This window comes from Sander vitreus, chromosome 20 (assembly GCF_031162955.1).
Source record: "Sander vitreus isolate 19-12246 chromosome 20, sanVit1, whole genome shotgun sequence".
NCBI classification, from domain to species: Eukaryota; Metazoa; Chordata; class Actinopteri; order Perciformes; family Percidae; genus Sander; species Sander vitreus.
In genome coordinates, this window is record NC_135874.1 from 3,771,862 (window position 1) to 3,916,040 (window position 144,179).

The 144,179-nt window shown below is 42.3% G+C and overlaps 1 protein-coding gene across 9 annotated transcripts; it reads right to left on the bottom strand.

Annotated features, from left to right (window-relative positions):
* Positions 1 to 3,748: 3,748 nt before the first annotated feature.
* Positions 3,749 to 88,363, bottom strand: fgfr3 (fibroblast growth factor receptor 3). Of its 9 annotated transcripts, none has more exons than XM_078278413.1 (18): positions 87,899 to 88,363; positions 81,470 to 81,679; positions 56,213 to 56,476; positions 52,091 to 52,144; positions 41,790 to 41,959; positions 27,945 to 28,068; positions 27,565 to 27,755; positions 22,277 to 22,421; positions 20,748 to 20,923; positions 16,503 to 16,651; positions 15,181 to 15,302; positions 14,268 to 14,378; positions 13,988 to 14,178; positions 12,715 to 12,837; positions 11,917 to 11,987; positions 8,463 to 8,600; positions 6,230 to 6,335; positions 3,749 to 4,250 (listed from the first exon to the last, which is right to left on the bottom strand). In XM_078278413.1, the coding sequence occupies exons 2-18, from the start codon at positions 81,609 to 81,611 to the stop codon at positions 4,086 to 4,088; spliced, it is 2,442 nt and encodes an 813-aa protein (XP_078134539.1). In that variant the 5' UTR covers positions 81,612 to 81,679; positions 87,899 to 88,363; the 3' UTR covers positions 3,749 to 4,085. The 9 variants fall into 9 exon arrangements, with proteins under 9 accessions (XP_078134539.1, XP_078134538.1, XP_078134534.1 ...); XM_078278412.1 differs by lacking the exon at positions 22,277 to 22,421 and adding an exon at positions 23,285 to 23,429; XM_078278408.1 differs by having other exon boundaries at positions 20,748 to 20,920; positions 52,079 to 52,144.
* Between the last annotated feature and the right edge of the window lie 55,816 nt (positions 88,364 to 144,179).

Here is a 144,179-nt window from a genome sequence, read left to right on the forward strand (position 1 = left end):
ACATTCAAAACATGATCAATATGAATCGATTAATCTCCTTTTTTGTTTGCTAAATTATACCAGGCACTTTAAAGATTCTGATCCAAAACTGGAATAACTGTACTGAAAACAGAAATACCAATAACTGGGTGTAACCTTCCAATTTACAAAGGCCTTGTTTCTGTGCATAAACCAATGAAAAAATACATAATTTGGTGCTAAAGAACATAAACAGTCTCCCAGTGTAGCAATATAATTAAATACAGATTTTCACCCGTTTAAGTACTTTAAATATTTTTTTTTGGGGGGGGGGGGTTCATTAATTAAGTACTGACACAGTCTTGTTGGGTGATAATACATAAATGCAGTTCACACACTGGAATAAGGCCATTGCACAGCGAAGGGTTACCCCCGTTTCCATTTAGCAGCGAGTGAATCGTGTTTCTAAACCCTTCGATTCTGCTTGAACGTCGCTTTCCCCTTCTGTGACTTTGCTAAAAGCAGACTGTGTAAACATTTCAACCCCAGCGCTTTCTCGGGGTCAGCTGGAAAGACGACTGCATTAAAAAGGGGAGATATCCATTTGGCAATCCCATGATCCTTCCCTGCACATGTAACCTCAGCCCGCCTCTACATTCAACAGTGCAGCGTTTGGTTCAGAGATCTGGAGAACAAGGTGAAATAGGTCGCACACTCAGCACTACATAGTCAATACGTATACTATCCATCGGCATACTTTTTTGTGTAAATAAAAAAGTAGCGTGTATCTTTTCGCACGCACTATGCTGTCATTTTCAACGTCACTTCCTGAGAGCCTCCTTGCCGTTAAGAGACGCGTAACCATGGCATCGCCAGACAACGCTTGAATCACTGAAAGATAGGTGGACACCTGGACCAACAGTTTCAATATTTAGAAATGTAAATTATAGTGTTATTGAGGTTACAGAGCTAACGAAGAGCTTGCGAAATAGTATGCAATTTGCATACTATTGGTTTCATATTAAGGTTTCGGACATGCTAAAATATGTTCACGTACTGTTTTAGCCTACTAAATAGCATGTTAGAATGGAATTTCAGACGCAGCCATTGATGTTTAAGACTAATTTGGCACATTTATCCCCCCCCCCCCCCTCGCAAACTAAGCTAAGGATCCACCACAGACTTCGGAGTTTTCTTTAACAAACCGAGATATATATATATATATATATATATATACACTGTTTATATGTTTCTTTTTCGCTGCGTGATTTGTAAGTCGCAGCATGCCTTCATTTCAGTATTAATACTATAGAGCAGCGATAAAATCTCAAGCGTCTGGGCAGGTTTTTGTTAGGAACATTCGAGCACAAAAGGACATGACAGCTTTACCTTTCTGCCTTAAAGCTGATGTTTTTATCAATGAGTGCCGGGTGTCTTGCTCAAGGGCACTCTGACACCGCATGCAGCTTGTTAGCATCGACCCTGTGACCTTTCTGTTACAATATAAGAGTTGGAAGCCTTCAGAGTGACCTTTAAAGGGAAATATCCACCTAAAAAACCCACCTCCACCATCCTTTTTGTCGTTTCATTTATTCTTGTTTATTAAAAAGGTAAAGCCATTGACGTTTAACAATCATGCGTGATGGTTAAAGCGGAATGGAGAACAGGTTCTGCACTTTTACTGGACTCAAAACCCCCAGAATGCATTGCAGCTAAAGTAAGTTCGAGGAGAGAAAGGAAACTTTTTCTCTTAAAAGATCTCTCGCTAACACTTGTGTGTTGTCACATTCTTTTCTGAATGCTGCAAGTTGGAGCACGTTCTCTGACAACACTGCCGAAAAGCATTCTGGGAAATGTATGTCCATCCTGGAATTGTATTACCCATAACACACTGAGCAGTGAAACTGTATCAGTAGGAGGTTTTTTTTTCTCCCCTTCGACAGGCTGCTGAGGTTTCTCTGAAGGCTCTTTATGACTCTCAGCTAGTTGTTGTTGATGTTCAGCAGTGGCGCCGGCAGCTGTAGTCCTGTACACACTGGGTGTACAGGCAAGCAACGCGTCCAATGATAACAATGCTTAAATGCGCACAGGAGCAGCAGCCGACAGCAGCTCTGTTCCGCTCTCTGCTTTGTTCCCAGTCATCATTTTGTCATTAATTATACATTATTTCATCCACTATCAATCACAATGTTCATTTTTAGGACTCTATCCGTGGATAAAGGCTTGCTGGACGCTGAGTATTGCTAAACCCACGGACGGCGCTAGCATGTTGTTGGAATCATGTGTGTTAACATAGACATGAATGTTGCGGTTATGAGGCCTATCCCGTTTTTGATCATATTTGGGATATGATGTTTACGTGGCACACAGAGAAATGTTAACGCTTCAGTAAAATATTTTCATGATGTGGTCGTCATGATATGATAAAAGTACGCTAGGAGCACACTCTCATACACATGAAATATAAGAACAGCTGATTTCTGGCGCAGTAAACCGCGGTTTTTGTGCGTACTATGAAATACAATCCCGCGCCGGCGCCACTGATGTTCAACACGTCTTTAAGTACTTCAGGCGTACTTAAAGGCCTCTCTGTAGATACAGTATCTCCAAGCGCTTGCTATCTTCTTGCCCAGTAAGAGTTAATCGGTTGCTTCGATATTGCAAACGTCAACCTTTTTCAAAACCAGAATTCAGAAACCAGAAAGAACTCTGGCGGGGACATGCGGCTTCCCTTCGGCGGGGAGCCTTCAGTTCACGAGCCCCCCCCCGGCGGTCCAGTCACACTCGCTCTCAAAATTCATCTTTGCGTCTGTCATACATTCTTATTATTTTTTTTTAAACTGTAAAAAATAAAAAAAAATAAAAAAATAATTAATAAAAACAAAAATGAGAAAAATGAGAAAAAAAAGATGGATAAAAAAAATCTGAGGAGTTTGTGGAAAATAACGTCGCAGTTCTGTTTTAAAATAAGTTACAAAAAAAATTTGAAATAAAAATCTTTGCGTACAGTACTAACATCCTAAACTAGACTTTTCGACCTTAAGAACCCACATGTTAAGTCTATAAATATCTTTACAAATATACACGTTAATTATTCAAATAAACCTTTTCTGTATCACTTTAAGTGATTCAATGTTTTGCACTTTCATGACAGTGTCCTCTAGATTGCAATGCTTCCATCCTAAAACATTACTTTAAAAAATGTAATTGTTTGTCTTTTAAGTACATGGCTGTGAACAGCATTATGATACATATTTGCATTTCACTATTTACAATAAATCCTTTTCTAGATACATAAAAACTCAGAACCTTATCGTCCTAATTACTGAATTGCCCTGAAACTTTGACTCACGCTTGATGAGGAATTTGTTCCATGATTATCACAAAACCTATTTTTTTTTTTTTCTTCTTTTTTTTTTCGGGATACTAAAATGGAGAGAAAACACATTTAAATGCTCACGAAACACTCTGTGGTTGAGCGGCTTCTGTGAAAGACAAAAAGTTATTGAGTGTCTTCGGAAGAACGAGTCCCATCATCGAGTAGATTCTGGCGTTTGCTGGTATATCGTCAATGGATTTCGCTTTAGATCGCAGACGTTTACGGCGATCTGAGGGCTTCCGTGCAGACGAGGGGATGAAAATCCGAGGTCCTCGCCTACTGGATCGCCAAGCAGTCACTGACCAATGCCCTTCACTCCCTCCTCTTTAGGAGGGTTTTCTTACACCAGTAGGCACGGAATGGTTTACTCCCCCCCCTTACAGATTGTCTGTAACAAAAGACTGGCCCGAGTACAAAAATATAAATTTCATTTCTGAAAAGAAGAAACACAAACACGGTTCCAACGGCAAAAAAATAATCCTTCAATGTTTCAAGAGTCTTCTGGGAGGGAGGAGGATGCAGGAGGAAGAAAAAAATAAACTCAGTCAAAGGATTGGGGGGATTTTGAGCGAGAGTTTTAAGACGAATGGAAGAGCTGAAGCGCTGTGGAAGTATTGCATGCTGAGTTTTTCATTTCCATAATGTCGAGGAGTCACTGAGAGGTGTTTTGTTCATGGCGACCTGTGAGAGGAAGTTAAAGTCCAACTCCCCCCCCTCCCCAGCCCCCCCCCCCCGCTGCAGTTTTTTTTTATGTCCTGATCACCCCGTTACTGGGAAGCTGTTTGGGAAGACAAGGCTCGTCAGGCAGCGGGTCGTGGGCGAACACCGAGTCGTCTCCGGACGAGCACGTGCTGTTGGAGTCCTGGCAGGTGGGCGAGTACTGCTCGAAGGGCACCGCCAGGTCCAGGTACTCCTGACAGAGGAGAGGGCAATGGTTACACTGGGCTGTCACTGTCAAATGCCTTCTGTGCTCACATAAACAAGTCAAGAATTATAAGAGTGTTAATGAATTATCACTTAGATTGTTTGTTTGTTAAAGAGTAAGTTCTGTTTTTTTCAACCTGGACCCTATTTTCCTGTGTTTTTGTGTCTAGGTGACTGATGGGAACATTGGTCCAGTATCAAGCGAGATCGCTGCAGTCGGCAGCGGCGAAACAAGCAACAATGTAAGTTAATCGGGCAATTGTCCAGTTTAGGGTTGGGCATCGTTTGGATTTTAACAATTCTGATTCCGATTCTTCCTTTCGATTCCGGTTCTTTGAAGGGTGGAGTTGAAACGGGTCACATGCCTATTTTCACAAATAAGAGGAAAGGTTTATTTTGATTCAATGGTGGTTTGCAGTTTTACCGCTTTTTCAACGTAAAATAAAGCCACACTAGAGCGCTGCTTACTGTGCTCCAAGGCTGCAACACAACAAGCTCCTGGAAGTACGGTGGCCGCTACGGAAACCAAAAGTTGTGCATGTTAAATTTGGAACCCATGATCGGATTTGAAACCAAAACCTCCGCCCAATCCTAGTCCAGCTTCTATTCACGTTCACAAAAATTGCCATTGACAGGCTCAGATTAATATTCCAAGTGTCTGACCACATTATGGAAAGGATTTCTAAAGAGGTCGACCTTTCTGTTAAAGAGTAAGATCCTTTTCTAAAGCCTCCAGACTATGTAAATAAACAGTAGCATCTTTAAATACACTTCATTAAAGTCCATAGAAACAAAATAAAACTATGAAAAGCCATTTGGGGTCGTCTTTTCACATAAACACATAGTTCACTGATATGAAAATATGTTTTTTTTCAATGGAGTCTGGTGGTTTTAGTGCTAGCGACCTCAGAGCTGTTTCTGGTTAAACAGAAAGGTCTCAACGAGGTTTTAAAAAAGGCCTCTCTCTGTAGGGATCCTTTCCATAATATTGTCAGACATTGGTTGTAAAGAACATCTTTAAAAAATACATAAACCTCTGTTTTATGGTTGTATTTTAATGTGTTTCTTTGTGCAAGGAGGTAACAGTACTTTGTGTTTTAAGTTCTTGCTGGCATTCGGCCTGCCGAGCCAACGAGGAGCAGCTGAGCAGCAAGCTGGTCAAAGCCATGAGCAGCTGATGAGAGGCAGGTTAGTGTAGAAACCTGCCAAAGGCTCCTAATTTGCTTTCTTCCTTTTAAACATCTGCCTTTTAAAAATGTACATGACATAGCCTACATGTCTATTCATACAAGGGTGTAGTTTTTGTTTCAATATTGGGGGGGGTCCCAGAAATCTACGCCTATGTATTCATATGCCATATGTGATGTCCTGCTGTGCATCATTTTGTACGGCAAATGAGCTTTAAGCTAACGCTAGCATGATACATACAGTGGCAACATACAGTATATATCTGTTATTATACGAGGTCTGCTAGAGATAGATAGATCTGTAGCGCTGTCCACTAAAAATCTATTAACTATGTAAACAGGAAGTTACCGTAGTATCACCAGCTGTAATATAATATGTATGTATATCTTTTTTTTCAGGGGGCCAAATGATACGTTAAACTTAACTTCCAAACCTTTGTTAATGTGGTATTACCTCTGCCAAGCAGTTTATGTTTTCTGCTCCGTTTGTCTGTCTGTCAGCAGGATTACAGAAACCCTACTGGCCTGGTTTTGAAACATGGTGGAAGGGTGTAGATGTGATGTGACATATAAGTTATTCATTGTATTGTATATATTTGGGATGTATCTGGGATGTTATTGCACCGTGAGTCGGAGAGAAATGCGTGTTCGATCCCTCTGTATATCTGGCACATATTTTGAGAGAATTGACAATAGTGTTGACATGACTTGAGGTGAAACTAAAGCTAACGTTTTGTGTTTTCAAGTTGTGAGTGAGCGGCAGCTGTGCAGGGAGGCTTACATCGGTGGAGGTCATGGATAAAACCCGGTCGTGGTCTTCCACCAGCTGTCTGAAGGTGGGTCTCTGGGACGGCACGGCGTGCCAGCACTCCCTCATGATCATGTACCTGAAACAGCCACATCAAGCGTTGGTTACTCTGCAGCTCAGCCATTAAACATGAAATACAAAATGTACAACTACACTCAGATCTGAGATGGACTGTTGCCAGCATTTGGTCTACTTGATCTGCAGCTGGATGCTGGTGCTCTGTAATTACGGCTAAAGCAAAGTAAAGGCTCATCATTTTTGGTTTTAAACAGTTTTCACTTTTTATTTGTTGCGTTTCCAGCTGCAAGAAGACACTGTTCACCACAGTTTACCCCAAAACCCAAATAAGTTGCTTATTGAGGTCATTGAAAAAAAAATGGAATCATTGGCTTTTAAACCTTGTATGAATGTAATAATTTTAATATTGTGTCATGCACCAACAAAGTATGCCCAGCCCAAACGGGCTCACAAGACACCATTATTTATAGCAAGGGACCAGATTAGAGTGCGGCGTTTTTCTGTCTGAGACAATAAGGATAATACACTGTTAGAAAATACTGTGTTAATATGAAGGGATTTTCTGTTATGATTTTTCACAGGTGTTTTTCCGCATTTAGATTTTTTGGACTAACGTTTAAAAAGGTACAGAGGATATACTTTGAATTTAGAGAATTTTTCCATTTTTAGATTAACAGAAATGTCTGTAAACTTAACGGGAAAAGGTACCGGTACTTTTCTGCCAGGGCATTATCCGTTTTTCTACCGATTTGTTTTTTTTTAATGTACAAAGGAAAAGGGGATTCATTTCTCCTAATTCACACCTTGTAAAATGTTTAATGGTCAAAATAAACTTAGACTCAAACACTTTGGGTATTTCATATTCATATCATAATTGAGTACAACTGATTATGAGTACAGAATGCATCAAATCAGATTAAATGAAAACACTGAGGTCTTGTCCTTTTATATTTTGGGTCATTTGGTCTTTCAAAACAAAACCATTGATGAAGTGGGCTCCTTCAGAAAACAGATGTTGGTTTAATTCAAAATCTGTCTAGAACGGGCATTGGTATTGGTCCTCAGTATACGCCTGGCTGCATCATATACCTCAATCATCAGGTATCAATCCTTTTCATTTTGGCCAAAGACACAATGGGCCCTATCTTACACCCGGCGCAGCGCAAAGCCTGACCCAAGTGTCTTTGCTAGTTTAAGACCGACGCAGTTGTCAATTTCCCGTCCAGCGCCCCGTCGTTTAAATAGCAAATGCACCTGCGCCCATCTGTGCGCCCATGGGCGTGCTGGTCTTACAGGGAGGTGTGTTCAGGTGCATTCTGGGCGTATTGCTATCTTGAGGCAGCGGGAAGTGATCGAGCCATTGACCAACAAAAACCTGGTCTAAAGTCAACAACGCAGCATTTCATTGTTATTTTAAAAGCACATTAGTAAAATGCTCCTAGGCTTATGCACAGCGCGCACACACTATGCTTGTTACACACACAGGGGCGCGCAGCAGCACACACACATGCAAAAGATTACAAATAATAATATTACGGTGCAAATCCTCCATCATAACAGCAATGCTCCAAGGTCCAAACGCGCCTGGCTTTTAAAGGGAATGGGAGATGATCTCTGATTGGTTTATTGCATGTTACGCCCAAAACACACCTCTGATTAATGAAGACACTAAGTACAACCCTTTTGAACCATGCGCCTGGAGCCTTTTTTTCCGCCGTCAAACTAGCAAAAGTGGATTTGGACACACCCTAAACGCATCTGCGCCAGGATCTTCACCCCGTGCGCTTTGATCGTTAAAATACGGCCCAATGTCAGCGAGGCCTTTGTACTCTGGATTATTCAGGACAAGTAATAGGTTTAAGAATTGTTTGTTAGTGACACCTGTGTTGTTATTTGTTACATTTTCCATCGACAGTCCAGAATGTTCTTGTTACAACAGAATAAAGACTCAACATCTAATATGTAAAGTTACACTTTTTTTAAAGTTATTTTCAATTATTCAATTGTTATAAAGTAAATAATGTGGCCTAATTTGATCCTTTCTGACGGTCTTGACTCGTTCTCGCCTAGTCCTGGTCTTGGACTTGTCTTGCACTCGAACAAAGGACTTGACTACAGCCCCGCTGAGCTGCCTCCTGCTATAACCACATATACTCTGATTATAACTACAATTCATAAAGACACCTACAGTTCATGGGTGCAGTTGGCAGGTTTGTCCATCCGATGTCCCTCCTTCAGCAGCTTAAAGAGCTCTTCTACTGGGATTCCTGGGTACGGCGAGCCTCCCAGGGTGAAGATCTCCCACAACAGCACCCCATAGGACCACCTGAACACACACACACACACACACACACACACACACACACACACACACATAATGAATACAGATTAGAGTTCAAACGCCAGTCATGGCCTGAAGCAGCCAACAGGCCTGTGTTCCACAGATGGTTGGGGAAATATTGATCCTCAGTAATGTTTAATGCACTCAATTTAAAAATCAATTTGACATTCTTATTATCCGGGACAGTCAGTCAATATTTGAAAAAAAGCAACAACTCGGCCCTCAAGACCGAAAGGAGACAAGACTCAAACTCATTAGAAAGAAATGGGAATGAAAGGTTTTGTTCGGTTTAATTATAACAAAAATTAGGATTTTCTTTCCATTATCATGCAGCCCTATGGCGTACCCCACACTTTCCAAAAATGCTTACAAGCCCTGAGCACAAAACAGGAATAGAATCCGTATTGTTCTGTATCTATAGTACAGTTACGGTCCAGCTGCTGCCTCTTCCAGAAGCTGCTGTCTCTCTAAGCCGAGCCATCCTGTCTTTTTCTTTCTGTCTGTGGCAACAGCTTGAGTGAACTGCTGCCTTATATTCCTGAATGGTTAAAAAAAATGAGGGACGGTAATCAGATAATGGCGCTCTATTAACCCAGTGTACTATTGTTGGTCCGTTTCATCCAGTGAATCAGAATCAGACCCCTCCTCCCCCCCCACTGCGGGCGCTCAGCGGGCTTTATCTAATTATGCGCACTCTGGTCCGGAGGGCGGAACACAGGCGCTACTGGCCGAGCCGCATGCCCGCCATCCAAACACACAGAGAGAGGGAAAGGAGACTGGCGACTTTGGTGAAACAGAAAGACATCAATACTGAGAGGTAGAAAAGAAGAAACAGAAACTGCAGACCAGTGGTGGTAGAAGTATTCAGATCCTTAAAGGAACACGCCGACTTATTGGGACTGTGTCTTATTCACCGTATCCCCCAGAGTTAGATAAGTCCATACATACCCTTCTCATCTCAGTGCGTGTCGTAACTCTGTCTAGCCTAGCTTAGCACAGATCCTGGAGGTAACCAGCTCCATCTAGCCAACTGCTCACCAATAAGTGACAAAATAACGCCAACGTGTTCCTATTTACATGTTGTGATTTGTATAGTCACAGCATGTACAAATAACAAGGTCACATGAGACACAGCCGTCTTCTAACCGTATATATACTGGGAACTATATTCTCAGAAGGCGGAGCACTGCTACTTCTGCTACTTGGGCAGAGTGATTCACGCAAGCTAGGCTAGGAAAAATGAATTCAGGTCTAAATTTATTGGTAGAAACCTTCACTTTGAATCACAACGTGATGATGCTTATTACTTACTTTCTCTCTGCAAAAAAAAGAAAGAAAAAAAAGTGTAAAACGACTCTGTAAAAATCCAACTAAAATGGCTCCCTGAGTGTTCTCACAGCTAGTTCTGCCTTTAGAGCTGCAAATGTTTGGAAAGCTGCACGAGCTGTAATGCCAGCTGCTGCATGCAAAACCTTCCTTATATCCAGCCCTTTCCTTGCTGTGCTGCTGTTTGCGTGTCGTTTGGATGTGAGCTCGTGACAGATTTGTTTTAATGTATCTTAATTGTCTCCCATCTGTTTCAGTGTAACACATTTCAGTAAAAACATTGCAGGTCAAAAGTCAGAGTCCCCCAGGGGGGTGTGTGAGAGTAAACTGGCTGCAGTGCGACTACTGTATGTGTGGAGGAGGAGGTTTGGCGGGAGGATTGACTCTGTAATCCAGACCTGCTGAAATAACAGAGCCGGCTGATTCTCCTCTCGGCTTGTTCCCAGTCTAGTGTAATCACACAGCGAGCCAGTGTTGACAGGGGCCTGTGTTTGGCTTGGATGCCTGTGCTGGGGACACAGCGTCTGGCTGAGAGGGGTTCAGCTACCGCAACACAGGTTGACTTTGTGACCTCCTCGCCTAAACTGGCCTTTTCTTCTCCTGATCGCAGCCAACACAGGAGCAATCAGAGGTCGGAAAAGGTGCGCCTGGGAGTCTATTCCAGGGGTCTTCGGTGTTTGTTAAGCCAAGGACGCCTTAACTGAAAGAGAGATGGAGCAGGGACCCCCTACTACTAATATTGAATAAAATTAAGTTTCATGTTAAACCGGGCCAACAATAACGTGTAGGGACGCCTAAAGCCTTTACACAACCCTTTTCTGCATAGAATACTAAGATATTAAAATAATAATTGTTGGCATGATTTTATAAATCATGTTTTAATGTTAAACATACATGCCCTTCCTTAGGATGTACTGTGTCTGTGGATGACTATCTTAGTGACGACCTTACCTATGGGCCAGTCAGCCTATCATCAGTGGGGATTTATATTTGCTAATAATATGTTGGATTCACGTAAAGACTTTTTAATTTTTGAAAAAGACCCTAGGGGTCCCGGACCCCTTGTTGAAGATCTCCGATCTATATAATGGAGAAAATTACTTTCATACTGAGATTACAAAATGCAGAATTTATGTATGGATGGTCACCTTGGCTTGGCTTTTGGTAAATTGACTAAATGCTCTCGCTGTTTCACTTCCTATAACCTTTCTGAACGCCTCGCCTGAAAATAGGCCTGGCGCGGATCTTTAGTGGAGCGGAGCGGAGAGCGGCTTCACGCACGCTACTGGCGTGACGCGGGTGGTGGAATATCAATCGCCTAGTGGAAAATAAGGGTAAGAGTTTTTAATTGTTTGTGTGTGTAATTAAACTTAGTGTAAGGAGATGGACCGGAGAATATGGGACCACTGGATTTAAAACATAAAAGAAATATTGTATGTTTGGAATGTATGTTTATGTTTAAGACTGTCTACGGTGACCCTGGTTCCAATGAATGGTTGTAGGAACCTGCCCAGAGGGAACATGTCGTGATAAAGCCACTGACCCTCTTATCGTCTTCTGTTCTAGGGCAGATTGAATCTACGCTAATAAACCGTGATTAATCCACTGACCCTCTTATCTCATTTCTGTTCTTGGATTTGCGCTGATAAAACCAGTTGTCGAGACTCTATTGTGTTTCCGTCTCTCTCTCAGATGTCGTGTCGGGAGAATAAAGAACAAACGCTGCGAGGAATGCGGCGCCACTGATACACAAGAGGCTGGGGATTATCAAGTAGGCCCAGAGATGACAGCGAGCGGAGAGATATTTGGAAAGGGAACGCTATGAATCCATTTTCACACGCACAAACTCGGCTTTTGATGCTAACGCGCACCGTCACGATATTTCAACAACCCGGATTCTGCCGGTGTACGGCGGCAGCAGCAGCTCCACATGAGTGGACCGTTGGCATGTGACGGGCAGTTTGTGCAAACTCACACATCGCTCTGGTGCGTGTAGACCCGGTCAAACAGAGCTTCGGGAGCCATCCATTTCACGGGCAGACGGCCCTGCAACAACAGAGGCACAACAGAAGCGCTTTGGTCAGCAGAAGCATTCTGTACACAGCAGACAGCAAAACATGGACCCAAACACACACCACTGTCCACTATCATTATCATAAGACACATTCATTTAACAGGTATACTGTGTGTTGTATAGTAAGAGCTGGGCGATATGGAGAAAATCAAATATACAGTATATCGATATTTTTGTCGATACAAAATGTTTTCATAATTACATTTTAGATAAATAATCATCAATAATGTAGATTTAATGAAGTGGTTAAAGGCAGAAAATGGCAACACTTGCCATATCACGATATTATGATGATAAGATGATAATGATTATGATATCTAGTCTCATATCATGATATAACAATGGAGTAATATTGAGATATTGCCCAGCCCTGTGTAGAATGTCTGTCATCTGTATCAGCTCGGTTAACTGAACTTGTATGCCTTTACCTGCTTAGACATCAAATCCATACAAAATATACAAATGTTTCGTTTTTTTTTTTTTTTTTTTTGAGTGTAAAGATGAAGTGAAAGGTCTTCACCCAAGCACTGTTATGAAATCTGTGCAAAGTATTCTATCACCTAATTTGATTTTGTAGCCTCGGGGGATCTTGAAACCGCTGTAGAATATTTATTTCTGGGCAAAATGATCGTGGTCTCAAAAAACATAATTAGTCAATACTTATTTCTGACGGAGAAAAGCTGACCGACTGAGACTCACGTTGGTGGTCTTTTTGTAGTAGTCTATATTGTGCACATCTCTGGCGAGGCCGAAATCGGCGATCTTCATGACGTTGTCGTCTGTCACAAGGACGTTTCTGGCTGCCAAGTCTCTATGGATACACTGAGGGGAGAAGTACAAATGCATCAGACACACGGCGACACACACACACAAACATTCTCGTACACTGATGCACTGTAGGCGGACAACTTTCATTTACCGCTGTCTGACTTTATCACCTCCAAACTCCTAACTTCCAAAGTTATTTGGTTTGGAAACGTATTCCAAGCAAATCACTTACCTTAGATTGCAAATCCGATTCATTTATTTGATATAGTTCCTTGTGCACTAACATGCATAAAGAAAACGAAAAGACTGTTCTCCACTAGCCACTTGCAGTGCATCAGGAAAAGACAACAGTCATACAGACGTACGTAAGACTACATAGACTAAAAAACATTTAAAAACCGTTAAAACAGTAGATGGTACAGGTGTTGTAGTACTATGTAGTTAGCAGCGCAGTGTGTTAAGGTGTAATGGTGCTCAGCACAGACTATGTAAAGTGGCGATGTGCATTTAGTAGAGTCCTTTTTTAGCTCAGATAATGGCCCAGGGTTGGAGGGTGGAGTGTGGGGGGCATTGGCAGGGGGCACAGTCTATTTACATTATCCTTTTACTGCCTGTGGAAAGAAGCTATTGAGCATCCTGCTGGATCTGGTGCTGATGCTCATGTACCGGTCCTGTAAAACTGATTTAAACCTGATCCCATTGAGGCCGTTGTAAAGATCTTAACCGTAGTTACAACCTTTCAAGTGTTTCCAATAGGGCTGCAACTAACTAATACTTTCATCGCCGATTAATCTGTCGATTATTTTCTCGATTAATCTATTAGTTGTTTGGTCTATAAAAAGTCAGAAAATGGTGAAAAATGTGGATCAGTGATTCCCAAAGCCCAAGATGACGTCGTCAAAATTGTGTTTTGTCCACAAACTCAAAGATATTCAGGGAGAAGAAACTAGAAAATATGCACATTTAACAAGCTGGAATCAAATGTAATTAATTTAATGACTTAAACCGATTAATCGATTATCAAAATAGTTAGCGATTAATTTAATAGTTGACAACTAATCAATTAATCTTTGCAGCTGTAGTTTCCAACGCTCTAATCCCTACATTTTTAGCTAACCTAACCCTAACCCAGTCCTTATTCGTATTATATCCCATGAACTTAAAAAAAGCACTGCAATGGTCAGTTTGTGTCATGGCGGCTAACCTTCTGCGAGGCGAGGTACTCCATGCCCCGGGCCACCTGGTAGGCACAGGACACCAGGTCTTTGAAGGTGAGCTGCTCGTCTGGGATTTTACAGGTGTCGAAAGAGTAGTCCATGCCCGGTGGGCGCCGCGCCCGCAGGTACTCCCTCAGGTTGCCTTTAGAGGCGTATTCCACCAGGACGTACAGAGGACCTGCCAGCAACACGGAGCACAGCGTCACTTACAGGACACAGTTTAGAACTATTGTTAATCATCTCCTCTGTAATGAAGCGTGGCCTCACCGTCCTGTGTGCACGCTCCGAGCAGGTTGATAATGTTTTTGTGTTTTCCAATCATCTTCATCATCTCCATCTCCGACACCAGGTCTGACAAATCTTTATCCGTGGCATCGTCTGAGACAAAGAAAACAGAGTGTTATTGTAGTGAATATCTAGCGACAAGAACACAGATACAAGCAGGACTTCAGTTTGAGAGTATAACAGATATGAGAAAACCACATTGTTATATGTGTAAAAACAGAGAGGGAAAGACACAATTCAGCTGATTTCCTTTCCTAGCCCCTCCTTCACTTCCCTCTAAGTGGCTTTGTCACTTCTCAGGCCGCCATTGTAAATAAGAACCTGTTCTTAATGCAAAAATAAAGGGGTGGGGGGGGGGCGGGCGATCAGTTCAGTTCAGTTCAAGTTTATTGTCATATGCATATTAGTACGAAGTACCACAGCAATGAAATACAATGTGCCTTGGCACTCTCTCAGCACCAGTCAATAATAACAATTATAAAAACCATAAGTCGGTGTTGGAGTAGTTAGGCTTGGGAGTGTTGTGTGTATGTATGAATGAATGTATTTTTTATTTTCTGTATAAAAAAATGAGATGCTTCATTTCAATGGGTTATCATTCTAATAAAAAATAAATAAAAATACTACCTTTATTTAAAACTCGTGGCCCATTGAGGGAGACCATCATTTTCAGTGCACAGCATGCATTTCAGCAAATTACATATAAATAATTTAAATAAATAACATTTGAATTACAACAGATACAACGTTTAAACAATCAGGTAAAAACAGACACAAGGAGATACATAGAAGTCATTTATCAAAGACTGATGATGGGGGAGAGACCAATTTTAAATGAAAAAAAGAGCACGGTACCACCGCTGTCACTCAAAGCTTGTGTACGACGATCACTAACCTTTCAGCATTTTCACAGCAACGTCGAGCGGCTTGTTGGGCTTCTCCTTGTCGATGCCGATGGCCTCGGCCATCACCACCTGGCCGAAGCAGCCCTCGCCCAGAGGTTTACCCAGAGTCAGTCTGAAACAGCAGCAAGACAAGTCTCAGAAGCTGGGAATTCTGCTGCAAGCAGCGTTGACGGGGACGTTTTTGTTTTATTTCTCTCTACAGTTTTGAATGAGACCAATTTGATTGCCAGGTACAATAAGCGTGGAGGAAGGTGTCACGGTAACCGTGATGTAATGGTGGCTTGCGTTGTTTCACAGCACATAACGTTACAAGGACAACAATACAGTATGTGTCAACTCTGAAATATGTTGCTTGGCAGCCACAGCGCACCATGTGTTTTCCTTCTGACAGGCGTTTAGACAACAGTGATGGATGCAGATCTGGACGGTGGTGGAAGGAGTATTTAGATCCTTTACTTAGGTAAAAGGTACAAGCGGCCGAAATGGGTTTCCTCAGGAGGGTGGCTGGCGTCTCCCTTAGAGAGAGGGTGAGAAGCTCAGTTATCCGTGAGGAGCTCGGAGTAGAGCCGCGGCTCTTTCGCGTCGAAAGGAACCAGCTGAGGTGGTTGGGGCATCTGGTAAGGATGCCCCCTGGGCGCCTCCCTAGGGAGGTGTTCCAGGCACGTCCAGCTGGGAGGAGGCCTTGGGGGAGACCCAGGACTAGGTGGAGGGATTATATCTCTAACCTGGCCTGGGAACGCCTCGGGATCCCCCAGTCGGAGCTGGTTAATGTGGCTCGGGAAAGGGAAGTTTGGGGTCCCCTGCTGGAGCTGCTGCCCCCGCGACCCGACCCCGGATAAGCGGACGAAGATGGATGGATGGATGGACTTAGGTAAAAGTATTAATACCACACGGTAAAATCCCGCATTGAAAATGTTACTTGAGTAAACGTATGTAAGTATCATCAGGAAAATGTACTTAAAGTATTAAAAGTAAATCCTCATTTTAGAAACTGGAAACTATCAAAACTACTAATCATTTCAGCTGGACTTGTAGGCGGTTATATTGTTGGGTAGTTTCATTTATAATAAAACATATTTTTATAAACTACATGCGTTTGTGTGCAAACATTTCAATCAATCAAATGTATTTAAAGTGTAAAATCAATATTAAACATGGTCTCAGTGCACTTTACAATTTAAGGAACACAGAAATAACAGACAGCAACAAAACAATTGAATATCATTAACAGTGATAATAGTACAGTACAGTACTTGGGTAAATGTACTTAAGTTACATTCCACCACTGGATCTGGGGAAGTAGTTTTCTTACCGTGTTCGAGGAAACTCCCATTTGGGGTCGGAGGGCAGCTCCAGCTCCGAGACGTTGGCCAGCATGGGCCCGTCGCTGGACGACAGGCGGGCGATCCGGACCAATGGGGTGTTGGAGTTCATGGACGAGTTGGAATCCAAGGACACCTGCTTGGGGACCAAAAACAGACTGTTATAGACTCCGAAAGGGATGAGGTGATGTGTCTTTGAACACAGAGACGGAGGGAAGAGAGGAAAACCAACATATTTGTACTCCGTATTCTAACCTTCATCTTGATATTAAAGTTAGACTCTAACTTTAGACGGGATAGTACTTTTACAGAGGGAAGAAAACTTAAAATAATTGTCCGTAACAGTCATTTAATTGGCTTAAATTTCATAATTCAAAATAAATCTCAGTTTATATTAAGAAATGTTATGGAAACATATTAGACAAAATTGCTGAAAACGCCCCCAAAAACCTAAATTCATCTCACATCATTGCCAAACAGTCCTGGACTTGGAGTCGAGTCCTGCTTGAGATTCTCCGGATTCGTGACTCGACTTGGACTCCGAGTCCAAGTCATCAAGACTCGAGGATTTCTGAACTTGGACTTGAGCTTTAATGAAATAGGACTCGGAAGTTGGATAAAGTTTCTGACGATACTTTTTAAGTGTAATAGGCAGTGATGTTCTGATGATGAAGTTCTGGACTCGGACTAGAGTTCAAATTGAGCTGCTATTCTCTAGACCTGTGACTCGACTCAGACTCGAATTCAGGTAATGGTGACTCCGACTTGGATTGGGACTTGAACACTGGGGACTCGAGACTTGACCTGGACTCGACGGTTGGTGATTTGATTACAACACTGTTGCCAGATACACGTTTCCCTTGTTAGACTACAGTAAATGATTTGAAATGTCAAGGCAATAACCTAGAAACTGAAATAGCAAATATAAATAAAACAAACATTTCCTTGTAAGATGCTGAAAATGTTTAAGCTCTGGTTCGTAGAGAAGCGCTAACCTCGGTTCGGACTTTCTTGATGTAAAAAAAAATGCATTTAAAGACTGCATCAATGACGGAATAACTTTAAGATGGAATGCTTTTTGGCAGCGACGGACTGCAAACATCACACATCTCAGGATTAATGTCGGAGCTATGTCGGCAGCTCAGAGTTTCTCTGAAAAACCAGCCTGACTTCTGACACCGGCGGAGACTTTTACAAACAGCCGGCCCATGGCTGTGCACAGGAGGGAGCAGGCGGTAACAAAGACTAATGAAGAAGGGAACAGAGGTGGGATGGACGTCTCTATCCATCAGCCAGCTCCATTTCCAGACTGGCGGTCCGGCTGCCGCCGAGCCCGCGGGCTCCGCCATTTATCTGACTGCTGGGAGGGTGGGTGGGGGGGTTGATGAATCTGTTTATGTCAGAGTCTGCCAGCTCGGCCCCTTCAGGTTGGGTCCTCAAACATACATGTCCACTTACCAGACTTCCCTCTTCAACATCTCCACCCGAGAAAAATGAGAAAAAAAATGATGTGAAGCTTAAAAAAAAGCAGCCCTGACCACAATTTCAGGGGCATGAAAAGTAATATCTGATAGAACATGCCAGGGGTTTTATGGGAGATTTACTCAGAGTTATGAAAAAGAAAGGAGAGAACCGGGAGATTAGCTTTACAAAAAACAAAGCAAAGATTACAGAAAAATGCAATAATATCATTCCCTGCACTACCTTATAAGAGCATGCATAAGAAGGTAGCAGAAAAAAAGGCTACAATTAGAAAACCTTTTAAAAGATGAGGTTTCTACCTAATATAACAGAACAACGCTACTTTTATGTAACATGGCCTTATTAGAAAATACAGTATTTTACATCCTTTCCAGATGAATCCTGACTTTGGTTTTTAACAGTCATGTGTTTGTTTTCCAAGAACTGAATTATGACTTTCAGGCAACAGTTTTCCGTTCTAAAAATGCATCTTTTTGCATTTTGAGGAGCACAACCCCTTAATTATGAAGATGGAAAGCTGGAGCTCGCACAGAACAAGCACACAGAGGCTGTGGGAGTCCAGCAGGCTGGGGCAGGGTGGATAAACTCATCCGCACGTTCATTCTACCTTTCTTTCAGATGATCTTCGCATCCGCAGTGCCATTAACCCAATAATGGAAGACACTCTGGATCACCAATATCACAAGAAACCCAAAGAACGAGAGCCAAACCGTGCGGCCTGAAGATGATATGAGACAGAGAAGTAATAAGAAAAGAAATAGAAGCTCAGAAAGAAGTCTTGTGATGAGAGTGAAGTGGGGTGAATAGAGGAGAAGACGGGTGAGGGTGTATTAATCAGTGTGGAGAGGGAACTCTGGCCTGGTCTTCAGAAAGCCTTTTACCCTTCTTGGACTTATCGTCGTACCTGTTTGGACTCCAACTTCTCCTGGTGGAGCCTCTGATGTATGTTGACTCAACCTTTTTCCCTGCCTGTCTAGAGAGCTCAACCAGGGCTGTGCAATTATTCCTACCTTCACCATCATTTTTAATCGTGATTACGATTTGGGCTCCTAACGATCACAAAAACAGAGTAGTCGAGAGAAACGATTATTTTGCATGTGACGTTTTGTAAAGTAAACTCTTATTTTGTCTGGAATGAGAGGGGAAAAAAAAGTTTGAGCGGGAAAAGTATGAAGGGACATTTCCCAGTTCAAGGTGTTTCCACTGTTGATTTGTTTAACTGTTATTTAAATTCAATTCAAGTCAATGAGTATTATATTATAATGAGGATTGCGATTTTTTTTCCACAATCGAGCAGCCCTTTGAAAAACACCGCTTTAAGATATAGAATCCTGTCTATAAATGATATATGATAATCTAACAGAATCCTCGGATCTGGATCCACTTAAAGTTATAAACAACCCCTAACCGACTCAAGAAAGGTTTGTTTTCATAGCTTCATATTCAGCAGGCATATGATAATGGTATCAATCTTTTCATCTAATGCTCTGCAAGCAAATTTCACAAAGTGTTGATCTATTTAAGAGCCAGGGTCTGTCTGTTGTTGTTCCTCGCTTCTGTCGCACCCAATGCTTGCTCTTGGGGGGGGGGAGTAAATTGTTGGTCAAGAGTGTGGTCTATACCTACTCTATCTGTAAAGTGTCCTGAGATAACTCCTATTGTGATTTGACACTATAAATCCAATTGAATTTTGGTCTTGAACTTGTCCTGGTCTGTGTTCTGTTTGAACTTGGTCCTGATTTGACTCGGTCCTTGACCGAGGTCTGCCTCGAACCCCTGAGAGACAATGACGCGAAGAGTTTGTGCCGACTGCAGGCTGTGGCAACGCAGCTGCTCCACTTTATGTCTCTCTCCAAACAGTTGAGGGGGCGAGTGTGCGTTACACAGAGTGAAATCTAAAACTAACACTGACAGTCACGGGAGGGCATAAATATCCCCGAGCTGAATCTGCTCCAAGATAAATGTGAACACATGCCACCAGTGTGATGCCTTCGAGCGTCCGCACGACGGCATCAACAGAGCCGGACAGCGAGAGAGTGGATAGACGTACGATAACTGTCTCTATTTATTTATTTATACTCTCAGCTTGCGTGAGTCCTGTCCTGCGAGCAATTCTTTTTAGAAGTTGTGGAAGTTGAAAAGACAGACATTGCAAATGCTCGCTGTTGTACAGGTTTCTCATTGTGGCACCGATGCAAAAATAAATGATACTATTTTTCCATGACTCTCCATAACTCATTCAGGGTGCTTCCTTGATGTTACTCCTTCCTTGACTGTTGAGGTTGTTTTGTTAAAATAATTCTGCTGCAGTTCAGTTTAGAGAAAAGGGCCCGTTTAAAACAGAATTTGACGCAATCAAAGTGTTAAAACACTTTCCAGAAATGTCTTGATTTTCAAAGATAACGCATGATTTTTCTTAACTTTCTGTGTCTGGAATACACCCTGGAAATTCAAAGGTTTGTGTCTAAAGCCAACTGAGTTTGCTGAAATGTTGAGGAATTAAAAAAATGCTTAATAATTATGCCAAAAGTACCTCAGGAATGAAATTATTTCTGTTTTCTTGCAGGTTATATGATGTTTTCAATGCAGTTTTGTGGGAAAAAAGGCCAGATATATAAATGATACTCCTCGAACATCTCCGTCCGCATAATGTTGGACCAAAGGTAGTATATTAAATAAAGCTCAACTAAACACAGAGAGACAGAAAAAGAGGGGGAAGTGTTCATACGAATCTTGTATCTACTTTCTGTTACCTGTCTCTTGAGGGGGAACTTTGACAGTTTCTGCACGGGCGGTGTGGGCAGCGTCTTCTGCGTCGTCATCCGCATGCGGCAAAGGACGACGATGACCACGGCGAGGATGAAGAGCACGCAGCCCGTCACGTAGATGAGGATGTCGGCGTAGTAGTCCTCCTTCTCTGGGCTCACTGCTTTGGGAGGAGGAGGTCACGAACATGGGAGCAGTCAGTCAAAGCACACGAATTTAGTGAGAAACATGATCATTTTGATGCTTTATTCATACTTTTCCACCCCTAATCTCACTGAAAATATTTCTTCTTCATAATTAACGATGAATATTGCTTTGCTCAGTAGCACATTTTACCTGAACAGATTGTAAGAAGCACTTTTCTATGGAATAACATCTATAAATCAAAAGAAGAAACACAAGTAATCAGCTTGTAGTTTTATCCCTGCAGCAGGTAATTGCTCCTGCGATATGTTTCTCCCGAGGGAGATAATGATTGTACTTTGTGCCTCGTAGCCTTGAGACATAACTCAAACAATTTGCACTGATTAAAAAGTGTCTTACAACAGGGGCTGGATTGCACGTCCAATTAAGAAGCCATGACATAAGTTGCAACACACTTAAAGGACAATTCCGGCGCAAAACGAACCTAGGGGTTAATAACAGATGTGTACCCACTCGATCGCTCTCTGGGACATGTTTTCATGCTAATCGAATGTGTTTGTAGCTTGAAACAAGCTAGCGCTAACGCTAGTGTTTGGGGCACAGGGAAATTAAAAAAAACAAATCTCTATTTATACCACTAAAAAGGCTCAAAATATCACCACACTTCAACGGCAGCATAATAATAAATGTTAACCGAAGCACTGAGAACTTTGTAAGTGTACAGACAGTTTATTAAAAAGATAGCTTATAAAGACAGTAGCTCCCAAGACGGCGGCCGCCTGTATACGCGAATGCGACTGTCTTTATAATCTATCTTTTTAATAATACGCATTCGCGTATACAGGCGGCCGCCGTCTTGGGAGCTACTGTCTTTCTAAACTATCTTTTTAATAAACTGTTTGTACACTTACAAAGTTCTCAATGCTTTGGTTTACATTTAGGGACACTCATTATGCTACCGTTGAAGTGTGGTGATATTTTGAGCCTTTTTAGTGGTATAAATAGAGATTTGTTTTTACTTTCCCTGTGCCCCGAATACTAGCATTGTAAGCTAATCAGCGGTCCGCGCTAGCTTGTTTCAAGCCACAAACACATTCGATTAGCATGAAAACATGTCCCAGAGAACGACAGAGTGGGTACACATCTGTTATTAAGCCCTAGGTTCGTTTTGCGCCGTAATCATCCTTTAAAACGCGTTAACAAGTAACAATCTGCACTAATGCGATAATTTGGTTTGAAAAAGAAGTCAAAGATGTGCTACTGAGCAAAAAACAGTACAGATGCAATCGTAGTTTCATGGCGTGTATAACATTTGTGATGGAAGAAATGGCTGACAAAAGTCCACAGACGCGCAGAGAGAAAAGGAATGTACCTGGAAGCACCGTCAGCCAGGCAGAGTGGTAAGCAAAGCCGATAGAGTTCCCTGCCAGACAAGTGTACTCGCCCGCATCCTCAAAAGACACATTGGTCAAGAAGAGAATCTCTAGCTCCTTATCTGTAGTGTTAATACCTGCCGTCTGTGGAGGATGAGAGGGGGGAAAGATGGAGGAGGGAAGAAAGAGAAAGAGAGAGAGAGAGAGAGAGAGAGAGAGAGAGAGAGAGAGAGAGAGAGAGAGAGAGAGAGAGAAGAGATATCATGAGCCCAAAGCTTCTTAGAGGAAACACCAAATAAGGACAGGAGGATCTGAAAGAGTCAGCAGTGCTGTTTTATTTGGCTGACAGCACCGACACCAACACCTGAAAAACACCCAAGCAGCACCTTCACCACGCTGCCAAAGAAGCCTGCTGGTTCAATCTAAAACCACACGCATCCCAGAAACAAAACATCTCTTTTATTATTATTAAATTCTACGTTCTAAGTAAAAAAGTCTTCTTTCAAGATACTGATGTAGAAGATTATTGAGACATGTTGCATTATCTTAAAAAACAGGTTGAAATATTCTTACTGCAATGTCAGTTTTTATCACTTGTTTTAGCGCTCAGTAATAGACAAAAATGGACTTGATAAGATTATTGATAAGACATTGCAGGAAGAGTTAGAGTTTTCTCTCGGCTGCTGCTACTGTACAACACACGTGAGTTTAAATTAAACCAGCGAACGGTTTACCTGACACCAGAGCAAAGCAGATCCCTTGTAATTGATCGGAGGAGGAAGACAAAGTGGCACTGGGCGTTAAAATGGATGATAGCTACTAGCTAACAGAATGTGAACATTGTAACTTAAATTCTAGCAGTGGAATGTGTGTGTGTGTGTGTGGTCCTATTAGCAAGCCAGTGAGTCAATCAAACCCACAACCAAGAGGAGCCCGCCAGAGATGAGAAGACACAGCAGAGGATCAAATGTGGTGACGGCGGCAGCCGCTCGGCGCTCAGGATTTACCTGGTTTGTGTATCTTAAGCCAGAAAGCGTTTTCTGACTTGCCTACAAAGTTGGAGGCGCGACACCAGTACTTCCCAGCGTTTTTTTCTGTCACGTTGGACAGTTTCAACATACTGTGGGCCTCAGTGTGTTTACTGACAACACTCTGTGAAGGGAAAATCGAGAGGCACAGTGAGGCCTGTAGCATGTACAGAACATACATGCAAACACACACGCACGCACGCACGCACACACGTACACAAACACACAGTGAAGCAGGCTGTTTGTGAGATTAAAAGCATTACAACATCAAACCTGTAAGATCATAAACACATACGCACACGAAAACATCGTAACACAAGCTGTCTATTGGTAGATTAAAGGCATTTCAGCATGTCAATCATCTCAAAGTGTGTGTGCGCTGAGTGCATACATAAACACACACTAACACGTGCTCACACACACACATTGCTTGAGACAGGCTCTCCAGCAGATGAATAATTATAACGGGCAAAGCGCATAAAGGAGAAAACATATCATGTTTTACGGTTTGCTTAATGAACATCCCGGGCTCGGCTCCAGACACCTCCCTCCTTCCCTCCCTCCCTCTCTCTCTCTCTCTCTCTCTCTCTCTCCCCCCGCAGTGCCGAGTCGCTCATCGTTAACTCTTTTTCCAGGCATCAAAAGAGCAATTCAGGCATTTCTCAAAAAAAAAAAAAAATCTTGCATGACCCCCCCTCCTCCCAGCCTCAGCTGTATTTAACTCCTACAGTATATGCCACACAGGAGATGTGGCAGAGAGGCTGAATGAACTGTGGTGGGGCCAGAGAGAGAGAGAGAGAGGCACACACAGATCTCAGCAAATACTGTTTCAATTATGTGGTAGTCTAAAATAGAGCGTGGAGCCGCGGTCTGGGCTGACAGGCTTGCTTTAACCCCCCCTCTCTCTCTTTCTTTCTGTTGGCCTGTCTCTCTCCTCCTCTTTCTCCCTCCTCTCTTTCTCTCACTCTATATCAGACATGCACCTCGTTCCTAAAAGGTGCTGGATATTTTACACACTGGGATCGCGTTACAGGAGTCACTTTTCTGTAAATGTCGCGTCTGACGTCTGAAGCCACACGCCGTTACATTTGTGGGAACGCTACAGCGCGCAAAAGGTTAAACAAACAGATATTAAAAGGGGCATCTTGTTCCGTCTTCTTGGAACGCTGTAATACATCCGTTACTTAATTGTCACTTCTTAGGCACAAAGAAAACAACGATTAATGGCAGTTTCACGCAGTTTTAATAAATCATGAAATGCTGTGGATGAGCCCGTTTTAAAGGAGTAGTTCAACATTTAGGGCAGTTAGCTGGTACCTTTAGGCAGAGCCAGGCTAGCTGTTTCTAGTCGTTATGCTAAGCTAAGAAGCTGTCCGCTGTAGCTTCATATTTACTGTATAGATATGAGAGCGGCGGTGTCAATCTTCTCATCTAGTTCATGGCAAGAAACTGAAGAAAGATATTACAAAAGATTCCTTTAAGTCGTGACAGTTCCTTTAATGTCACATCGTGTTTATTTTTTTGTTGCAAAAGAGGAAAGCCTCCTAGTAAAACCACAATAATCCTCCAGTTTCACCTAAATTTGTCCTATCATGCCAACTGTTCATGGTAAAAAAATCTATTCTATTTTCTATCTAATAAATGATAAAAAAAATAAAATAAAAAAAATGATAAAGCTCGTTACAGGATCCATCAGCGAGATGCTGGGGCTCACAAAGATAATTAATTACTGCAAAAATAACCCGTCATCCATGCAGGCAGCTGCAGAGAAAGACTCCTCTACCTAAATATCATTATTTTTCAACTCCCTGCTGAACAAAGTAGACCTCCGTCCATAGGCTTAATTTACAGGGCGATGGGGGGGGTCACAACCCTTTACATAAATAAAGACATTTGCGCCGTAATTAATGCAGAAAAGGCACACATTGCTGCAGAACGAAAAATCACCAGTATGCAGGAAATGAAGTGTTTGATATGCTCAAAATTTCTATTTTTGCTCAAAAGTGGAACTCTCACCCCCCCCACCAGTGTTGAACCCAAAGTTACGCCCTTGCCTCCATCACCTTAAGAACAGGATGACCAGCAATGTTTCAGATTCCAATGTCTTTTTCTGTCTCCTGTTTCTCTACCTCCCTTTCTCGCAACTTCTGTCTCTCTCTTGCTTCTGTTGTGTCAATTTCGCCTCTTATTTCTTTCTTTCTTTCTTTCTTTCTTTCTTTCTCGTCCCTTCTGTCACTGTCTCTCTTACCCCCTCCCACTTATTCACCAAGTCTCTCGCCCTCCATCTTTACCCACCACTCTGTCACAAATTCTCTCTCTCTCTCTCTCTCTCTCTCTCCCTCCCTGCTGACTTTGCCCTTGCTTGTGTTCCTCCACTCATTTTTTCCATGGCTTCTTTTTTTTGGGTGCCTCTTCCCTCTTTCCTCTCTCCTCCTCCTCCTCCTCCTCTTTAAACCACGCGACGCAGCACATGTGACGGCAGCGGCGGTTAACACAGCCCGTCTCTCTCCCTGCGCTGCCGCCACCACGACAGTTAACTTAGTCCAAACCAGATGTTTGTTTTATTCCCTCGCTCTCTCTAGAGGCAGAAAAAAAGAAAAGGGAGAGGCCAAATAAGAAAGCAAAAGGCCTTCTCGTCTTCGATGGGAGTCTTCCTCTCTTCACCCCAAATATATATATATATATATATATATATATATATATATATATATATATATATATATATATATATATATATATATATATATAAAAACACGGCTCACAGTGGGTTAGGGTGTTGTCCACCTTGGTGAGGAATGCTTTCTATTCTTGAACGCCAAGAACGCTGCTGTGGGGAGGTGATGACTCCTCCAGGAGTTTCTCTTTAACAGCAGCAAACCCTCCTAAAACTATATAACGCTTTCCCCCGCTGCGTTTATTTCATCTTTAGTTCAAGAGGAAGAGTGCTTGTGATTGAGAATTCATTTTTTTACCCTCATGTTGTCCTTGGGTCAAATTTGACCCGTTTTCAAAGTTTTTTTAATAACAGAAAACATGAGACGTCGAAATAAGCGCTGAAACTGTAAAAAAAAAGTGCCCAAAACATTGAAAAAGTTACAAAAACGTCGGGGAAAAGCCATACAAATGTTGAAAAAAGTGACCAAAGCGTTAATTAACTTAAACAACGACGGTGGACGGGAAGACAACACAAGGGTTAAAGAGCGATCAGAGCAACCATAAAGGCTGCAGACAACGCGTACAGAACAGAACATGTGAGCAGGTTGAACCAAAAACACGTATCAGCATTGCCAGACCTATCTCCACGGCGCGCTGTGGAGAAAGGTCTGGCAACTGGAGCATACACTCCTGGATAGGAGGGGAAAAAAAACACTCTGGGTTGTTTGCACTTCTTTAAACCAATCACGTTCGTCTTTGGCGGTAATAAGCTCCGGACGCAACGACGGTGGGACAGTAGCTCTGCCAAATAGCCTCGGGAAGGAACATGTTTTGGTGGAACGTGTGTACGTGCAACAGAAAACTCAGATTGGACAGATAGTCTAGCTAGTTGTCTGGATTTACCCTGCAGAGATCTGAGGAGCAGATAACAATAGTCCTCATAGTTTAGAACGCCAACACAAAGAGAGAGGAAGGTGACGGACATCCAGCCGAAATGAGGGATATCTGGCAGAACTTCAACAATCCTGGAAATGAAACGTTGTCGATATGGACTAGAGGGAAGACACTAAAAAGGCACATGGGAAAGTGCGAGATCCAGAAGTATAAAACCAAAAGAAAATACTAAAACAAGTTCCTTCCCGAGGCTATTTTACAGAGGCACAGTTGCTCTTGTGATTGGTTTAAAGAAATAAACCAGAGCTCGTTTTTCTCCCATCCCAGAATGCTGTGTGGACTAGCCAGACCCTCCTCCGCAGCGCTGTGGAGGAGGGTCTGGCAATGCGAGACTATGCTCCCTCTGTCAGTGATGACTGGCAGTGTGAATGTGTATCTATGTTTTGGTGGACTGTAGAAACGTAATTTGCCCTTTGGGGCTAAATAAAACTATATGTATCTGTAGTCTGTGTCTTTTATAGAAATGCAGTATTGTTGATTCTTTTGTTTTTATTTCTCTGTATATCTCTTTTTAATGTATGTTGTATGTCATGTCTGTGTCTTCTGAATGGACCTGGAGTCTGGCAATGAAGTTGATAATGATGATGATGATGATGATGATGATGATGATGATGATGTAGACTCATCAGAGCTGCGGGCTGCACACCCACCTTCAGAATGTTGACGTAGGGAACGCCGTCGGGGCCGTAGCGGCTGCCGTTGACCTCGATGTGTTTCAGCCACTGGATGTGTGGCTGGGCGTCGCTGTACACCTTACAGTGGAACTCCACGTCACTGCCCACTACGACCGTCTGATTGGCTGGCAGGCCTGCCTGGAGGATGGGCCTGTGGGGGGAACGCTCTGAGACAGAAAGCAGGGACTTATTAGCAAGTCATGCATGGGAATGATGTGCTGCAGGAAAATGTAGACGTACTGTACGGGAGTCTTAAAAAATATTTTTCACATCAACAGCTCCTGGTGCATGTTAATGTATTGGTTGTTTCCACAGAATTAAGCAGAAGTGAGAGCAAACGTTTCTGTGTTGTTTACCTAGCACATCCAGCTGGTAGGTGTGGGTGATGGCGCCGTACTTGTTCTGCACCACACAGGTGTAGTTTCCCCGGTCTGACGGCACGGCGCTCTCCATCACCAGACTCCACTGTTGGTGTCTCAACTGGGGGAGGGGGACACAGAACACAACCGTCATGATGTGTCATTACAACACATTGACATTTGTGAGGATACTGAGCCTTTTTCAAGAAATCTCACGGGGAGTTTGGTGTCTTATGTTCAGGCCTGATAGACAAGTGCTCATTCAGTATATTTCCACGTATGAAGACATACACTATCAAGTCACGTTTATCTACTGTGTATATCTCCGGACTTCATATATCATCCTTTCACTTTCACCTAACCCTAACCCTTGAAATAAAACATCACAGAGCAGCCAGGTTGGTAAAACAGAGTGTGCAGTGTGCGCTGATGTTTACCGAGGTGCAAACCCTTTTGAACAAACATTTAAAAACTGGTAGTGCAACTTTAACCCCCTGGTATTAATTGCATTCTGTTTGACGCAGAACAGACGTGACTTTTGACACGGTGCACACGTCCTGATGGGAAACGGCTCTGTGTGCCCACAGCACAAAGTACAACCCGATGGTAAGGATTGAGGAGCAGAGAGCAGTCCGATTAGGTGTCTGCTGCAGACTTTGGATGTTTTTGACTCTGAACAAATATGACGGGACATACTTAGTGATTCTCAGGGTGCACGACTGCTTAACAAGTTGCTGAAAAATGATGGCAAGAGTTTTAAAAAACAGAATGACATAAATAGCCCCTGACAGCCAGCTGTAATGATCTGGAAAAGAGTGGTTGTGTCATTTAACTTATAGTCCATGCTTATGTGTTCTTGTTTTATGCGTAGTGCTGTATATTTGTAGCTTATCTAATGTTTTCTTTTAACCCTTGTGTTGTCCTTCGGGGTGCAAATTAACACTTTTTTTGAAACTTTTGTCACTTATTTTGTCACTTCTTTAAACGATTTTGTCTCTTTTCAACGTTTTTTCAACGTTTTTCGAAATTTTTGGCACTTTTTCCTCCACCACTACCACGAACAACAACTTATTACCACTATTTTCACACTCGTTTTTGGAATTTATGGTCAATAAACCTCATGTAGTCTATATGAAATGATCTTACTTTTGAGTTAAAAAAAACAGAGAAAGTATGAATTATTTATCAGAGGATGTTGATGGATAATCACAGACTATAAAATTAAACACCTAACACCTAAAATTGTGAAGAGTGTTTCATGGAACCATCCGTGTTACTTTTGGGGCAATTTGGTTGAAAGAAACCCAAAAGTTGGGATACAGAAAGTTTGAAAACGGACCAGCTATCAACCTGCTAGGGACTGCAGATAGAAATGATATGGCACATTTACATGCTGGAGTCATGCTGATTAATGTGCGTTGTCCCTTTTTAAATAAAGGAAAGAAAAAAATAATAATAATAATAATTTCAATTCATTAATATAAAGAGCATTGCATGTGGGATTATTTTCATAAGAGAACGCTCAATAAAGTCTCTTAAAATCATTTCCTTCTCTCTCTGCAGTAGAGGCAGGCAGGATTTCTTTTTCTTTCTTCTTTTTTTGCACCTCTGAAATTGGTTCCACTGTGCCAGTCAAGAGCAATCCATCCCCGGAGACGAGTCGCAGGGTAAATTTTGCATACTGCAGTAATTCAAACCAGGTGTAGCTACAGACAGATACTAACTTGACAGATTCAGAAGCTGTTCTGAGGCAGAGTGAGCAGCACGGCACAGCACAGCACAACCCGGCCCGGCACGGGGAGGCGAGAACAGAGAAGCTGCTACGCATCGATGGGCACGGGCCAAGAGGGATGACCTCTGCAAGCTTAAGTGGAAACATGCGGCGCAGACGCCGATGCTGTGCTCATTGCAGCGACACGAGTGTGGAGTGAACTCCTCCGAGAGAGGTCAGAATCACTAAAAGACGGGGAGTGAGTGATGTCATCAAAGAGGCTTTTCAGGGTGGAACACTTAACATCACCTGCGTAGGAAAATGTGCCGACCCAGAGAGGGCTTAGTGTTTTCACAAACGTTTAACCCCACACGTTTGTGTAGGAGGCCAGCCATTCACAGGACGTATATATATATATATATATATATATATTTTGAGGATCACACTCTCCTCCCCTCCTTCTCCTCTCCTCTGTCTTACAGTATACACTCCTTCAATCTCTCTCTCTCTTGGAGGCGCATGCGGAAAATAATGTAACAGTGTAAATATTATGCCTGTGTGTGCTTTTTGCAGTTGCATGGTAACATGGACCAGGCAGCCCGCTCGACACTGGCAAATGTTTTTTTGAGACAGGGTCTCAGACCCCCCCCCCCCCACACACACACACACACACACGCACACACACACGCACACACACTCTTAGAGCCGGGGAGTCAAACTGAAGTCAATGGCTGCTCTCATGAGGAGATGAGTGACGCCTTCTGCTGTGGTCGCAGAGCACAGAGGAGGCGGGGGCGGGGGGGGAAGAGGCGACGCACGAGGAGTGAAGCTAGAAGGTGGTAAAATACGAGCTGAAGTCGATGCTCAGTAGAGGCCAAGACCACCAACACAAACAGATCTGTGATCAGAGTTGTGGTCGTATTTAGGTCTCCATTTCATAAAAACCTTAAATCCTGAGAAGGTACTTTTACTGTCCTTAACCCTCCTGTTGTCCTCACATCAAATTTGACCTGTTTTCAAAGTTTCTATATCAAAAATGTGGGTTTCTTTCAAGCTAATTTCCACAAAAATTACACGGATGGTTCCATTGAAACGCTCTTCAAGTATAATTAATGATCAGTTCACTACTTTCATTTAATTGTGGGCGTTTCAGAACAGTATCCTGACTAAACTTTAACATATACCAGTCTGTGATCCTCTCAATATGTTCCTCTGATTTGAACTATTAGGCAAAATAATTTATAATTTCAGCTTTTTATAACTGAAAAAACAGGTATAAAAGTGTAGAGCGCAGAAAAAAGAAACAAAAAAAAGCGTCAAGAACTTTGAAACGGGAGGACAACACAAGAGTAAGGTTAAGGTACTTTGAAGTACTTCTGACACCACTAAATATATCTGACTGCTGTAGTTACTTGCTGATTGTGCAGATTCTGATTTTACATTCACTTTGAGATGATTATGGATTCTGTCAAGGAAAAATCTTGCATAGTGACACTGTCCAAATCCCCACTTAATTTCAGCTGTATAAAACATGTATTTTTGATACAATCTGTGTATGCATGCACTCCTTTAACTTAACCTCTCAGCATGAAAGCCCCCAAACTGGAGATACAAGATTTATCACCGGGCAGATTTCTTATCTTGATATGTACCTACACATTTGGGGATTTTGATCATTTCCCTATTCAGTTATTTATTCTATTTAGAAATCTTCACAATGAGTACTATTCCCAAATAGGTGATAAGAGCTTTGCGTCTAATACTTTATTTATCCTAAAGCGAGACTATGCTACTTTAGAAGGAGGAAATACCATAACTTTCCAATTAGAAATGAAAGTTACATTTATAAGCAACTAGAAGGGCCCTCAGAGAGTGCAGACCTCGGGCAAGGCATGTCCTATCTCCCAAAGTTAATACAGCGTGAATTTTCCCAGTCGGGAAGTCATTTTTCCTTTAATTCAGACACCACATGAATGCAGCACAAACGCCCTTTGCATCTCGCAATGCTAACGTAACTGAAAAATAATGTGTGTATCCGCCCCGTGATTCAGCTCCGCTCCAAAATGTAATGGGTTCTTCCTTGGCCCATGCTGCACCCTTCCACCAAGTTGCATTAAAATGACGCCAGTAGTTTTTTTTTGTAATACTCCTGAAAAACTGAACCAAAAACATAACCTCCTTGGTGGAGGCAGAAAACATCTAATAAGGGGAGAACTTCCACTCTCTGGAAACTTCCGGCTTCAGTTCCACTCTGGTTGCATATGAGGGCGCTCACAGGCGAGTGCAGAATGAATGGTGGTCAATGGAGCTATAATATAACCACTTGTCTCAGGATATCATTTTTTGTCTAGTAATTTGAATGTTGTGTTCGAAAGGGGAGGCTAAGAAAATACACACTGCCGGATGTTTTTTTTGTTCTAAAAAGCCTTTTAAAATCTCTGGTGGAGGTAACCATACAACTGTATGCACTCAGACATGCTGCTGTTACAGCCTGACTTGGTCTGGTATGACCAGTAGCTTATGGTGGCTAATGTTAGCTAATGTTAGTAAACCAGATATTGCTGTGTAATGGGCTTTAACTGAGTAACTTCAATGGCTTTGCAGTGTAATACTGCTACTGTTATAACATTAGCTATGAACCATTATCCCGTATCTGTCACGTATGGAAACAGTGGCCACTATTAGCAAGAGTTTCATAGTCTTGCTTTAACATCTTTTAAATCTGGACTTTTACTGCCACCACTGCCCTGTTGTTTGTGGTAATTATTAACTTTGAGGGACATTCACACTTTAATTCCCCTCTGTCTTGACCCTTGGCACATTTAATCATTTTCGCCATACATGCAACTTGCTTTTATGACCATGTTACTCTGTTGAACTGTTGAACCTGCAGCATTAGTCCTCAAACGTGATAATCCCATCCATTCCAATCATGCCAGATTCCAAACAGAATTAAATTATTAAGGAGCTTACGTTAGAGTCATACGAGGCTTTAAAGGTTTTAGGGCTTTGGCTGTGGACCGACAGAAGGGCCCAAGCCATGGGAATGGACAGGGAGTTTCACACTGCAAAAAGTGTGCATTTGAAGGAGACATTAAACCAACAGAGTCTTTGCATAGAGGGAAAAAAAGAAATGAGAAGTATGTTGGGATTTGTATTTGCAAATAAAGTGCAAAAAAAAAAAAATGTTTTTGCTTGCCTGCCATGGAAAAAAGAAGTTACCTCACCACAATGGCAGAAATCTTTCAAGTATTTTAATCATAACAAGAATTCACGAGTCACGAGCCAGCTTAAATGGTTCATAAAGATACAGACATTTTTTGCAGTGTAACAGTTGTCTGAGAAAACACAGGAAGCTCTGCTCCCTTTATAGTCCAAACCCTCCATCTTCACCTCGCAAAATAGCCCTGTCAGAACCAGCGGGGCCAGTTAGCAGAATTTATGACTGTGTCAGAGCGGACCAGTGGCCCAGATCTGTGCTACCATCTAATTTGACCTACAGAGAAAGTGGAAACAGATAGACGCGGCCCTAAGGGTTTGCTATTAGAGCTTGCAGAGTTTGTGGGTCTGTTCCCTGAGTTTGGCTCTATGTACTGTACATCAACATGGAGGAGAATACTGTAAAATTGGAAGTTTGAGAGTTCAAAGGAGAAAGAAATAGGTGAGAAAACCAAATAAACTATATTGTGATATCTCTGGTGTATTTGGGTAAAAATGACAGGGGAGAAATAGGGGGTGAATTAGGGGGTGAAAATTAAAAAGAGTCCAAAAATAATCTTGCAAAGTGTAGAAATTCCTAAGCGGCCTACAGAGACTCACAACAGGCTGTGTTAAAATCTGGACTGGAAAAACAAGGAGGTAAAGTGCTTAAAGTCTTAAAAAGTAACAGTGTGGAGCCAGTTTAATAGCCCTGCCTAGGGAAACCTGTCAAAACAGGGATTGAAAAATCAGTTATAGCACCGAGTGACCTGGACGACATGAAACACAATAATTACATTGTCAACTTTTGTTTCGCTTGTGCCGCCGCGGTTCAGCATGAACACAATAAAATCCCTTCCACCATATGTGGCAGCATACAACAGCATTGGCTTTGGCTGTCAAAGCCTCAGGCCAGCTCAATAGGCTGGCGACACGCCCATCTCTCCCCACCTCTGTCTGATGGCTCAATAGAGAGGTGAACTTTAACCTTTAGGCCCTGCCCCTCCATTATGCAGGAGGTTCTGAGCGCCACAGTTGTCTGGGAAGGTGCACAATGCTCCAGCACATCGCCCTGCTGGAATTTAATTTTCCATTTTACAAATGAGCCACACATCCTATTTACCGTTTCATTTACTTTCAACAAACGTAGCGTTTAGTTCTCTGTGTTGCATCTCAATAGCCTTACAAAGCGCCTGTAAGATAGAACTGAATGTCTGAACAACCTCCAGCGTGCTCATGGAAAAGAATCTACTGAGAAGATGTTAGTGTAGTACAACTATCCCGGCCTGTAAAACGGGATAATCTGAGGATTTGTCTGATTTGCGCTTTGCTTGTACTACCAATACTGACATTTCCATACTGCAGTTGTTGATAATGATTTATTTTGCTGATACTTTTCTGCATAATCCCAATTTGCCTCTCTTTCACAACTACAAATAGTTAGCATTTTCCCCCAGAAATACATTGAAGAAAAACATGTGAAAAAACATCCAGACCATCATGGGAGATTAAGAATGTCCACTGAAAACCGTGTGACCTGCACCAACGCTTTCTAGGAAACATTACTGCCCCAAAAACGTCCTTAAAAAGTTCAGAACGCAAAATATCCCTCACAAATGAACCAACATAAAGTCCATTAAAAAAAAACAACTGAATATAAGAAATGTTCCGTAGGACACGGAAGAGGATTATGTGAAAAATGTATTTGAGTTTAAAGTCAGAATTCTGACTTTTGTTCTCAATGTTCTAACTTTAAACTCAGAATTCTGACATTAAACTCACAAGTCAAATACATTTTTCACACGTGGCCCTAATCCTCTTCCGTAGAAGGAAGTGAACATGATGAGATTATATTTATCTGTATAAAAAATGTCTTTAAGGAACAACACAGAACACGGTGCATCTTCAGAAAGGCCCCTTTCATCCACTCCAGTGTGAAGATAGGAGGTACTTTTGTAGGCAGGCAACGGACCTTAATGACCCCCTCAGTCACTACTTTCTCGTACACTTGTGCCGATCTAAAGGCACTTAGAGAAAATGACAAACTGTGATGGTAGGCAGTGCTGAGTGGAGAGGACTACACTGTGCTGATCTGCATGGATCAGTTAGCAAGTCACTTAAAAGTCACCCGTCCAAACCTTGAAAATCAGATTCATTCAGCTGGAATTAACGGCTGTCAAATCAAAAATGATCTTGTCATTTCAATATGGATTGCCGGGGGAAGATAGCTTCACCTTGAGGACCCAGTTGGAGGAATAGAGTCTTTAGAAGGCCATTGTCAGGCTGTCAGGACTCAGGGTGCCCTCCCATCTACCCCCCGACCCTGCTAGATGAACCCATCACAGGCAGATGTGAGGGCTGCGACACGGCACGACTCAATGCCCTGCAAGATAAATGTCCGTCCTGACAATAGATTGCATTCCGTCTTTCATGTGTCTGTCTACACAATGACGAATCAATCTTCAGCCAGTTCATGAAAGACTTAATACTGATGTTCTTTTCTGATTGCTTCAGGCTACATTTACATTGCTACGTTTTAGTTTTTAAGCGGTGTTTTGAGCCAAAAGCGATCTCCGTGCACACAAGTGTTTTTAGCTCCGGTAGATGAACTAATCTCCGTTTAAACTAACACGCCCAAACCAAAATATCTCATAAACAGTCTTGTATACTGGGCATGCGCCTGCCAGGGTAAACAGGAGGCAGCATGTATACTCCGCCAGTTGCTGGTAGTTGCAATGGTAACGTTAGTAGCTTGGTCTCAGAGAACGAGACGTCATGACCGATACGACCCAATCAGGCGGCGAAACGTTGGCGTCAGTGTCGGTGTTGCTGAAGGTCTCCTTTGCGGCCGTTGAGACTGCAACACAACCCCGCAGATTCCAAACCAAATTGGGGTCGGAAGTGTTTTCAAATGTCTACGGTTTAGGGGCTCGGAAACACCAGAGAGGTGTGAATGCGAGGTGTAGACGGAGCAAAAGATGTTCGTTTTTTAAACCAAAACGTTGCAGTGTATATCATCAGCCCTCTCCCCCAATCGGTCGAAGCAGAACGTCGCCCACCAAGAGCCAGGGTCTGTCCGGGATTTCTACCTGTTTAAAGGAACTTTTTCCTCGCCGATGTCGCACCAAATGCTTGCTCATGGCGGGGGAATTGTTGGGTCTCTGTAAATGATAGCGTGGTCTCGACCTCCTCTATGTGTTAAGTGTCCTGAGATAAACTTCTGTTGAATTGCTCTTGTAACTAAAACAAAGTCAGCACGAGTGACCATCAGTGTGTTGGATTTCTGGTTTCTTCTCAGTGTCGTTTGAAACTAAAAACCATCACAGTGAACGACAAATGATGCATTTTATGTTTTTCCTGCAGCTTCCAAAAGCTAAAGACGTCACAAATGGACCACGATGGCCGCCAGCGCCAGCAGCATTAGCCACCATGACTGACAGGACAAAGACAAAACAGGCGTCTGCGGAAACGTTTGAGGAATAAAGAATCAGGACACCGCAGAGCTTCTCAGTGTTTTACTGACAGGTGATTTCTGGGAAATGCAGTGCACACTGACACTAACAGCAATGCAGGTATGACAGGATGAAAAAGAGGATCTAAAGGATAACCATGTTAAAAATTAGGGGACAATATAAGGCACATCACTCAACTTAATTTTGCAAATGTCTGTGGATTATCTTCAGCAGCTGGGACATTGCTTTAAAAAAAAAAAGACATTACTGATGAGGTTTTGAATTCTACTTAAGGATTGAGCACTGGTGACGAAATTTCATTTATCTCCATTGTGTCGGGCTTTTGACGTTAGGATAGGATAGGTGTTACCCCGGACCCCTCTAAAGCCAGGCCATGTCACAGGCTTGTCTGTCACCCAGCACCCTGGTTCTATAGAGGGTGACCTCTCCGTTCACCTCCCTCAAGGCCAACAGCGGCCACGTGGTGACTGGCTAACTGGATTTTAGGGTTAGGGTTAGGGTTTTAAAAAAACAGCTCCGGGGACAGAAGGGAGAGAGGGAGGGGGGGAGGGAGAGGAGAAGCATGCGATGATGTCTCGATAAAGACAGAAAGGAACGTCTCAATAACTGCCAACTTCAATCTTACATCTCTACCAGACTAAACACGTGTGTTTAACCCTTGTGTTGTCTTACCGCCGACTCAAAATTGAAAATGACCACTTTTTTGACATTTTTATTGCTTTTGTTTTCGACGTTTTTGGCGTTTTTATATTTACTACCACTAGTATATACACAACTAACACCAACTTACTGCCGCTAGTTTTACACAGATTTTTGGAATACATGGTCAATGAACCTCATTTATATGAAATTATGCCTTATATTTTAGTTAAAAAAAAATGCAATTATGAATTATTTTGACTAGGTAAGATCAGACGAACATATGTTGATCTATAATCACTGTCAAAGTTTAGTAACTGTTTTGAAACTTTTTTTTTTTTAAATGCTCAAATGCTTTGAAATAGAATAAAACACCCAAAGTTCAACTGATCATTTTACTTGCGAAGAACATTGTATGGAACCATCCATGCTCTTTTTGGGGCCATTTGGTTGAAAGAAACCCGTATTTCCGAGATAAAAAAAACTTTGAAAACGGGTTAAATGGTGCATTTCCATTTAAGGTAGCTGTAGAGTTGGATTTGTTCCAAATAGGAGGTACCATCAGTTAAATTATGTACTGAAATCATAGTAAGGACAGATATTATGATGGAATTTGGCTGAGGGGAATCCACATAGCTCAGAGCCCGGGGACGGGGGGGACGGAGAGTGAGCCCCGTGGTAAGAGAAAACCAGAGAAATGTCTTAATAAGGCCTCAGTCGCCTCATCTCTAGTAGAACTAAACTAAAGCTTGATCACTGAGAATGATGTGAGCAGACAAAGGACAGATGTCCTTTTGCAGATGTCTTTTAGTACAAAAATGCACTGCAAAAAAGTGCATGTAACTGTACACTGAAATCAGAATATGAATATTTTTCACTGGCAGGGATTTGTTCAATGACAAGTAGGGTTAGGTGGCTTTAAAGTATAAAGTCTGCAAGTTATATAAGGCCAAGTTCTCTTCAAGCTCTGATGATGTAAGTGGTACACAAAGTTGATTGTTGTGATTAAGGTGAACTGCCCCTTTGACCCATTTTAAGGAAGTCTGATTATGTGTAAACAAGCACAAATGCTGACATTAAAACTAGAGCTGCAAAGATTAATCGATTGATCGATTAGCTGTCAACTATTAAATTAATCGCCAACTATTTTGATAGTCGATTAATCGGTTTGAGTCATTTTTGTATGAAAAAAAAAAAATAAAACTTCTCTGATTCCAGCTGCCATATGTGAATGTGTTCTAGATTCTTCCTTCCTCTGTGACAGTAAACTGAATATCTTTAAGAACAAGACATTTGAGGACGTCATCTTGGGCTTTGGGAAACACTGATCAACATTTTTTTTAAACCATTTTCTGACATTTTATAGACCAAACAACTAATCAATTTGTTGGAAAATAAAAAATAAAAATCGACACTGAACTACAATTGCCTGTGTCCAAGTTAACGTACAGCACAAATACCTTTTACCAGCACCATGAGTGCCTGTGTGTTCAGCATGGGTGGCCACAGTGGGAACTAACCCCACAGCAATGGATGGTGCCAAGCTCGCCCCGCTGAGCTATACAGAGCGGAGAATGTACAGGAATTTGTGTTGGTGGCTTGTTGACAACTTAATGTCACAGCTCACCCTGACACAATGCAGTACAAGGCCAACAGTTCCTCACATACGCTGTACAGGCTTACTATGGATAGTCCGCTATACATAGTAGAACTGTGTAACATTCCATAGGAGTTAAAGCAGGAGAGTGTACAAAAGGGCTACTGCTGGAGACGGAAATCAACTGAGCGATAGGTATACAACGAAATTAAAGGTGCTACTCTATGGTGCAAACATAAAAACACACACATTAAACCAAGAACATGGATCAGAGAATATGAAGATGGTCAAAAGATTAAGGGCCGTATTTTAACGATCTAAGCACAGGGCGTGAAGCGCCTGGTGCAGGTGCGTTTAGGGCGTGTCCAAATCCACTTTTGCTAGTTTGACGGGGTTGTACTTAGTGTCTTCATTAATCATAGGTGTGTTTTGGGTGTAACCTGCAATAAACCAATCAGAGATCATCTCCCATTCCCTTTAAAAGCCAGGCGCGTTTGGACCTTGGAGCATTGCTGTTATGATGGAGGATTTGCAACGTAATATTTTATATTTGTAATCTTTTGCATGTGTGTGTGCTGCTGCGCGCCCCTGTGTGTGTAACAAGCATAGTGTGCGCGCTGTGCATAAGCCTAGGCGCATTTTACTAATTTGCTGTTAAAATAACAATGAAATGCTGCGTTGTTGACTTTAGACCAGGTTTTTGTTGGTCAATGGCGCGATCACTTCCCGCTGCCTCAACATAGCAATACGCCCAGAATGCACCTGGACACACCTCCCTGTAAGACCAGCACGCCCATGGGCGCAAAGATGGGCGCAGGTGCATTTGCTATTTAAACGACGTGGCCGCTGGACGGTCTTAAAATAGATAGATAAGAAGACACTTGCGTCTGGCTTTGTGCCGCGTGCAAGATAGGGCCCTAAAACTAGAGTAAATAGTGAAATCATAAGTTATATGCATTGCACATGATTACGTAAAATGCAAGTGCAGCATAAGTGCTTATGTTTTTTTGTTATTTCATGTGCAAATTGCTTGTGGAAAAAAACTGTCCCCGAATCTGGAGGTGCGTGTTTCCAGACTTTATGCACTTCATTGCACTCTTTAACGAGCCACTGGTGAGTCATTTTCTACACAAAAAGGACACTTAGGAATTTGGGGGATAAGTCAGAGATTTGGTGAACAGAATAAATATCAAAGTGCTGTGATCGGTCAGTTTGGGATTCGTTTGCTGTAGAGCTGTGCAATTAATTCCAATTTTGAACGATCACAAAAACAATGTACCTGAGAATAAAATGATTTTTTGCACATTACATTTTACATCAAGTAAACTCTTATTTTGTTTTAAAAGGGGAATTTAAAAAGTATTAAGTATTCATTTCACAGTTCAAGGTGTTTTCACTGCTTAGCTGTTTTTGAAGGTCAATAAATGCAACGTCTTTCCAAAAGTCAATGAGTAATTGTGTCAAATCATTTCAATATTTACCAAAATAACTGTGATTATGATTTTTTTTCTCCATAATCAAGCAGAAGCTAATTTGCTGCTAACAATGCAGACGCAAACTTTATCATCAGCAAATCTTCACGCATACTAAACATGCTAAAAGTTGCTGTCGGGGAGCTACTTCAGAGTGTCCTGAGGGCTTGTGACAGGTGTGTGTAAATCTGTGTGTGTGTGTGTGTGTGTGTGTGTGTGTGTGTGTGTGTGTGTGTGTGTGTGTGTGTGTGTGAGAGAGAGAAAGAGAGAGGGTGGGGACAGAGGGAGGGAGACAACTGCTGTTGGTCTGCTGGGAGCAGATGTTGGAGATCTCTGTAAACTGTTAATAGCTGCAGGATCTCATTACATTTAACTCTTCAAATGCCAAACCTCCACTGGGGGAGAAAGTGCCTCTTGTTGCCTCACTACCAGCTTGACATACAAACAGCTTCAATGATGACGTTAAAAGATGCACAAAGTTAAAAGTTAGCCTTCCCTGATGCAACAGTTCAACATCAAACATCATTTCTTTTTATGTAAATGTCGCAATATTTTGCACTAAAACTGTGTGGAAGTTAGTAATGATTGTAACATCTTTACAGGTAAACTCTCTCCCATCAACATGCCTTTATTAAGGCAGCAAGAGGACTGAGAGGGAGAATATATTTTAATATATTTACCTACCTGCCCAGGAACTACGGGCAGAAAATAGCAATTGTGCTACAACCTGGTGCAATGCATCTCTCCTTGTTGTTATACAAGGTTCATGTTTAACTGTGCATTGGCCCTGTTTGAATGAATTACATGACATTACAATAGCACACAGGGAAGAATCTTCTCTGGGCATAGTTTTAGAATTTATATGTTAAGTTTGAGTTTATTTTGAACCATAACACACGTTTTGACTGTTTGAATTCCGATGCTCTTACCACACTGAGTTTGTCTTTTAATCCCACAGCTCAGGGCCATTAAAAGGAAGACAAAAGTAAACCAAGCCCTGTTACTTTAAGCAGTGCCATTCTACACGAGAGCCCAGTGTTTAAAGTCAATCCGATGACAAAAGTGCAACAGCTGTTTGCTGCACTGCATTACTGTCAACATTGAGCTATCACGCGAGCCACGCATGTATCTGTGCAGCGCAGCAGCTTGACCCTCCCAATGTATTTCCGTCAGCCTAGCCGGGGCTGAGAGCGCCCTGAGTCCTGCTTCCCAGCACTCTGCTTCACACTCCTCCACTTATAGCAACTCACACCAGGGAGCATCGCAACACTCATACTGTTCTACTGATTGGACACACAGCAGCTCCACTGGACTAGCAGGGGATTAAGATGCCTTGCTAAAAGGCACTCCGATGGTAGCTCAAGCACCGATGGTGCCCTTGCTCCTACTGTGCAATATGCCATTTCTATTCATCCGCACCTTACTGATCTGTATATCTGTGTATAGTGTACATATTACTATTATTATCATTATAACTCTTTTTCTATTTTTTTCAATTTCTTAGAATACTTTTTGTCTATTTAATGTGTATTTGTGTTATTCTATATACTATTTTGGCTTCTATCGCTCACAAAACCAGCGTGATCGAGAAAAACGATTATTTTGCACACACCATTTCTCAAGTAAACTCTTATTTTCTCTTGTGTTCTGAATTGGAGTTCAAAAAGTTCTAAACTTCAACGGGAAAACGTTTTAATATTGACCACGCTGACCACAATCAAGGAGCCCTACTTGAAGTCGAAGTTCTCTCACCTTGATTCCTCCCATCCTCTGCTCTCCCTTGAACTCTTTGCCGTTCTTCAGCCAGTGGATGGTCGGCATCGGGTTTCCGGACGCGGCACAGCGGAACTTGACGGTGTTGGCGGCTGGAACCGCCAGGAGCTTTTTGTCCATCCGGTCTGGCCTGGTCCAATATGGAACTTCTGTTGGTGGAACACAAAACAAGGGGTTGCGTGAGTCATGGAGTACTTATTCTCCAAAACAGAGTAAAGTCTCAAGTCATTTGATACAAGCCCAAGTCAAGCATCAATTCAATTTAGACAAGTCGAGGTCAAGTCCAAAGTCATGCGAGATGAGCCAAAGTCTCAGATCATTTGAGACATGTTTGAGTCATATCTCAAGTCCATGAGGCCAAGTCCTAGTCAAGAGTTAATAGTGGTATGTAGCTGGGACCAAGTCCTTTTAATGAATATGGTTCTGTGATAAAAACAGGTCAAAACCTGAGACCAGGTTTTTGTTCCCTTTTGTGACATGAATCTGACTTGCTTTGCCAAGATGTACCGCTTTCCTACCCTAACAGAGCACTCCCTAGTTTTCCATTTTCTATGTTCTTAGATCATAGACATTTTTGGGAAAGACCCTGCAGGAATTCATAGATACATGTTTTTGTAATTGATAAAAGATGGCCCAGCCGGTACAACTTGCTCCTCTGTCCGGTCTTCAAATTGGTCCATCTTGGACGAGTTATGTACTTTGCCAGAACAGATTGTTTTGAGGTTGTGGTTTCACTGGAGGTCTTCCCTCGCCGCTCTGACAAACAACATAGTGTACCTGCACCCATTATTATCCAACGTCAAGCCCACCCTTCTGTCCCAAGAGGAACAGTTAAACGGTGTAAAACAGTTTGACAGATGCTGAAAAGACACAAAACGTGTGTGTGAAGCGTCACGAGGACCAAACAAAGCTTATAATCTTCTTCCCCCCCTGATAACAATGCAAGAGTTCATTTGAGTCGTCCGATCCTGAGAGTTTGGAAACCTGTCAGGGCGATTTATTGAGTTGTATTGAGAAGACGGTGGACAAAGAGGGTGTAGCGAGTCAGAGAGGCCTATTGTTCCGCTGTGTGGGTGTGGAGGGTGAGAGCACAGAGACATGGCTCGCTCACTCACTAGTGGGTATGTGTGTGTGTGTGTGTGTGTGTGTATTTCCAGGGACAAAAGATGGGGAGGTGGCTGACCGGTCATCAGATGTCTCTTCTACTTTCTAAATGCAGGAGGAGAGAGAGGAGATAATTACCATCTCAATGTCTGCACTTGCACTGTGTGTGTGTGTGTGTGTGTGTGTGTGTGTGTGTGTGTGTGTGTGTGTGTGTTCGTACGAGTGTGTGTGTGTGTGGGTCAACAAAAGTTGAAAAAGTAATTCTCACCCTCGAGCACCACAGGGTTTTTTTTTTGGTTTTTTTTTATCTCATTGGGACATCTCAGGTGAGACGTCAATCACAGAATACCTGTCTGTGATTGGCTCTGATCCGCAGCATGTGTGCCTGTTTATCATACTGCTTTGTGATTTATTTCTGACACACGTTTCTTTGACTCCTGCCATCAAACTTTGGCTTGGTATTCACAGAGTAATTACAACCAGAGCAGGAGAGAGACTCAGTGATGAAAAACACAGACGTATCTTCTTAGAAAGCAAACAAACAGAGCGTCACTCGACTCTATTGAACAGACTGTTAACTCGGCGTGTGTTTGCAAACTCTAATGGAGCAGCTGAGCAGTGCTCCCTGCTTGAGTTAGACTCCCCAGCTCGCTAAGACAAACGCTCTCCACGTGCGCACACACACACACACACACACACACACACACACACACACACACACACACACACACACACACACAGCCAGCCTCCACCTTAAAAGGGAAATATCTGTTAGATTTCATTACTTGTCTCTCTCTGTGTGTCTCCTCTACGCCTCGGCGTATTTAGAGCGATACTCTGCGCAGCGTGGGACAACCCTCCAAGGAGTCTGAGCACATTGTTTTCTTGGCATCATAATCAGCCACACACACACTCGGTTCAAACAGAAACACACTGACTTTTTTTAAACAGTCTCTCTCCTGTTGTGTGGTCCTCCTCCTCATGCTGCTGCTGCTGCTGCTGCTGCTCCTGAACTCATCTTGGCCTGAATAACACTGTCCTGCTGCTGATGAATCTTCAGCCACGATGATGTTTTTAACCCAAAATAGGACGCTTGTGTGGGTTCAGCACGTCTCCATGGTTTTTTTCCCAAAAACACCCTGAGATTGGTTTATTCGCTGACCTTTACCTGTGCTAGCTGCTGTGTTTCTGCTAGGATCACCTGTCAGTCCAACTGAGTGGGCATTGCAGTGGCGAATCCTTCTTCATATTTTCTGGCAATTCATTTTCCGTAAGTGGCTTTTTTGTCTGGTCAGAGCTCACGCTGCTAATGCCAACCACCCTGTTCTTCTTTTACTTGGGGAAATCATCTTAAGAATATGCTTCAGGAAGGAAAAAAATGGGACAAAAATGCGTAGAAAGAAAACCACAATCAAAGCTAAAGGTAATTATGAAAACAAGAAAAGATTTAAGGTGCAAACTGTATTAAGTAATAGTACTGTTAGGTCCAATGTGTGGGAATCGCTCCCATCTAGCACTGAGATCATATATTGCAATCAACTCTCTCGCGCCACGCAGTTCAAAGTAAGTATTACAGCTACGGTAGCCTTCACGCTTCAAAATGTCAAGATGTCATCCACGTCTTCATCTAGCTTTCCCTCCGGCGCTTTCAATGCGTTGCTATGTTGAACATATACGAGGTAGTCGAGACTCGGGTACATTTTTTCCTCTCTGCATACAGAGTCAGAGATCATCATCCAACGATTCGACGACAGTAGAGACAGGCAGAGGACGCGGACGAGGGAGAGGAGAGAGAGGAGGTAGAGGGAGAGGACAGAGGTGGATCACATGCGGTAGGAGCAGGGCAAGCGACAGAAGAGGAAGGAACAGAGGGCCCCCAGACCAGCCGAGCTGCCGCGGAGAGAACCGGAGACAATTTGTCATCCCACGACAAAGACGTGCAACGTCTACAAGAGGGGTGACAGCTGGAATCGCTACAAGATCCCGAAGATTGGCGTTTTCGAGAGAGGAGCTTTATCATGTGACAGCGAAAACACGAAAGGCGGAGCAGTATGTCCTGTATGTCCCTCACCCGTATTTCTAGATGGAGCATGAATATGGAGCGTCTACCCCAGTTCATGCGAACGCAAATGTAACATTTCAAGCCAATAGGAATACTTGGAATTGATGGTGGTGATAAATATTCATGAAAAAGGACAAGTTTGTGAACGGGCAACACAGATTTTGATAATGAACAACTTAAAATGCACGACTGTATTTCTGCCGTGCTGTTTGTTTGGTTTTACACCTTCACACACACTAACACACACATTCACTAGATATGTCTACTGGGGGAAATAGTATTCTATTACAGCTACCAGCTACCAGTATGGTATTCAGATATTCTTCTGAAGCATCATCCAAACGTTTCTGAATACTTTCAGTTGGTTTTAAATAACATAATACATGATTTGACAGCAAATACAGAGCTGCTTCGTCTTTCACAGTTTGACAAGATCCCAAATGGATCTGTACTTGGGCAAGTCCAAATTTTCTATTATCGCTGGCAAGCAGGTGATATTTTCAGTCACTTTGGTTGCAAGTTAGAAGAGTATCTCAATATTGTAACTCATTTCAATGGTACTCGGTGGAAAGTTAGGCCATGGGCCAAACAAAAGTATCATTATCAGTTCTTTTTTGGTGGCGATCCAGGAGCTTTTCTAATGACTTCTTTTCTTGTAAGATAGGGCTTTTTATTTTTCACTACTACTGCACTCACTCACAGGAAGGAGAATCTGTCACATCATGTATCCCATGATAGTCTGTCACTGGGTGTATAATAATGCAGAACCAGAAGCTAACTGCTATAACTTCAGAGGACTGTGCAGCCTTGCAGGGGGTAGCACTTTTTTTGTTAACAAAATAGAGCGTGATTACATTTTCTTTGTATTTGCACTAAGCTTTGCAGTTCCAAGTGTTCCACTCACATGGAAACACACCCACATACACAAGCCCTGTATCTCTCTGTTCCCTTTTCCTCTGACTCCTGGCTCTGTGTTGCGGGTCGAGGGAGCGTGACTGTGGCTCTCTATAAACCCGACTCTGGTGCAACAGCAATTAGGTGGAGCAGGACACAGTGCGGTGCTGGTCGCCACAGCACAAGGCCCTTCAGCGCTCAGACACCGATCTGGGGGGAAAAGGAGGAGGGGGTTTTGGTAATTGTGTAATTGTATAATTTGCCCTCGCTGACGCCTGCGAGCACACAGGCAGATTTCATTACAGATTACACTGGGGTTCTTTTGAAGGCACGCTGCCCCGGAGGGCCTGCAGGGACTCAGGGCAAACAGAGTCAGAGGGAATGGCGGCCGCGGAGCAGCGTAGCGTGGCCCAGCGTCCGGCTCTCTGCTCTCCTGCCAGGGTAAACAAGGAGGCTGCATAGCTCAGGAGCACAGCACAGATTAGGCTCTGTTAACATTCCTCCCCCCCCCACACACACACACACACACACACACACACACACACACACACACACACACACACACACACTGCCCTTTCACTTCACACAGCCTCTGAGTGTGTACACTGTTCTCCACACTGCGCAAAAAACCCACTCACTTTCATAACTCACACTCATCGTGTGGGGGCTTACGATGGTTTGATCTCTGACCATGTATTTGCTCCTCTGTCAGGTCAGCATGAGAACTCCAACACAGCCGATCACTTTTGAAACTTGGTAATCGTCCAAAATAACTTGTTTAAGGGAGACAACACACCTCTCAGGATCTATTCAGGCATTATCAACCAACCACTGGCAGGGCTGTCCTCGACTAAAGACATTCTTAGTCGACTAAGGCTACGTTTACACGTGGCCGGCTATTTTCGTAAACGGGACATTTCAGCCTCTCCGTTTTCAAAAATAACATTGTGCACAGCTGTCAGTTTTCAGAAAAGTGTTATATATGCCGTCAATGCCATCAAGAGCATGCCAAACCTGTAGGGGGCAGTGTAACGAGAAGCTCAAGCCCACGTTAGCCAATCAGAATCCCTGAAAATATTAACAACAACGACTCACTTCCTCTTTCTCTCTCTCGGCTGCCTAAACCTCCGTTTGTCTCAGTTTACAGGCAAACGTGCAAACCGTTTGCGTGTAAACGAAGGGCGCAAACGAAGGGAAATGTCTCAGTTTTTCAAAAATAACTATGACACGTGATTTTGTCGACTAATCGATTAGTTCAATTGACAGATGTGTGCGCTTTGAGTGGCTGCAAAGACTAGCAAAGCTCAATTTAACTACAGTCCATTTACCATCTGAAAAACCGAGTTTCTCTACAAAGAATCCTGCAAAAGCACCACTTGACATCTCGTGTTAAATCCGTGCACCACATGTGCTCGTAGGTTTCTTGGAATTAAATCATTGACTAATCAAATGACTAATCGACTAAAGATATCTTAGTCGATCAAAACCAAACCAAGACCTAAACGACCGATTAGTCGACTAAGACCAACAGGGCGCAGCCCTGAACATTTTAACAGTTTATTTTGCAGAGTTTGTTCCCGAAGGAGATTTTATTGGGAGATATTCATGGTTTGGTGATGTCATTATCAGTAATCACTGTCACACTTTCACATGACGGGACATAAACTGACTTGAACCGACGTCTGCACGCCCATGCGGTTTCCTTCGTGCTGCCTCTCACAATAGATGTCAGCCTCACACTTCAGTCAATAACATGCAGAATGTCCTGTGTACCTGCCTGGAGATACAGAGGCAACACACACAACTGCTGTCTTTCTCTTCCAATAAAAAAAATGAAACACAAATCTGGTGTCAATCCTATGATTTTGGTCGATAATATTATTCGCGCGCAGGAATTACTGTGGCTGCCGGGCAGTAATCTATCTCCTCTGCCTTTTTCCCAGAAGGCCGTGCTGAGCGAGTTGCGGAGGTGAGTGGCGAATGAGCTCATGACTGCAGCAGCTTGCCTGGTCTTTCTTTCCGTCTGTCTGATTGTCTCTCCTCCGATAACAGTCGGCTGTGGCCAGCAGCAGCATGATTTCAGCTGGCAGCATTTCAACAAATCTCTTTTTTTTGTGCCGTCTTTTCCCTCTTCTTTCACTCTGCAATTTCTTTCGGCCTCGCGGTCAATCAGCAATTGGTTTCTATCCCCTCTCCCTCATTAATAGCCTGATTTCCCCATCTCCACATCTCTATTATCGTCCCTCTCTGCATGTGGATGTGGATGTTCTTCCGCTCGCCGACAGGGACTCTCCGTCTGGCTGTGTGGCTCTTCACGTGGCTTCCTTCCTTGCCATAGCCGTCTAATTAGCGCTGGTTTAGCGGACATTAAGCAGCGATAGGGGTTTAACGTTTCTGGGCTAATCCCTCTCCCTTTTGGCTGGGAAATCGGAGCCCCGTATGTCATGAGGTAGACTTACATCCAGAGATTAAGTCTGGCAGTCTGAGGCTATTTACTGGCATTCAGGATGTCTGCAGTAAAGCTGCTGCCACTTCGGCCCATTTAGAAAACACTTGAGGCTTTCAGCACCAATTGCAGGTGTTAAGCTTATCCACAGCGACTTTCGGGTACAAAGACAGCAACGAGAAGCTTTCTGCAGTGTTACTCTGCATCTTATTCTGCTGCTTTCTCCTGTAATCTCTCTAGATAAGAGCACCAGCTTAATTCCTTGAAGAAAAAGGCAATACTGTATGAATATAAAGCCTACATAAAGACTACATTTTTAATTGAATGCAGGGATTAAATGTTAAAAGTGAACCATGACAAAGAATATTAACAGACATCCCTGTGTTCATTACATTATGTAAGTGCTTGAGTGCAACTAAGCACAAAACTATTATTACTTACTTTCAGAGTTGTAAAATGACAGGATTAGGATAAATTAGGAGGTGATTTCTTGATCCATAACTGGGCTTTTACTCTTGTTTTCTTACTTACAGTTGTTACTTGTTTTTGACAGTCTGTCTTTCTCAAAGCTGCCTTTGCATGCTGCCATCAGCAACAACTGCCTCATTAAAATTTAAAAATATTTCCTGTCTCCAAACAGTGAGGAAATCCTGAACGTATAAAAAATGGAAGAGAAAGAGAAAGTCAGCAGCTCCCCAGAACCCTCAAGAGCTTAAATTAAAAAAAAATAATAAACGAGTTTTGACATGATGTTTTTTTGCTTTTATTTTGATAGTAGAGAGGTGACAGGAAATGTGGGAAATAGAGAGATTAGGAGTGACAATAAAAGTCCCCTCTAACAGCGGACGTACACTCAGTTGCCACTTTATTAGGTACACCTAGCTAAAACTTGTAGAACATTCCTTCATGAAGGTTATAATGTTCACTTGTCACATCATTTTAGTTAGAACTTTTGTCCCTTTTTCCACGCCAGTCCATTATTTCACGTCTCTCTATCTCTCTCTCTCTCTCTCTCTCTCACTATGTAATGATTGTAGTGGACAATAGATTGGGTGAACTGTTAATGAGGAGCATGCGGCTTTTGGGGCTGTTTCAGTAAGCGCAGCGTGAGTCACTCTCAGCGTTTTATTTTTGAGTCGAGTGCGGCGACAGTTGATTTGGTTCGGAGCTTTCGTAGCGACTTTCACAAAGAGGCTTTGATTTCGGTTGGGCGTCCGCCTGTCACTTTGTCACTCCAAACAGCTCCACGTTTCGCCTCTGGCACCGATTTTGTCGAGCATTTAAGGTGGACTGGGATTCAGTTGAAGATATGATGGACTGTTTGACACTGCTGGCATGCTTTTTGGCTGTTTTCCCACTCTGACATGGGACTGCAAGGGATCCAAGGGGATCGAACCACCGACTTTCCGATTGATAGACAACCGCTGTACTACCTGATCCACAGCCGCCCTATTGTCTCCCTCTATCCCGTCATCTCTCTCTCTCTCCTCACCATATTTCCATCATTTCATTTCTCTTATTTTTTCCCGTCGGTCTCTAAGTGTATGCGCCTCGCCTCCCTCCGTAAGCTACAACAAAGGCAGCACAGTGCTGCGTCTGGTCCAGAGCCCGCCGAAGGGGTGGAGACGCTTTCTGTCTCTCCGGAGTCATGCTAGCTGACAGAACAGAGCGTGCAAAGTGCACAGCAGCTAGCAGAAGCCATCTCTCATCGTTCTTTGTTCACCTGCACCTGAACTCCGCGCGTCTCTGAATGCCAAAACAGCTCCCATCACAACGGAGCGCTGAGAGGGGTGTTACCTGCTGGAGAACCTCAGGCTTTTGATCTGTGCGATAGTGGCGGTTAGTTTAGTGCCCTCAGGGAGAAGCTTTATTTTGAGCACAGCGAGACAGTGAGCGCTTATGAGAGCCATATAAAACCAATTACAGATATATAACATGTAATCAGTTGCATACACGCCATGATAGTCATGTAATTGCCAATAAAAGCTCTTTTCTAAGCAATTATTGAAGCTTCTACAGACAATCTTTTATCACAGTGACAAGTGAAACTCTAAAATGCAGATTAACTGTTGACAACATACATAATGTGAGGAGACTTTCTGTTCCACAAGAGGACTGTGGAACTACAGCAAACACTTTGCTCGCACTTCTCAACCTGTTCATCGGGTTAGCAACACAAGAATCCCTAAGGTAAATGGAAGAGACTTGATTCGGAGACAGAGGGTCTGCAACCTTTGTAAGAACCGCATTGGCGGCAAGTATCATACTTTGTGAAAGAAATACTTATTTATTTAAACCAAAAAGTTACTTTTAAATTAGGTTCTTTGAGCAATGTTTGTTGAAGTGACTTATATTGCACTGCAGTCCTTCTGGGTGCCTTTTCTTGTATCAATAACGTATTGTGAATGTTTGTACTTCATACTGAGTAATCTTGGTCTCTGAAAGATAATAAAAATCACACCGTGACTCGATCCACACAATCTTTATAATCAATATATCCGAAAAAGGGTACAATCTATCTTGTCACAGCCCTATTCACAAGGGACTAGTATTACCTGGGGACCTCTAGTAATGTGTAATAATTGCGGAGGTCGTCTATGATCTTAATCCTGTGCAAATATGCCATGTCATGTTATAAATTAAAGTTTTGACAGAGCCTTGACATCATATGTGGGGGGGGGGGTTATGTCTGTCAATTTGAGTAAAATACAGACTTGGCATATTCATGCCAATGTGCCGCACCGAGTCCCACGTGAATAGGGCTTTAGTTTAAATTCTGTACTTCCCAGTCATGCTTGTTACTAACTTAGCTCCGGGGAGCTTATTCCCCGGAGTTTTCTCACCTCGCAGTTTTCCTTGGATTGGTGTGGCACCTGGATCGTGGTTGCAGCTGCTGCCGTGGTCCTGCTCTACGCCCTACTACGCCATGCACTGCTACTGCTATTTTTTAGTCATAGTTATCTTTATTGATACTATAATTGCTACTGTTCATCATACCAACTGCTATAATTATTATGAATCCCATTTCTCCGTATCTGTATATCTGTATATCTGTATCAGTGTCTCTGTGTCCCAACCTGCAGCAGCAGATGGTCGACTACCACCAAGAGTCAGGGTCTGTCGAGGTTTCTGCCTGTGAAAAGGACGTTTTTTCTCGCTTCTGTCGCACTTGCTCCTGAGGGGAAAATTGTTCGGTCTTTTTAAATTATAGAGTGTGGTCTAGACCTACTCTATCTGTAAAGTGTCCTTAGATAACACCATAAATAACAATTGAATTGAGTTTTTGATGGAAGGGAAATTAAGTTGTAGAGAAATGTAACAATATAACATCCAAACAAAGCTGCGTCTTCTTCGGCCTCATTCTGACCCGTTAACAGCTCCCACTTCATTCAACAGCCTGCGTGGTGGCAGGTGCTGCTCATTAAGCTTAACGATGCAGTTCATGCAGCTTTAATGGAACTCAGGTTGGATTTTCGACATGAGAATTCGACAACACATTAATGCTTGGTGTTTAAGTGCTAAGAGTACTGTTGCTAGGTGGCAAAAAAAAAAAAAAAAATGGAGATCGCTTTGTTCTCTTTGAGTCAAAGTTCTTTTGTTTTTCAGGTTTTCGGCTTTATAAGATAATTTCATACAAGGTTGTGAATCATGAGTCAGTTTAGTCTGACTCATCTCGGTAAGCAGGAAAGGCTCCAAAATATCGCCTTACATACACTAAACGACATTGTTTAAGTAAAAAAAAAATAGGAATTAAGAATTCACCATTTCCATTACCTGCATCTTCTGGATCTTCGTCATAATCTTCATCATCACCAGATGACAGAGAATCTTAAAAGAAAAGACAAACAGTGGAATAAATGTTTAGATAAAAGCTAATGGTGAGCAAATCTTATGTTGCATCTGTAGGCCTACTTATTCATCTGGACAACTTCATTCTTCAGATGACTTGAACTATGTCAGCACATCAGATAACACAAAAAGTAGGCTACATCTGGAAAAGCTTGCAGCCCAGAATTGACTGTGTGCAAGACAAGAGGGAAATAGAGTGGGGAAAAAAACAAAGCAGGAGTTTTGTGCATGTGAAATGCCCAGTGGAGATTAAATGGTGCGTGCTCACCAACAACTATGATTAGACATGTACACACAGATAGATATACACACACACACACATTAAGCTCATTGAGAACCTCATGAATGAGTCTACAGTTCTCTGCAGCGTGGCGGCTTCCTCAGAAAAAATTACAACCAAAACATTTTCACAGACGTTAGAAATGGGAGTCATTACTCCTGCTGCGGCACACTCGTGCGATACACACATACAAAAACAACTTAATCGTTGCAACAAACACAGACGCTAACTCTTGCTAGCAGTTAGCGTATCGGATGGCGTCTAATTATTCTCCGGCCGCAGATACGACTGTTTAGATTTGCTGTATCACACATTTTCACGGCTGTGTTGTAATTATTTTCAATCTGACCTCGAGGTTTTTCTGGTTCAGCTTCACAGGTCTGGGTAATGAGAGCCAGCTGCTACCTCGACAATCACGGTGAGCCAAAACTGCTCCTGAAACTCCTGACAAGCAGGTTTTAGTTTCTATTATTCGACATCTCAGTCCACGACTCAACTTGACTACTGTGGTGCTGCTCAACAGAGAGAAGTCGGACTCACATTACAGTTTGCATAAGTTCCATCACTGTCAATAAAGTAAAGTAGTGAAAATGAGAGAAAAGCAGGGGCCCTTCAGACAACAAGTCTACTGCCATGCTAGCAGCTCTGTGAGGCTTCGCTTGAGCTAAACGCTAACGTCAGCATGCTAACGTGCGCACAATGACAATACTAACATAATGTTTAGTAGGTAAAATGTTTACCATGTTAATGATGTTTGTTGACAGGCTAGCATTAGCTAATTAGCACTAAACACAGACAACAACAAACCCCAGATTTACCATATTAGCTTAAGATACCAGTCAATCACGCCGACTGCACTCAAGTGCACAGTTAAATAACTTAAAAAGTACTTAAATCAGCAAATATTGACATTTCCAACATTCCAAAATCAACATTTTCCTTTGTTTAAGCTTCCGAATAAGGCAATAAGCCAACACGGTGGAACTGTGGATTTGTATACAAGCTAACTTTATTGGAACAAAAGGATAACTTGTTGAGTAAAATAGGAAGAATGGTTGAACATTGCGAAAACAAGACTCAACTTTAAACAAGCTACAACTCTGAGCCAAAATCTATCTTGGTATAGGTACAGACTAGTGCCAAAGACAATTCAGTTTAATCTGTCCCAGTCCATTTGGAAATACGTATTTTAGCATACTATGTGCTTTTGCTAAAACAGGTATACAACATATTTCACTATGTACGTCTAAAAACAATTATAATCGAATAGCCCTCCAGACATTTATGCTGCATCTACAAAACCTCTAAACAAAAGTTGCTCATTTTCATACAGAACTTCTTTCACGCCTTCACATTACAGCCTCTTGCTTTCAACATGTGTGCTGAGTTTGTGTGTGTACAGTATGAGCTGGCTGCTCTCTGCTGTCTGGACGTCGTCCAGGTGCTAAATCTGATACCGCTCCTAAATATCTGACACCTTACTCAAATATTTGAGCGAAAACACAATAGTCCATGTGTGTTTTAGATGAAGCCGAGGCTCTGTGTTTACAGTAGAGGGAAGAAAGCAGGATATTGCTGCTACATACTGTAAGAAGTCTGACTTCCCAAGAAATTTGAAAAGTGCACTGAAATGAAGTGTCGAAATGATATGAAATGTCTGACAATGTGCTGCGATGAATTTTCGCTTCCGGTGTGGGATTTTCTCCTGAAACAAGCCGAGCTGGAAGCAAATACAGTAATCTCACCTCATCATAATGGGAGATTTTTTTGTTGCTCGAAAATCTGAGTTTAAGCTGAACATAACGTGGAAGGATGCATGTGTTCTTCCTTGGAAATCAGTGACTGTGGGGACTGTGTGTTTGCATGTTTGGTCCTGCAGTATGGAGATGATATGTGGGTCCAGGAGGAGAAGCTGTCCACCTCTGATAAGTCCTAGAAAAGGCCATTTTCTCCCAGGCTTGAGGCCAAACACATGTATCTCTGTGTGCCTGTGTGTGTGTGTGTGTGTGTGTGTGTGTGTGTGTGTGTGTGTGTGTGTGAGAGAGAGAGCGAGGCGGTGGGGGGTGGTTTGAGAGGGAGCAAACTCTCATTTCTTGCCACCCCATCTGTTTTCAATGATGACATGTTTCGAGCTAATTGCTTTCTAATTAGTTGTCAATAACAGGCTCAGCTGGTGTCCATGCGTTTAACGGCAAAAAGCCGCCTGACTTTTAAGCTACTGCTCGCTCCCTTCTGACCCCCCCCCCACCACCACCACCACCTCCTTCTTCCCTCCTGCATTCCTATTAGAGCTCTGTTTACATCACACACTTGTTTAAGACATTACGATAATGAATTTCACCTTTGACTGTGCATCATGAGGGGGAATCTGTGTGAAACTTGGCTGGGTGTTAGCCAGTGAAAGTCTGTGCTGGTGTCACGCTTTGTGTGTGCGTGCGTGTGCAGCTTGGCAGGTAGCTAACCAGGAGTTGAAACCGAGCAAGAGCGGAAAATAATAGAACTTTTCTCCTGAGCAAAGTTTTCACTGTTTTTACGGACCGTTATGAAAAGCTGTCGTGTCAAGACACCACTGCTGTAACTGTTCCACTGTGTTTATTGATAGGAAATACTTTTGATTCTCAGTTGTCTGTCAGACGGGCAGAAAAAGCTGAGGCAGGTCGGTTTTCTGAGAGTTCCACAGGGTGCAGCCAAAGGGTCTGTTTCCATTGGAGCTCTGCTAGTGACTCAAGTATCTTAAGAAAAAGAGTATGTTTTTGGTGTTATAGCTTATTTAAAGGGAAATGTCACTGAAAATGCATACATCTTTTTTTCATCCACATTGCAAGGAAACAATGATATGTCTATTTCTTTAGTTAACTCTTATTGAAGTACTTGAGTACGACTGTTAGAAGGCCCAAGAGGTGAAAGTCACCAAAACTTCATAAGAATAAAACGTTAAATCATCTCATGAGTAGAGCTGCAAAGATTAATCAATTAATGGATTAGGTGCTCTAAGCGATGTCACACATTTTTTGTCACATACAGCAAACATGTCCTCACTATCCGCTAGCTGCCTGTCCCCTGAACACACTGCAAAAAAAAGCGGTCTCTGTAGACAGCCCAGGCTCCACAAACAGCAACAAAAACAAACTGCGCCAACCTGCACCACCAAACATAACAAACAGTGTTCCAGCCAATAACCGACAAGAAGGATTTGGGGGTGGGGGTTGGGGGGTTAGTACACGGAACGGAGGGGGAGGGGATAGGATGAGGAGGAGGGAGGGGCGAGCTAGCCTCTGTTTTGTGTGACAATACTTTCACGTCAACAAGAAGTGACGTCACATAACATCGCTTAGAGCACTATTCAGATCCTTGACTTAAGTAAAAGTACTATTCCCACACTGTAAAAGGACTCTGTTACAAGTAAAAGTCCTGCATTGAAAACTGGGTTCCTTTGACTTTTTACGTAAAAGTTTTTAAGTAAAAGATTGAAAGTATCTATATGTGTTTTGTGTGCAAAATTCTTAATTTGTAAAGTAACTAGTAACTAAAGCTGTCAGATGAATGTAGTGGAGTAAAAAGTACAATATTTCTCTATGAAATGTAGTGGAGTAGAAGTAGAAAGTGGCATGAAAAGAAGAGACTCAAGAAAAGTACCTCAACATTTCTACTTTAGTTGAAGTAGTAGTAGTAGTTGGTTACATTCCATCACTGGTGCTGATGAAATCTAAAATGCTCGAGCAAAATGACAAAAGACGGGTGTAAAATCAGCCTCTTGTTGCTCTCACCTGTCACCCGGAGGGTGTAGTTGCTGAGCAACGTGTTGCTGTGGGCGAGACGGCAAGAGTAGACGCCCGAGTCTTCGTACGACACGTTGATGATTCTCAACATCCTCTGGCCCAGCCGCGTCCTGTTGCTAGGCACCAGCCCGGCGCCGTCTTTGAACCAGACAACGGGCTCTGAGTGGTCTTCCAGGTCGCAAGGCATTTCCAACGTTTCCCCCATCCCCAGAACATAGTCCTCCAGGAAGGCTGTCTCGCTGGACACAGAGTCTGTACACAAAGACAAGACAGACGCTTTGTTTTCAGCATGTTTCAAGATACATCCAACTTCATGTTTCATTGTAACCCCATCTTGTAATACAGCTTTCAATTTGGTATTGTGATTACTTATTATTTTGTATTATTTACAAAGTTTCTTAGGAGCCCTCCAGAAAGCTCAGGTACTTTCCCCCTTTTCTAGTACATACATCCAACCTATGACATTTTAACAAATGTTGCCACCCTAGCCATCTCAGAGGCCCACTCCTATATTGACGGCACCCCTTCATTCTTCCATCCTCTTAAAATAATCTGTCTGGCTGCCATTAAACTAGTCTGGACCCAGCTTCTTCTGTGCTAATCCATCCCGTTTAGGATTGACCCATCTCCCAGAACAAATAATCTCAGGCTGTATGGAACCTGGGTCCCTCCAATCTCACATCTGAAATCCCTGGACCTTATCACAGGAACATAGGACATGTCTTTCAGTTTTAAAGCAAAATCATTTTGTAACAAAAGCTTCAATTTACAGATCACTGTATGCATTCTATTTGTCATCTATCAAGTAAAAATTCCCAAATATTCTCTGGTGCTGCTTCTCAAATGCAGACGTTTGCATCTGCATAGTTAGATACTTCTTTAGATTTATATCACTTTAAATTGAATACTTAATGCTAAGATAGAGAATAACACAGCAGGCTAATCAACAATGAAATTGCTACTGGCGTACTGTTAACATCAGGACACAATGTTGGCTATGTTGAGGGAAAACATGGCAGCTCAGCTAGGCGACGTCTGCCTGTTTCTCCCCACAGGTATAGATTGTAAACTTCTAATAATTAAAGCATTAGGACTTTGTATAAACACGTTCTTCCTTTTTCCCCTCAGTGTAATTAAGAGGCAAATTCAGTCACAGTTTTCTCAGTATAAGAAAAGACAACCCCCCCCCCCCCCCCCCCAATCTGAAACAAAGAGGCAGTGATGCAGAATTAACTGCCGACCCGCTGGCGAGCTATCCTCTAATCTGCCTCTGCGAATCAGAATGGTGCAACTTTTTTATTCCAGCGTGAAGACGAAGACAGATCTGGGCTGTGTGGAAATGAAACTCCCGCCCTTCTCCTCTCCAACCTTCCCTGTCAAACACCAGCTCATTTACTCCAGGAGTTCCATGTGCCAGCTCGGTAAGAGCCAGGGGAAAATCAACATGTTTACTGGCTTTCACTTAAAGGACGGAGGAGACATGGAGGGCACGTCTGGATAAATAAACAGTGGCTCTCCTCATGTCCTTCCATCAGAGGTCTCTTCTCATCCAGACCTCAATTAAACATCATCGCCATCGCAGGGAGAGACAGAAGTAACCTCACGCGCCACTTGGGTCGCTCTGGCAACCATTCAAGCGAACGCCATGATGTACACAAACACAAGGACACTTCTGAGCACGCAAACAAACGCATGCATACTTGCCCATATGCGAGGCGTGTAGCCCAAACAGCCCCTGCTCGGGCAACGGAGTACACAACACGCACTTGTTTGCGCACACTGATGCACACACCCATGGGAAAGACTGAATGAGGGTTGTTAAGAGCGTGATTTATGATGGCAAATACACCCAGTGTTGACCCGCTGAAAGGGCAGCGAGCCTGACACAGGCTCGCTGACAAGCAGCGAACGTGAACGCAGCCCTCTCTCTCGCTCTCTCTCTCACAGACAGCCTCGAAACTGAGATTAGTAAATTGGAGTCGAGAGGCAAGGTTGGAATCAAGAGCGGCCCAGACAAGACAATCTTCACGGGGAATACGTAATAGGTGCTCTAAATTATAGATGGGCTCTTTTCAGTGTGAGACAGACGGCTGGTGCGGACAAAACGCGAGCCAAGGAGACGAAAGCACCCTCGCAGGCAGACAGGCAGACAGACAGACGTGCTGTTTATGTGGGAGAAGCAGCAGGTAACGCTGCCAGAGTTCCCTTGAAAAAAAACAGTATGTTGGCATATCATCAGCTCTCCGAATTTAAACTCCAGTAAGGATTTTCTTCTATGTACTGCAGGTCCTAAAGCCCCCATATAAAGCTCATTTTCAGGTTCATACTTGTATTATTGCTTTCTACTAGAATATATTTACATGCTTTATTATTCAAAAAACACATTATTTTCCCTCATACTATCCGTCTGAATATGCCTGTATTCCTCCTCTGTCTGAAATGCTCTGTTTTAGCGCCTGTCTCTGATTGGTCAGCGTTTCTGAGTATTCCACATCTGCACTTATTCCAGCCGGGGAATGACTGTAACGGCACTGTAGCGGCTCTTTCTACATACACACACACATATATATATATATATATATATATATATAGTATAGTTGTGACATCACAACCGTACAGAAATCCTGACGGCTCGTTTCTGAATAATGGCTGTGTGCATTTCTCTGTGGATACTTTTACAGTATTAATGTAGCACATTGACCTGCTGTATAATAGAAAAAGACATGGACATCTCAGTTTTTACAATATGGGACCTTTAAATAAAGTGAACTGAATAGATGAGTTGTGAATTTTTTTCCTCTCTTATTACACCCATTAAAAAATCATGGAGATCTTAAGTCAATAATGTGCTTTAACGTGGTTGTGCAGATCTCTGCCTGGCCTCTGGCTTTGACAACTATATTTACAACGTTTTTTTTTTTTTTTTTAAGGCAGAAAGGCCCATTCAGGAGAAGAAAAACTCAGAGGCCACGATGCATGGAGCATAAATTCGAGCCCAGCATGAATGGCTCGCTACCTTCGTGCATTACTTATGACCTCTGTGAAAGAAAAGGAGAAAATAGGTCTTAGAATATCTTCAGGTCTTTAACATGGGGAATTGGGCTTTATGGGGTAGATATAATAATCCCCAGAGACTCATAGCTCACTTTGCCTTCATGGAGCAGCAGCAGCACAGAGGATTTACGGGAACTGTTTCTTTGTATTAGGCACATATTTACTGCTTAGAGGGTATCTTCAGCCAAATTACAAAACCATTTTCTCACTTCCACCTAATGGTATCTAACATTGTAGAGAGTTTACACATGTACTTGAAGCCACCTCTCTGGAGGAACATATGGATTAGATATTACAGCTTATTTCATAAGGAATAGTCATAGCAAGGCAAGGCAAGGCAACGTGTTTGTGTGATCCTATTGTAAAAGGAATACTTTTGTTTTGATCCCGGGGAAAATAGATGGGAGGAACGTTTGTGCACCAGCTTGAATGCTTACATTGCCAGAGGCAAAACAAATGCAATTTACCGAAAGAACAAAACAAAGATATATCCTTCATACATAAAAATAAAATAATAATAATAACTAAATGAATCTATTTTTTAGGTGTCACACAAAAGAGCAAAGCCCCCTTTTTTGGCCACCGTCAGTGACAAAATATCTGCTTCAGATGCTGCACTTTGAAATGCAGATTTAAATGTGGAGTGAAAGAAAAAAAGAGCTGCTTTGAATAAAAGTGGATTTGGACAACATTTGAGGACCGATGTAGCAGCCGCTGAGGCTGTAGCTGCCTCGCTGTACCTTCAAGTGAACGTCCTGCAAAGTCCGGTGATACGTTTGATCACACTTGACGACAGACAGCTCTGGAAGTGCGTTCACAGAGACATCTGACGGAACGTGTGGAGCTGAATGAACGAGAACCTCTGCATGCGAGGAACGCTGGGTTTCAATTCATTCCTACATGGCCTGAACGTTTGGCTTTTGTGTGCATGTGTGTGTTGGTTTTGATGTTGATAATGACCAGCTGTTCTTGTTTATATGTTGATCTTGTCATTTTTTTTTTTTTGTCAATTTTACTTGTATTGGGCTAAACCTGTATGTACTATTATAATCCTTTTATCTTTTTAGGTGTGACATTGTACGATCTGTCCAGGGACAGCAGATGTAAAATAGCCTTTTGGCTAATTCTGGCACATTTTACATTTTTATATGTATTATTAGTGTGCATTGTCCCTGTTAAATAAACCTGAAATAAATAAATAAACAAATGAGAACAGCGGTATGAGCCAATTTCGCTGGCGGCGGTGAAAGTGGCCTGGATGTTCACCGCTCTCCCAAAGTTTTGTAGGGCGGTAGCCAATGAGAGGGCAGACTCGCGAACGTGCCTCCGATATATTCTCCCCCGTGTATACACACATGCTACATTTAAAATCACGAGCAAATGAAAAGATCGTGATTTTCCCACAGCCTACTTTATGATACGTCTCTGTATGACTACAGGGATGTTAACAGCTAGCTTAGCAGAGGGTCGCCCAGGCAGTTGGTATACCTGGTGAGTTTTTATATATCGTAGCATTGTAGTAACATTAGCATTGTAGCAATGACAAAAGCTGGTTGCTTGCTGGTGTTTACGTTCTTTGTCCTCTGTGAACCTCTTGGCGACAAACTGGCACTTCATGAATTAATCAGACCTGAAGTGATTCTGACGAAGCAGATACACGAAAGCTCGGCTGCAGCATGCTGATGCCGCCCAGCATCGCATCGACATGTAGACATTCCCGCTGTTTTCTCGTCCGGTGTGGCATGTGTGAGCTATTGGCTGCCTGGTGTGTGTGTGTGTGTGTGTGTGTGTGTGTGTGTGTGTGTGTCGTGTGTGAGTGAGTGAGTGTTTGAAGGGGGTGGGAGCACTCTCGCCGGAACCTGGGGCCAGCTGGAAGCAATGTGTGATATGTACTCTTTGAGTGCGTGTGTGTAAATGTGATATCTACGTGTGTGTGTGTGTGTGTGTGTGTGTGTGTGTGTGTGTGTATCTGCGATTGTAAACGATGAACAGTGTGTGTGTGTGTGTGTGTGTGTGTGTGTGTGTGTGTGTGTGCGCGTGTGTGTGTGTGTGTGTGTGTGTGTGCAGCACAGACTGGACGGACGGTCACTCCATAAATCAAGAGGCCCCTGCCCTCCTGGCCCCTTCTTACCCTTTCGGCTCGATATCATAACAAATAGCCCTTCACAATAATATAAAGTCTCTCTTTGAGATACTGCGGCACGCTGTGCGTTAACGCGCCGCATACAGACTCCGTCTTCTCTGTGCGTCTGAAGAGGTTTATTTATCCTCTACAAACTTCTCCAGGGGCCGGTGGGCAGGCTGCGGCCCTAGGGATGAAAAGACCTCTTTATGTGGGAAAGCCTTTCTATGCTTGCTTCTCTCTAACACACACGCACGCACAAGCACGCATACACACACACACACACACACACACACACACACTGAGGGACTGAGCGAGGGATCCTGGAGGAACAGGAAGGAGTGTAGACCAGATCGAGGAGCTGTCGCCATGGCTGCTATATCAGGTCACAGGAGGGAACACGGATGACGAATAGCTCAGTAAACACACTTAATTCCAGTTTATCCAACTAAGTTGTATGTTAAAGGGGCGATAAAAAAGAATCTGACTGATTTACAACATGGGCTGACCGTCTGTGGTACTTGATAGGGCTGTTACATATGACTACATTTCCAAGTTTCCTCTCCAACTTTTGGAAAAGGAATGCGATGCTTTTCTGTGTCCCATACAACAAAACTGCATTTTCAAATACGTTTTCGAGGGGAAATGTATTTCCCAGCGACTGCGCACGCTGTGACACGGTCGCTGTTTTAAACATGGGGGTTAACATTGTGAATGGTTGAGAAAAAGATGATGGTTTGGGTTCAAAGAAGCACGTCTATTAGGAAGTTGAAGTTCTGTAAGTCAGTCCCTCCAGAAAAACGTGATTATGCGATCGCATAATTCAATGCATAATCAGCCAAAGTCTGCATATTTATGTGTGTGGGGGGGGCATTTTTTCAAATACGCCGCACTTTCGCCACATAAATTGCCGATTTCCGCACAAAATGTGCGGGGCTTGCATGATTTCGTAATTCCTGCATTTTCGTTGCAAAAAAGTCCCGTATGTCTTAGCAGAAAGTTGAGAAATGTTGCGTTTACGTCACACAAGAGCAGCCATTTTCCCCCGTTGCCATGGGAACGTTATGAAGTGACGCAATTACGCGACGCGAACGTCATCGAAAAGCTGCGAACCCCGCGACGAAGCCACGATGAAACCGCAGTTTTTGCAAGTTCCAGCAATTTCGTCGCATAAAATTGCATAAACATCCCGCATATCCCATCGCAGTTTTTAAGAAAAACGCATAATCAAGGATTTTCGCCCGCAACAATCACAAAAAAACTCAAACATTTTTTCAGGAAGGACCGGTAAGCACTGAACACAAACACGCCCTAGCTATAAGAACAAGGTGGCGATGGAGTTTGTCACACTGTCGTCGTGGCTGAGCCGGCAAAAAAGAAGCAGAAAGCTAGGAAAGCGTTGTCGGGGGAACAGAGGAAGAGGAGACGGCAGACTGACCGAGAGAGTTTTTACAACAGTGTTGCCAAATATCTATTCCGAAGCTGTAGGGGGAGCTAAAAGCGAGAAAACAGCGAAGAAATTGCCAAAACTGCATAGCCCTTTAAGTTAATGTTTCATTGCAGTGAATGCAGATGAACATGTAAAACTCCCAGTACGTTACGTACACTGTAAACCTTTGATGTAAATTCACAGCTAAAATACTCACAGTAGCTTACTGTTTTAATGTTATACAGGATCATACTGTAAATGGCAATGCATTCTGGGAGAAAGTAATAAGCACTATCTGCGATAGTGACAGATGTCACAGAACACTGAACATTTTTTATTATTTTCTAATGAAAACCTTGCACTTATTTGAATGAAAAACTGTCAAATGTGGCATTCAGATGAACATTTTTGCTTTCTTTTTCTCCAAGAGCAAATCTGTGACTGCAGACTTTGCCGACGTGAACTGTCACCCCACTTTCAGCTTTTTTGTTGTTGTAAACATGTCTCTCTTCACTGTGATTCCTGTCTGAGCGTTTGACACCAAGCGCTTGAGCGTACAGCAGGTAACAAAAATGGAAAACTCCATGTTAAAGTTAAAATGAGGGTGAAAACTACACTAAAATCTTGAAAAGATTGTTTTGTGTCTCGGTGTGTGCGCGGTGTTTCCTGGTGCGTGTCTCTCTTTTCAAATTCAGAGTGAGGAGGGTGTTTTCTGTCAGTAAATAACTAAATCGTGACATCACTCTGCTGGCACTTTGATGAAGTCATTTTCTGCTCCGGAGGAGATAAATACAGAGTTTTTTATCTCTGCTGTGCTGAAACACTTTAGTAACACTAGATATGCTCAGAAAACAAACATTTTGCCAATTTAGTATCGTTTTAAACTTCCTCCTGACTCTCAAGACTGTTTTAACATTTCGGTTTGCAAGAATAGCGCCCCTCTTGTTTCGGCCAAGCTGCTTTGCATAAAGAAACATCCGTGCAGGTTCAAACAGGCCGGCGAGAAGGATCAGAAACAGTCAAATACATTACAAGACTCTGGTTCTGTAGGGGGGAGCTTAACAGGTACTTTTATTGAGTCTGGTAGAAAAGCAGCAACGCGTACTGTACCTTTTTATTTTCTTTTTAAACCGTATCTGCGTTTAAATCACTTTTGAAAGTGATGTATTCCAGATGGGCCGGGGAGACATTCATCTTTATCAAGCTCCCTTTTTCTCCTCCTCCTCCTCACTACACTGAGCTAATAATACAACCAGGCCATGTTTCCAACATCTGCAGAGCGGGGCTGCTCTCAAACCAAACATTTCAGCGACAAATGGCCTTTTTTATTGCAGGTAATTAGTTGTTTTGCTTCCTGCTACTGAAAAAAGAACGGACTCTCCTTTTCTTTTTTCGAACAGGGACCGCAAACACTTTCCACATTTCCAGACTGATCTCATGAAGTGGCGTATGTATGACACGCCAATTCGTATCGCGTGTTATCAAGACGCATAATCGCTTTTTAGTGTGTTTATCAACGCCGTTTGGCATCCATTGACTTACATTACCTTGCGATTGCGTGTCAATTTACGCCGTAGCGAGTAGTATGAAAGGCCAAAAATCCACATAGGGAGGTTGGTCGGGGGGGGTAGATGGGTCAATCACAGGACTTTCACCCAGGAGACCGGGGAACGTTTCCTAAACCCAACCGTCCCATTCTTTTCCTTGTCATGATGTCACGTTGACATTTCTGTGACTTAACGGCCAATCGGTGAGCATGTGTGTGACGCCGGGATGTGTGCAGTGTGTCTGTACACATATGTTGGTACATTTAATCTGGGTTTTTCTGCAGTGAAAAGAGTTTATATTAGGGCTGAACGATTCATTGTTTTCAAATTGAAACCGGGGTTTGAAAGAATGCGATTGGCTAATCGTGAAGATGGCGATCAATCGAATGTGCAGCATTTAGTTGAATGTTTGGTGTAACATTTGGTTTAACATTTATTATTTTACTGTTTTTTCATACAATTTTTCAAACCACAGATTGTTTCCGTAAATGTCCTTTTTTCAGTGGATCTTTTATTTATTTTTCATTACTTTACGGTAGAAGGTGCTATATGTGGACGCTGCTAATGAACTGAGGCAGATCAGAAATGTCAGTGTACAGGAAAGTACTGACATGTTTTGTTATTAGAACTTTAGCTTTACATGATAAATGTTGTGTGTTTGACTGTTCAATGTTCCATGCTTATTAAAAGAACAACACTTATTGCTGCCAGTTCATATCCATGTTCTCATCCTTGCATAAGAACATAGAGCAGTTTTGATGGTGTCTCATGTTATAATGCTCCATGACAGGTTTTATCTGTTACACAGTGGATATTGAACAGGGGAGAGAGATTATCTATTAAAGAAATGTGCTGAAGAGCCAGCGCCCCACACAGACAGACAGCATGCTTCAGACCGTGATGTCAGCCGCCCGTCTGCTCGCTGCGTCCCGCCAACACATTCTCTAACTTCTACTTCCTATGCTGAAAAACTGGACCGGCTGCCAACTCAACACCCCCTCACACAAGCCAGCATCACATGACCTTCAAACAGGATCTGTTGAGCCCCCCCACCAACAACCATCAGTCTCCCCCCACACACACACACACACACACACACACCTCCATAAAGAGCACATTTCTCTTCCTCCATTTCACAGCTATGCCTATTGTAAATCCTGATCGTCCTGGAAAAGCTCCCTCTTCTTTTTCTTTTTAACCCCCTGTATTTTTTTTCTTCTTTTTTGCAATGTGCAGTGAACCCCCATTCCCCCCCCCCCCCCCCCCCCCCTAATCTCTGTTTAATATGGTTTGGCCGGATGTAAAATACCTTTAGACAATGGCCTTAATCTGGGCAAGCCTGACAACCTCACACCGTTTGCAAAGAAGCCTGCCAGGAGAAAGATGGAGAGAGAAGAGAGGTGGCTCGGCGGAGATCAAGGAAGAAAGGAGAAAAGAGGAAAGGAGAGGGAGGGTTTCCCCAGCTTGTTGCCTCTATTCTTCGCCGAGCTGAGCCGCGCTTTATCAAAAGGAGCCCCTCAAATCAAGTTAAAGATAGACGTTGCCTCTAAACATCCCGCCCCGGCCTGTGCCAGCCTCCTCCCCCCCCCCAGCGCCTGGCCCTCCGCTCGGCTGCGCTAACGAGCATCGGAAGCTACTGTACATCCAGAACATATTGGCAGCGCCCAATCGTCTTTGCTCCTTTCATACCCTCGTCATCACCCCCACCTGCCCTCCGTCCCATCCAGCCTCAGAATAGGGCCCGGGTTTTGGTCCATGGTAATTGTCATTCCAAAGACGAACTGGCCTAGTTTCAATTCAACAGACAAGTGTAAGAAGAAGCCCGGCCCACAAAAGCCAGGATGTCTGCCAAGTGTGTGTTGGACTACCATACAACCTAATCACACTTCCCTTAACGACACGGAGGAACCAATCCGATTACAATGCAGCTTCTTTGGATCTCAGAACGTGGACGTCAAAAGTTTTTTAGGGCAGCAACTTGTCTTTAAACTTTAAATTTTCCCTTAACAAAGACATCGGGGGGTGATATTTTAGGAGTCAGCTGTGCAGTATATTGATTTAAGGTTACTCTGGGAAGGCCACGTGAGTTCACACACACACTTTGGAGGGAAAACCGATGCTAGGTCAGCACTACTGTACCCTGAGAGGCTTGCTGGAGAAAAAAAAAGACAAAAAGCAGAAATTGGGGCAAGAGCACAAAAATGTGTCCAGTGTGTGCTGGATGTGGAACAAAAAGGATTCTATTGAAATCTAAGACTCTTCCAAAACTGTGCCCACCTATACCTGAGAAATCAAGGTACCGTCATAAAAGTACCATCCTGGCAACATTGCCTGCAATGGCCAAATACAACCAGATATTACAAGAATAACCAGTGTAAACAGAATAAAAAATAAAAAAAAGAATCATCTAATGGAATATCATATGTCATATCAACATAACATGTGTTGCACACACTGCACATGATTTGAATGAATGACAAAAAAAGAGTGTTTCTAAAAAAGTTCAAAGTCTGAATGTGTCTTATCCAAAACCAGCCAGGCCAAGAAGCAGCTGATGGAAACCATCTCTGAACACACTGGTCCGGCTCAAACAGATGTACAGTGCTGGGATAAAGCCTGACATCCGCCGCGCAGGACGGCTGTCATTGATTTAAAGAAATACAAACACGACAGAGAGAACCCAGAAGAGATAAGACACAGCGCCTACTGAAATGTTAAACTTTGACCCCTGCTGACCCAAACCCCTGCCCTGACCTCTGGCAACACACACACACACACACACACGTATACACGCACACTTTTTGAAGGTCTTGGTCTTGTCTCGGATATCAACTGCTTTTTCACCAATCACCATTATTAAACACAATTACTCATTGACTTTTGGAAAGACGTTGCATTTATTGAACTTACAAAAACTGTGAAATAAATCACCAGTGATAAAAATGACGAAATGTGATTAATTGCACAGCCCTAGCGTAAACTTCTGCTGTGTAAAATGCAAAATGTGTGTGCGTGCGTGTGTGTGTGTGTGTGTGTGTGTGTGTGTGTGTGTCTGGGTGGGGATCGGCGTTTACTGCTGCGTTTATGACGCTGTTTATTAGTGCGCTGGGACTGCGAGGGTCCGTCTCTCTTGGCCTGGTTGTTACCTCTCCACGTGAAACCTGCAGATGCTCTGCCATGTGCTTCTGATCACCCACAAACGCTCAACTTACTAGACTTCCTAGCTGTTTTATTATTTGCCTTTACACTTTATTTGTATTTGGCCAAAAATATCGTGATATTTGATTTGTTCTCCACATCGCCCAGCTCTAAAACACGCTGATAAAAAGGAAAACCAGAAACACGTTGAAGAAGCAAAAAGCGTGTTATTAGCATATCGACTCTCCTGGGCCTCCATCTGAACAAGGTGAAACGCTTCAACGCAGGACTGGGGCACGTTCAATCTATAAACGGTGTGCACCGCGTTGCTACAGTTTCCGGGTTGAACGACATGTTTCCTCGGAACGGCCCTGGTGTGTTGAGTGTGTTTGCTTGTGAGAGCGGGACGAGAACAGGAAAGCCTGTAATCCCATCATCCCTCCCTCCAGGACCCGGCCTTCACTTACAGCACACACAGGCCACAGAGAGCAGCCTCTGTTTGGGACAAAGAACAACTGGAGCACAGTTGTCCTGAGACATCTATACCAGACATCTCTACTAACACAGCCTGAACTCTGTACAATAGTCCTTTAGAACCAGGGCTAAGAAGAAATAACTGAAACCGTATATAGCCAAAAGAAAGCTTTTTTTAGTTTTTCCTTTCACATTCCACTGTAAGTGGTAAACATGTACAAGATCCTCATTTTGCAATGTTGATGTATCTCAAGAGAGAGTGTTAGCATTGCTAAGTAGTTAGCCGTGCCCGGCAGGTACCCAGACAGCCCGTCAGATCCGTTTCAAATATTTCTTTGTTAAAAGCATTTGTGCATAGGTCTTGACATGTATATGCAATATGGAACAGCTTCAATATCTTTACAAATATTTGACAAGCTAATTACATATTAAAGATGAAGAAGGGAGAAAAAGAAAAAGGGATAAGGAAAAAATTATATATATATATATATATATATACACACACACAGTATAACTCCCGTCTAACTATCCGTTAACCCACCCATCCAGCACTACCTGTGATTTTTGTGTTTGTGTTCAGTGTGTATGTTGATCGAGTTCCAGTTTACAGCCCGACATATCTATGGTAACCCCTTGAGTAACCATGGTGACTGCGCCTGTATGCGCTCCACTATGGCCTACAGTCCTGCTTTGCCATTCATTAAAAGAGTCAATGGAGGTTTCCTACGGAGGACAATGTGACAGTATAGAGCTGCACACATGAAGATGTTCAATTGCTTTTCCTATTCAGCTGGCGCCAACGTGCCACTGAGCAAAAGCGCTCGCACTTGACTTCCAACTGCTCCAGAAGAGCGGCTCGTTGGCCAACGGTACGGGGGCCGCGGATTGAAACGGGCCACAGGAACAGTTCTAAAACGATCATAACCCGGCACTGAGGGTGGAATGAAAGTGGTGGAATGCAACTAAGTACATTTTAGTACATTATAGTTCCGTACTTAAGTACAAATTTGAGGTACTTGTACCTTAGCATTTTCTCTTCATGCCACTTTCTACTTCTACTCCACTACATTTCAGAGAGAAATACATTTATCTGACATATTTCTAGTTACTTTACAAATTAAGATTTGTGCACACAAAATACATGTACCTTATAAAATACAATGTTTTATTATAAATGTATCTACCCAACAATATAACGACCTACGAGTCCAGCTGGAATGATTAGATGATTAAACACACAACTGTTTGGATCGTTTCCAGTTTTTAACAGTGGGAGGATTTTTCAGCATTGAGTACTTTTACTTTGAATACTTTTAATTTACATTATTCTGATGATACTTACATACTTTTACTTAAAGTGCTCATATTATGCTTTTTGGCTTTTTCCCTTTACTTTATCGTGTTATATATCTTTTTTGTGCACATTATAGGTTTACAAAGTAAAAAAGCCCAAAGTCCACCCCAAAGGGACTTACCATCTCCAACAGAAAACACTGTTCACAAACTGCTCCAAACAGCTCTATTGTAGTCCAGCCTTTACTTCAGAGACAAACGTTTATAACACATGTTATAATGCTCGCCTAGCTGCTAGCGTGGCACGCCCTCATACTCTGCTTCTGACTGGCTAGTAGTCCTTACCTAGGTACTGTCAGGGCACGCCCTCATACTCTGCTTCTGACTGGCTAGTAGTCCTTACCTAGGTACTGTCAGGGCACGCCCTTATACTCTGCTTCTGACTGGCTAGTAGTCCTTACCTAGGTACTGTCAGGGCACGCCCTCATACTCTGCTTATGACTGGCTAGTAGTCAGTAACTTACCCAGTTACTGCACATGTGCGACTCCCAACAAAGATGCAACAGAAGTGAGATGTCTTCACTCTGTAGCTAAAACAGAGAGCTCAACACACAGGGTGAAAAGAGGAGCTGCAGATTATATATGGTGTTTTCTGAAAATTAAACCACATTAACCTATTCTGGTACAACCTCTCAATACAATTATGAACCTGAAAATGAGCATAATATGAGCACTTTAAGTAACATTTTCAATGCAGGACTTTTTCTGTAACAGAGTATTTTTTTTTACAGTGTGGTATTAGTACTTTTACCTAAGTAAAGGATCTGAATACTTCTTCCACCACTGGTTGATACTAAAGAGGCAGACAGGAAATAAGTGGAGACGTAACATCCCAGAGATCCCAACTGGAACTGAACCGGGGTCAATGTGGTTATATAGTATGCAATACATGCTCTTAACTAAAACATAACATAACATAAATGAGCACTGCAAAACATTGGAGCCCACCAAAACTACAAAGTCTTGGTGTTGAGTTCTTATTTCCAGTGTTGCAACTTCTCCTTGTCAAGCAAATCAACGTCAATAAAGCTCAGAGATAGAGGACAATGACATCATGATCCTTGAAGAAGTCTGCAACCAAGTTACGCTTCAAAAACGGCCAGACACACTGCATCACCTGGACTCTTACACTGTTAAAAATAATCGACTGTTTTCCGATTCTGACTTTGCGGTAAAACACCGCAGATGAACCGGCGCGCGCTGCGCCAGAGATGAGGGGAGAAAGTTGTCACATGAGGAAAAAATGCACTCAATTACCAGATACACCGCACTCGAAAATAACATTTCATGGGAATTGTGAAACAATTTCTGACCTGGGTTATTTAAAAAACACACAAAATTTGAGTCAGCTCGACTGTCACTGCTCTGCCGTTAGCCAGCACAACACCAAAGTCTCTCTTTCTCTTCTTTCCAGGGAGAAAAAAGCCTTCCATTACGCTCTGTAGACGGTACCAGGGTTTATTATTTTAGCTCTCCTGGCGAAATAACATAAGGGGAGAGGGGGAGACGTGGGAGGGATGGAAGCCCAAGTTTGGCTTCAATATTTAGATGTGTCAGCTAGCCTGGATGTGGGGGGGGCTTTAAACAGAAGCGCATGTGACGGTGCGAGCGGAGACCCTGGGCCTTTAGGACGAAGCGCCGTCGGAGGAGGGCAAAGATGAAGGATCAGCCAGCTGAGAAAGAGAAGCTGTGTTCGAAACCGACCCCTATCACGGAAATAGTGCACTATATAGGGCGTTCGCCAATTTGTGGTGGTGTTGGAAATCTTTTTTTATTTATTTTTTTATTATTTTTGGGGGGCAGCTTGGATATGAAAGTGGAGAAAGAGGGGGAAGACATGTAGGAAATCGCCGCAGGTCGTATCGAAACCTGCAACCTCTTTATATGGGCGCATGCTATACCAACTGAGCTACTCTAATTCTTAGCACTTGGACCTGCGACAACTGAAAAGGATGATAAATGGACCAGGCCACTAAACAGTGGGAATGTAACATGCAGCATATATATATATATATATACATTTTACTCTCCTCCCGAGTGCTCGCTTTGTTTCAGGGACGTATTAGAAGTAGTTTTGTTTCCGTTTGTTTACATGACGCATGCGCACGTCCACTCACGTCACACAAATAACCGCCGCACATACCGGCGCAACGATGGTCGGAACATTTCAGTGTTGGGTCCGAAATCTCGTTTGGTCGTTCGCTATATAGTTTATTACTTAATAAAACACTATATAGGGAATAGTGAGTGAGTGAATGAGGAGACGGTTTCGAACACAGCTAGAGACAGAGAGAAAGAAAGGAAGACGATGGAGGAGGAGAGGGCAATTCAGAATCAGTGTACTCACATTGAAGTCCTTGTTTAACGTGCTTTGGCAATACTGTCCTTAATTATGGTCAAGCCAAGAAAGCTAATTTGGATTAGTCCCGGCAGACACAAAGAAGAGGAGCAGGAGGAGGCGGAGGACGAAGGGACAGAGTGAGCAGATGTGTGAGTGTGACCGCGAGGAAGGAGGGAGAGAAAAAAAGAGAAGAGGAAAGAGAGAAAGGGGAAGACGGAGAGGGAGGAGGAAGATGAAAGGGGCACACACACTTACATGACGAGCACGGAGGGGAGCACATAACCCTACACACACACACACACACACACAGACACACACACACACACACACACACAGACACACACACACACACACACACACACACACACACACACACACACACTGCTGAACACTGTCTGTTGGCTCTCTGTTTCCATTCACAAAAATGTAAATGGGGTGCAGCAGAGCCAGACAGGACAGCTCTGCTTCTGGTTAGTGGTCAGAGAGGGAGCGAGAGAGAGAGTGGGAGAGAAAGAGAGAGAGAGAGAAACAGAGAGAGAGAGACAGAGAGAGAGGAAGTGGGAGGTGTGGATTAGTTAATATTTAATATCTAATCATATCAGATATGTCACAACATATTGATGAATGGAGACAGAGTATAACATAGTCACATAGGTTTGAATGTGAAAGTGAATGGCTGTCTATATGTGTTTGTGGCACTGGGATAGTGTATAAAAAAGTATTGTGTCCATGATGGCAAAAGAGGTGCTAATACGCATGGCCTAAGGAGTAACAAGAAAACTGAAACAGGACCGTTGAGCAAATACAAGTAACGGGTAAGACATCAAATGGAAGCACAAATAAACAGAAACTACTAGAATACTGTGTGTTTGTGTGCGTAATGTGTGTGTGTGTGTGTGTGTGTGTGTGTGTGTGTGTGGCTGAAGAGCTATTTGGGTAAAAGGGGGAGTCAAGGGGCTGAGTGATGGGTGAGACAGATCAAGCCTGGATTGTCTCTCTTTCTCCCCCTTGTGTGTGTGTGTGTGTGTGTGTGTGTGTGTGTGTGTGTGTGTGTGTGTTGGACTCCTTACAGCTCGGCACACAACCTGCCATCTGTTTGCCTCTGCCAGCAACTAAATAAACTCTTCCAATGGGGTTGGCACAAAGCAGGGACACACACACACACACACACACACACACACACACACACACGTATACATGCATGAGGACAGTGTATATTGGCTTCTTTTTGCAATTGCCATCCATCACAACAATTCAATCAGAATTATGCAACTATACAAATGGATGCCATAAATCCAGGTGTCAGCAAGCGAGAGAAAGAGAAAGAAGCAGAGAGAGAGAGAGAGAGAGAGAGAGAGAGAGAGAGAGAGAGAGAGAGAAAAGGAACAGGGAGAGACGGTTGAAAGGAGACACATAATTTTCAATAAAACACCATCAGTCAGCCACTTCGCAGCACAAAAATATTTTGTCAGATTTATCTGTAGCTCCAGCTGACAAACCCCCAACTCCCCCTCCCTACACGCCCTCCAAAAGCAGTCCCCCTGATATGACACAACGGGCCTCTTTGTTCCCCTCCATGTTTGCCTTATCTGTTAAGTATCTCAACAATTTCCTTAAGGGGAGCTTTGTAATTAAAAACCCACCGTATGTCAACGCCGCTGTCAGCCAGCAGACTAAGAAGCACTCTGAACCGCAGCCAGAGGTAGAGCAGAGGACTAAACTCTACAGGTGTGTGTGTGTGTGTGTGTGTGTGTGTGTGTGTAACATAGAGTGAAGGCTGAAACGGGCCATACAGGCAGCCTTCAAAGGGCTCAGTTACTGATGGGGGTTTGAAAAAAAGGCCAAAAAAAGAGCGAAAATGATCAGATATATGTGAAGATTTCAAGCTTAAAATGTGTTTGTGTAAGCGTTACATAACGTTGGTGTGCCGAAAGGGAAAAAAAGTAAAAAAAGTCCCACTGCGGGAAAAGGTGGTCGGGGTTAGACATGAGCAGAACACACAGACAGGTCTGTATTTCCATCCAGAATTCATTGAGTGACATGCAGAGAGGGTTTCAAGGGGCATTAATGAGGTGTATTAATACATACATAGCCGTGGCCTGCAGACTAGGTTGGTACCAAGGCCCCTGGCTGACAATGACCTACTGATCTGACCTACAGCTGTCTGCTAATTCTTTCCATACACGGAGAAAGCTCGACGAGGTGTACATATAACCCCCACCTGAGACGGTCTGTTGACTTCTGGGAGGATTTTACACTCTATGACTACAGAGGAAGGGATACCAGTGGCGGTGATTATCTATATCAGGTTACTTTCATCTTCAGTCAAATAAATAAACCCATAAATAACTGAGATCTGTTTGTTTATTTAACGATTTTTTTTATGAGCATTTTAGACCTTTGTTATGCAGGAGAGCTGAAGATGTGAAAGGGGAGCTACCCTGGTGCCCTGAGAGCTGGGTATTGTTTGACATTTTAATCCCAGTACCTGGGTTGCGGAACAAGTAGAGCTGTAACAATTCCAAATTTTGCTATACAATTAATTGTCTCAGAAATAATTACGATTATAATTGTCTCTTTCAGTCAAATCAAAAAAATATTTATTTATTACTTTTTCAAACAAGTTTTTGAGTGAATTCCAGGATACATCTTTTGGTAGCACCAACAACTCTTTATTATAAAACTTTTTGGTCCTAACTGTATCCCCCCCTTGTCATTTTTGTTGAGCGTGTACAGGGTCAAATGCCAACAACTAACAATCAAAATAAAATAATAAATAAAATGTTCTCTAAAATATAAAATTAGGCATATCTAAACAAAATCAACAAATACTAGTCATAAGCCTCAAGACCTTAGCTAATGTTAGCAATTAATTGCGGTTAAACAAAGAAACCGCGATTATGTAAAAAATTTGACAGTTACACAATTATGTAATAATTACAGGCCTAGGAACAAGTACCAAAATGTCTCTCAATGCAATGCCTGACTTTAAAGATGCTACAATCAATATTTTTATACTGAATTATATTGAATGACTACTTGTTTTTTGAAGGGGTCGATAGTAGGGGTGGGAATCACCAGAGGCCTCACGATACAATATCACGATACTTATGTCACGATACAATATCATTGCAATTTAAACATATCGCAATATTCTGCGATATATTGCAACTCATTACCTTTTTTCCCCAACTTCAAATTTTTCCCAATTTCAAATGATGTCCCCAAAAGGAAACTTTGTCGACATCTGTTTCATCTAAAAAGATACATTCCTCTGTTTGTTCATCTCACTTCAATTTTCTTGCTGCAGAATGGGATTGTCAAGCAGACAAACTGACCAACACACATATAATAAAAGATCGATACTTGGCGTCTGTGTATCGATACGGTATTGCCAAAGAAAATATCACGATACTATGCTGTATCAATTTTTCCCCCCACCCCTAGTCGATAGTAGGGTTGAGAATCCCCACGAAACGATATTAACACAATACTTATGTCACGATACGATATTATTGCGATTTTAAACATTGCGATATTCTGCAATATAGTACAATTTATTACCTTTTTTCCAACTTCAACGTATGTCCCCAAAGGAAAACTTCTATCAACATCTGTTTGTTCATCTCACTTCATTTTTATTGCTGCTTTTCAAGCTGACAAACTGACTAACACTGTCATGAAAACCTTTCATAAATGTTGTATGCACCTGACAAACCGTTAAAGAAATGTTTAAATGCAAACAGGTGTGCACTGCTGTGCTACTACAGGTATTTTGAACAATGCAGCTTGTACAAAAGAAGTTATGCAGGCCCGTCACCAACTGGGGAATTTGAAAGTGGTTTGAAAGTTCAGCTCATTGTTTTAGTTTGGTTGTTTTACTGGTTTGGTTTACTCTTACCGCTCTAATATGTGTCGTTTCCAGCAGCAGAGATTTGTATTTCAATCAGGAAGTACTGTGTAAATAAGTACACAAGATTACAAATCTGACCTGACATTCAGCGCCAGATAGCAGTACTTGACAGGTTTCAATATTCAGTCCTACAGACACATTGAGTTTTAGTCAGTACCAAAAAAGTATTGCGGTTCAATACTAAGCCCTGGTCCTGAAATATGAGGCACATTTTGTTTCACAATTTAGTCTCAGTCAAGCCTCCAGTGTGTGATCTGATATGAAAACCTTTAATAACATTTTTCTTAGCAACAGGCTTTTTTCCATTTGTGCTCAACTGTGTGTTATCCTTGGAAAAACACTGCGTCTAGACAGTAGTACTCTGAAAGTGCTTAATGAAAATCTCCCTAATACATAATGTGCTTAGACAGATGACACAACAGAGTGGAATATCTTCACATGTTATTGAACATACATGATTCACAGTATCATCTTTACAAAAACTTAAATATGATCATCGTGTGTATTTATTAAGACCGTTTACTGGTTAAAATATAAATTGATTATATAGGCGTTTTTCTGTATCCTGATTGACGGACTGAGGAGTCCAGGAGAAGCATCCTGTTATGATAACTTTATAAATAGGACTCCAAGTTGTGTTCAATGTTAAATTCCCATCCAACAAAGTGTCTTAAGTGTCCACTGAATTAAGTGTCTGATGGACTAAGGATAGAACAGCCATTGTTCAACGAATCGTCCTTCTCCAAAGCTTATTTGGCCTGCACGCTTCCCACACTTGCCAAAAGATTTCTTGATAATGCCAGGGAAATGAACATTCATGCAGAGACTCCGAAAGTAAAAGCATTGCAGCAGAGGAAGAGAAACCGGTTGGTGGAACTTTACGCTTTAGTTGTGATGAACGGTCCAATTTTCAGCGACTCACATGGAGCACTACTCATTTACACAACAGGATGAGTAAAGGGTAGTGGTGATGAGAGCCCCACAGAAGATTACACTAGCATTGTACTGGATAAAATAACCTTTGTATAAATGCACACTGGAGAGGCAGAGCTACAGGAGTGAAAACACGCCGAACTTCAGGAGAACAAAAGCCCAACTAATCAACAGAACTGTGTCTGGGTGGGAAAGTCTCCACTGGGTATTAGTGATCAATATTACTTTTATAACATAAATTGCATAGGTGGCAAGGGTGGCCGGTGTGCCCGTAATATTAAGAAGAGTGGTAGGGAGTGGTAGGGAAGAAAAATGAAAAAACTAGACAGAGAATGACAGAGAGTAAAGTGACGTGTGTGTGTATGTGTGTGTGTGTGTGTGTGTGTGTGTGTGTGTGTGTGTGTGTGTGTGTGTGTGTGTGTGTGTGAGAATTGTAGAGCCTGAGCGTAAATCTGCGGATGGTGTGGTTTTAACGAGTCTTCTAATGACCCAAACAACCCCTGCTGATATTTACAGTCCTTGCCAGGGGGAAGGTAGGGGGTCAGTGACCTCAAACACACACACACACACACACACACACACACACACACACACACACACGCTTTCTTCTCTGGTTGAAGGGCATAATGACCACACACACCCATGATGTCTATTACTCTCTCTCACACACACATAGACACAAAGACAAACACACACACACACACACACACACACACACAGCTATCCTTTAATTTTTATCGTTCTCTCTTTTCATCTAATTTTAACTGCCTCCCTTTCATAATCTGCCTCTGCTCATCCAGACATAACATTCACTTAACTGCAGACTCCACGTAGGCCTGCTCTGTCACACACACACACACACACACACTGACACACACCCACACACACCCAGCAGATGAGCAGAAAACGTAATGTGTTGAATGTATACATCTGCAGTTGCCAGAAGAGGAGCCACATATTTCATCTGAGCTCCACGGGGGGACCGGCGGGAAGTGTGTGTGGTCAGTAAATACAGAGGGGAGAAGAATAACACACACACAGACACAAACGCACAAACCCTCTGTTCTTTGTCATCATTCTCTCACATTGGTCAACTTGGCCTCTGAAACGTTTTTTTTCCCCCTCAACATTTGGAAATGCCACCAGATGACATAAACAACACCCCGCTCTGAGACAACATTATGGTGGACTTAATGGAAACAAGGAATTACATCTCACACACACACACACACACACACACACACACACACACACACACACACACACACACACAATAGTGTCATATTTCACACAAGCATAAATAAATACAGACCAGGGAAGATTCATTCCAGAGAGCATTTAACAAGTAGGGTCGTCTGTCTTTTCTGATCAATAAAAACAGTTTTTCTTAAATAGAAAGCTGTTTTCTCTTCTCAAAAACATTCCTACGGTGGCTCACAGGGTTCGGTCACATTCATACATTAATATATGACAGCTCGATTAAAACCATTAACAATTTTGATATATTAATAAGGTTGTCCAAATCGCAGCACAATTACTTTTAACCCTTATTTACATGCGGGCTGTAAACTTTCAAGGGCATAAATGTCCATAGCACCTGTTCATTTGTGACCCCGAAACAGATACACACATTATTCTACACACACACGCACACGCACACACACACACACACACACACACACACACAGAAAACACAAACCTAAGTGACAACTTTGCCCAGTGCAGTGGCGGCTGAGGGGAAATTGTGCCATCTGCCAGTAAACGAGTCATTTTATCCCCACTGCTCATCCATCTGTGGACATGGGGTACTCTGCTGGAGGCCAGGGGGCCGCGGGGGAGACAAGACGCAGGCCGGAGATGCCTACCAGGCACAGAGGCCGGTCGCAGATCAGCCTGACGCAGAGCTGCTTTTAAATCTATTGGGGCAAGTCGGTGTCAAACTGAAGTCAAAGTGCAAGTCTTTTAAGACTCTGAATGCTTAAGACTACATGACATTTGAAAATGACTTCCAAAGCTGGGTTAATCGTGCTTTTTTTGCATTGTTGAGAATACATCCTTTCAATGCAGAGGCCTAAAACTAAAACATACAAGGTCTACTTTTTCTTGTTCCAGGCATTTGGCCAGGCCCTGCAGAAAAACTATAGTGTGTATAGCATAGTGTATATTATAGTATAGTGTGTAGTCTTTGCTGCATGTCATTCCCCTCTCTCTCCCCTTTCATGTCTTCAGCTGTCTGATTTGATAAAGGCCTAAAATGCCCAAAAAAGAAAAGAATAGTGAAGGGGGAACGGTTTCGAACACAGATTAATATCCTCTTCAGAGCAACGCGGCCCGGCTGTATTTGGCGGCATCTGCATAGCGCGCAGGTACACCGAGATCACAGCCTGAACCCCCGCCACCCAGAGGGGTTTTAAAAAACACTGGGCTCTTTGGATGATGCCAAGCATGATAGGCTGTGATGTCTCCCAGCAGGGAAGGCAATCAGGCGGACAGAATCACAACACTTCTACTGTAGCATTGGGGTTTTACGTGAGAGAGGGCGGGGGCGGGGGACAGAAAGAGGAGAGGAGGAGAGGGATTCTTTTGGCTACACACAGGTAGAGGCTGTCAGATCAGCCTGACGCAGAGCTGCATTTAAATCTTTTCTGGCAAGTCCGTGTCAAACTGAAGTCACAATGCAAGTCTTTTTAAGTCTCTGAATGCTTAACAGTACATGACATTTGAACATTCCTTCCAAAGCTGGGTTAATCGTGCTTTTTTTTTCCCATCGTTGAGACCAAATCCTCTCAATGCAGAGGCCTAAAACTGAAACATACAAGGTCTACTTTTTCTTGTTCCATGCATTTTCTAAAGGCACTACCTTGAGATAGAACGTTGCTTTCAAGTCTCAAGTCAAGTCTTCAGGTAGTTAAGTCTAAAGTAAGTCAAGTGTAACAGCAGTAAAGTCCAAGTCAAGTCCTTATTTTTGTGACTTAAGTCCGTGTCTCAAGTCTTGAGTCTACATCTCTGGTCTGACCTCGGTTTTTTCGGAAGATAGCCTTGATATACAGTGCACTATACGCACGAGTTACAAAAACCACTACACCATACCAACATACCAAACTATATCTGCATAGTGTGTGCACATTCATGACTCCTGCATTCATTTGTAAAGGTTTTCCTTACAGGGACCTCATTTTTAGAACCCATAATGTCAGAGGTCCCCAGACTGTGACTGTATAAACAGAGTGATGTCCTTATAATGTCAGGATTACCAACACACACACACACACACACACACACACACACACACACACACACACACACACACACACACACACACACAGCTGGATCCTATCCCAAAAAGCGCCCGGCTCCTCGTCTTTCTTAATGTACTGAAGCGTGTAAAGTGTGTCAAAGACTCATTTTAAATAACTATCACACAAGAAAGAGTGAGGGGGGGGGAACAACACTTGGCTAATGCCTCAGAAAAGAGATTACTCTGCTGTGTTAGTTTTTTTGGGCAATATGGAGAGATTAAAGCAAACACGTCAACGTTTACTTTGGACTGATCTTTTGGGTATTTCTCTGCCTCGAGAACAAAGAGGGAATATCGCGCTAAGCTCAGCGAACCAAGAAGAGTCCAATTAAATCCTCCTCGTAAAAAGAGACTCCGCCACATTCGTATAAACAATAAATGTGCCTTTTGAAATGCCCCTATTTGAAGTGATGAACAAACAGAAAACTCAACGTGGTTCAAAGCAGATGTAGATGGATGTTTAAGAGAGGAACAATTGAGGGTGGAAACGAATGTGTATGGGCAGCTAAACACAGTCTTTCTTCTTTTTTTTTGGGACGAAAAAAGCCTTCCAGCCTTCTTTTATCCTGGTTTATGACTGAGTGTTAAGCCAACTTGAGAGGGGGAATTCTTCTGAGCTGTGTTTTTGTTGTTGTGTCGCAAGAAAAGTGTCGCTTTAAGTTTTCTTTTTCTCACCTCACGTCTGACGGACAGTCCAAAACCAGAAGATATTCACTTCACAGTGATATAAAACTCTGATACAAAATCAGCAAATCCTCACATTTCATTGTTTGGCATTTTTGCTTGATAAATGACAAATGATCTAATGGAGTCATGGACTAACTGATAACAACCCATACAACAACCAATAAGAACAACTGTTGTGTGATCTTTCACGTCTCTCTTGATGTGTTTAATTCTCATGGACTTGGAAGAAAAGCCTATGAGCAGCAATGACGCCTTCATGAACATCTACTTAGATTTTGGCTGTGAAGGTGACAGAGACGGTACGGGAAACAGTACGTTTACATGCACGGCAGTAACCGGGTTAAGTGAATAACCAGGTTCTGCCAGTTCTCCCCGTATACATGAACGGGGAAGAATGGGAAGAATGACGGGAGCAACTCTACCTCCGGTACAGCAGGTGACGCTCTGCCAACGCACAACTAGCCTTTACTTCCGATGACCTATGTCGAAATGACACCGACCGGCCACTAAATAAAATAAAATTTAACAACTTAATGTTTTATTTACAGACTTGTGTCCTAGCGTAGGAAAGCACAGAGCTCTCGTCAGATGTTTAGCTAACTAACGTTAGCGTTAGCCAGCGGCCGCAGCGGGGGCTGCTCGGTGCCTTCACTTTTTTTGCCAAGACAAGGCGTTGACAGCCCCGGAGATGGGCAATGTGTTTAGCCATCTCCCTGTGTCTGCTGCTGCCTCAGCAGGGAGTAAATGTCCCCCTCTGAGGTAGCTACTCTTTGCAAAAAGTATCCAGCAGTAACAAGTTGGTTGTATTTCAGTGCACTAAGCCTTGTTTTCTGCCCTGAAATTGCTTCAAATGTTCTCTGGTGTCTGGATTTCTTTAAAAGACAACTACCGCTGTTGTTTCAGCACTTGTGTTAGCACTATGTAGGAATATGCCGGGGTTTGATAGAGTGTCCTACCTGTGGGCTGAGCGGTGGGCAGCCTGGCCGGAGTGACGCAGAGAGGCAGGAGGAAGGAGAGCCAGAGTGAGCACCACAGAGCCGTCATCCCTCCGGACGACGAGGTGAGACGCAGAGCAGCGAGGCCCGACTCAGACGACATCCTCCGTTAGCATGCTGTCCTGCAGAACGGCGGCCTACGACGCCGCAAGAAACTATCCAACGACTGACCTGGAAAACGACAAACATGAGGGAGAAAATCAATCAGAGCTGGATAACACAGAGACGTCTGGGTGTTCATCATGAGATTCTAGCTTAGGTTTGACTACAGGTAGAACTCAATTACTTAATCGCAAATTAGACTGCAAATTAAACACAGCACAAAGAAGCGCCTTTGGGTGTGTACACATGCTACCATATTTTGACCTGACATTCCACAAAGATTTCGAGGATTAGCGTGGAAATCCCTCTTCGCAGTTTTTCTCAGAGCACCAAATACAGCCGGGCCGCGTTGCTCTGAAGAGGATATTAGCTGGGTTCAAAACCGTTTTCCCCCCCCCCCCCTCACTATTCTTTTCTTGTTTTAATGGTCAGATGGGAGCTCTGATATTGGAACAGCTCAGGAAACCTTATGTACCGTACAGCCCCAGCATAGAATGCAAGTTCATTAACCAATCCTTTGCTGCAATAGGATTAGTTAAGGAGGTTTCCACGGGACTCTTTTGTGCTTGAGAGACTCTTCTGCATGGTTTGGCAACCGATTGACACGGATTCACTAATCTTCCTGCGGGATGAGGAATGCTGACGTCTACAGTATCAGTTGCCCAACATGCCCGGCGGCTCGCGGGAGGACGAGGGAGTGTGACGGCTACGGCGAGCGGCGGCGGAGTGCTCTGCTCTGTGTTTGCTTAAGCAGGGAGAAGCTGGAATGCACTGAGGTTTGGGGAGAAAGCTCTGAGTGAGGTGCCTAGAAAAGCAAAGCACAACCCCCGACACACACACACACACACACACACACACACACACACACACACACACAGACACACACATGGGCACACACATACACATAGGCCTACACACACTTTAGGGGCTGTGTCCCGCTTCAGAATAGCCTTGGCTGTGAGACGTCCACTCCCGACAAAAACAGACGCACAGGTTTGGCGAACACACGCGCAAACACTTCAGAGTGGGCTTTGCTTCTACACACAGAGGTGTATTGTACACACGCACACACAGTCCAGAGAAAGATTGTGTTGTCTTGAGTCTTAACAGCAATGTTTTTCTTTCTCTCCGAGGAACCTGTGACCCACTCCTTGCTCAGCACAAACTGAAGCGCATGCAGTCCGGCCCCTGCGAGCCTCCGTTTGCACATTATCACTCTCCAACACAGAAAACACCAACTGGAGGAAACTTCACAAGACAAACATGAATAGATATATATACACACACACACACACACACACACACACACACACACACACACACACACACAGAGTGTTTTTCCTAGGTTTTGAGGAAGACTTAGGTGCACATATTTTGCACCATGATTATTACCATATCTTAGGCTGTGCAATTAATCAAATGTTAATCGGGATTTTGATTTTGGCTCCTAACGATCACAATAAAAATGTAGTCGAGAAAAACGATCATTTTGCACATTAGGTTTTGCAAGTAAACTCTTATTTTAAACTCTAAAGAAAAGAAAGTTCAACAAAAGTATTACAAAAGTAGTTCAAAAGTATTACAGTTCACAGTGTTTTCACTGTTGATTTGTTTAACTGTTTCAACAACAACAACAAAAATGCAACATCTTTCCAAAAGTCAATGAGTAATCGTGTTAAATAATCGCGATTTCAATATTGACCAAAATAATCGTGATTATGATTTTTCCCATAATCGAGCAGCTCGACCATATCTGTGTCTAAAACTTTCGAAAAGCTAGATAATTGGGTTACACTTTACTAGAAGGTATCTACATAAGAGCGACATGACACTGTCATGAACGTGTCGTAAACATTATAAACAAGTCATAAACGTTTATGACATAACGCTTCTTTTAGTGAGTGTCATTCGGTTTTTGTCATGACAAGTTGGGGTTAGGGTTCATGTGTTCATGACACTGTCATGTCACTCTCATGTAGATACCTTCAACTAAAGTGTTACCTATAATTAAAACTTAAAGACAAAATGTTCTAAAGAAGTCCACTGGGGACCAACTACAACCATTATTTGTTCATGCTCACATTCCTTTTACATTCATTTAGCTTAGGTGGTGCACAAAACGGCTTGGGTGCTGCGCCCAAACCTTATAATGTTGCATGCACCCGGAGTCTAATCTAAACACTGCACCTTTTCAGGCTCCAACACACTGCAGCCTTTTATGTTCTCTATAGGCACTTTGGATGAGCTCTTCTTCTCCTCTCCCAGTCCATCCTCACCTTCTTACAACACAAGGTGCCTCCATGCTGCTGCCGTTTGTTTATGCAGCACGATAAGGCCTCAGATACAGCTGACCGCAGACCTCTCAGAGTTGAAATTTTTCAACTTTTCTTTTTTGGCAAACAAACACACACACACACACACACACACACACACACACACACACACACACACACACACCGCCGCTTCACTTCGAGAGCTGACAAAGTCTCCGGAGTCGGTACATGTCAACGTGCAGATGTGTATAGACAAGCAGCATGACTGGCAAGGAACTGGGAAGCAATGCAGGCTTTGAGATTGACTCATTTGGTGACAGGTAGTGAGACTACCTTGTGTACAAAGTGAATCCTTGAGTTTGAGGAGCAGCAACAGTGTTGCAACATGATTCATAGCATGACACTGGAACAAATTAAATCTAGGTAATGTGAAGCCCTTTCTTGACAAAACAGGAACCTTATATCCTCTATTGTTTTTGGAAAATATTGAGTGCTTAAACTCAACGAAGCACTTTTGACACCAAAGTGGACATGCTGAACATTGGAAATGAACTCCTGACAGACTCCACAGGCGACTGAAAACACTTTGATTTCACTTGACAACCTCAAGAAGAAGGAGAAGAATAAGAAGAGGAGGCGGTATGGATCCCAAAGACCCAGCGAGGAGTTCAAAGCACCCAAAGTGTTTTCATGCTAATATTTTCTTAACGCATGAAAGAGAAACACAACCACGGCGGTGAATAATACATGAACATTAATCATGCAGAGCTATCCACACATCGTAATAGCTCGGAGGCAGAAAAATGCTTTAACGGGGGTTCAAATCCCTGTCATCCCTCTCCCCTCTGTGAGGATCAATGCGAGGCAGTCACATGCTAGTCACACCTCTCTGGAGTGTCGGTAATCTTTAATAATTAAAGCCGGAGAATAAACAGCCGGGGCCGGGGTTAGACTTTGTCATTTTTTGTAGGGGGGGATTAGAGGATTTTTGGGAGAGCACAAGTGCAAACAGCAGCCGGGCGAGGGGCACAAAGATAGACAGACCACGCAAGTGGGTAATCTTCCATATCAGTGCCTCTTTCTTCTCCTATACTCCTGTTTTAAACATTCTCCCACTTCTTCTCGTCTCTTGCCTCCGCACTGCTCTTTATCACACCGCCACCCTCACAAACACACCCTCGGGGTAGAGGAGATAGCGGAGATCAGCTGAGAAGCCGAGAGAGCTAGGCATGTTGAAGCTGTCAGGTGCAGTGTGAGTCCAGGGGCGAGGCGTTCGCTGCGCGCTGCGGACACCTCGGAATCTGACACTCGTGGCCGACACTGCACGTGTAAAAGACTATCAGTGTTTTCCAAAGGATTGTGGAAGACTTAGGTGTGTGTATTTGGTGGAGGGTTTAGAGGTCCTTCCTCAAGAAAATGTGACGTTTTTCAACACCCACACACCGTCTAACTTGCAAAAAGAAATACCGAAACGTTGCCTACTATTACATTTAATATTTGTTTGCAAGTCAGACAGCGTACGGGAGCTTCTTTGCACCTTCTGACTTAATCGTCCCCCTCCGACGCACATGTCTCACGGTACAGACAAAATATGCAATTGCACATCGAGTCAGGCCATTATTATTACCATATCTGTATCTAAAACTTTGGAAAAGCTACAGCAGATCATAAATAAATAACACTCTAAAAGCTTAAAGACACAACTTGCTAAAGAAGTCCACTGGGGACCGACTACAGCCATCAGATCTGTCTTTCAGTCAGATTCATTCGGCTTACGTGTCTTGGGTGCTGCCCTTATAATACGGTAGATAAAAACCCTCACTATACCTGTCCACAAATTTGTCCTCTGCATGAGACAGAGGACACAGAAGGACACGTTAGGGAATATATAAGAAAATACAAAAGGAGAGCACAGTATGCAAACCAAGGGAAAACAGGTTGATTTAAAGTACTTAAGACATAGATAACTCTCTTTGGTAGTATATTACAGCAGCTACCGTGGGAGATGAAAAGGCTGTAATGCTCAAGGAGGTTGATATAAAGTGTTTGAACAGCCTCAGACACATTATAAGACCTTAAAGAGTTATTATAGTGAAGCTGTGTGGAAAAGGGAACAACATTAAGTACTGCAGTCATACTGTCGACTCTCTTTTGAATGTTACAGGATGAGTTCCTACAGAAGTAGTTAAGGTATATAATATAAGAATTAAGGCCAATACAGTTCATAACTGAGTGTCCTAACTGAGACATTGGGAGTGATAGAGGACCCACAGAGATACAATAAGATGTTAAATCTGCAAACGCGGACAGATAAGGTCACAAAGACATCGTTTTTATTGAAATATTATAGTATGTTAGTGTTTGAGCATGAAAAAGATCAGCTTTTCGTCTCAAATTAGACATGTTGGGGCCAACTAAGTATATTATTCTCCTCTTTAAAAAAAAAAGAGCAGAGGAAAAAAAAAAAAAAGGCAACCAAAACTCCATGGTCTCAGGCCAATTTGGGGAATGAAAAGAGGCAATCAGAGTCTCATTTAGAAGCGAAATGTGTCTGAGGCTCGCCTCTGATTGAAAAAACGCTGCAAACTGGCATGCGTTATTTCTTGGGTCAATAGATGCAATTAATTTGCAGCATTAGCCCAGCTATTGTCATCCGCATGCTTGTTTTTAAGGCTCCAAAATTGAATAGGCTAAAGCAATACAGGTCCCAAATCTTATTTCAGCCCCCCCCTCTCTCTCTCTCTCTCTCTCTCAAGGATGCTAATCCTGTTATTTTCTCCGGTGATGGTTTGACATGGTGGGAGTCAAAGCTGAGCTGAGTGGCCAAAATCACCATCTGAATCCGATTGAAGCGCGTGTGTTTGATGAGGGGATGACTGATGTGCTGCTGAGGGGAGAGAGAGAACCGCACAGCTCGTTCTTTCAAAGGGAGGAGAGAGAGAGAGAGAGAGAGAGAGAGAGAGAGAGAGAGAGAGAGAAAATGTGCAGCTTTCTGGAGAAACTTCAGAGACGATCAGAGGCATTAGGGCGCGCGGCTCTGTGAAAGAGGCTGATGCGTAATTCATATTTCTGCTCCAAAGCACATAAGACGTCACTGTTGCAGTGAGAAGAAAAGGCGTGTTCATCCTAACGAGCATGAGCATGGCGATGAAAGTCAATAATTGACTTTCTGACAGTGACATTATGCAGGGGGAACGTTTAGTTGATAAAGAACGGAATGCGAACTTTTATTAGACGCATCTAATGGGCATCCTCAGCCCATCTTGATGGACAGATAAACGTGCGTAATTGCACAATTCATAGGCTACATCTGCTTTTTTTTTTATTCCAAGAATTTTCTAAAAACCAAAGTGTCAATATTTAAAAAAAAAAAAAAAAAAAAAAAAACGGGTAGACTGAGGCGGGTCACTGCCGTGAGATGGACTTTTTATTTAGAAAACAAAAATATCTTTAAGCAAATGGATTTCCATTCAAAATAAAAGGAACTGGCTCAACCAATTGCCACTTCCAGAGAGGTGGGGGGGGGGGGGATGTCTTTCTCAGCTCCGCAGCGTGCGTAAATTCACTACCCTGCGCCACACACAGTGCAACCAGAATTAATACGCTGAGAAACAGGAAACCTGTGCGCGCTTTCTCCAAGCCAAGGTGATAGAAATGCGCGCAGAAAGCTCCGCTGGCACCGGCCGAGGCGCGCTGATTGCACACAGCCCGGGGACGGACGAACCGTTCCCTCTGCGGCACCTGTGCGATGGCACTGCACGCTTTACGCACATACACACACACACACACACACACACACACACACACACACACAGTACATACTTTTCAGTACAACACGGCTACTTAACGCTAAGTGATTGGAGAGCTCAACCTGTCTGACTCACATCTACAAGGAAGTGGAGCTATTTTTCTCAGGACTTAGAGGCTGCAAAGAGTTGTTCGTGAATAATAATAATTAGTAGTATAATAATAACAACAACAATAAAAATAATAATAATAATAATAAGCTACTTACCCAAAGTATCCGGTTGTGACAGCAGATCTCAGTCTTTCAGATGTCACCAAGCATTCATTTAAAAAAACACAGCAGTTATTCTCCCTTAAACTTCATAAAAACCCACAAAACAACGTTAAAATCCGTAAGTCCTCGCGCATCGGGCAGCAGTTTGGCGACAGTGGAGAAAAAAAAAGAATAAGAAATCCCTCTCACGACTTGACAGCGAGAGTCCTTGGCTCGTGCACCGCCGCTGCGAAAGCCAACTTCTTCTCCGCTAAATCCTAGGTTTCCACTGCGCGCTGGCGTCCAAAGTGTCCAAACGTCCACAAGTCGTTCATGGTGTCGCGCATCAATTGGGCAGTGTGGCAGTGTGACGTTCAGGGGACCGGACGCGGTGAACTCGGCTGCTCGCTCGGCTCCAGCGTCGATGGCTGTCTGTGTGTTGCGTTGCCTCGGATCAGCCAACTCGGACTGGTAGCTCTCCGCCGCTGGCTGTCTGGGAAGTAGCTGCACGGTGCTGCCGTCACCACACACCGGCTGGGAGACACGACGAGTTCCTGTTTGCACCTTCGAAATAAAAGCTTGACCGATGAACCAGTGACGCAATGATTGGCAGAATGTTCTATTAAATGCGCATGGGCGTACATTTCATCTAACAGATGGGGGGCAATAGACTTAAAATTGTTTAAGAGATATAAACATATATAACAGGATATGCGAGTTGTGGAATTCCAGTCAGAAGGCTGGCAATGCTGTTATATTCACTTTAAACATTGAAAGTGATTATTTTCTCTAATGCAGATGATGCTGAACTGAGCCTCCTATAGCAAGCAAGCTAGCAAGCAAGCTAACTAACTAGCCAGCAAGCCGGCCACTAAATTAGTAAAGTTTAACAACTTAATGTTTCATTCACACACTTTTGTCACATTGTAGGAAAGCACAGTGCTCTGGCAAGATGAGTGACAACTTTGTTAAGCTCATTTTCTGTAACTAGTGAAAGCAGTTGGGTGGAATCAGCAAGCTAACTTAAGCTTATTAACTATCCATCAAGCTAACATTACCAAACAAGCTAAGTAACTTTATAACTGCTAACATAGCGGACCTATGGAAAAATACATAATTTCTTTGTCAGGACTAATTTATTAATGACTCAGCATCTGTATTAGAGAAAAGAATCACTATATCCAATGTTTAAAGTGAATAAAACAGCATTGCCAGCCTACTTACTGATGCAAGTCCCACCAGATTTCTGTGTACCATTAATGTACAGGGGGGAAAAAAACAAGCTAAAAACTAAAAATGCATTTTGTTGCCCCGCGTGCATTTATATTGTTTTACTACTTACACAATTATTCCAAGTATATAATATTTACAATACAAAGTGTGGTTTTAATTATATTTTTAAGGGGGGGGCAGCCCTCAGATGGGGTGGGTCCTGCCCCCCCCCCCCCACGTGATTTCCGCCTATGCAAATGCGAGATATGGAATGCAGGTATTAAACTTGTGGAATTTTTTTTTTCTCCCTAAAACCTCTGACTAAATGTGATTTTATGTTTACTTGTACCTCTTTTTCTTTATATTTTTTATGTAATGTAGGCCTATGTTTTTTATTTTTTATATTTTTTCCTTATATATATATATATATATATATATATATATATAGTCAGCCATATTAGGCCCTATATGTATATATATATATACATTTTTACAGGGCAACCTAAAAGGATGTGTGCTAAAGGTCATGTTCAATCAAAAAGTTCAGCAATAATCAAGTGAAATAAACAATCCGCCAAAACACCCAACCTTAAACCATGTGTTGAATTTTTAATTAGATATATTATTATTTTTTAGCACAATTTCCCCCGACCTCTCAACATTGTATCATCTGCTTCCATGTTTTGTGTTACTTGTATCAAGGTATTTTATGAGAATTTGAAAAGATATGTAAAACAACTTCTCGGCAAAACTTTTAAGCCAAATACAAAATTTGACAATAATTGTATGAGTAAATTAAAAAAGAAAAAATTAGTTGGCTTTGTATCATACAAGTGCAATTAATTCAGGTGGATCGCAATTAAGCCATCACAGGATCATATTCTGCTGCAGCTATACAGAAAAGACTTTTATTTTGAAGGCTCGCGTGTGTTTCATTGTGTGTGCGTGCGTGCCTGCGTGCGTGCGTGAGTGCATAGGTGTCTGCGTGTGTGTGTGTGTGTGTGTGTGTGTGTGTGTGTGTGTGTGTGTGTGTGTTGCAGACTTGACGCTGCTGCTCTCCTCTCCAGTCCCACCGCGGTCCGGGGCTGCCTCCGCCTCCACCGCAGCCGGGGGAGGGAGATCAGATCCCGGCGCGCCGCTCCTCCGGGTGCCGCTGGAGGCAGCAAGTGACGCCTGGTGCTCCTCCAAGCGCCTCCCATGACTCCTTTTCCTTGAGAAAAACTCAATCAGGCGAGGCGTTATTGCCAAAGCTGTTGTTTGATTTCTGAATGGTTTATAGTCAGTGGTGGCCAATGTCGGGTTTGGGAACCACAAGGGGACCTGGAAGGGGTCCTAGGTGGTCCTTGGAGAAAAAAAGAGAAATACCGCAGGTATTTTGTCCCTCTGTGGAGTTTAATACAGTGACCGAATGTCCAGAGATAGTTATTGTGATCAGAGAATTCACGTCTTTTCAGTTATCTCCATGGCCGCCATTAGGGAAAAAATCCCGGAAGAATCAGGGGGCCCCCAGAGCTGCACACGCAGGGGCCCTGCAACATGTCAGGGATTACAGGTTTTTTGTGTGTGGTTGTGTGCCAGAGCTGTTATTGAACTATTCTCTGGTGGAGCCCCTGATTATTGCCCCCCCCCACCTCAGGCAGAATGGCCTTTGAGTTATTAGAAGATTGCGGCTCAGACCAATGTTTGACCAGTCAGCCCTAAAGTGTGCTGAGTAAACAGTAAATTACCATTTACCACCCATTTATTCTGCCATATACTATGGCTATTGGGCTAATCACTGCTGTCAGGACAGAGGCGATAGCTGCTTTAAACAACACTCCAATTACTGTCATCTCTTGAACTGTGTTTGGAGAAAGCAACTTTATGACGCCATAAAGCAGAGCGGCCCTCTGCTAAGTGACGGCGAAGAGGCTGGGCGGAGTGTGCCGCCATCCGTCTGTGTTTGTCCAGTAAAGTGACCGTGATCTGTGACAATCCACGTAAACACGTCATAAATTACAGAAAAAGGATACGAGCATCATCAGGTAGAGAGATTGCAGACCTTTTATTGACGAAACCACTAAACAAGACCCCTTGTATGTTTATGAGGTGTGAGCAATTCAGTTTAAGGATGGTTTTCTCCGCTCAGACTGTTTTATTTGAATAATTTAGGCTAAATTGATTCCATTCTTCACACGCAAAAAGCTAAATTAAAGAAAGGTCTGGAAAAAAAAAACACATTTTGTGTCACAGATTATATTAGAACTGGTTCTGTGGTTGCATTTTCTACATCTACTCCAGAAATTTAGCATTTAATCAACTAAACTGCTCAAAACCCTCCGATAATGGCAATAATGTTTATTTACAGTACCTATAAACAGTATTCAGCCCCATTGGAAGTTGTCGTGTTTTACTGTTTTACAGCTTTGACTCAAAGTAGATTAAATTGTGGCTGTTTTTTTTGACACCAAACAAAAGAAAAAGACCTTTTAATGTCAAAGTGAAAACAGATTGCTACAAAGTGATCTGAATGAATTACAAATATAAAATACATGTGTGCATAAGTATTCTCCTGCTTTAATAGGACGGGCAAATTACAACGCAGCTCAAAAAGTGCTGAATCATTCCGGTAAATTCCTTCAAACACATCACACACTACTGTACATACTAGGGCTGGCTGGGACAATAATCTTGTGTGATTTTCATTTTTTTGCAATTCTGGAAGTATTGCGATTCGGTTATTGAGTATTGCGATTTTCTTTGTCTTGAAAAACAGACAATTATGAGACATTTCTAGAAACTTATTCTTTTCTGAAAAAAAAAATGCACGTCACATGTCAGTCAGTCAGTCTGATGTATGTATTTCATTTGTAAATAAGTACATCATCTGTATATTCTGCTTTCGCTCTGTTTTGCTGGAAACGGACATGATGAAGTCGCTGTCGGCGGTACCGTTTAAACGGAACATATTTAGGTCAATCATCGGTAAATATAAAATAAATAAAAAGAATCAATTGTAAAAATGACGATACAGACTTTTCTTGTTGCCCTCCCCTACATACTGGTGATGATGCCTCAGTGCTCAACCTCATGGGAAAGTACACGGAGAAACAACAAGCCGCTCTGATTAAAGTAAGCAAAGAAGAACAAGAGAGCAGAGTGATGATGAAGGGCCTTTGGACTACAGTGCTCTGTGAGAACTGTTGGTGGGAGGGAGGGCGAGCTCGGGAACAAAAGCCAGGCGGTCAGGAGGAGAGGTCATACAGATGGTGAGAATGCTCAGTCAGACAGCTCGAGTACTGATGGGCACACTGACCAAATGACCCCTTCTCACACACACACACACACACACACACACACACACACACACACACACACACTCCTCGGCTCTCCACAACTGCTCATGTTAGGAAAAACAAAACTCCTCTTTGCACCCCCTGCAACACCCTTACTTCTAAGGAACACACACACACACACACGCACACACGCACACACACACACACACACACACACACACACACACACACACACACACACACACACACACACACACACATTCCTCGCCCCCCAGCCCTCCAGGGAACAGATCAGCAGGAGATGAAAGGTGAGGCCTTTTTCATTTAAAATGGAGTCAAAAATTAAACAACAACAAGAACAGCCTCAGAGTTGAGATTGATTACTATAAGCTGCGATGATCCAAAGAGGGAAACAATCCAGAATCACTTGAAAACCTCTCCAGTTTATCTGGACGGTGTTATCATGGTGCATATTTCCACTGACAACCTTAAGGAGCTAGCAGCATTGACTGTTTTCTCTTGGTCTGTGCGTTGCACATTGCCTGTGTGGGCAACAAGCAATGGACTGGCAGTGGCTTTGTGTGTAAGAGGACAAAAGCAGCAGGACTAATCATTAACACGAGTGATCCTGGCCGGACAAAGGGAGGGAGCTGATCACCAAGGACACTTCACACTCCACTGCTCTCTGCTCTGTACTGCTGACCCCCTCACACACACACACACACACACACACACACACACACACACACACACACACACACACACACACACACACCTCGGCTCTCCACAACTGCTCATATTAGGAAAAACAAAACTCCTTTCTGCACCCCCCCCCCCTCCCACTCCCCCGCAATTCCCTAACTTCTAATGAACAAACACACTTTGTCACTTTGTCTCCAATTGCTCTGTATAGTTCATTTTTTTTTCTACTCTTACATTATTTATATAGACCTAGCATTTTATGCATTCCTATTTTTTATTTATCCTTTTAATTTATCTATATTTATATTCTGTCTTTGTGCTGCTGCAACACCTGAGTTTCCCCTCCGACTGGCTAAATCAATCAATAAAAGCCAATGTTTGTGTACAATAACTTCCAGGTAGAAGACCTCCTGTGTCCCGTACATACAATTCTATTGGTGATAAGGGGTTGCAATTACACACTTCTTTATTTTTAGCAGCCACTAAACAAAAAGGTTGGGAACCACTGCTATATACACATATGTAAAAACTAATTTTATTATCAAGCAAGTCATAAAATCTGCCAATGCAATGAGAATAGTTAGAACGGTTTTCAGTTGAAATCGACTTGTTTCTTAGAATTTTACAGAAATAAGTGCCTCTATCATGAAACAAGAAAGAAAAAAGTGCTCTTGGAAGGTGCTGCTGAAAACTCAGTGACATAATATTCATCTCATGACTGACATGATTGAACCATGCCACATCCATTTTTTGGTGTGACATGGCTAACATGATAATAGCCCCTCTAAGCAATTGACTCTTTGGCTTTTTTGTTTTTCGGAGGTTAACAACAGCGCAAATCGCAGAGTCAACGTTCACCAAATTTCATTATCGTCACCTTCCTAAAATAATGGCCTAAGTCATTTTTTTCAGGATTTTCAGACAACAGGCCTAAGTCACACGCTTGACATAGGCCATTATACTAAAGGTGTAGAATCAGAAGACCTGTTCAACTGATGTCGGCATTTTACCAGAGGTGGCCAGCACCATGAGGAGATGATTTAGAAGAAGAAAAAAAAATCATTTTTGGCAAAAGTCATTTTTTCAGTTTTTTCAGAAAAAATAAAAAAAATAAACGGCCTAAGTCACACACTTGACATTTAGGCAAAAAAATCATTTTGTCAAAAAATGACTTAGGCCATTATTTTAGGAAGGTGACGATATGCAAAAACATTGTGAGCGAATCCACTGTTTAAGGAAATCTTATCTAGTCATTTCTGTTTACCCCAGTTGCAGACATTTCAGCCTGCTACCAGCATATGCTTCTACATCACAGAATGTTTTTCTTGTTTGTAGTGGGGGGATTCCTCAACAGTGTATTTCAGAACGCAGGCATCTGCACATGCATTCATTCACAAACAAGCATTTGATGTGTGCAACGACGGCGTCAGAACACAGGGAGATGTGTGCAGTGAATCTCATGTAACCACATGGGATGAGCGGTGAGCACCCGCACCTCCGAACGAAATGAGATCAGCAAGTTTGAAGCTAAGCGCTCTCTGCAGGGTTCCAGCATGTGCTTTGCATTGTCTCTCCGGCTCTGCTGGCTGTAATGGCCTCAGTAATGGAAGCCTTTTTGCAGTCGAGGGGAGAGAAGTGAGCCTTGTTTGGCACAGTTGCTCCCCATTACACTTCTCTTGAAGACCCCCGAGCTGCGAGTCATTTTCACACTGCGGCTTGATGTTTTCCTCGCTGTGAGAGGGGAGGGCTTGTTGGTGAGGCTTGACAGATTGACTTTGAGCTCCTGGGTGTTTGCTCAGAAATACAGTGGGGAGAACAAGTATTTGATACACTGCCGATTTCGCAGGTTTTCCAACTTACAAAGCATGTAGAAGTCTGTAATTTTTATCATAGGTACTCTTCAACTGTGAGTGACGGAATCTAAAACAAAAATCCAGAAAATCATATTGTTTGATTTTTAAGTAATTAATTTGCATTTTATTGCATGACATAAGTATTTGATACATCAGAAAAGCAGAACTTAATATTTGGTACAAAAACCTTTGTTTGCAATTACAGAGATCATACATTTCCTGTGGTTCTTGACCAGGTTTGCACACACTGCAGCAGGGATTTTGGCCCACTCCTCCATACAGACCTTCTCCAGATCCTTCAGGTTTCGGGGCTGTCGCTGGGCAATACGGACTTTCAGCTCCCTCCAAAGATTTTCTATTGGGTTCAGGTCTGGAGACTGGCTAGGCCACTCCAGGACCTTGAGATGCTTCTTACGGAGCCACTCCTTTGTGTGTGTTTTGGGTCGATGTCATGCTAGAAGACCCAGCCACGACCCATCTTCAACTTACTGACGGAAGGAGGTTGTTGGCCAAGATCTCGCAATACATGGCCCCATCCATCCTCCCCTCAATACGGTGCAGTCGTCCTGTCCCCTTTGCAGAAAAGCATCCCCAAAGAATGATGTTTCCACCTCCATGCTTCACGGTTGGGATGGTGTTCTTGGGGTTGTACTGATCCTTCTTCTTCCTTCAAACACGGCGAGTGGCGTTTAGACCAAAAAGCTCTATTTTTGTCTCATCAGACCACATGACCTTCTCCCATTCCTCCTCTGGATCATCCAGATGGTCATTGGCAAACTTCAGACGGGCCTGGACATGCGCTGGCTTGAGCAGGGGGACCTTGCGTGCGCTGCAGGATTTTAATCCATAACGGCGTAGTGTGTTACTAATGGTTTTCTTTGAGACTGTGGTCCCAGCTCCCAGGTGAGATCTTGCATGGAGCCCCAGACCGAGGGAGATTGACTGTCATCTTGAACTTCTTCCATTTTCTAATAATTGTTGCCTTCTCACTATCCTGTAGCCCATCCCAGCCTTTTGTAGGTCTACAATTTTATCCCTGATGTCCTTACACAGCTCTCTGATCTTGGCCATTGTGGAGAGGTTGGAGTCTGTTTGATTGAGTGTGTGGACAGGTGTCTTTTATACAGGTAACAAGTTCAAACAGGTGCAGTTAATACAGGTAATGAGTGGAGAACAGGAGAGCTTCTTAAAGAAAAACTAACAGGTCTGTGAGAGCCAGAATTCTTACTGGTTGGTAGGTGATCAAATACTTATGTCATGCAATAAAATGCTAATTAATTGTTTAAAAATCATACAATGTGATTTTCTGGATTTTTGTTTTAGATTCCGTCTCTCACAGTTGAAGTGTACCTATGATGAAAATTACAGACCTCTACATGCTTTGTAAGTAGGAAAACCTGAAAAATCGGCAGTGTATCAAATACTTGTTCTCCCCACTGTACATCTAAAGACCGAGGGATACCAATTCGTATGATATTCTACGATAATAGGCAACCACCGGCTGGTCATGTGACGCCAGCTACAGAGCTCCATGATATGTCACCATTTTAGAGGCCGCTGGTAGTTGGGTTTCAGTCAGGTACACTCTCGTCATAGATTTAACCATTTATTGCAACAAATGGAAATACAGGTGTGCTTTGCACTGATGGCTCCGCTCTTAATAATGCTCCCCGGACCATCCGAGCAGCATGCTAAGCTGAAACAGGGAACGCAATGCAGAAACCCCCCTGGTTATACAAGAGTAAGCCAAAAGAAAGACATTGAAAACCATTTGAAACTTTGGGTCATGTTAGGACTCTGATCTAGAAAGGTGGAGGCTGGGATGGTGGAGGCAAAGCGTTGCCAGTGGCAGCAGCAGTGAGTGTAGCAGCGTCAGTGTAGCAGGGATCAGTGAGGAGGGAGTCCCTTTTAAAAGGACCGCCTTGATGTGAGAATGGCTGTGATTAGTGTGTGTCTGTCAGGAATGATGATTCATTTAGCGGGCGTATGACTTCCGTGTGCTGCATAAACTAACACCAAGATTAATTCACGGGACAAAACGTGACTGTGAGCCAGCTACAAAGCACCGCGAGCTGCCGGTTGTTTAGTTTAGCAGACACAAAATCTGCGTCATGCGGTGACGACAGTAAAGAGAAAAAAGATCATGGTTCGGATTAAAACACTCCCAAGGAACGTCTACGCGTTTCCTGGGTGAAAGTCTTTTGATTTCCTGGAAAGCAAACTCTCCTCCCCGCCTTGGAAGCTCGTTTATGATCCACCCATCCACCGCAACCTCTTCCCTACGCGATCCAGAGCATTCTTATACAGTAGCAGTCTTTGTGGTGCATGCATATGTAGCATGCTTACGAATTACAGTGCCTTACTTTTGCTATATGTACGAATGGTTCATGAGAACAACCTGCAGTTAATTAGAGATATTAGCTGTAATCACATAGGGCTCATTTTACCTGGCCATTGCACTGGAAACCAGTTCTGGTTAGGGATTCATTAAGAAACTTGCTTTTTGATTCTACTTATTCCCTCTTCAAAACAAAGTTTGGACCTACTGGGCTTCATTCCACATCACCAGTTATGCATCTCACAATAGAGTTGCATAGTTTGAGGAGTTACTTTGGATGGATGTTTCTCCAGATGACTGCTGCTGTATATTTGAATGCAGAATTCTTTAGAAGACACTTAGGAATCAGCTGTAAGTGCTTCACAAAGTATGCAAAGTTTATCCCTATGAAGGCAAAATTAAATGGAAGGAATGTGGAGACTTTTCCCCTGTATGACAAAGAAGCTTATTGGGGCTCCTGTAGTACGGTTGTGAATAGGGCTAGGCAATACAATATAAAAATGTCTATCGTATTTATTTTTACATTTCATTTCTATCGTGATGCACGTCATTTGGCCAAAGCTTTACGTTGCTTTTACATGTTAATTTTGCACTAAAGTGTTTAATAAAATAAGAAAATACTGTGTCTCACTTGGTTTAGGGGTTAGGGTTAGGGCTGAGAGAAGATAGGGTTAGGGAAGATAGAGCTAAGGTAACATAGATCTGAGGGAACATAGGGCTGAGAGAAGATAGGGTTAGGGAAGATAGAGCTAAGGTAACATAGATCTGAGGGAACATAGGGCTGAGAGAAGATAGGGTTAGGGAAGATAGAGCTAAGGTAACATAGATCTGAGGGAACATAGGGCTGAGGGAACACAGGGCTGAGGGAACATGGGGCTGAGGGAACATGGGGCTGAGGGAACATGGGGCTGAGGGAACATAGGGCTGAGGGAACATAGGGCTGAGGTAACATAGGGTTGAGGGAACACGGGGCTGAGGGAACACAGGGCTGAGGGAACACAGGGCTGAGGGAACACAGGGCTGAGGGAATACAGGGCTGAGGGAACACAGGGCTGAGGGAACATAGGGCTGAGGGAACATAGGGCTGAGGAAACTTAGGGCTGAGGGAACACGGGCTGAGGGAATATAGGGCTGAGGGAACATAGGGCTGAGGGAACACAGGGCTGAGGAAACACAGGGCTGAGGGAACATAGGGCTGAGGGAACATAGGGCTGAGGGAACACAGGGCTGAGGAAACACAGGGCTGAGGGAACATAGGGCTGAGGGAACATAGGGCTGAGGGAACATAGGGCTGAGGGAACACAGGGCTCAGGGAACAATTGCTCATTGGCAATCAGCCTATTCTGTGGTTTAGGTATGAGAATGTGTTGGAAATGATCTATATCGGGATAGAAGATTTTGGACTTATCACCCAACCCTAGTTCTGAATGTTGTCTTCTTACTTAGCACCATCTGAATTTGAGGTTTAAATCCTCCCGATCTAGTGATAAACCCACTGAATTGGTCCTCCAGTAAATAAAAACAAGTTTGTTAAAGATTGTTTGCCGCCATTCAAAGCTGGTTTGGCCCAAAAGCACAGCGATGCTAAATCTTGTGGGTGTTGTCCCAGCACACAGAGGGTTGTTGTTCTACGCCCGGGCCTTGGCACACTCCGTCCGTCTCCTTTTCCAGCTCCGGCTTTACCACCTTTCTGCCCTGATTATAAGCTGAGGTGTAAAACTGAGAGTCAACAGAGGAAACAAAACAAGCCCTCAGCTGTGTTTGCATTTACACTCACCCACGTAAAACTCCAAGAGTCAAAAAGCAGCTCCCTGCTTTTCTATCGACCTGCCTTCCCTTCTCAAGGAACTCAGAGAAAACCTGCTGTTTACAGGAGATAAACAACAGAAGCACTATGCCACACATATCCATTTATATTTAAACTAAACAGACAAAATCAAACAAGAGGCAACACTCCCTGTGAGGCCAGGGAGCGAGCTAAACGTCTGGCTATGAGTTTCTGTCTGTGTTTGTATAGCAGCACAAAAAGAAGAAGAAAGATTTGTAGAAATGACAAAACAAAAGCAGAATCAGATAAAAGAGGCAACATTTAGGGTAGATTTCTCTTCCCATGCAGCCTTGTTTTATTGCAGCACAGGCTCATACACTTCAGTCGGATCAAACAAAGCAGCGTTAATCGGTAGACCTGAACGTCAAGTGATATCTTGGTTAAATAGGCAGATGGAATTTTGGGATTGAACTTTATTGAATCAAGGTGGAGATGGTGGAGACACAGATCTGTGCTTGGATTACAGTGAATTTTTACCTCCCTCACCACTAACACAGTCTGTCCAAAATAGATCAGCCAGAAGTGCAAAAGAAGTGATGTAAGATACACTGAGACAGTTCAACATCACAATCAGACTAATTCTACATATAAGATGTCAGTCTTCTAAGCGTTCTTTATTTCTTTCTTTCTTTCTTTCTTTCTTTCTTTCTTTCTTTCTTTCTTTCTTTCTTTCCATATGTGTTCCTTCCAACCATCCTTCTGTCCATCTTTCCCTTCTTACGTCTTTCTTATTTTTTTATATTTCCTTCTTTACCTCCTTCGTTTCCTAGTTTCCTTGTATCCCCCTCCTTTCATTTTCTTTCCTTTCTTAATTTTCTTAATTTATTATATTCTCCCGTCTTTTCTTATTTCTTTCCTCCTATCCTTCCTGCATTTCTTGTTTCCTTTACTACCTTCTGTCCACCCTTCTTTTCATTTGTTCCTTCCTTCCCTCCTTATATTCTCCCTTCTTTCCTTATTTCTTTCCTCCAAACCTTTTTTTCTTTTCTCTGCTTTACCTCTTTTTCTCCCATCTTTAACTCTGCCAAGGTAGTGTTTTCGGCTTGGGAAAATTCCCACTGCATTAACATTGTGAGATAGGGCATGCCTTGACCGAGGTCTGCACTCTCCCTTCTAGATTGTTCTGTCCTTCTTTCTGTCCTTATATAATTTCTCCTCTCCTGCTTCTTTCCTTCTTTAAAAGGTCCCATGGTATAACATTTTCACTTTATGAGGTATTTTTTTAACATTAATATGCGTCCCCCCAGCCTGCCTATGGTCCCCCAGTGGCTAAAAATGGTGATAGGTGTAAACCGAGCCCTGGGTATCCTGCTCTGACTTTGAGAAAATGAAAGCTCAGATGGGCCGATTGGAATCTTCCCTTTATGAGGTCATAAGGGGAAAGGTTACTTCCCCTTTCTCTGCTTTGCCCGCCCAGAGAATTTGGCCCACCCATGAGAAAGAGAGAGAGACATCATGGCTTGCAAACGAGCGAAGCATGGCAGTTGGTCAAGGCTACACCCCCACCCTCCACCTTGCCCCCCCCCTCTCCTTCTCAATAGCATTTAAAGCTACAGACACAGAAATGGCACATCCTAAGGAAAGCTCATTGTGGGACTGGCTCTAGTGGCTGTAATTCTGCACCAAGGCTGAATTTTGGGACTTCAGATACAGTATTAGGGGACCACTAAGGCCTATATAAAAGAGACTTCAGATACAGTATTAGGGGACCACTAAGGTCTATATAAAAGAGACTTCAGATACAGTATTAGGGGACCACTAAGGTCTATATAAAAGAGACTTCAGATACAGTATTAGAGGACCACTAAGGCCTATATAAAAGAGACTTCAGATACAGTATTAGGGGACCACTAAGGTCTATATAAAAGAGACTTCAGATACAGTATTAGGGGACCACTAAGGTCTATATAAAAGAGACTTCAGATACAGTATTAGGGGACCACTAAGGTCTATATAAAAGAGACTTCAGATACAGTATTAGGGGACCACTAAGACCTATATAAAAGAGACTTCAGATACAGTATTAGGGGGACCACTAAGGTCTATATAAAAGAGACTTCAGATACAGTATTAGGGGACCACTAAGGCCTATATAAAAGAGACTTCAGATACAGTATTAGGGGACCACTAAGGTCTATATAAAAGAGACTTCAGATACAGTATTAGGGGGACCAATAAGGCCTATATAAAAAGAGACTTCAGATACAGTATTAGGGGACCACTAAGGTCTATATAAAAGAGACTTCAGATACAGTATTAGGGGACCACTAAGACCTATATAAAAGAGACTTCAGATACAGTATTAGGGGACCAATAAGGCCTATATAAAAGAGACTTCAGATACAGTATTAGCTGACCACTAAGGCCTATATAAATGCATTCCAAAAAGCAGCAGGTCATAGGACCTTTAACTCATCGGAAAGAATTAAAGCCACAGATATTGTTATTTAGCTTCTACATGAATCTGTGCTACACAAATCCTGCTTTCCTATATCTTGAAGGAATTGTGGAAGCTGTACTCTCTTGCCTGTTTTTGATTATGGAGATGTCATTTATAGGCGCGCTGCGTCTTTAACGTTAAAACCCCTGCATTCGGTCTATCGTTCTGCCCTTAGATTTATTACGGATGCAAGTAATAAAACTCACCACTGTCTTTTGTATGATATGACTGGTTGGCCATCTCTTGAGATGAGGCGAAATGCTCATTGGTTGGTTTTCATGTGTAAAGCACTTTTTGGTAAATCACCCAATTACATTTCCATCTCCTTAAATCCATCTGTAAATATATTTTCCACTTGTTCCAACGAATGGCTTTTACTTAAGGTCCCTCATATCGGCATAGGCGGCGCCAGGGAGGGGCTAGGGGGTGCTGTAGTTACCCCTAGGATTGCCATAGCACTAGGGTTGGGTACCATTTGGATTTTTACGATTCCGATGCCAAACCAGTTCTTTTAAAACGATTCCGATTCCTAACCGATTCCTAAACTGATTCTTGAAAAACTGAAAAATGACATCAAAGAGGCTCTTATGGAGTTTTTTTAATTAGAAAATTATTTAAATTTAACAATATATTAACATTTGAAAGTACTTAAATATATAATAAGTAAACCTAAGTCACCTAATAATAATAATAATAATTTATACTTTATTAATCCCGCAGGGGGAAATTACAATACCTAACACATAACTACAATGATTTAACAAATAACAGTTACACTATTAACAAGTAACAACTAAATAAATGTTGTTGAGTTGGTATGCCAACCAGCTTCAAACTTTAGCAGTTCTTTTGCAGAAAAATGACCATATTTGCCTTCTCTGGCAAGATAAGACACCTCTCCTGACTTATGGCATGTCCTGCACAGGAGAAAACTCTCTCAGATGGTGTCCAAGAGGCCTGGACACACAGGTATGAGTTTGAAAGGGCAGACAATTTGGGGAGGCTGTCCCGCCTCCCCCACCACCAGGCTACAGGGTCGGCAGAGCAAGTGTAATATGTTTACTAGCGATCATGTGCAGTGAATGGTTAATATGCCTTTACATCCGTTTTGGTGAGCCCAGAGGGAAAATATGGCATTTAAAAAGTAGCCTACATTTACGATAGCTAGCTAACCGTAGACTACAGAGAAAGTGTGATATTTTTACGTCTGTTTCGGAGCGTGTACAAAAAGCCGTCTATCAGCAGTGATTGTAGAGTGCATGTCGGGGGAATAGCGTGGACACGCGCTTCACACCGCAAGCAGGCACATGCGCCACTCGGCAGAAAAGGGAGAAAGAAAAAAAGAGTCTGCTGCTGTCCGGAGCGACGGAGGGAAAATATTTCAGTCGGAACCGAAATGAGGAACCGAAATTTGGTTCTAATCCGGTCCGAATACTACCGTTTGCGTAGGAACCGGATCCATAGTGGAACCGGGTTTTGGTACCCAACCCTACATAGCACCCCCTTAGCACCCCCAAGAAATTGCTGTGGTTGATTTATAAATAAATAAAAAAACGTTAATGTTTAAATAGTATAATTTATATATGAAAAATGAATAAATACATTAATAAAACAAACCGATTATTTTTAGGCTAAAAAACACAGGTGATCGTATTCGGCCAAAGGGGGCAGCACACATTGAACTTTTGACCTTACTTCCGCAGTTAACGTATTCACACAGAAGAAGAAGAGCTCAATATTAGGAGCTGTTAGGATTAGAGAAGTGAGTCTAACGCTAGCAATGGATAGTTTTTTACTCCCTAAACGTCAAGGTGTGGAGACTTTATCAAAACCTGTAATGAGACTGAGAGATATGGTGAACTTGTCACCAACCGGGACGAAGAAAAGCGGCCGGAGGAAGGTGATCTGACCACGGCTGTGATTGCTGCTGAGGATGCTTATAACGTCACCCTGCTGTACATGACATTAGACCAGGGGATCGCACGCCAGGCCACAGTGGGTGAGTCAGCTGATAGGGGTCCATGCAAGAACTTTACTCTTATCTCTGTCTCGTAGAAGAGCATTACAGTGAACATGTGTTTTACAGAAATGTGAATAAATGCATCACCGATATATTTAGTAACTACAGATATGACTACATTATTTTGACCATACGTGCAAGTGTGAAAACTGTGTGAGGATACATGCGCGTATGTGTTTATGTGTGTGCTTGGCTATGGGTGGTGTATTTGGCCTGCTGCATTAATCTTCTGAGCCACTGTATGAGAGCTGCAGTAATGATTGTTTGAACTGGTATTTGAAATATGTTTGGTGGGCTAATCAGAGTTCTATGGTGCTGTTGTATCGGCAACTTTAAATCAATCTCTCTCGTTTGCTCGCCTAGTAAACCGCGGCGGAGGTGGGTGGGCATCTGCGCTAATGTGTGTAACGTTAGCCGATTTGTTTCATCGGAAACTAAAAATTTCAGAGCACCCTCACTGAAACGTCCACCAGCAAAAGAACATCTCTGGCGTCGCCACTGCATATCGGGCTGAGCTTGGCAAGACTGCTTTTTCATTTGACGCTCCACATTCCTGGAATGCGGCCCAAAGCATCTACGAATTGGTCTCTTCCCCCATCTATCAGTCATTTTAAGGCTTTGATAAATGACTTCTATGTATCTTCTTGTGTCTGTTTTACCTGATTGTTTGAACTTTTTATCTGTTGTAATTTAAATGTTATTGTCTATTTGCTGAAATGCATGCTGTGCACTCTGCCATATTGAAAATGAGGGTCTCCCGCCCCGAGTTTTAAATAAAGGTTTGAAATTAATTTTTTTTTTTTGTTTCTTGTAGTGTATTACTGTAACGTGTCTTGATGCTACTTTTACAAAAGTGACTAATCTGAGTTTTTCTTCCATCACTGTTAGGATGACAACAGGGCTTCACGCTCCGTTCTGGAGGACGTTCCAAGACACACAGCAGACAGCAGACTATATATTTCACTGTGCAAACATACATTGAACACAGCGGTGAGCAGGCACACAGCCAAAACAGTATACAAGCTCTTGTGTTAAGGTTACATAAACTCAGCTGTTTCTCGACCTCTTACTGGCTCAGCTGCTCCTCTCAGCCACAGTCTCGGGTTTATCTTGCTCTGATCACACTGCATTGCTGCTACATTGGTAATAGTCTCGCATAGCCAGACCTTCCTCCACAGGGGCTGGCTAGTCCACACAGCATTCCGGGATGGGAGAAAAACATGCTCTGGTTTACTGGCATTTCTTTAAACCAATCAAAATCGTCTTGGGCGGTGCTAAGCACCGGACGGAGCCACGGTGCCTCTGCAAAATAGCATCAGGAAGGAACTTGTTTTGGTGGAACATGTGTACGTTCAAAAGTTGTTTTAGTCGTGCAACAGCAAACTCAGATCGGACAGATAGTCTAGCTAGCTGTCTGGATTTACCCTGCAGAGATCTGAGGAGCAGTTAACCATAGTCCTCACAAATCCACCGGAGGTTAGAACGCCAACACAAAGAAAGAGGAAGGGGACGGACATCCAGCCAAAATGAGGGAAATCCGGCGGAATTTCCAGCGACCACTGAACAATCGCGGAAATGAAACGTTGTCGATATAGGTTTAAAAGTGGTATATTTTTTTGTGTGCAGAATATCACATATAGTTGATCATGGTTTTATTTTACCAATATAAACATAATCCCTGACACATTTTGGGTCAAATGTATTACTTCTTGCCATCTACATGGTGTCAATAGTTGTGTTTCCATTCAATCTGCTAGTACACAACCAAGTAGAAGGAGGTTGCTAACTGGAAACATGGAGAGAGGTCTTTAAAGGTCCCATGGCATGAAAATGTCACTTTATGAGGTTTTTTAACATTAATATGCGTTCCTCCAGCCTGCCTATGGTGATAGGTGTAAACCAAGCCCTGGGTATCCTGCTCTGCCTTTGACAAAATGAAAGCTCAGATGGGCCGATCTGGAATCTTCTCCTTATGATGTCATAAGGGGAAAGGTTACCTCCCCTTTCTCTGCTTTGCCCGCCCAGAGAATTTGGCCCACCCATAAGAAAGAGAGAGACATCATGGCTTTCAAACGAGCAAAGTGGCAGTTGGTCAAGGCCACACCCCCACCCTCCACCTTGCCCGCCCTCTCTCCTCCTCAATTATATGTACAGTATTAGGGGACCACTGAGGCCTATATAAAAGAGACTTCAGATACAGTATTAGGGGACCACTAAGGTCTATATAAAAGAGACTTCAGATACAGTATTAGGGGACCACTGAGGTCTATATAAAAGCATCCAAAGAGCACCATGTCATGGGACCTTTAAGAGTTTGGTTCAATTGAGTGAGTTGTAATTGTTCTTTCATGTCAGCTAGAAAAATGTGTCATGCTGTCCAGAGATGAGGACACATTATGGGAATATCTGGAAAGACACCGGCAACGGAAACAGCCCTGTGAGTTACAATGTTGCTTACTCGGCAAAGTGTTTCCATTTTCCATTCATTGCATCAACTCTTTTTCAACAAAGGGTTAGGGATCTCATCTTAAGCGTCCGTAAAAACATTTTTGCACAATTGAGGAAGTGTTACCCTTTCCATCAAGCTTTTCTAATGTGATACTACGAAATGCGCATCAAAATAGGTGAATGGAAACATGCCTACTGAGGACAATATTACAGCTGTTTAAACACTGAATTAAATCTAAGGTGTTAGCAGTGAGTCAGAGGTCTGGATCCAGGCAACCTTTGGTGTCTGTAGCTGACAGACAATGCCTAAAAATCTGTTTCAACCCGAGCCATTGTATACCTAAGTGAAAGTTACGTCACTTTGTATCACACAGTTTTCATTCATCTGGCTGTAAGCCAACATCAAAAGTCAGACTTTGTATTCTTCCTTTTTGTTATAAATTTAGTTTAAACATCACGTCATCTACCAGCAACATGGGGAAAAAATAAGAATTTCAGCTTTGAAGAACTGAGAGATTTGCTTTCTAGCTTTTTAACGATCTTTTACAAGAACGACTCCTGACAACGTTTGAGTCCTTAAAGGTTCAACACGTCATGTAAACATAACAGATAGAGGCTATAAATGTGTGATGTACCACTTAGGCTTTACTGCTTTCTAAGCAGACTGACTGATAAAAAAGAAGAGCAATAGAAACAACTTGATGAGTAGGTGTCAGGGGTTAGAAATTCTGTCCAACTGCAACATGTGACCTATTCCCTATTCCAGCCTGTACTGATAATCTCTTATCATGCATGTTTTCAGCTCAGGATCTCTTCTCTGTGTGTGACAAGAAAAAAGAGAGCAAACCAAGGTGCGCTGCAAAGACAGATGAAAGGCTATTTTCTGTCTGCTTCTCACTCAAAAGCTATTTTTAGCCTGCTAATTTTTTCAGAACCACTCCCTTAGTTTCTCACCGACATCAAAAAGCTGCTGCAACAACCGAGGGCTTGAAAGAAAGATACAGTCATGAGAGGAGATGGGAGAATATGCATCTGCACGTGCGTGCGTGTGTGTGTGTGTGTGTGTGTGTGTGCAGGTCAGCGCCAGCATGTCGACACAGCTGTGCCAACGTAACGCAGAGGTAATCGAACAGGTGGGGGATGGTTGGGCTTTGGGTTTGGGTGATTTAAGAAGGGTTTTTTACGGAACAAAATCCTTCAATTCTTCTGTGCAGGTGCGTTTGAAAATACACAAAGACTTGGAAAAGCAAGAAAAACCCGCACACTGCTCTTGCTGCAGCATCACCATTTATTAAAGAAAACTAACGTTTTGGTCCGTCTGGACGTTCGTCGAGAGTATAATAAATAGTATAAGAGGAAATACTCCAGAGGGAGCAAAACGTGAGTTTTCTTTAATAATGGTGATGCTGCAGCAAGAGCAGTGTGCGAGATTTTCCGTTTCCCCCCCCCCAAGTCAATGTGAGAAGGGTAACAAATGAAAATGACACTGGCTATTGCCGTAAACAGTGGTGCCGCGTTCTCCCATGATTCAGCTGTGCTGCAGTGTGGTGCCCTTTCAACTACTGCCAGTTCTTATCACATGAAAACATTGGAGAATATGTTGCCTTCATCTGACAGAGTGAGATATTTTTTTCTCTCTCTCTCTCTCTCTCTCTCTCTCTCTCCATATTTGCTGCATGTGGCTGTTTTAATGACTGCGTGGGAGGGGGGGGGGGGTGGAATCTCTGACCCCAGTTTCTCATTTTTCTACACAGACCTGCCGGGCTCGATTGCAAGTGCAGCGACGTGGGAGGAGAGGTGGCGATGTAGGGGGGGGAGGGACTGTGGACTCTGACACGGCCAGTTGGACCAGTTGGTAAAGCCTGGCTGAAAGCAGCGCAAAGCACCTCGATGACTGACATCAACTAGACTTGATTTACAATCTGCCAATCAAATTGGATGTTATCCCATGTGCTGTGAAGCGACGCAGCCTCGTACTTCATTGCTGTCCAAACAGGTGTGCATGACAACAGGTGTGATTGATCAGTGCTAATTCCTTAAACGCTGTTTAAACACAGCATGGAACACATGAATTGTGACTGAACATTGTGTAAACTGTTTCCATGCTACTGTTTGTTCTAGCTCTGTGCTTCACCCAGGGGCGATTTTAGCCCCTTTTTAGGGGTGCTGAAGCATTTCTAAACCTGATCCCGGCACCTCTAAAAAAAATGATTGCTAAAAAAACAAACAAAATAGTCTGTGTTAATCCATTGTGAGCTAAGGAGTTCTACTCTAGAAATATGACAGGATCGTGAAACTAAACCCAGAATGTAGATGCCTAGGTCTTTCAGAAAAAAAATCTGAGCCATTTTCAGAAAATAGTGCTTGGCAACCGTTTTGCATGAATCTCTAATTTTCAAAAGATATTGATACTGCATTTTGGAAATATCTGCTTATTCATAGGTAAATACCCAGTTTCAATCGTAAAACCACCTCGCATTTGTAGTAATGACCCTGTGGCTCAGCATTAAAGTAAGTTTTCTCAGAATTGTTGATGTCTTTCTAGTTACATAATTCAGTGCTTGCCCTTTCATGATGGTCCAAAATGATGTTAAAATGAACAGTAGAATAACGCTTAATAAACTACGTTAAAAGACTGCCAGGCACCCCTAAAACTCTGATCCTAGAATCGCTGCTGACTCCACCACTGTTCACTGAACCCAAGCTAAACAGTCCAGGTGAAAATGAACTTAAAATGCTAAAAGGAGGATGTTAGGAGGAATGGTTCTGTACAACAAAGAAAAAATGAATGGTCGATGGTAGCTATAGACATCCCCTGAGCCCACCATTGTAATGCGCAGAAGAAAGAGGTTGCACTCTACTTTAAATTCTGGCTTTTTTTTTGTTGCTTTCTACCCACTGCAGCTTTAAGTTATGTAACAAACATACTTATTTTAACCCAAATCATGATCTTTTCCTAAGTCTAACCAGGTAGTTTTGTTTCAATTCACAATGTTAACAACATGTTTCAAACTGCAAACATTTCACAACGTGTGCATGTCACTGGTAGAGAGTACCAGCGGTCATACATGTCGTTTTGGGAGTTATTGGCAAACAACCTATTCTGTAGTTTAGGTATGAGGACGTGTGGCCTAGACACCAGCATATTTTGTCACCTTTAACATAGTCTATATCGACGACGTTTCATTTACGGGATTGTGCCGGTGCTGCCGGAAATTCCGCTGGATGTCCCTCATTTCGGCCGGATGTCCATCACCTTCTTTCTTTGTGTTGGCGTTCTAACCTCCGGTGGATTTGTGAGGACTATGGTTAACTGCTCCTCAGATCTCTGCAGGGTAAATCCAGACAGCTAGCTAGACTATCTGTCCAATCTGAGTTTTCTGTTGCACGACTAAAACAACCTTTGAACGTACACATGTTCCACCAAAACAAATTCCTTCCCGAGGCTATTTTGCAGAGAAACCGTTGCTCCGTCCTTTACGAGACGATTGTGATTGGTTTAAAGAAATGCCAATAAACCAGAGCACGTTTTTCTCCCATCCCGGAATGCTGTGTGGACTAGCCAGACCCTCCTCTGCAGCGCTGTGGAGGAAGGTCTGGCAATGCGAAACAACCTTCAACAAAAACTTGTCCTGTTTCACAGGAACCAGTTTGACAAAATAGCACTTTTTGGGACAATAATAAAAAAAAAAATATTTGTGCCGTGCATGCTAATCCATTTTGTGGTGGTGAAAGGTAATCTTCGTGTTATATAATTTGAATCCACGATGTGTCGTCTGTCTTTTGGAGATTTCATTAGACTGTGTTGGAGTGTCATTCACCAACTGAGTGACTTTGTCTTGGCTTTGTTAGCAATCTGTTCAAAGAGATGCAGAATGTCCCTGATTTTATGTTGTCACTGATGTGTAAACACACATGAAATCAAAGCTTGTGTATGCATAAAGACCATTAAGCGTTGCGTGTGCACATAGAAGAGTGCTGGGAGGCGGTTTCACCTGAATTCCTGCCCTGTGCAGTGAACAGGCCTGTGAGGGAGTGTTGTTGGCAGATGGCAGGTATGTCACTGCGTCTATCAATCATCACTTTGCCTTAGCTGGCCTCGATCTGTCACATAAAGGCACAGTAATACCTGAGGTGTGTTGGAATGGAGACGTAGCTGTGTGGTGGGACAAGTTCTCCACATTTTGTTATGCAACTAATGGGAAACGCTCTGTAAGAGAGGTATTCACACAGTGTTTAGTTTTAGTCATTGTTTCTAATAGGGCTGAAGGATTTGGAGAAGAAATCTGATTGCAATTTTTCTGGCAGATATTGAGATTACGATTCGATTTGCGATTATGTTTTTGTAGTTTAGCTAAAGTTCAATATCCACTGTGTAACAGATAAAACATGTCATGGAGCATTATAACATGAGACACCATCAAAACTGCTCTATGTTCTTATGCAAGGATGAGAACATGGATATGAAGTGTTATTCTTTTAATAAGCATAGTGCATTGAACAGTCAAACACAGAAGTTGTAATAATACAAAAACAATATCAGTACTTTTCTTGTAAACTGAAATTTCTGATCTGCCTCAGTTGAATAGCAGCGTCCACATATGGCACCTTCTACCACCATGTTAAATAAAGTAATACAGATAAATAAAAAATACACTGAAAATAGGACATTTCTGTGAACAATCTGTGATATCTAACATTATTCCAGCATTCGTCTTATGAAACAAACAGTCAATTTAATGATAAAAAGAGGAAAACTTTTTTTTCTAAACCAAATGTTAGACCAAACATTCAATAATAATAAATATTGCACATACATTTTTTTTTAATCATTTTTTGTTTTAGAGATTTATTTGTGGTTGATTGGTTTTTATTCAGATCATTCAGCTATTTGTTTTGATTGTGATAAACACCCCAGCTGATGTTGAACTCCATATATCTGTTTTTTATTGTCTATGTGAGAAGTGCTGTAGCTCAGGAAGCCCTCAGAGCTCGGCTTATTAACGAGCAGATTTGGTGTCAGTTCAAGTCCGGTTTAAGTATGTAAACCTGTTTTTTTTTTTTTTTGTCTCTTGAACAAACATTTTTCCATTCCATTTGTTCCAAGTTTTTAACTATTTTTTTTAAAAAAAGGTTAAAAGGTTTTTAATTAATTGTATGTATTTGATTATTTATTTGGTTTAGAGTTTCATTATTTACTCACTGGTTTCATTCAAAGTTTAGTTATGTATTCATTAATTCTATTTTGAGTATTTGCCTTGAGGTGCATGTTTTAAAGTTTTTGGTTATGGTAGTTTTTATGTTGTTTTTATATTTAGTGTTTGCGTGAGAGCTGATGTACCTCAGCAGGCCCAGCAGGGCGGGAAGGTAGTCTTCAAATATATAGCTTAAAATAAGTAAATAAAATCTGTCTATTGTAAAAACCAAGAAACAGAAAAACAACTATGTTCAGAACAGTGACATGAAAAGCAACTGAGTGCTCATTGATTGGTCATAGTCTACCCACATTTCCATTTATTGCTACATCACAGCTAACTGATAAACACAACTGTTATCTACCCCGACTGGTGACTGTGCTGCAGTGTTGAAATCTAATTTTGCACATCTGCTAGCTCGCACATGGCCACCGCCGCACCTGCGTGCTCTGTCACATGCTATCAGCGCACAAACACTGAACTCCACATGGAGATTATGATCTCTGCTCCCAGACGGTGGGAATTTGCCAAGAGCAGCTCAGCACCTCTCCGCCGCAGCAGCGCTCGCTGAACAGAGCAAAAATGTGAACACTGCATGTCAGTTGCTTTCCCTGAGGCCACTGGATCGAAAACCGAGGCCCGTCAGCAAATTCTCACTAAAAGATCTGACACAATGACATTTCTGTGTAACCTGGGCTCCCCCTCTTAAGCGTGATTTATGGAGGCTCCACGCAGAGCTTTCGCCGTAGCCTACGTAAGTGGCCTGAAGTTTATGCTTGTGAGTTGGCGTGTGCGTCGATCTCTTTAGGAGAATAGCAGGGCCGGTGTGTGTGTGTGTGTGTGTGTGTGTGTGTATGTGTGTGTGTGGGGAGTGTGTGGTAGAGCGAGTGAGAGAGTGATGGTGATTAGCTTTGGAGTGGGTACCGACTCTAGGGTCATAGTTGGAGAAACAAAGTGTCTCCTCTGTGCTTTCTGACCACGGTGGGAAATCTGGAGCAGGAGAAGTTAACCCTCTCCTTGATTTCATGTTGTTTATGGAGGAGAACCAGGAAATGAGTCGGGGGGAAATGCAACGCTACCAAGCCACGGCCTAGCGACATGCGTAGTTACATTTTTCGAGAGGTGCACGTCAGGCTACGGCGTAGGGTCCGTGTCTCCACGCACCTACGTATAGTAGCCACGGCGTAGATTTAACGCAGAAGCATAAATCACGCTTTAGGAGACAATGAATTGGCCTAATTCTGATTAGCCTCCCGCTGGGTTGCCTCTCTGTTTGTCACTGGAAGGTAACTTTGATTCAGTGGTTTCTTTAAGTCTGTGAATGGGACAAAAAGCCCCTCACAGCTCCAAAGCTATTAGCCCGCTCTCTTTCCACCTGTCACACATTGGTGACTTTATTTTCGACTCAGCCAGGACCCCCTGGCAGACATCAGAGAGATCATCTCCGTCTTAAGCTAAATGACTCCAACAAGCGTTGCGGCTCTCCCCCTCCTGTCCCCCCGTGACCCCCCGCGACCCCCTCGGCACCACGGGCCGCCTGAGGAGCAGAGGTCTGAGCCCAGGCCAAGGGGGGAGTGGCCATAGGAAGAGAAGGGAGATGGGTTCCAAATGAGCTCTGTCATGCAGAAAACTGCAGGAGGGTGAGGCGACGAATACACACTCCCACCCCCCACAGATATGCACACACAGCTGGGACAAAGAGTGATACACACACACTCACACTCAGATTAATAAAAGATGCAACAGCAATCACGCTCGGTTTTTTCTTTCTTCCTTACACTCTGTCCCTTGTGTTTTCTCTTTCTCTCTCCCTCACATTTTCCTTTCCTCAACCTCTCTTTCTCTCTCTCTCTCTCTCTCTCTCTCTCTCTCTCTCTCTCCCCCACTTACACACACACACACACACACACACACACACACACACACACACACACACACACACACACACACCACAGAAACATACAATAGCAGCTGCAACAAAGCCCTCTGCAGGATTAGCCAGCCTTTGTTGGCAAAACACAAATTACAAGTCTTTTAGCGCTGGCTCCTCCCTCCCTGCAAGTGTGTGTGTGTGTGTGTGTGTGTGTGTGTGTGTGCGTTTGTGAGACAAAGAGATAGAAAGTGTCTGTGTGCAAGCATGTTCATGTGTGTGTGCGCTCATGCTCAATATGATGCATACAAGTGTGCAAAGCATTACATGTGGGTGTTTTGGTGCTTGTGTCATGCTGTGTGCAGTGTGTGTGTGTGTGTGTGTGTGTGTGTGCGTGTTTATGTGACGGGGGTGTGGATTGTTTTAAAGAGGGGGTTTCATTATCAGTCCCAGGCCAGCAGAGAGAACAGGCGTAACAGAGAAGAACCCTCGACAAGACTCCGTCTGAAACACTGAGGAGGAGCAAGCTGTCAATCAGAGACGTCTCATTTAAAAAGCTGAGTTTGTGCTCTTCCCCTGCTTTAGAGGGTTCAAACCCCCTCAAATTCCCCCCGACGGTTCTTTACAATATTTGAGTAGTCACACCTGCAGCAGATGATGAAGCTCTGGAGGAGCTGAAGGCGGCAACGCTGCAGGCTGCTTTAGTTTGTCATTCGTCTTCATTCAGGTGATGCCAAATACCCAGTTAAACTCTGCGAAGGTACAACAAAGGCCCATTACTGTGCTCACTTACAGTGTGAAAAATAAGGTGTTCAAGGTACTATGTGGAATTTTAAGAAAATCCTTGCTTCTGTGTCGCACTGACCGCCGCAAGATATCATTCCTACCACAGGCAATGCAACTTTTTTAACATTTCATCACTGAGTGTTAGATAAGACTCATAAACATCACAATACTGCACTAAGTGCAACTTTCACAAACATAGGTTTAAAGGTACATCTTTATGAATACTATTTAAGTAGTTTGTACATTTTTATTCGCCACTTGTACATACATTTTTTTCTTTGTATTTTTTTTAATCTTTATTGTTGAATAGCTGTATATCGTATATATCATATTCATTATTTCTTGTATGTTCTGTATGTGTGCTGTGTGTCTTTTGTTGTGTGCTGCTGTAGTACTGGAATTTCCCAATCTGGGATCAAATTCTATTTTCTTCTAGTGTATTGGCATCAACTTGTTTCAAAGATTTTTTTAGGATGAAAGAGTCCAATTTGGGAAAAATTAATTTAATTGTAAGAAATGATGTAACTCTTGTTTTTGAACTGGTTTTGGCCACTGTTTCAGTGGAATGAAAATTGTCTCCGACTTCTTATTTCAAAGCAGCGCTGAATGCCCGTTGTTCATTTATTGAATCCATATTTGTTTTACAGTTTTTCTCAATCCCTATCTTGAAGAAATATTTCTTTTCCACGTTTCCTCTGTGAGTGTACTTTGTCCTTCAGCGTCCTCTCCTCAAGCCAAAACAAGCAGAGGAGCTATTGAGTATTGATCTGTATTGATCAGCACAGGAGCTCAGTAATCATGTGCGCTTTGAGGTCAAGAGGGAAACATGTGCAATATGTAACAGTAGCTGTTGTAGTAGATCCCACTCTCTGAGGTCTTCGTACATTCATCAGTTTGTCTCAAACCAGTTATGGTGAGAAACCAAAAGTGAGAATGATATGGATTACCATATTATTACATGCTATTTACAATCGTTGTCATTTCTATATGTTCTGAATTGTTGGTATTGCCTCTGCAGACTTGGCAAGTGAGGAAGACTGCACTTTACCAGCCAGACAAGTTCTAGCATTTGCCACTTGGGATGAGTTCTGATGCAAAATTACACTTGATCTGCATCTTTGCATATCTGCCGGTCGAATTGGGAGCGGGGAGTTTGAATTTTTAAACGTCAGGCCCAGAAATGATGTCATTTGAATCTATAAACCAAACCAGGTTTTAACAACCAGGGAAGTCAGTGGCGCTTTAATAAACCACATTCATATCAGAACCCTGTAGACCTTTTATTGGGAATATATGCAGTTTATTACATTTATCTTTACATTAAGAGGCACGTATAATTTTATACCTCGTAAATGAATTGCAGTCATTTTTAATAATTTAAAACCTGCACTGTTCGCATCAGCTTGTCTTTCTATTCTCCCCTTGTATTGGTGTACTGCTCCTGTTTATGATGCATTACTACCAACAACACCCTCTGCAGTGGTCAGATATGTGTATCACGTCACCAACATGGACGCATTAAAAAATATGATCAGAAAAGTGCTCTATAGTGCCCCTGGTGGTCAAAAACTCCAGAGTGGACCTTTAATCACAATCAGAAAAGGATTTATTGCCAAGTAAGTTACACTTACAAAGAATTTGCCTTGGTTGTGCATACATAAACACAAACATTAATATGAAATAAACAATTAATACAGAAACAAATATGTACAGTATAACATTGAGAAAAGTGATCACACTGACCACACTGGCTAAATTAAGGGGAATGGAACCCTCTTCTCTTTGCCTGGGGTGTCTTCAAAATTCATTTCTGCCAGTATTACCCATAGCACAAACTAAACCCGAATTAGAGCACCTTTTAAAAATGGAGCATTGCAATTAAACCCAAAAAACAATGACACGTCATTTGACTGCATCATTGAATGATGAATCTTTCCTCAAAATATGTGCAATTACTTTGGAAAAGAATTTGGATTTTTTTTTAAAGTTGTGAGGTAAACAGCTGTGAGATGTTACCGCCTTTAATCAGTTAAGCACCGAGGTCAGCCGTGTCAATATTTTCCCAAATCTGCTCAGCGTTGTCTCCTTTATTTACCTTCCCTCTCCCCCTTTTGCATTCCAGCTACATCTTAAGATGGCCCAGATCACTTAAGCCACTGACCATATGTCATAACTCTGCACGGGATTAGGCACATTCTCCACTTTATGGGCTAACTTGTGGGAAAGTGTGTGCAGCGCTGGACTACCAGTATTACTTGGCGAATGAATAAAATATCTTCAAACAGGGCTTATTAGAGCAACAAACATACTATAACATATAAGGATATATTTCTAAGGGCCCCTTACTCAACACAATAATAAGACATGCATATGAAATGCTATTTATGTATTAATAATGCCACAACCACACAGATTTCATTTTCAGGTGGCACAGTGTTTTATTCTTGTTTCTGTTTTGTCTCCATCGTTGCTAGGAGCTAATCTCTTTGGTGTTTCTGTGCTTTATTCACCTGTCAATCAAACATAATGGGAAGTACTGTAAAGTCTGACTTGCTTCTTTTGGAAAGCCAGCTGCATCACTTCCTTTGTACCGTTGAGTTTCACTCAGGTAAGTACAGGCACAAGTTTACAGCAGCAAATGTAAATGCTTCTATAAGCTGGATAATACTTTTTTTTTTTTTACTATATTAGTATTTGCTCTTGTTAATTGGGGATAGAGAACAGTAGAACATGTATTAGTTTGAACAAAATAAAGATTTATATGTCAACTAGGAGTATCTCAAATTTCAACTTTTTGGCATGTTAATTATGCTGATCTCATTCCATTGGCAGCACCCTTTACGACTGAATCTTATAACACACTGATGACAACAACTAAACCAAAGGAATCCAAGTTTAATGCAACACCCTGATGATTCAAAGGCATTACTGAGAGGAACACATGTCACAATCACTGATTGCAGTTTCATTTCATTTCAGTCTTTCTTGTGTTTGCATTGACAGTGCATGACATGCTGCTTTTTGGATGTTTTTATATAGGCCTTAGTGGTCCCCTAATACTGTATCTGAAGTCTCTTTTATATAGACCTTAGTGGTCCCCTAATACTGTATCTGAAGTCTCTTTTATATAGGCCTTAGTGGTCCCCTAATACTGTATCTGAAGTCTCTTTTATATAGGCCTTAGTGGTCCCCCTAATACTGTATCTAAAGTCTCTTTTATATAGGCCTTAGTGGTCCCCTAATACTGTATCTGAAGTCTCTTTTATATAGACCTTAGTGGTCCCCTAATACTGTATCTGAAGTCTCTTTTATATAGGCCTTAGTGGTCCCCTAATACTGTATCTGAAGTCTCTTTTATATAGGCCTTTGTGGTCCCCTAATACTGTATCTGAAGTCTCTTTTATATAGACCTTAGTGGTCCCCTAATACTGTATCTGAAGTCTCTTTTATATAGGCCTTAGTGGTCCCCCTAATACTGTATCTGAAGTCTCTTTTATATAGACCTTAGTGGTCCCCTAATACTGTATCTGAAGTCTCTTTTATATAGGCCTTAGTGGTCCCCTAATACTGTATCTGAAGTCTCTTTTATATAGGCCTTAGTGGTCCCCTAATACTGTATCTGAAGTCTCTTTTATATAGGCCTTAGTGGTCCCCTAATACTGTATCTGAAGTCTCTTTTATATAGACCTTAGTGGTCCCCTAATACTGTATCTGAAGTCTCTTTTATATAGGCCTTAGTGGTCCCCTAATACTGTATCTGAAGTCTCTTTTATATAGGCCTTAGTGGTCCCCTAATACTGTATCTGAAGTCTCTTTTATATAGACCTTAGTGGTCCCCTAATACTGTAATGCCTTGACCAACTGCCACTTTGCTTGTTTGCAAGCCATGATGTCTCTCTCTCTTTCTCATGGGCGGGCCAAATTCTCTGGGTGGGCAAAGCAGAGAAAGGGGAGGTAACCTTTCCCCTTATGATGTCATAAAGAGAAGATTCCAGATCGGCCCATCTGAGGTTTCATTTTCTCAAAGGCAGAGCAGGATACCCAGGGCTTGGTTTACACCTATTGCCATTTCTAACCACTGGGGGACCATAGGCAGACTAGGGGAACTCATATTAATGTTAAAAAACCATAAATCATAAAGTGAAATTTTCATGCCATGGGACCTTTAAAGCTTTTAAAAAAAAAAACTTTCCATTCATTGTTTGTACGTTTTGGTGTGCATCCTTGACATTGATCCTCATACATATAAAATCCTCAAACATATTCCTCACATTCATTCTTGATGAGATACAAACTGTGTCCGTGAACTCAAACTCAGCGATAACAGGAGATTTAGATGTAACCCTAATGCTTAGTACTTTACAATGGCTTTATTACCATGGATGTAGACCTGGATACAGCGTTGGAGGCGGAGTGCTGTTCATACCTATGAGAGTTGCTGAGTGGCGTATAAAGCCTTCATGCAGCCAAAATTACCCGTTTGATCGGCACTACATCATCACTATGTGGCCCATAGAGCAGGCACACTAGCGGCTACTTCCTGTTTAGCTCTCAGCACACATTCTGATAGTGAAACAAGTCATTTTGCGGTGTTGTGACGCATGATGCTCAAAAATAAGTATCCACAGATTTACAGACATCTCTTTCACCATGTAAAGGCGCTGACACACCAACCCGATTATCTGCCGTCGGACAGTCTGGCGAGGTCGGTGACTCAAGTCTGTTCGGTGTGTTCCATGCCGTCGTCAGTCGGAGGAACAGTCGGCGTTCATTTTGGCCGATTTGACTTGTTGAATCGGCCAGTGGGCAGTCGGACTCAATGACCAATCGGATTGGTGGAGTGCTAACCCTTGAGTAGCGAATCAGTGCACGAGAAAACTGGAGCTGACAACGCCAGTATCTTCTTATTACTAGCCATCGTATTTTCTTCCGTTCAGCGAGTAATGACAACAACGACCCTTCTTGACTACTATCTCCACTCTCTGATGAAAACAATGACTGACGACAGCGTGCTCTGTTTACTAGGTCTAGAGAGATGTTCTGTCATTTCCGGTTTTCATTTTTTGGGCGACAATACAAATTAGCGCCGCCTGCTGTTATGGAGACGTATTACGTCTCTCGCACGTGCAGAACATACGCTCAAGTTAGCGTCGCTTCGGTGTGTTCTGAGGCACTTTTTTGAGAGACGGGAGCCGACTGATCAATCCGACTGCCTTTTCTGCCGATGGTCGGCAGTCGGGTTGGTGTGTCAGAGCCTTAAGTCTATGGGGAAAGGTCTTTTTGAGCCAGAGGGCATCACATGATGGGCCGGGAGTTGCAATTCCACCATTTGGCCACTATGTTCAATTTACTTCAAAGCCTGGCACACTTCCTGGGGGCCTTTTTATTACAGATGCATTCATCATTGGTAAACTTTGTACAGTCACAGTAATTCTGTGCAAATATCCCAAAGCCCTACCGAGTACATTTTTTTGTTTTCACGGCAGTAAAGACCATAGACTGTATATAAAGATGGACGACATGAGCCAGAGTCGCAGTAGTTATCGGGCGGTGGAGCTGAGGTATCAAAGTCCCATTTCACACTGCTTTAGTGGCATCAAATAACTAATTAAAACCAAACTTATTAGAAAAATTAACACACAACGATCAGAACTACCTAAAATGTAAGAAATCAGTTTTGAGAAACATTTATGTGGAGAAGGAGGGGTTTATGACCTATCCTGCTGTCAGCCAGCGATCAAGATGTTTTGGCTTCACTTATACAGTCAATGTACAAACCCATGGTCAGGAATTCTTGAGACAAGTAAAATAGGCCAGCAGGGACCACGTGTGAAGATTCACGTCCCGCAAACCGTATGGTGATGCTACTCTGTAAGGATTATAGCAGCAGGAAGCAATAAGGAGACAAATTCCCCCATAAACCAGTTTTAGTGCTGCATTTATGTAACACATAAGCTTTTATGTACAACCTTCAAAGACTGATGGAAATCAATGCTATACATTATGCATGTGGCAGATGAAGATGAAAAGCAGCATGGCTTCAGCTGGGATATGTGCGCACAGTTTGTTGTTGGGGTGAACACTTACACCTTGACATTCAGTGATGGTATGGAACCCCTGCAGTTTGGACCTATAGAAAAACATCTTGTGTTGTTTACAGGAATTGACTTTGAAAATATGCAAATGTTCGGTCACCCCTGACATGCACGATCAATATCCCACAATTGTGTATGTTGTGATATCTGTTGATGAGAAGTTGAAAAGTGACATGGCCACAAATCAGAATGGTCAGCTTTTTTCAAAATCTTCATTCAGTTACTCCAGTTAACCTGTGCCTCTGACTTTCCATTGACTTGTATTACCTCATCATTTGCCAACCCGCTCTCATTCCCAACTTGTTAAATACCGACACTTGGTCAGTGGCTCTCAGCATCGGATAGTGTTAGGAGCGACAACGGTAGCGAGTAGTATGAAAAACTGAAATCGCATCAGGAGCTAGTTTGGGGTGGTAGATGGGTCAAACAACACAGGACTTTCAACCAGGAGACTCGGGTCCGTGTGCCGTTCTCGTCCCGCGTGTCACTGAAACTTACATTTTATAACCCCACTCTCGATCTTTCCATAAACCCAACTGTCCCGTTCGTGTGCCGCATTCCAGTTAAACATACGTCCCAACCCAGAGTGCCAAAAAGTGACGCCCAGAGTCCCTCCCAAGCATGTCTAAAAATGACACCAAAGGGCTAGACTCTAAAGGAGACTTTTTGCATCAGTAACAAACACCAAACGCAACTGACGAAGCGTTGCTTTTTGAAGCGCTGGGAGTGATAATACGTTGCATTTGCAGATGCCATTTGTAGAGGCAAGTAAAGATGATTGTGATGAAGTGGGTCATGTTTCAAGTGGGGCTGCAGATAGTAATGAGTAATGAGTGGCTGTCATGACTGTCATTCCTTTAAACTGCGGAGTTTCTTGGAGCAGAGTATTGGGTGGATGTAAATACATGTCTGTTAAACAATTCCTCACTTTAAAGCTTTGTAAAGTGGGGTCTATGGCACTCTGCCAAATGTTTTCAGATTTATTATTTCTCTTGTGTTATTCTTTCACATAACTAAGACTAAGAAAAATTGGCTTTGTCAATTATTCCAAGGGACATACATGAGGTGGTATATTCACTGGTATATTCTCTATCTTGTAAGGGGTCCTTGGCTGAAACAAATAAAAAAAACCCTCTGCTTTAAGGTATCATCCTTTTTCCTACTTACTTGTTTACAGGTTTTATCAGAGACCTTTAAATGCAGCAGAGAGAGAAGAATCCAAGATATATAGTGTGAACGGCAAAGGTGAACAGATTAGCACTCGGACCGGATATGTGACAGTCTTTAGATTCTTTGTGTGTTGAATACCTGTCTTTCTGCCCCCGGGGGAATGAGCTGCTACCTTCCAAACACCCACTCAACGTGCACTCAAGTGTAAGTCACTGCACAACAAACCCTAAGAAAGTTTGCGTTTTGCGATCACGACAGAAATAACTTCCAGACTTGATGATCAAATGACCTGATTCGTGTTACGATATTTCAAAGTGCAAACATCGGGAGCATAAAAAAATAGTCTGCACCTCTCTAGCGTGTTTTAATGATGATCAGGCTATGTTCAGAGAAAAAAGAAAAATGCATTATGGGAATGATTGTTTAAACAATAATGCTAAAACAGCCCACAAAACAAAGAGTACTAATTCCAGTTCAACAAACAAGTGAGCTTCATTATTGATTATAAAAAAAAAAAAAAAAGTCTCATTAAAGCAATTATGATGATAATACTCAAAATCAATTCCTCAGACTCGGAGCAGTCCCGAGAGTAATGGTGTGATTAACAATGGTGGGTAATTGGAAATAAACCTAGAAAAACATGTGAGGATGTTTATGTTGCATGGTGGAACCTCATTCATTGGGCAGGCAGTTGGTGGTTACCTTGGAAACAGCAGAGGATGGCCCTTTAACAGGGCTGATATTGTGCTTTAATGCACTTAGAAAGAAGAAAAAATATAAAGACAATAAGTGTAGAGTTTACTACAGAAGACAAGTCTTGGAGTCTCTATACATTCTACTTGTTATTTCTTTGACCGTCATGCAATGACACAAACGGCTTGGTTTCACCTTTGAATTTTAGTATTTTTGTTTGATTCACAGTAAAGTTTAGGAATGCACCACAGCCAATTAAACAAATGTTAAAGCAACACTATGTAACTTTTAGCTGCAGCTGTAGTTCCACTGAGACAACCTGTAGGGGGACCGAAGTGGGAAAAGTTACACAGGTTGCTTTAAGTGTAAGACATCCTACAGTAACAAAGTATTGTTGAAACATGCTGCTGTGTTTTTAAAAAGGAATAGCTTGACATTTTGGGAAATAAGCTTATCTGATCTGATCTTGCCAACACATGCGCGAAAGTTGATGTCACTCTCAAGTGTATCAGTCTAATATGAAGCTGGAGCAATCGGACGCTTAGCTTAGCATAAAAACTGGAAACAAGGGGAAACAGTTAGCCTGGCTCAGTCTGAAGGTAACAGATTCTGTCTACACGCACCTCTTAAGCTCACTAATGTTGTATCAACATGTTGTACCTCATTTATTAAGCTGTCATTATAATCTTTAGAATGGTTTTTCTTTCATATCTGATTCTTCATGTTGTCTAGCAGGACAGGTAAGACTTGAACAAAAGTGTCTTAAAGTGCCCATATTATGCTCATTTTCAGGTTCATAACTGTATTTTAAGGTTGTACCAGAATAGGTTTACATGGTTTAATTTTCAAAAAACACCATATTTTTGTTGTACTGCACAGCTCTCTCTCACTGCTGCAGATCCTCTTTTCAGCTGGTCTCTGTTTTAGCTACAGAGTGAGACCTCTTTTCTTCTTCTTCTTCTGTACTATCTTTGATTGCACATGCGCAGTAGCTCAGCTGTAGATCATGTCAGCTAGCTAGCTCCATAGACAGTAAAAGAAAGGCTGTTTCTCCAACTTTGGTCAGTTACAAGGCAGGATTAGATGGGAGACTTCTAAATGAGGGCGCACATGGAAGTAGTTGTTTTTGTAGATTACTTGTGTGTGTTGTAGCAGTGCTTTGCTATTGAGAATGAGGTAGCATGCTAGCGTTAACGCTAACGCTACGAGCTAACGGTTGCGGTTGGCCAGCTCATTTCGGCTTGTGACGTCACAAGCCGTGCCGATTTTGAACAGCTCACCCGGAGACTGAAGGCAGGACACATTCAGAAACCGTATCTCACTCAAAACAGCATGGATGGATTTTTTTCAAAGTTTGTATGTGTGTGGAAGCACCAGAGACACAAAAGAACACCCCAAATCCCAGAAAAAGTATTTTTTTCATAATATGGGCACTTTAACAGACATCAGTCATACATACTGTTGACATTTTTACAACTGGTGTGGCGTGACAACGACAACATGCCACTTCCGACTTTATTTCTAAAGGACAACAGTCATTACTCACACACTAGTCTCGCATTGCCAGGCCTTCCTCCACAGCGCTGCGGCAAATTGTCTAAAGTAGTATATCATCGTGTTCGGAGTGAGTCGAAATGGAATCTCTGAAAAACGTCTCTTAGGTTTTTAGCAAAGTCGAAAATATTTTGTATTTTTCAGTAAAGAAACTCTCTGCATTAACATTGTTGTGGTTATTTAAAGATGTGTTTGTGCACAGGCGGGACGCTATTGCCAATTCAAAGCTGGGTCAGAACCAACTCGTCCCGTTTACAGATCATCCATCATCTGCAAACAGCCCAGTCCGCCCCGACAATGTAATAACACCTCAGCGGACCTGGCTTGATAGCCTGGATGAAGGAGGATCCAGCTGGACCGGAGCTCACGCTGATGAGGACTGGGGCTTTCGTCTCCTTCAGTTTTGGTGTATACTCGTCGCTATCAGCTTTTGTGTCTGACTGCCTCTCAGTTTCCCTGCCTTTGTCTGCTTGTCTACCTCTCAAAATCTAAAAGTGATAACGTTCAAAAGGATTCTTTGAGAGCAAGTTCAAAGTCAGTCAGTCAGTCCACATCCTTCTGTTTTTCCCATATCTGTCTCTCCTTTTCTTTCATTGTCTGGCATGAGTGGACGTTTGCCCACTTTCATGCTCCCTCCCGCTGTCAGCGATACTATATTGCAGCCCAGCCGGCCGCTGCAGTTAAATACGGGTTACTATGTCTGGTAAGCGGTTTTGTTCAGCATGACACCCCAGGCTGTTCTCTTCGTGCCCAAACATTTTGTGTTATGACAGCTAAAAGCAGGGAGCGTAATTACTGCTGCATAGTAACCTGAGTGTTTCTGCGGGGGCGAAAGGACTGCATAAACACACACATCACTCTTAAATAGGTCGCATCCAAAATAGAAGACCGCAAATAAACCACAGTAATAGAAAGAGCTTTGAGAGCACTTCAGCATGAACAACACTAACTGCAGAGTGCTATAGATACAGAACAAATTTGGATATAACAGCCTCCTGTTTCTCTCTGTTACTTTGGCATATTTCAGTCTGTAAACTAATACAAATAGAAGCCTGCTCACTCACACGTAACACACCTGTAAAACAACAGAATCTAAAAAGCACTCAGAGAGCACATACTTCGGCCAAGGCTGCACAATTCTCTAATCTTGCTTTTTTTTGTAATAGCAGATGTTTTTTTAATCAGCATCTGGATATGGATCTGCATCAAAGTCATGGGATACATGTGTTTGTTAAATTCAAGTGAGTGCATTGGTTGTTGAGAAAATAGTGAAACGGTTTCTAAAATATAACCCCTTTTCCCCACCAAACGTCATTGAAATCATGCTTTTTTAGAACATTATATTTTACATCCAACCATGTACTGTGCAAAATAATATATAGAGTCTAGGACAATAACAATAACGTAAAGCTTGAGCAGTTTTGTGCAGAACAATAGGAAACAATTGTAGTGTCCACATATACAAAGCTTATAGAGACATATCCACTCTTATGCAAACAAGTATTGTACTGTACTGTTGCAATTCATTTAAATCACTCTGTATTGATCCGTTTTAACTTTGACATTAAAGGGTTGAACATGTTGTATTGGCACTGTAATACATTATGTTTTGCATCTATTATGTATTTAGTTGCAGATTATTCACTTTTCCATATATTACCGGGCCAAGTTATACTGTTCTGAGTATAACTCCATATTTTTTAATCTAGTTTATACTGACCATTTTAAATCTTCAGTTAGCTGTTCTAAACTACCTCTGCTGGTCTTGTGGGTTGCATTTATTCCCTCCCCTGTGCCAATAGCCGGTTTTGCATTCTCACGATAGTTTGTTTTGACAGGATTTCCACAGACGGACCAAGCATTACTTGACTCCAGACCTCCCTTTAAATGTGCTGAGCCTTGCCTCGCTTCAGAAACTCGATTAAAGCCTTGAACAATAATCTTCCTCAATTTCCAGCCCCTCATCTTCACTCTCGCCTCCCCACTGCCCCCTCCAAGCCCCTCGGCCTCAGCCAGACCTTCTCGGTTTTGGTCAAAAAAATGCACAGTTAGATCCCTGGCGCCGGGGTCCGTGTGTTTTCACAACTGCTTGGCTAAGCGCTAGGAGCAGCCTGTTAACGCTGCTCTGTCCACCACTGAACGCTTAAGACAAAAAGGATCTTTGAGGAAGGGGTGTTAGTGTTAGTCAGTCCACCCATGCCTCTTAACCCCACAAGTATTATGTTTCAATCCTGACGATTGACTACTGCTGTTCAAAGATAAACCTCGGTCTGACTCTGAAGCTGCTTTAACCTGTTTTTCCCTCTCCTGTCCCTTTATTTAGCCGTCGTTCGTCCAGGCACACTCCTTTTCAGAAACCTCCTGTTTCATATTCCTCCACACCTGAGCTGTGTCCCTATTCCAAACTCTAACAGGGTGTTGAGAAGCCTGCAACTAATGATTACTTTGGTCGTTGAGTCATCTTTTTTTTTTAAAATATTAATCGATTCATCTTATAGTTTTAAATTCCCAGGTGATGCATAAAAACGTATTTACCTTAAATGTTGCACTTACTTTAAAATCTATAGACATTTTTGGACATTTTGCTTACTTTTTGTTAAGTTGGCAGTTGTGTTAAGAGGTGGTGACATAGCTACACTGTTAGAAAAGTCCGTAGAAATACGGCCTAATATACTTATGATGATGATGATGATGATTATCATTTGGTTAGCATACATGAAAGAAACAATTATTTCCACTGCAGCTAAACCCGAAAAAGGAATAGGCTGAATCCGAAGCTTATTTTTACCTATCCTATAATCCCCATAGAATCACCCAGAAATTCAACAAAACTAAATGAAACTAAATACTTTAAGAGAGACTAATAAGAGACATACACACTTTCTTAATATGAAGGAATTTGGGAGGTGTTCCAGGCACGTCCAGCTGGGAGGAGGTCTCGGGGAAGACCCAGGACTAGGTGGAGGGATTATATCTCCAACCTGGCCTGGGAACGCCTCGGGATCCCCCAGTCGGAGTTGATTAATGTGGCTCGGGAAAGAGAAGTTTGGGGTCCCCTGCTGGAGCTGCTGCCCCTACGACCCGACCCCGGATAAGCGGACGAAGATGGATGGATGGATGGATTTTTCACAGGTGTTTTTCCATATTTTGATTTTTGGACTAACAGAAATGTCCGTTTACAGGGACAGAGGATATACCGTAAACCTACGGAATTTTCTGTTTTTGGATTAACAGAAATGTCCATAAACTTAACGGAAAAGGTACTGGTAATTTTCTGCCAGGACATTATCCGTTTTTCTACGGATTTTATTCTTACTGTGTAGAAAGTCGTATCATGTATGATTTTCAGCTAGCAAAATGTTGTTTCTTAATTTCCACACTATGCAGATCAGTTAATTGTGTATACTATGTTATATTTAGTATGAAATGGAGCCAGAGCTCTGCTCAGTGCAATCAGCCTCTGCTGTAGGTGCTAACGAGCCTTAATCAAAAGCACCTTGGCAGTAGAGAACTGCATTGCAACATATCAGATGTTCTTCTTGTAGTCACAGTAAGGCTTGTCTAACCTGCTACCTCTGCCCCAAGCACTTCGCAAAATAGATGTTGTGGGTTATTGTGCAGACGAAGGGCGCAGGTTATTGGATTTAAGATCACGGGCACTGGGAGTGGCTGCAGAAAAGTAAAATTTATATGCAAGCCACAAAATGCAATAGAGGATATATTGTGACCCTCCTGAAAGACACGGTGGCAGAATGAACCAACTATACAGTATCTGAGGAAAACAAACACATATGGGAAAAGAAATGATCTGAACAATGCACCAGACATGCATCGGGTTTCCTGGCATCAGAAGTGGCTCGGCTTGCCTTATTCTGTTTTAAAGCAAAATGTGTCAGAATGCAATTTGTTTCATTCACTTTAGAAAAGTGTGTGCTTGGTTCATTGCAGTAGGAGAGTAGGTTAAAAAGTTTAACTAATTGGTATCACTGTGAAACTTCCCCAGTTGATTACTTACACAAGGCAATTATTATTTTGTATTACAAGTTTTCTGAAACATTATGTTTAAATATGCAAATAAGGCATTATCTAATTGAATGTGCTTATTTGCATACATTTCAAAAGCATTGCTTCTCATCTCTTTATCATTTGGCAGTCTCTAAAGGCTTACACATGAAGTCTTTTTGATTAAATTTGTGTAGAATAATAAATATTTATAGATATCAATGCATGGATGGCAGACATTGAATCTCTGCCTTTGCTACCAAGTGAGGAGTGACTTCCACATAACAAGGATGCCACGTGCATACTCTAAATCAAGACCAAGAGACCTTAAAATATGTGTATTAAAATAAATGTGTAACCTTTTCATAGATTTTACTGCACAATATATGTATTTCCCTCATATTTTATTATGGGTATTTGAACTTAAACAAATGCCATCCTGTTTTTTGCCCCTTTGCTCCCTTTATTTTGTGCTCTTAGATTTCTGATCTGTTTAAAAAGATGAAAAAGATGTTGATTGTGTGCTTGATTTCCTCCAATTCTCTCCCAACATTTTATGACAATACTTTCCATGCAGGGCGTTACTGTTAGGGAAAACAGCTGACAAAGAAATGAAGAAGTCAAGTCAGTATTCAGACTGGATAATCCATCAAGACGTTCTTCAACATCACATGCAAAGGTTTTATCACAGTTTTCTGTTTCCTTTGCATACAAGTAAATTCATTTTTAAACATTTTTTTTTGCTACAGAGCTGCCGCTGTGTTGGCTTTATACAAGACAAAACATTAAGAACATGATCCTAATGTTGGCTGGGAGCCACATCTGGGTTGGAGCCAGTGTGTCGGGACATTAGTAATTGCTGTTTAGCAGCCTCCTCTTCTTCACCTGCACCTCCTATTAATGACTGAAGTGGACTTAAGAGATAAAATCAATACAACTCTGAATATGTGTCAGCTGGGTCAATTGCAGCGTGCGTGCGCACGCGTGTGTGTGTGTGTGTGTTGGTAATCATCACATTATAGGGACATCACTCTGTTTACACAGTCACGGTCTGGGGACCCCTGACATTATGGGGTCTAATAAACAAAAATGAGGTCCCCATACGAAAAACCCTTTCAAATGAATGCAGGAGTCAGGAAGGTGAACACACATCTTGCAGATACGGTTTGGTGCCCCCCCCTCCTGGTCCTCATCTAGATCGATTTCAGAAGCAATGGACATTTTTAGTGTGAAAGGTGTCAATCGACATGGGGGCCAAGGGAGTGCAGAAGATGTGTCAGCTAAGGAGCTAAGAACTTGTGCAGAGGAGCAAAGTAGCAGATAAGGTTAAGCACCTTCGTATAATAGCCCGTAGACAGCCAGTGTTCAGTTAGGTTTAATAGCTTTAATCAATCAGCAGAATAGCAAAAAAAACTAGACTAAACTTATAAAGAATAAAAATGACTAAAACGTGACTCAAACTAATAAGCATTTTTGACTAAAGACTACATCTATCAAATCTAAAATAGCTGCCAAAATGAACACTGGTTTGAATGGAAGTTGTTTTACCATAACAACAGTGTTTTTATTAGTTACATGATGTGTGTGTGTGTGTGTGTGTGTGTGTGTGTGTAGTGTGGTTCTAATCGTGCAAGCACACATAAAAACACACAATCTCATACCTAACCTGTGCCCGCTCAGACTGACTCAAACACACATCAATCCTCCCAGCATTCAAGGTATGCCAGAACGATCAGCAGAGAAGAATTACAGCAACACATGCGGGAGACAGCAGAAGAAGAAGAAGCTCATTGTGCAGCCATGCCTTCGGGCGAAGGGACAGAGTGAAAGAACCACAGATATCAATCATGCTCTGGCTGCCGGTCCTGCGCCGACAATCCGCGACAGGTGTGACATACCAGCGGGGAGAAATAATTAACAGAGCAGTGAAGCACGGTAACCTCTGATGGAACAGTGGTGTTTTCAGGACTCTCTGTCTACTGGCTCCTTAGATTAGTTAAAGCTGATTTAACCCTTGTGTTGTCTTCCCTTCAACCTTTTTTTCATAGTTTGTTTCTGATTTTTCCAACGGTTTAAATTTTTACATTTTTCTTCTACACATTTTCAGCGCTTATTTCTACGTCCCATATTTTCTGATATAAAACAAAAATTGAAAACGGGTCAATGTGACCCAAAGTCAACACAACACTAAGGAAGACCATGAGAAAAAGCTAGTAAGTGAGTTGGCTAAAGGTGCCTGCAAAGTTTTCTTGTAAACAAACACTAATTATGTTTATAGTCAGTGTTTTTCACCAAAACACATTGTGTGTATAATTGATGACTAACATTTGCAGCGCTGATCTTTTGCATATTTTAAAGCTGGAGAGTGGAACACCAGAGTTTCCCCCATCTGGTAGTAAGAATAATTACACAAACGCTGTCGACCCATGGTTATCACATATGTCTGCAGGTCCAGGAGTGCAGTCCAATCCCCGGTTTCCTTTTTGACCTAAATCCATCCTCTGAAAGCCGAGTTTTTTTTTCTTTGCTTCTTTTTTTATCTGGAGCATCCACTACAGAAACTTTTTTTTGAGGTACATCCCCGGTTCCTCCATTTGCTTCCCTTCCTCGCGTCTTAGTCCGTCCCACCGAGGAAGCATGGGAGATACGCGAGGAAATCATGGGAGGAGAGAGGAAACATGGAAATGTGTTTTAAGAGGGATGAGACATCCTTTTCCTCTGAAGCATCACGTGAATTTGTCAGCTGTATGGGCGGAGATAGCAACGGCCTTCGGCTGCACGGCTTCCAGGAGGCCGCTCTCGTGTATCCTCGCTCATAGCTCCTCAGGGATCCCTCCTCCACCCTCCATCCTCCATCCTCGCTCCTCGGGGCAGGAATAAGAGCTTTGAGACGGCATTCACAAAAGAGGGCCAGAACAGCTTCTGGTTGGAGCGAGGAGCTATCAAATAAGAGAAGGGAGATGCACCTTTTGACACTTCTTATGATTTTCCGCCCTAGCTTCTGCCATACTCCTGCTGCTTCTCAGCCACAATGGTCTCTCCCCCCTTCCTTTTTTAAATGTTTTTTCCTTTCCATTGAGAGACATTATGTTTTTAACCCTAACTGGATGGTTGACATAAAACTTCCGGTCCGTCAGTGCAGGGATGTCGCCACAGACATCTGACACCCCAACTCCGGTATACTGAGAAATACCGAGAGCTTTCCCTGGTGGTATTAGACCTAATGAGCATTGTGTGAACTTGAATGTGACATACGTTTGAATTACATGTAAATATAATAATATATAATAATTATTACATATAATGATATATAATTATATGTAAATATTAAAATCATTGTTTACACCTTGCTAGAAGTCTTCTTTTTCACTGTCTTGGTTGGCACATTGCTGCCCTTCTCCACCATAAGCTGTCGATCAGCGGGCAATGTAAAACCAGCGGCAGGAATGTTGCCGCATGCTCATGAATGTGCATGTGGGCCCTCGTGCGCATTCATGAAACAAAAAAGAAAATGGGGACCCATTCATAAAAATATGCTCCCTAGTGTTTGTTAATGGCTGCAACTAAATCCTTGTTTTTAATACGTCGTAGATGCAAAATGACTCCCCGTTGTCAAAATGTGAATTCCAGACAGTTTAAGAAAAAGTCTTTTCATATTTTTTTCATATGAGTGTGCATATTTGGACTGATCCTCTTTCTGTAGATCAAATATATCCATTATTACATATAACTTACAAGGAACTAACACACAGATCACATTTAGAGCAGGCACGCATGCTTGATGTATTATTATGCATGCTTGATACATATGGCACTAATGCTGCATTTATTTTGGTAAAGCATTTTGGTTTAAACTTGGTTTGTGTTGAAAGTGTTGTACCGTGTAAATAAACCTAAACTCAAGCTAAAAAGAAAAATCTGGTTTTAGAAATTGAGTGTATCAACATATGCACAATTTAATCAATCCAGGCCTAAAAACACCTTTCTTACAGAACTACATTAACAGGTTTGTGAGTGCAGTCAGTAACATTTTTAAGAGTCCTTCATGATTTTATGAGTGGGTAGAAGTTTTATTTTAGGATGAAACTGTTTTTAATTCTCAGTACACTGGATCCGATTGAACTTTACCTTGTATTATTAAACAGGTTGGAATGTGAAAATGTCTGAGGGAAAAGGGTGTTGGCTGGGTTGTATTAGGGCCTTTCAGGTGAGCAAATCCCATCATAGTCCACAGATTTCTAATTGCATCTGTAAATCGTGGTATCCCAAACCCCTTTACAGCCACTTTGAGCACTAAACAGACCCACATGAATCAGAAAACACTTAAATAAATTGCTAGCTGTTAAGAGAGTTGACATTGGTAATTACATATTTTGCAAGTCCGAGCCTGTTGCACTTAAAAGCGATGGGACACCAAGTCCTTCTGCAGAAGCTGTTTCTTTTTTTTTTAACCCCAAACAATATATGGAGAGTGAAACTGCATGTCGCCACCACTAATATACACACCCAGACAACACCCTGTAAGCCACACATAACCATGTCTCTTTACTGTAAATGCCTGCGACAAAAACATTTTTTGGGAGTATTTCAAGAAGGGAGATTTGTTACTTGCACGAGCATGTGGGTAGGCAGCTCTACCAATATCTGGTTCCACCGGTGAGCTATTATCGAGCTAAGATCTGAAGTTCCTCAAGTGCCTCCAGGTCATCTGAAATCGATGGAACCACTGATCCTATTTGTTGTCAGCAGGAAAACTATGCTCTTTAATTCTGTGCTCAAACTATTCACTGTGGGTAATTAGTGCTTATTTTCAAGACTTTAACTAATTGCCAAAACAAAGAAATGGAAGTGGGGGAAGGGAACATGTTTAATTCATAAAGCATATATTGGCATTTATTGAAGACAAACATTATGGAGCTAGAGGAACTGTGCCTTCCTGGAGCTCTGCAGCTTCAGATCTTCCCTCCGTCTTTGCTGGCCTGGAGGTGTAGCTGCATGAACGCTTCTCCCAGACTCTCGCAGTGACTAATTACTCTGCACTTTCGTTGCCATCCTTAATTAAAGGAACTAATGTTCGTATATGACTCCAGCAGCTGAGGATCTCCCAGCCATGGCTGCTCCTGGCGAGGAGGCATATTGCTTCCAACCACAAAGTTAATAATACAGGATGGTGCCGACAGCCAATTTCAGAGGCATGTGTTGAACTGATGACCTGCTGTTCAAAAGAAGTATCGTGAGGTCAGGGAGAGAGTGAAATGAAAAGCTGAGTGTTCCCGGGGTCTTTTAATGGAATGTAGGATCCTGACCGGAAATTTTTATGGGTTGCTTCAATGTTAACACAAATGCTCCTCACCTTGTTACAGTTATAAAGAGGACGTTTGCGGCAATTCATTTAGATGATAAGTAGCACATTGGGAAGGTTCTGTTGAAAATCGGAATATGAACTTGTAAAATGGAATGCATTTTAAGATGTTTGTTGAATACAGAATTCATTGCTCCAAAGACTTATAATAATAATAATCCTAAATCCATAGTAAAACTTTGATGAAAACTGGGAAATGAGCATAAATTGCTTTAACATCATGATTAATGTTACATTTATTTTCAGAAATGTTAGCAATGCTTTACATCTTGAAGTTTTCGTTATGTATTTAACACCTAAACAAATTGCTGACCGGTATGATTTTTTTTCATTCAATTGAGCAGCCCTGACTCCTAAAAAATGATGTTCCCATACAACTAAACTGCATTCTCAATCACGTTTGTCTTCATTATTTGTTTTTGACGTTTCAAATCATTGTCAAGATGGATGGATCAAACTAACACAGGACTAAACATGGAACTTATAACCAGAAGACCTCTGTTCGTGTCCGGTGTGAAACTAAAAGTCAACGTTGTCTTTAAATGTACGTATGTAAGGTACTTAACTTACGTCACGTAGCCCAGTGGTTCCCAAACTTTTCCATGTCAAGGACCCCTGAACTAACATTAATTAGGCCACGGACCCCTAATTGATAAGATTTTATCCCAGGGTCCCTCATCTGATAGGATTTTTGCTTTTTTTGTCTTATTACAGAAAGTGTATGAAACTCATGACCAAAATAGTCATACGTTCTGTCATTATGTTACTCATGGATAGCCTGGCTCCGCCCTACGTACTTCCGCTCTATTTTCATTTTCCTTCAGTACTATGTCAGGGTTTGTGGTATATTCTTGGGTTTTCTCCAAATATTTGGCAGTCCAATCAGCGAACAGAGGGAGTGGCTGAGAACGATGACGTTGAGGTCGTGAGCTAGAGTTCTGTAATGGCGGCGGAGAAAGATGCAAGCGAAGCCATTCGGTCCGTTGTGGCAACGCTGCCGAATATCCAGAAGTTAAAGCCCGAGCAAGAACAATCTTTGCTGAGTTGTGTTGGTGGCCATGATGTTGTGGCCCTCCTCCCCATAGGGTTCGGGAAAAGTTTGATTTTCCAGCTCACTCCGTTAGTGGTGAAGGAGTTGGCTAAGGCGAAGGCTAGCGATGCTAAGCTGATGTCACGACCAAACGTTAGCAATTGGTTATGGCAGATCCAGAGTGGCTCTGGGCAGATCCAATAGTTTTAAACTTCAACAGAGTACCCGCCTTCAAGGAAGTTAACACTTGTCAATGGAGAGTGGCCAGACTCTCTGTACAAATGAAATGGACCAGAGTCTGGTAGGACCAGGCTAACTCATGGATGGAATTATAGTGAAAATCAATTATGTCCAGGTCTGTCAGATTTTTTAAAAGACAATCCTTTTTGATTGACACCCAAAGATTTTCCCCATGGGTCTATCATAATTGTTAAATTTCGTCTCGGACACCCCAAAATCGCACAGTGTAAAGTGGCCTTTAGTCAAGCGCACAGCAGGTAATGCTTTCTTAATACTAATATTCTGTTTTTTCCACCATTGGAAAAGTTCAATTCTGATTTTAAATGCATTAGAATTACACCCATTTTGGCCAAGTGTACCTATTCATATGAATACAATAAATGTCATCAGGACTATTGTCAATCCTGGATGTTTTGTGTGACTGTGATCCACATTTTTATCTGGGAGAGGAAGTTTCTTCTCATTTCTTGACGGGGAATCCTCAATGTCAAAGTCTTTCCTTTCATCTCTTTCTGCCACACAAACTGCATTTCTGAGGTGTTAAAAAAAGTCTTAAAAGTTACAAACTGCTATTCAAAATACACAGAGACCGTGATTGATGTCCTATGAAATAAATTCCTTTACTTACAGTAAACACTATAAGTTTCAGAAGTGTGATCTATTTAACACTCATGCTCTTCACAGAGGGCCACAGCTTTCAAGAACATCCAAATTGATAATAGTCCAATGAGAAGATGAGGTAAATCAATCCGGGGAAGCTTGCACCACATTAAAGGTATATGTCACTCTTAAAGTAATTGCATCTGTATGTGTACCGCAGGCCGGCTCTGAAAAAGCCACACAAAGAGACGTCTTACTCTGAAGCCTTTTGCTGTCTATGCTATGATTCATATGGAAAGTAGTATCTATTTAAAATTGCCCAAAACCAGTGCCATAATGTGGTAGATCTGAATGTTAAGCTATTGTATGTGTGCTGTGGACGGGCCAGAGTGGAAGGAAATACAGTACTCGTACAAGAAGAAGAAGCACATGTGTGTAAGAGAGCAAATAAAAAGATGTTAGCATTACGTACAGAGAGACTCCCAAAAAAACTTTGAACTCATGGTTTCAAACGCAGTTTTTATCACTTCACATTTTGATGTGCAGGCCTGACATATCAATTGTTCAGAAAACAAATACACAGCATCTGTACTGTACTTTGTACTTTTTACATTCATATTTCTTTGTCAGAATGGGAAACACGCTGCCATTACCTGCGAAGAAAGACATGAAAAGAATCTTTTAAAAAGCCCCAGCAAAAACTAGAAAAGTGACGAAGTACTCCAAATGAAACAGTCCTTATTTCATTGACTTGCATTAAACAACGGCCTGAACACTATGGAAGGGGAACATACGATTTTTTAGTCCTAACTTGGGCCAGTTTTTAAGAACACTGTGGGAGCTCCGAGCGCGTTTTTCTCTTGAGAAGCCATAGACCGTAAATATAAGGAACAAAGCTTCCGTGTCTGAAAAGTACGTAGCCTTTAAGGGGACATGGGGGGAAAATAAATGATTGTGCACACAAGATACTTTCTGGTGGGCACGCACAAGTATCTCTTGCTAATGAGAAATTAATGTAAGGTTAGCAAAATGATGCTTAAAAAGTACTGCTAACGGTATGTGGCTAAAGTAACATTTTACATTCACAATATGAAATCAGTTAGCGGTTGCCTTTTCTTTAAAGGGATACTTCACCGATTTAGCATTAAGCTATGTATCAGTAGAAACCCGGTTATTTCTGATAATTTCAGTATTTTTGAATGACCGTGCTTCCCTCCCTCATGTGCCCCTGAGAGGGGAGATCTCTGTATTGTGGGTCTGGAAAAACTTATACCAATGACGCAAAAATCGTCATTTTACGTCATCGGTTTTCCAGAGGCAAAGGACTACAGCCAGTACTTCCGCATAGCCCATAGGGGGTCGGACGTCGACTTTTTCCGGAGATTGCCGAGGTAAAAACGAGTGTCAGCCATCTTGAATCATCGCTTAGCTTCTCATCAGAAACAGTTTTATTCATCCCGAAGGAAATTTTAGAACAACAATTATGTGCATTCAAACTACCGCACACGTGTACCACCGGGATACATTGGTACAGATCAGAGAATACGCACGACACTTTATTACAGACGGAATACTCGACACAGCTTCGCCCGCCTGCTATGAAGACCAGCGGTGTTGCTCGAAGCCTCTGGCCGGTAAAGGGACATCATCAGCGGGGAACGCTGAACGGGTTCTGTATCCGCTGTATCTGTATCTGTATTGCTGTATCGGACTATCCAGCTAGCTACCAGGCCGGCTGCTCTGTCGCCGGGTAAGACTAGCTAGTGGAGGTGGGCTGTGTCAACACGGACTGCAGAAATGGGGGTGCTTGTATCCAACTAACTGCTGATGGAGTTTGTGACTGTTAAATGCCGACCATTCTACATTACACGCAAATTTGTATACTCGGTGATACAGCCCACCAAGCGCTAATGCTAGTAGCTAGCTATGTGTTAGCTGAACTAGCATATCATGTGTGTGCACTAAATGTAGCCTGTTTCGTATGTCGTTTTCATATATTTTAATTGTGTAACCAATTGAGCCACGGTGAAACGTTGTTTCGTGTATATGGTTGAAATGACAATAAAACACACTAAAGTTGAGTTGACTGTCTCACTGTCTGTCTGTAATGGTAGGCGTGGCTTGGGAGTAGACGCTAAAGCAGTGAAGCAAGTGCATTCTGGGATTTAGTGTCTTTCATCCACATGAGCCAAAAACACATTTTCTGGCTTTTCTCGGCCTAGAAGCCACCAATTTCCAAAAAAAAATTCTATTCTCTATTTTCATTTCTCCTACATAAGTGACCCAATTTGAAGATATATTCATCTTTCCAATGGTGAAATATCCCTTTAAGTTTGTTGATAAAACTATCAGGTATATTTCATTGCGTTTTCAGATGAATACCTCCTCCTCGGCAGCCATTCTGACTGGTACTCAAGATTGGTTTCTCGTGTGTACCAGAAAGTTTCTCATGTGCACCAGATACTTTCTGGTGTGCACCATAAAAAATGTTGTGGATGTCTCTGATTCTAACCTGGCGCGAATGTACCATGTCTGTAACTTGTCAAGTCAAACTCCCACCACAAATCAATCAAAGATCATGTGACAATATTGTCTCGTGCGAATTGGCCGCTTAGTGAATTGGGGTCGTAATTTGTTTTTATTTGAAGTTTTTTGTTTTCTCTGCGCCTCCCTTTTTCTGCCTGTTTGAGAATTACGTATGTGTTGGAAATTATTAAAGTTTTGACAGCATTTTGGGTGCAAATTCAGGCGGCTCATCATCAACAGCATGGAGACCCATTTGCAATAAAAGCAAGCTCAAATCCATCAGAAGAGCAAAATCTCGAGAGATGGATGGCATGCATGGCAACATGCAGTGAGGAACATTTTTCTTTCAACAGGCTCAACATTAATTGTGTTGTAGCCTAATACTAACGTTAGGCCTTATGACCAGACACTTTCCAATCACCATTTCTCCAAAATAGTGCACAAACAAGCCATGCGATTCATACCATAATTCAATGTTAAGCTTAACAATATCATTCAAGTTTAATGTTAACACTCATTTATTGCATCACCTCAAAACAAAATTAGGCTCAGTGAGAGGGTGCAGCTGAGTTGTAGGTTCCTATAAACGTATACTATCAGTGAAGTTGTGTTATGTATAATCATAAATGATGGGGAAACAAAGTTTTAATGAGGCCCATCCAGTAACATCCCTGACATGCATTCCAGACAGGGAGACATGTTGGCAGGCACACAGTCAGGTATAGGCAGAAAGACAGGCAGACAGTTGTTACTCTCAGCACTAATGATCAACAGTAATTATCTTTTCTGACCAGGGGAAGGCTGTCTTTTAATGCCTCCCTCGCCGCTGACAGCTCATTAATCTCCAGCAGCTGAGCAGAGAGAGCCGAGCTGCCAAGCACTAGAGCACAAGCCTGTTCTGACAACCTACTGTACACTATAGATTCATACCTGAGAGATGACACAAATAAAATCACACTGTTACCTACAGAGGCTTGTCTGCATAGGAGCTTGCTTACATGTATAACTTTATCAGGCTGTTCGCATACGAACCATTCGTACATAAAGCTACAAAAAGCACTGTAATTCGTATGTTTTCCACTTATTTCTTGCTGTATGCACCACAATGAAATTGGTGTGCATACATTTTCGTACGATATCGTACAAACCCGTTTGTGAGAATGCGTTGACTTTATGAGAGCTCTAATTTATAGCGAGAAATAGAGAAAGTGATGGGATTTGATTCATTGTGCTCAGTCTGCCTTGGACAAGAGAACGTATTTTGACATGTTGTGGGAGTGTGAACACAGTGATGACTACATTATAGCTGAGATCATGTCAGTTTTACTCCAAACGAGAAATGTATGGCGAAAGTTGATCCTCTTGTTTTTTTTTCTCGATATGAGCCATCCCAAAGTGCTTTCGGCTCAATGCAAAAAAGTGGAAGAAGGTAGGCGGGTGTGAAGAGTTTTATTACAAAGTGAGACACCAACAAATGAAAACGATGAGTAACTGCCAGCTCAAACTGAGAAGAAAATATTATATTTAGAAATGGTAAAATGGTTTAAAAAAAAAAACATGTTGGAAAATGACGAAATGTGTGTGATTAAAGCAGCTCTTCTGCAGACACATTTTAAGATCCTCAGCTATAGTCTGTTGAGACTGGTAGACTCATTCAACCCCATCAGAAGCAATCCCAGAAAGTAAACCAAGACCAGATGCTGTTGATACAATGTGAGTTCATTTACAGGCTTAACAACTCACATTGTTTAAAGCAACAATAAAACAATGGCTCTTTGGCTGGGTGGCATGCCATAAACAGGGCAGGCATGCGAGCCTTCTTACTGCTTAAAGAGCTGGAGACTGTCCAGTCATTGTTAACCAGAAAGCAGCACATGCTGTCAGACTAAAACATTTACCTGCTGAAAGTGTGTCTTTTTAAGAATGAATGAAGTGTTTTTTCTTCCTTTTCTGACATCTACTTTCCTGCAGATTTTAACATTTCTGCTGATATCTTTGTGTTTTGTAGATCTATGATTTGAACTTACTTAAATTACATTATGCATCGATCAGCAGTAATTTTGCTTTAATGCGGCATTTCTTTTTACCTTGCACGGCAGCTGGATTCTCGCAATATCACATATCACACAACAATCCATCTTGTCAGGCTTGAAGTAGTCTTGCATTGCCAGACCTATCTCCACACAGCACTGTGGAGTAAGGTCTGGCTACAATACACATACATTCTAGGATAGGAGAAAAGAAATGCTCTGTGGTATGCATTTCTTTAAACCAATCACAATCGTCTTGGGCGGCGCTAAACGGTGGACAGAGCAACGGCACCGCTGCAGAATAACCTCGGGAAGGAACTTGTTTTGGTGGAACGTGTATGTTCAAAAGTTGTTTTATTCGATTGGACAGATAGTCTAGCTAGCTGTCTGGATTTACCCTGCAGAGATCTGAGGAGCAGCGTTTAAAACGGCAACACAAAGAAAGCGGAAGGTGACGGACATCCGCCCTAAATGAGGGACATCTGGCAGAATTTCCGGCGGCACCTGAACAATCACGGAAGTGGGAGGTTGTGTATAAAGACTACCTTTAGAGGTGCTTGAAGGCAGTTTTATTTTTATTTTTATTTATTTATTTTTTTACCATCTGACAGAGCCAGGATTGCTGTTTCCACCTGCTTCCAGTCTTTGTGCTAAGCTAACTGGTCCAGTGACAGACATATCTTCTCATCTAACTCCTGGCAAAAAAGAAAATGAGCTGGTTTCTCAAAAAGTGAAACTATTCCCTTTAAGTCAGAAAATGATGGGTTAAATAATTTTTGATGGGTGCAGAGACCTGCCTGGTAAATAAGTACAAAAGTGGAATGAGATAACAGCACCTTACAGTTGGATGTGTTTTTTACCTGACAGCTGCCTGTTTTTGGAAGCAGGTGTTCAGTATTCACAGCGTCACTTATCACTTAGCTCCAGAAGTGAGAAGTGAGCTCCAGCTTTCAGCTGACACCCCCCCCTCCATCTGAGTCCATGCCCAGAGTTGCTGGGATTGGCAGGCCCTCGCTGTATAATGACGGTAATTAATTTCTATTAAACCGGTCCCTTATTACTGTTAAATCATGGCGTCTTGGCGAGACAACTTAAAATCCTGTCACCTCTGCGGCCACCGCCTGCAATGTCCCCCGCCTTGCCACAGTCAAGAGAATACAAAGAGCTTACAGGCTCTATACACTGTGCTCAAGGGGAAATTAAATATGTGTGGAGCCATGAATTATGGCTTGATACACAATGATAAAACATGCAGATTGATGAAACACAAGTGCAATGCTAAAAAAGAAATCACATAAAAGGATATTCAATCAGTAACCAGTACTGAGATACCCACCCCCAGGAGATGATGAAACATATCACTGAAATACATCACAAAATACCAACAACAACACAACAACACAACAAAAGCTTGCCAAGTTGGCAAGCTCAAAAACAGCTGCCTTAAATCTCAACGACAACAGAACGTGTAGAAGAACAAGATGCATGAAGTGACAAGAGGAATGAAACAGATAAAAGATGTACATGTTAATATTTAGGTCTGTTTACTCTTCTTAATCCTAAAACTATTATTAGCCATGCTTGCTTGCGGTGTGGCTCTATGTCAGTGTTGATCTGTTGGTCCAGAGTTAGAAAATCTCGACAACTATTGGATGGATTACCATGAAAAGTATCCCGACGTTTCATCCAACGCAGGGGTCTTCAACAGCTTCAAGGACCCCTTAACTGAAAGAAAGAGACGGAAGAGGGACCCCCTACTACATGTATTGTATGAAATGAAGTTGAATATTAAACTGGGCCTATAATAATGTGTGGGTGGCCTAAAGACTGTATACATACCTTTTTAGTGCATAGAATACTAAGCTATTAAAATAATAACTGTTGATTTCATAAATCATGTTTTAATGTTAAACATACATGTGGCTCAGTAAATCTTTAGGATCTACTGTATCTGTGGATGGCAACCTTAGTGACTACCTTACCTATGGGCCAATAAGCCCATTGTCATGTTTTTTTCACAAATTTATATTTGCTAATAAAATGTTGGAATCATGTTAAGACTTTCAAAATATTAATAATTTGGTGACCACTTTCAGTAACTGAACATGTCAAGCAAAGATGGTGACCATGGTGTAAACACACATGCTAAACATCAGCATGTTAGCATTGGCATAGTGAGCATGTTAGCATGCCAAGGACTTAGGGTTTGTGTCAACATTGGGGGGGTGACACCTCTGACACTAACCGGAGGGTCTGGGGGTCGTCACCGAGACAATTTTGGAAATTTTTATTCTGATGTATTGTTTAAAACTTTCTGCACAATCAAAACATCACACGTTTCTCCATAGTATCAAATCATAACAAGAGTTATCTCAAGACACTTTACAGATAGAGTAGGTCTAGACCACAACCTATAATTTACAAAGACCCAACAATTCCAGTAATTTAAGGAATCATGTGCTATACATCTCGACAGTCAATAAAAAAATCAATTAGAGAATGATACCTTGTTAAAGCCAAAAGCTACTAAGTTTAAATCTACATAAAAGACATTTAAAATCACAAGTAATCACATCTTTATTTTTCACCGTCCTGTTGTGTTCATCAACCCCCCAAGGTAGCACAATTAGACACAATTATTGTTTTGCGTGCATGTTTTGAGGCCCCTCAATGTTTATTTTTTATTTATTTATTTAGCACGCTATGTAATTTTTCTCATTTTAGTACATTTTAGTCAAAGCACTGCTGTGCCTAAGTACAGTATGGCAGCTGCTATGGCTGTAGACAAACAAGTCCTCCAAACCATACGGCCATGTAGGATGTTTATTCCCATCCTCATAGCGAAACCAGAGAACGTGACGGTCGCGGTTTTAAATATGTGAAAAGGTCGCAGTTTGGTTAGGTTAAGGCACAAAAACTACTGGTGGTTTGGGTTTAAATCAGATGTTACTTTACGTCCGGTTACGCACATGGCGCAGATCGTCATTTGTTCCGTAAAGTGAACTCACCGTTTACTCCTGTCATAATTACTACGGCCACTAGAGGGCGGCCTATAAACATGAATATAGGTCATAATTGGTGCTTTAACAAATAACTTTTTTTTTTCGGGGGAGGAAAGTCTCCTATAGACTGCTGTAATTTAAATATATAATGTTTTTTATATGTTTTGCTGAACTGTTTTCCTTTCGTGAAATCATTTAAAGGTGCCCTGCAACACAAAAACGTTTTTATTTGCATTTTTTTTAAATATGTTAGGTCCATATGTGTTTGTGTTATGTCGTGAATGTGAAAATGAACTGCTACCTCCTCTGTCAGCTCTAGCCACGGAAAAGAAATAAGCGGAGGAATCAGGCCAATTACAAAAGCTGGTCAGTCTGACGTGGTGTTGCCTGAGCTCATTACTATTCATCAGCTCAGTTGCGCTGGGTAAAGGATGCTGATAGCCAGGCTCTCATTGGCTAGCTGTTAGCCAATCAGAGTCAAGCAGCTTAGCTCGTTGAATATTAATGAGAACTGGCACAAATCGAGCTGAGTCTTCCTGCAGGCTTTCTATACCACGCTAGAATGGCTTGAAACGAGGTAACCGAGGCATTTTTTCCACAAAAAATGTCACAAAGTCCATGGTAGAACTTCAGACATTACCACAAAGTAAAGAAATACATGTGGCTGGGCACCTTTAATAAATGTATTGCATCTTTTTTTATGTGTGTGGATTTATAGTAATTTCATATTTACTCTCCCATGTTTTTTTCAATTTTCCTGTTTCATTAACGTACACAAACAAACTTCAACTTCAACGTATTAACACGACACCTATTCCAGAGCAAACCTGTAAATTTAACCTGGAGGTGTTTGTTTCCGCAATGGCAATACAAAAAATAAATTACCACCAGACACATAATGAGTATACTTAACTATTTTTATTTTGGTGTTTGCAAAAAGGCAACATACATCACATGATTGCATATCTAATTTCCCACAGCAGACTCATTCAAACTGTGGATGAGCTATGCCTAGCAGTAAAAGGCCTCCTCCTGTTTCCTGCCTGTTAAACTTTGTGTCTTTGGCTGATGTTTTGTTCCTGGATTATAATGATGTTATTCAGGGATCCCAAAAGCAATATTTGCAACATTAGATGTGAATAAGTCCCTTTAATATATTTTCCAGTCCACCCCTTTGGTTTTTTATTTTATTTTATTATGTCTGCCTGGCACTGCAAATATCTGCCAAGGCCGTCCACCCCAAGGCTGCCACAGTGGCGGCAGCAACTGATGGGCTGCAATGCAGCGAGGGATGGGGGAGAAAGATGGGAGGACGAGGACAGGGGAGAGGTGGGTGAGGAAAAGCAGAGGGAGGGAGCGTGGGGTTAGGAGGAAGGAGAGATAACGACACAGGTGAGGAGTAGTATCGCATTGGCTGGTCCACACGGCATTCCGGGATGAAAAACGTGCTCTGGTTTATTGACATTTCTTTGAATTAATCACAAACTAAGCTAAGCGCCGGACGGAGCCACGGTGCCTCTGCAAAATAGCCTCAGGAAGGAACTTGTTTTGGTGGAACATGTGTACGTTCAAAAGTTGTTGTAGTCGTGCAACAGAAAACTCAGATTGGAGAGTTAATCTAGTCACTTAGATAATCCTTCACCCACTGGGTGACTCATATTGCAGATCCTCACTAATGGGGCCAAATTCAGTGGTAACACTATAGTACAAAAGTACAAAAAAAAAGTCCATTATCAATATAGAAACAATGTAGCAGCTCCTGTAACATCGGAGGGTTGTTGTTGTGACCTCTGCCCTCCTCTCCTTAGTAATGCCAGCTCCTACTGTTAGAATGGAAGTTTTTAACCTAATTAGACACCATACACCATTTTTTATATGTGGTTTGTTTAAGTAAGTTTAATCATTTTTATTAGTTTTTATTCTACTTATTTATGTATATGTATTTTATGGATTGTTTTTAACAATCTACAGGATATGTACTCATTAGCCACTGTTTAGAGCTTTTACATTTTTATTTATTTATTA

What these genes read in the sequence shown, in the direction of transcription:
- fgfr3 (XM_078278406.1), bottom strand. Translation starts at nt 81,611, where the DNA reads ATGTCGTCTGAGTCGGGCCTCGCTGCTCTGCGTCTCACCTCGTCGTCC. An exon ending in CTGGCTGACGGTGCTTCCAG is followed by an intron (nt 20,924 to 22,276) that starts GTACATTCCTTT and finishes CTCCTCCCAAAG; the next exon opens with CAGTGAGCCCAGAGAAGGAG. An exon ending in TACACGCACCAGAGCGATGT is followed by an intron (nt 8,601 to 11,916) that starts GTGAGTTTGCAC and finishes GTGTGTGTTCAG; the next exon opens with GTGGTCCTATGGGGTGCTGT.